This window comes from Astatotilapia calliptera, chromosome 3 (genome assembly GCF_964374335.1).
Source record: "Astatotilapia calliptera chromosome 3, fAstCal68.1, whole genome shotgun sequence".
NCBI classification, from domain to species: domain Eukaryota; kingdom Metazoa; phylum Chordata; class Actinopteri; order Cichliformes; family Cichlidae; genus Astatotilapia; species Astatotilapia calliptera.
In genome coordinates, this window is record NC_137424.1 from 48,183,617 (window position 1) to 48,301,229 (window position 117,613).

General features: G+C 40.0%; 5 protein-coding genes across 10 annotated transcripts; 4 read left to right on the plus strand and 1 right to left on the minus strand.

Annotated features, from left to right (window-relative positions):
• The first annotated feature begins 595 nt into the window (after nucleotides 1-595).
• On the plus strand, nucleotides 596-47,322 carry ndrg2 (NDRG family member 2). The gene is made up of 16 exons (XM_026162715.2): nucleotides 596-1,072; nucleotides 30,738-30,823; nucleotides 34,909-34,950; nucleotides 39,260-39,365; nucleotides 39,464-39,584; nucleotides 40,182-40,244; nucleotides 40,540-40,600; nucleotides 43,698-43,784; nucleotides 44,040-44,096; nucleotides 44,199-44,302; nucleotides 44,396-44,434; nucleotides 44,525-44,576; nucleotides 44,699-44,746; nucleotides 44,837-44,872; nucleotides 45,383-45,434; nucleotides 46,140-47,322. Exons 2-16 carry the CDS (start codon nucleotides 30,749-30,751, stop codon nucleotides 46,301-46,303), a joined length of 1,107 nt encoding a protein of 368 aa, XP_026018500.1. The 5' UTR covers nucleotides 596-1,072; nucleotides 30,738-30,748; the 3' UTR covers nucleotides 46,304-47,322.
• Nucleotides 47,323-57,912: 10,590 nt separating this feature from the next.
• On the minus strand, nucleotides 57,913-60,699 carry LOC113014069 (protein translocase subunit SecA-like). The gene has a single exon (XM_080295560.1). It carries the CDS (start codon nucleotides 60,697-60,699, stop codon nucleotides 57,913-57,915), a length of 2,787 nt encoding a protein of 928 aa, XP_080151686.1.
• A 6,216-nt stretch (nucleotides 60,700-66,915) lies between these two features.
• On the plus strand, nucleotides 66,916-79,155 carry LOC113019175 (uncharacterized). 2 transcript variants are annotated; one of them, XM_026162714.2, is made up of 30 exons: nucleotides 66,916-67,076; nucleotides 67,245-67,316; nucleotides 67,957-68,022; nucleotides 68,559-68,600; nucleotides 69,047-69,103; nucleotides 69,209-70,354; nucleotides 70,503-70,622; nucleotides 70,721-70,810; nucleotides 70,949-71,011; nucleotides 71,544-71,603; nucleotides 71,718-71,753; nucleotides 71,852-71,908; nucleotides 72,003-72,053; nucleotides 72,134-72,202; nucleotides 72,549-72,614; nucleotides 72,696-72,803; nucleotides 72,935-72,994; nucleotides 73,097-73,162; nucleotides 73,276-73,329; nucleotides 73,448-73,501; nucleotides 74,692-74,754; nucleotides 74,952-75,062; nucleotides 75,153-75,251; nucleotides 75,349-75,408; nucleotides 75,493-75,561; nucleotides 76,317-76,385; nucleotides 76,506-76,545; nucleotides 76,647-76,701; nucleotides 77,323-77,668; nucleotides 77,841-79,155. In XM_026162714.2, exons 1-30 carry the CDS (start codon nucleotides 67,059-67,061, stop codon nucleotides 78,243-78,245), a joined length of 3,672 nt encoding a protein of 1,223 aa, XP_026018499.2. In that variant the 5' UTR covers nucleotides 66,916-67,058; the 3' UTR covers nucleotides 78,246-79,155. The 2 variants fall into 2 exon arrangements, with proteins under 2 accessions (XP_026018499.2, XP_080147559.1); XM_080291433.1 differs by having other exon boundaries at nucleotides 72,699-72,803.
• A 6,701-nt stretch (nucleotides 79,156-85,856) lies between these two features.
• On the plus strand, nucleotides 85,857-93,897 carry LOC113019174 (uncharacterized). 5 transcript variants are annotated; one of them, XM_026162709.2, is made up of 16 exons: nucleotides 85,858-86,027; nucleotides 86,532-86,577; nucleotides 86,692-86,751; nucleotides 88,231-88,287; nucleotides 88,374-88,439; nucleotides 90,100-90,159; nucleotides 90,240-90,296; nucleotides 90,609-90,668; nucleotides 91,327-91,389; nucleotides 91,499-91,549; nucleotides 91,635-91,712; nucleotides 92,028-92,087; nucleotides 92,189-92,239; nucleotides 92,393-92,467; nucleotides 93,250-93,327; nucleotides 93,620-93,897. In XM_026162709.2, the coding sequence occupies exons 2-16, from the start codon at nucleotides 86,533-86,535 to the stop codon at nucleotides 93,719-93,721; spliced, it is 963 nt and encodes a 320-aa protein (XP_026018494.2). In that variant the 5' UTR covers nucleotides 85,858-86,027; nucleotide 86,532; the 3' UTR covers nucleotides 93,722-93,897. The 5 variants fall into 5 exon arrangements, with proteins under 5 accessions (XP_080147568.1, XP_080147573.1, XP_026018494.2 ...); XM_080291442.1 differs by lacking the exon at nucleotides 88,231-88,287 and having other exon boundaries at nucleotides 85,857-86,027; XM_026162711.2 differs by having other exon boundaries at nucleotides 85,858-86,577.
• A 1,620-nt stretch (nucleotides 93,898-95,517) lies between these two features.
• LOC145421316 (apolipoprotein L3-like) lies at nucleotides 95,518-101,253 on the plus strand. The gene is made up of 4 exons (XM_080291452.1): nucleotides 95,518-95,630; nucleotides 95,705-95,750; nucleotides 97,932-98,346; nucleotides 100,477-101,253. The coding sequence occupies exons 3-4, from the start codon at nucleotides 97,963-97,965 to the stop codon at nucleotides 100,954-100,956; spliced, it is 864 nt and encodes a 287-aa protein (XP_080147578.1). The 5' UTR covers nucleotides 95,518-95,630; nucleotides 95,705-95,750; nucleotides 97,932-97,962; the 3' UTR covers nucleotides 100,957-101,253.
• Nucleotides 101,254-117,613: the final 16,360 nt, after the last annotated feature.

A 117,613-nucleotide genomic window follows, 5' to 3' on the forward strand; every position in this document is an offset into this window, starting at 1 on the left:
TAATTTTTCTACTTGAATTTTTTTAATTATTAATAAATTTTATTATTGTTATTATTATGAATCAGTACAGAATTCACAAAAATTACTGTCAATAATTTGTGCAAAGTGGGTGATTTAAAGATCTTACACTTTGGTAATTTCTCATCCATGCACTGGCACTTACATGTAAAATCTGCATTTTTAAAATTACTGTAAGTAATTTGTTATTACTGAGCTGTTTTTGGTGGTTAGTTTTGTTTTGACCAAAGGAAACTCGTGAAAAGTCAAAGCCCTGCTTCGTGGATGTTTTTAAATGGCCCAGTCTTTGAGGGTGGCATACTCCGGGGCACAAATACACAGAGTGACCAGAACCTCCTTCCCTGACCCCATCCCTAAATGCCACCAGACCGTCTTTGGTTGGGGAGTGGGGCTCATTATTGGTCTTCGTTAAGTTTATCTTTCTTTTCTCTGCGTGGGCAGGTGTGTTTATTTACCTGCTGGCTCGAGCCCAGGCGGGAATGCTCGGCTCCATTCCACAAGCCCGGTGAGGGTGGGCCGTACCACTGTGGCGTCAAAGCAGAGGGGTGAGCCAGAAAATAGAAGCCCGCTGTTTTTTCTCTCGGCGTCTCGTCAGGTTTTATCACATCCACACCGTAGCTGTCACCATATTTCTATACATTACCCTTTGTCTGAATGAAAACAACCCACTTCACCGAGACCCGCTGTTGACTTACCGGCAGATGACTTTAAAAACACCCCTAAAACCTCAATGGCTCCATCTTGCCTTTTGAGTGACCGCTGAGTATTTTTTCTCTCCCCGTGTGCTGAATGTTCCTCCTGCTGGAGAAAAGGAGAAAAAAAACCCAACGCCGGTGGACACACAGAGAAGGAAGGCGCAGCGGAAAAATAAAGGAGGTGGAGGAAAAGTGAAGTAACAGGAGATTAGCGGGAAGCTTGGAGGGACAGGCTGGGAAGAGAGCGAGGAGAAAATAACGGAGAACGAGACTTGTCGTACAGACACAAATATATTTTCTACAAGTCCCACAATTTTTCTCGAAGATTTTTTTTGTATTCCCCACTTGCTGAATAAACGGTGAGTTTATTTATATGCATTATTTTCTTCTATATTAATAAATGAGTTATTGCCGCAATTAATTATTTAAAAAAATCTCTTTGTGTCGTCCTGGAGAAAGTCTGGGAGTAGCCTTTGTGGTTAGTCAGTGTTCATTAAACAGCAGTGCAACAACAACAACAAAAACAATCAAAAAAAAAAAAAAACGAAGAAAAAGAAGAAGAGAAAAAGGGTGGTGGGATTCAGAGGGTATTGTTTTGTGTTGGTGGACTCGGTGCCAAAAATGCACAGAGATGCAAGGATGTAGTCCGCACCGTTCAACAACAATACGGCAACCGAACAAAAACTCAACAAACGTTACGCCTCTGGGCCAGGTATGTGCTCACTTAATAAGACGAGTGCTAATAAACGCCAACAGTATGCCTTAAGTTGTAGTTTGGTGAGAGTGAGCCCGTGACAGAGGGAGTGCAGTGCGCGTTATTGACACGCACATGTGGCATAGCCAGCGGGTCTTTGTTGCCCCCTCCCTCTCCCAGCCTCCTCTGTCGGTCATGACTGAACCAGACATGACTGCTCAGTGGCACGGCTCAAATCTCCCGTACACAGAATTAAGGCCACTATTGACATGTTCATATACAAACCCCCACCCCGCCCCCCACCTTATTATTTTTGTCTACGCCTTTCAGTAGAGAGAAGCATCAACGCTCTTTCTTTGTGGTGTTTTCCAGTTAGGTGTCCTTACTGGGCAGCAGCAGTGGGAATTTCGGGGCTCATACTTTTTTTTTCTTAGATGGAAAGCTTTGGGCTTGTCTGTGTGAACAGGGGGACTTGGGCTTTGGTGGAGTAGTAATCTGCTGATAAGAGGGGCGCGAGGAGGGTGTTGTGGTTCTTTGGAGAGGGTGTGTAATATGTGTCAATGTCAAATGGAGGTGTGTCTTTTGTGAGTGTGTGTGTTCACGGGCCGTGTTATTGCGCGAGTAAAACATCAGGAAAAAAGGAGTAAAATTGAGAAACTGAGTGAAAATGTGCGTTTCGCATTCCTTTTACGGAATATCTTCGAGCGCGAGTGGAAATGTTTTGCTTTAGTGTGTCGTGCCCAAACCAAGGACACACACACACACACACACACACTGTTCTGTCTACACACTGCTCCAGAGACAGTTCTTTTCTGTCTTTACTCTGCCGCGAGCTACACGAACGCACGCACGCGCCCAAACAGGCTCGCGCGCAGATTCTGTGAGTCATACCGCATTTGGAGACTCGCGGCCTCGCTGCTCTTTGAGTGAAGTGGAGCCCCCTGCTGATAACGCGCGCGCGCACAGACAGCCTCATCTTCTGGGGGAAGAAAAAGTGAACGTTCGTTCCAGAACTGTTCAGGCTCTGAGACGTGGACATGCTGCGTTACGCAAGCGCACCCCGACTCTGCACGTACGGGGTGCGCGGAGATGCACATAGCCCAGAAACACGGCAGGAGTGTATTGTTTCTCTTTTGCTGGTGGGTGTGGTGTTACCAGGGGCCAAGTCCAAATTTGTGTCGGTGTATTCAAATAAAACTAAAAGAGAAATGATGGTAATGATGGCAATAACGATAATCAGCGTTGCAAAAAAGTTACTTCCTCCTTTTTTCTGTTTTAGAGTATTTTAAACGGTTAGTTCACCCAAATGTCAGAGTTTTGGTCTTATCTGCTGATGCTTTGTGTTTGTGTATATATATGTGTGTGTGTATATGCCTCTTGGGGGTTGGGTGGTATATGTGTGTTTGTCTTTTTAAAAACGAGGCCTTTAATGCATTTCATCTGTTATTTTTTGTGGGTCTTTTATTATTTTGTGGAAGAGTTTTATCATTATTAATGAAAAGCGTTATAACGCCACATGTCAGCACTCTGAGTGGCCTCATCCACAACAACAGCACTCCACACCAGCACAACTGTTGTGCTGGTGTGGAGGAGGGCAGACACAAAATGATATATCAGAAGTGTAGCAGATGAAAGCTGAACAGTGTGCGTGCCCAGATAACACTCTGCCTCAGCAGCTCCAAACTGTACTTTGATGGAATTTCATACTGTTTGCATTTCCCATATTGACCATTCACCTACAGTCAGAACTGACACATTTGTGAGAGCAGCAGAAAACAAAATTCTGACGCGTCCTTTCAGGGCTTTGAGCATGAAATAGTTGTATTTGAAGGAGGAGAGTTCAAAACACAGAACAATTGTGATATCTAAACATCTGTAACATGCTAAAAAAACAAGTCAGTGTTTGTATTTTGATAATATTCTAGAAGTTCAGTGTGCTAAGAATAAAACAAGCATTTCCTGCATTTTTACTGCACTAAAGATAGCAGCTGTGCACTTGTCATTCATGTTTAGGCTTAAAATTTAAATTGCAAATCATACACTGTAAGCTCATGAAACAGGCGCGGGTCCAAGCTGCATGTGAATATACATATATACACACACACACACACACACACACACACACACACACACACACACACACACACACACACACACACATATATATATATATTTAGAGAGAGAGAGATAGGGAGAGAGAGAGTGGTGAGCTGACTGGAGCATTAAACATTGACCTACCCGGTAATAAATCAACACTAAAACATCACTAATGAAGTGCTGTTTTGATTCTGCAGCTTACTTACTTCAAATGATTTCATTATGTTTCTTTATGTGTCTGACGTTGAATAGACTTATAGATCCGTGCTGGTGTGTCTGAGAGCAGAGTGCTGTGTTGGAAGACTTGCTTATTGACTTCAAAGTGTTTCTGGTGCTCTAATCTGTTCAGCGTCAGAACATTATAAAACACTGGTTATTTATAGAGGACATGAGAACAAATTGTTCCGCTGTACATCTTTTTATATTGATATAGGTTCCACAGCTGATGAGCTGCAGACACTGTGACTGTGAGACACCAGTAACATCTATTCTCATTATATATTCTATATATATTTGGTAACATTTCTCGCAGACTATGTTAAATGCCTCGTGATCAGCTCAGTTAAGCAGCAGGATGGTGTTACTATGAATGAGCGGGGCTGTTGACTTTTCACAGCGGACATTTAGTATTTTTTTTTTTTTGGAAGCTGTGTCAAACACATCTGTCAGGGCCAAAAATAAACCCTTCAGCTGGAACGGCTGCCCTTTGATCTGATGGTACAAGAGTATTTGTGTTCTGGACACACAAGTAATCCAAGGAGATAAACTTGTTGACATCATTAAACTGTGGTGAACAGTGACAGTCTGTGTTGCACACACTTTATTTTGCTCAGTGTTGCTCTTCTGTAGCTTGCAAGATGCTCGCCACTGTAAAAACTACACATGGTGACTATTGTTCCTGCACCAGCAAACCTGTTGGCTACTGAACAACTTGACGTCATTATAGATTAGTTATTCTGTGGGGTTTACATGGATTGTCAATAACAATTTGACTTTTTGCCCTTCTGGGAAGTCAGCTTAAACATGCTCAATGTTTTATTAGTTTACTGTTTTTAGTTTATTATTATTTAAGTTTATTGTAGATGGAAGGCATTAGACAGGGATCAGCAGTTGGACAAATAGAGCTGGTAGTTTTTGAGGGTGAGTTTTTTCTGAATTTTGTGTATTTTGAAATTTTAGCAGTGTTGTGCAGTAGGGCTGGGCCATATCATACCGTTCAAGGTAATACCGGTATAATGTAGTTCAACAATAAGAAAATGAAATATCGCTATAGAACATGAGTAAAACGCGCATGCGCAGTGCCTTTGTTTTCATACGCACATGGCGGAAAAAGCATGGAGAATGAGAAGGGCGGAAGCAGATTGTTGAATGAAATTGATGAACCAGAATTGGTTTGTAAGAATGCTGCAACTTCAGTGGTGTGGAACTGGTTTGGTTTTCGTCCATCAGATACACACCAAAACACAATTTTTGGTAGAACATGCAAGCGGGCCGAATAACCTGCACGGCGTCAATGCATTAGTGCCGTCCAGCCCCACATCTCTGTTAACTCGCTAACGGAGATTTGCCGTGTTACCGCCATAACCGCGTTAACGTCATTTTAACGAAGTTAACGCTGTCAGCACTAGTTTTAATAGGACTTTGGGAAGCTACGAAGCTGCACTGCTTGATGGATTGTCGGAGCATTACGACTATCGTAGGCAGGAGCCTCGCGGAGTGATACGTACTGTGCTTCAACATAATATTACCGTATTGTGTGTGTATAAGCTCTTTTTAACTTTTGTGGATATTGTACATGGTTATGCTGAGGATATGTCGGCCCATTTCCTCTAGAAATGCCTTTTTAGTTAAACTGTCAGCAAGGAATTTGCATTTGCACTGTTAAATATTTATATAGCTTTAATGCACATAAAAACAGCTGCTTCTTCAAGTGAAAATACATTGATGTGTTTTTTGCACTAATAAAGTTGTGGAGTTGTAAAGTGTTTTGTCTTGTGTCAATTATATCATCAGTTAAATTGTTATTGCAAATTTTCAAACATATATTGTGATAAATATTTTTGGCCACATTACCCTGCCCTGTTGCACAGTGACTTTTACAAAATGACAAACACAAACGGTGACCACCCCTTTTAGAAAAGGAAAATAAATCTGACACACGTCAACAATACAAACTGCCAGCTGACAGAATGCCACTTTATGATTTTGTTCTGCCTTTCATTATTTTATGATTGTTTTTCATGATTTCATCTTTGTGCCTCTTGCTGTACTGTTCGTGGGCATCTCTCTCTGCAGTACTTCCTAGTCGAAGAATTGTAAAATATTATTACATTTATCATTAGTATCAATACAGCATTATAAAATACATACTTACACATAAAACTTTGAATTATTCTCAAATTGTATATAAAGTATTAAAAATTAAAGTAATTACTCTGCTAAAAAAATGTTTCCCATCACTATTAAATGAATCAATAATACTGCTGCACATGTTGAGCTCAAATAATTGGCATTCTGCTTAATCTACAGTAATGCATCATACTGTATAAAGTCAAAAAGGACAAGTACAAGAAATATTTTAAAAGAACAATGTATAACAATATAAGCCAAACTAACTAGTATGTGAGATATATTTGACAGTTTAACTGCCAAAATCTAGCAGTAAAAAAAAAGAAAAGACAAATTAAGGTGGTGTATTAGCGAAAAAAAAGTTTAGTTCATATTCTTAACCAACTGATCTATTTTACATGCTAATGGGAAAATGCTGGAGCATCTTGCACCTGTTTACCTTTTCTGTTTTATTAAACCAGACACGGCAGGAGTCGTGTCTACCATCAAAGCTTCCTTACTAACGTGCCAAAGGAGTTTTTAAAAAGTTATTCACACTACAGTGAAAGCACACAGAGCATGTTTTTATTGGATACAGACACACCCTTGAAAATGACAGAAACTTATTTTCAAACTTGACACCACTTCATTAAAACAAATATAAAATGATTTGTTTTTCATCAATTTGATTTAAAAAGAAAGGTATTGAAGATACTCGAAGTCATGTTATGATTTAAACTGAGGGACACTGAAATCGTCACCAAATACCCTACATGTTTCATCATCTTAAATTGTCCCTGAGGACTCATGCGTGTTTCCAAATAACTAGCACTGATAATGCTGGAAGGGAGATGAATGTGTGTATGTGCAGCAATGTGGGGCAGTAAACAGCTGTAATTGGACTCTGAGTATTGCTTCAGAGGTGCATTCATGTCCCAGAATATCAGGAAAGTAAATGCTCTTGTCATCTCCACTGCTCAGAAATAGCCTTTATCCTTATGTTGAGTCGTTGACAACACTGAAATGATCTCCACTAAAGTACATGCCAGCTGTTGGGTGAATACAGTCTTTCTGTAAGAGTGTAGCTGTGTTACTAATGCTTAAAATTTAGGTGTCATTGCAGCAATGGACTGTGTTCTTGTGTTTGATGATGTTTCAATGCTGATATGGAGCTGATGTTTACATCTGTGGGTGTAACTGCCTGTTAAGTCTAAGAGTTTTATTTTACTGTGGAGTTTGTGGATCACTCTTTGTTTATAGCAGTGTTGCCAAAAAGAGTTGGATGGCTTATAGCCCGTTTAATCTCTTTGCCACTCGAACAAAAACATAAACATTGTAGGTCATTTTTAAATAAGTGAGAAGGAAATCAATATCCATAACAGAAAAGCCACAAAGGCAGTTCTCACTTTACACTGCAAATGTCAAAAGTTCTACAATTGCTAAGAAGGAAAAAGCTGCTCAGCTTTTAAGAAAATGCTAACAATTGTATTGGCTAGTCGGTGAATATATTGTAGATATTTCATCCACGAGTGGAGATAAGGAGTAAATTATAAAAGCAGTCTAAATATAGGACTGGCACATGGGTTAGCAGATAGCTGGCAAATACCAGTATTTTGAGCAATGTGTGATGTGTTTCTCAAGCGTTTCGAGTTGTTTTTAAAGGGAAAATTGGCAATCTGATGAACAACACGGTGCAGCATCTGCATGGGAAAAAATCTGGGGATAACATACTGAATTAAATTATACAGGTGCACTTTCAGTGTGTAGGGAGCTAGTGAACGGTTAGCAGAACTGGGATAGCTTGTTCGAGAATTTAATTTTACAACTGCCAAATGGTATATCCATCCATCCATCCATTCGCTACCGCTTATCCTTTTCAGGGTCGCGGGGGGTGCTGGAGCCAATCCCAGCTGTCATAGGGCGAGAGGCAGGGTACACCCTGGACAGGTCGCCAGTCTGTCGCAGGGCCAACACACAAGGACAGACAACCATTCACTCGCACATTCACACCTATGGGCAATTTGGATTATTCAATTAACCTATCCCCACAAGCTGCATGTCTTTGGACGGTGGGAGGAAGCCAGAGTACCCGGAGGGAACCCACGGGGAGAACATGCAAACTCCACACAGAAAGACCTGATGGTGGAATTGAACTCAGGACCTTCTTGCTGTGCGGCAACAGTGCTAACCACCGTGCCACTGTGCTGCCCCAAATGGTATAATTAATGTAAAATCTTCAATCACAAAATAATTCTTAATGACCTCATAAACATGAAGCAATATTTTGAGTCAAATTCAACCGAAGTAGCTTCAAATAGATTCAAAGGATTATTCATGAAAATTATTAAGGAAAATACAAATGAACTAAATTTCATTTCATGAGATTCCATTAAAGGTAATGTTTTACATTGTACTTATATAAGAAATTTACATGAAAAATGTAATGTAAGTAATGTAATCAAATTACATAAAGTAATAAAGTAGAATTTAATGTCAAAAATTGTTGTGTTTTTAGCTTGGGATGCATCCATGTGATCAAAAATATCATGAAGAGAAGTCTTAGTGGAACTACTGTATGTTGATCACTTAGTAAAATACTTAATAGATACGACATCACACCTTTAGAGACCAGTTGTATAATTACAGAAAAGATTGGATTGTTATTTAACAACAATGATTACTTTCAGATTGAGATTTGAGATTATGTTGAACATAGTGAAGAAAATACAGTTTGTAATAACAAGACAGAGCTACTTTTTTAAAAGGGAGAAATTAATGTGTTACAAGAAGAAAACCCTTCCTAGCCTTTATATACAGAGTATGGCCCAGCTGAGTGCAGCTTCTGCCTTTTGGCACCAGCAGAAACATTGATTCTTCTGTGTTGACAGATTCATCTGTGTGTTAAAACCCAGCTAGCCTTACATGAAAGACAAAAATACAAAATAAATATTGAAGTTTTTGCTCACAGGCTGCTAAAAAAGTTTTTTTATTTTTTTAATTAATCAATTTATTTATTTTGGATGGTAACCAAAGTGCGCTGAGCGCAGCTGAAATGATTTCCTTACTCAGACCTGTATTTTTGGCTGCGTACTGGGATTATTTTTATTTTTATGATAATTATCTGTTTATAGCTCTTAAAGAAGAAGGAAGACCAACAGCAGAGCATTTCATAGTTTCCTGAACAGCATAATGACAGCCAAAAGCACATAAAAAAGAACAGAGATTTTTTTTATTGAATCTTTTTAAATGTGTTTTTACAGAAAGCCGAAATCTTCATCTACCACCATTTCAGATTAATTTCTACAAACTGTGAGATTCATTGTCTGCTTAAATTTTAAAATCACACGGGGCTATCAAAGCAGTTCTGTTTTTAACATCGCCTGTGCAACTGCAGATGGGCCAGTTACTGCGATATGACACCTGCTATAGCTGTTTGGCAGTAGTGCACACTAGTACAGGCATTAGTAATATGAGCTTAGTTGTATTTTTACCGAACTGCCTGAAACGACACAGAGCGACGCTTAACTTCTGGGAATTTAACATCAGGCAAGTGAGATTAAATTGGGACAATGCGAGTGGCACTGTGTTTATAATATCAATTGTTATTGGCCGATGTTGGCGTCTAGGGCAGATGAGTATGTGTAGAAATATGGATTTGTATTTTTTATATCCTGTGTAGGTGTAAACGAACGTAACAGTCTCGGCATCTGGGTCAGCGTGTATGGATTTTATATGTGTAGGTGGGTGAGATTACAGCAGCCTGCATATAGAAGCATCTAGGCCAGAGTATGTGTGTTTGTTTGTATCAGGGCAGCTCAGTCCTTAGCCTGATGGTTGGAGTCCTGATACAGATAGGCCAGGCAGCACAATGCCCTGTCTGTTCCCACAAGTCCAAACAGGCCTTCACAACACCCTATTTATAGACAAGCGCCCTGCCTGAGCTCATTCATATTTCTTCAGTTGGATGTTGGGAGTAGAGCGTGCTCAGATGTATGTTTTTTTTCCCCCTCAGCTGAACTCTGTGGTGAAAATTTTAAGCCTCAACCTAAATATGTCAAAAAGTGCGCCCAGTCTGGTGCTGTCAGAGGCGTGTTACATAATCTGGGATGTTTGTCAATAGCTCCTCAGGCAGAGGAAGAGCTGAGCTGGGCAGAAAATGAACGGCACAAACAGGCATCAGGGGTAACGCTCTACCCTCTTGGTATGCACAGTTTCCATGTGAGGGAACGAGCACTACAACATAAATCGTATTTAGAAGGGAATCATTTAGCATGGTAGCAGCATTTACTGATTTGTACTTATTCCAGTGTAACCGTTTACAGGAGATGCTAATCAATGAAAATTTGACACCCGCTGTAATAATAGCTCCAAATCAGTCATTCCTCATCATGTCAATTTTCTCCAATATGCTCTGTGATAAACAGACACGGTAACGGGGATGAGAAGCTTTTTGGCATACATTTGGCTTCTCAGGCGCACATCCAATCTATTATTAACTTAGTCATATTTCATTTAACTTCATAGTCAACCACAAACATGGTAATGCCCTCATTAAATGTTCATATCTGAGATGATAATGCTGACTGGCTGATGTCATTTCATAATCTTTCTGTGCAGCCATTACGGTTCAATAATCTCGATTATTTGACGCTATTTATTTAACAATAACAATGTATTGAATAATGACTTTAAAGATTGTCAAAAATAATATAAAATAGTGTGCAAATACTGATAACAGTGCAAATGTTTGCAATATAAAAAATAAATGAGAAATGTAAACATCTAAGTTTAGTGAACTTTGCAGTGTTGCTCTGTGGTGCAGCTACGACACCGTAGCAAAGTTTACACACTGTGTCTACTTGATCCACGTCTGACTCCGCGAACCCATAATGTTTCCACACCACTGAAGTTTTTTTTACCTCTTTTCAACCAACGGCAGTCACTCCCCTCTCCAAATAACTCCTGCTTAGCTTTCCGAGCTTCCCTCGGGTCCTCTTAATTGTTGTGACGCGTGTTCGAAACGCAGAGAGGTGCGCTCGATTTGTTACACGGAGCAGCGTGAGAGTAAAGCACGAGGGAGGTGCTAATAATCGGCTCAGTCATTTTTAATGATTGTTGAAAGCCCAGATCGTAATTTAGATCAAAATTCGATTAATTGAGCAGCCCTAGTTCTACTCTTGGTTAAAGGTTGTGTAGTCCATATCTGAGATGATAAGGATGATAAGACGACAGGATTTTAATGAATAAATCCAAAAACGTTCAGAGTCTTTGAGCGAAATTATGTTGAATGTACTGGAGTAGTGTTTTAATGACATTTTTGGCTGTTCATTGTTTTGAACAAAGCCGACTGATGTAAGTCACGTTTGATGTCCACATTCCTTTTTTAAAAATTATATATTAGAGACTGGTGATCTGACATGCTTCCATAGTAGGCAGATTGTCAGATTTTCAAATGAATAATACAGATTACCTTTTACTTTGAAGGCTCAGCTGCTGCTAATCAACAAACTCTGTCCCATCATGTTTTCTTACCTGCAGGCTAGCTGTGCCACTGTTGTTGTGCTCTATGATGTCATTCAGATCTAGTCATTGTCACATCCTGTAGATGGGTTTCATTGTCTTGGACGGCAGTTGGCGATGGTAGTCCCTGTTCTGCTATCCAAGCTCTGTGGGCGTAGCAACACATGAAGAAGTCCTCCACTTGGTGGTGGTTGTAGCTGGAGTGGCCCACCATTTTGCCAGATATCTCTCAGAGAGGATTAACCCAGGGGATAAGTGATTTACTGGAGAGGTAGCTGAATGATTCCAAGGACATAATACAAGATGGGTACGAGTTTGCTTTTTAGCAGCTTTTAAATGATGAAAAATAAATACAACATCTCATAAACAAGTATCGAGGCTGTTCAAACCTTGGCTGCAAAATGATTTGTAAACAGAAGAAAGAAATTAAAGATTCGTATCAGTTTAAAGCATGATTAGAGATGTGTGCTCGACATTTATTCTTGAGATAAGGTGATGCATTCTTTTTTAAATTGAGGCAAATGTGGTTTAAATTTTGCAGGGAGAACTGTAGTTAGATGATTATTCTACCAAAAGAAAAACAATTGTGATGTGATCGTTTGGTAAGATTATCTTCCCCTGTTTAAAAAAAGAAGCATGAATCCAGAGTTTAAAAAGTGTGTAGAGTAAATATCCTTCAGTCAGCGTTTGAGCAAGGCACTGAATGGCTCCTTGAACAGACGTCGGAGGCCACTTTAGGGGTCTGAGCTTACGAAACGCTCCTCTGTGTGTATCTGCTACAGAAATCAGCTAACCATCACCAGGCTATTTATCTCCATCAGCTCTCAGCCAATTGGTCCAACATATCAATTTACCCTAGCTTGAAGGTCAATTATTTTGAGTGTGTGCCTGATTGCATGGTTCTCTGTGTGTCACGGGCTTGTCTGCTTCCTGGATCAAAACAATTGATTCTGCCCAGTCTTTTTTTTTTTAAAGCTGCTGAAATACACTCACAGACCGGACCTTCAGAAGATGAAATGCTGTCTGTTCTATAGTCACATCATTATTCAAGCTAATTACTGGTTTGCTTCATTTTTCACTTTCATACTTTCTCACAACTATTGAGTGAGCAAACTAAAAGCCTTTCAGTGGACTTCGAGTGCTCTCTGAGGGGTGAACAAAAAGATAAGCAATTCTGAATTTCACAGAAGAGAAAGAAAAGATGAAATGCGTAGTCTCCACTCACATCAATAAAGCCATTATTGCTTATGTTCAGTGCATTAGACGCCTTTGAAGTTGTTCTTCATTTTGGCCATAAATTAGCCAAAAACATTTTTGCAGTTGCTGATAAATGGTATTGACAATATTACTGATATTTGAAAGGTGACATTTTCAAATTTTAGCCACTGTACATAAATGAACACCTTTTTTATTTTCAGCCCAAATAGCAGTGCTGATGTGATGGACCATTTAGAGTTGCGTGACTGGGTTTGCAGGAGTCAGTTTTTGAGGGCCTCTAGAGTAATACAGTGATTTGTCTTGGTTGATAACTACATGCACCGTTTGACCAGCCAGGGACCAGAATCAGATGACTTACAGTGTTCTTGGCCTTGACCGGTGACCCACCAGTCAGCCTCCCATATGACCAGTTATTAGCTGGTCCAAACAGTGGAGCAGGCACACACAGTTAACATGGAAGTCAGTGAAACACAAGGTTTGCTAGAGTAAACTGCAGAGGAACCGAAACGTTTGTAGCAATAAAACTAGTCAGATGTTTAAACGTGAACATTTTAAAGAAACTAACAAAGGAAAAGTGGCTAAAGCTAAAGCTGTCCACAGCTACAAGCCAGTGGGAGCCTCGGTATGAGCAAAGGAACAAAACAGTTCTGAATTATCTAATCAAAAGACAAAGCTTTTATAAAGTTATAAACATATTGGAAAATGCTATAATCACCTGACATTTATTATGTTGCACCTGCTTTTGTTTGTTAAGGTGAAATATTTTAGGTAAAGGTGGGAATAAAATTGGCAGAGCACTTTGTTTACAGACATTTAACTTACTGCAGTTTATGGGAAAAGTTCTTTATTATAAAAATAATATTTTTCTTTCAAGTAAAGTTTATTTTTCTTTGTATATGCTGTTAGTTATAGTTGCAGTTTGTAGAAAGACATCAGAATCCACATAAACAGTGTGAGCAGATCACACTTAAGAGAAAAATGAAAAACTGGAATGAGGCAAGCTCTCTATTAGAGCTGAACAACAGTTTAGAAGGAATGTCAGAGGTCAGGGAAAAGTATTAAACAGTTATAAATGTTAGCTGTTTAATTGTTAGCAATTACCTGAAAGCTAGATTAGCTACCTGTTATCATTAACCTAGCAAATACAGGATTGCCGTTGGATAAAAGATTATTGCAGGCTGCATGCGTACATAAGGAGGCTTAGGTAACTGCTGCAGTGGCTGTCTGGCCTAGATTTTGTCCCAAAACATTTTCTTCCTATGAATTTGATAACAATACAACAAATCAGTGATTATTTGTTATGTTTTCTATTCATCCAGTTATTAATAATAATGACCGAAATTCAAAGAAACATATACGACTTTAACAATGATCTCTCTGAGGATGTGATCTGTGGTGAATATCCTTTTGTCAGAGCGTTTAATTACCTCCCAGGACAGATATACAGAGACTGGATGTCTGCGTGGAGGTGAGATCATGATGGAGCGAATAATAGGTGTCCTGAAAATGAAAAGAAGAAACTGAGCTGAGCCGCTGAGTGATGGACGAACGAGAATTTGAAGAGACAAGGGCCCAAAGTGGTCTGCTGAGAGACAGCGAGAGAAAACAGGCTTTTCACATGGGATGAGAACGAGCAAAGGCTTGGCTCAGCAAGGAGACGAGGGGAGCTTTGGCTCCTCTCCGAGTCTCCATGGTGGCTGCTGTTGGGCTTCCTTTCTCAGCAGACAGTCGTCGCTCATTTTTTCCTCTTTTTTTCTGCTGTTGAACTGCTTCTGGTCCAGCAGACTTAGCAACAGACCCCCTACAAAACATCTAAATAGTTTAACTGACTGCATGAAAGTGGCCCTGCTTTAAATGAGCAGAAGTCACAGAATGTCTACAATCTAATTCTCCCTCATTGATAAAGTGAACTTTGATTCTTGTGGTTTCAAAGCACAAATTGAATTATTTCCCAATCAGTTACTCAGACCTCTCTTAGAAGCCCCTCAGGTTCACATATAACATCATGCTGAAATGTCTGCAGTGTGTAGTAAAAGGATGATCTAATGGATCCTCATGCATTTTTTCCATGTAGGTATTAGGTTAATGCAGCTTTAAAACTAACTGAATAAGAAATTGTTCTTTTTTTGTACTTGCATGTAGAGCAGGGCGATATGGCCAAAAATATTTATCACGATATATATTTGAAAATTTGCGATAACGATATAACTGACAATATAATGGATGCGAGACAAAATACAACTCCACAACATTACTAGCGCAAAAAGACAACCTTCCATTTATTTTCACTTAAACAAGAAGCTGGTTTTTATGTACATTAAAGCTTTATAAAATTCAACAGTGCAAATGCAAATTCCTTGCTGAAAGTTTAACCAAAAGGCATTTCCAGTACAAATGGGCTGACATATCCTGAGCATAACCATGTATAATATCCACTGAAGTTAAAAAGAGGTGCTTTGCAACATTAAACTGCAGTGTGCAGTACGTATGTTTCGGACCATAAGGTGCACGGGATTATAAGGCACATTAAGCGAAACAAAGCAGTCAGATAAATTAAACTTTATTAAACTCATTCTTCTTGCTTCCTCCACTTCTGTACCATTGATCAATTAATGTTGAATTCTCTGGCAGCTGCTCTATTCCCATGTTGTTGCAGTATATTAATGACTAACCTCGTATTGTGGATGGATTATCTCAGTTGTTCTCCTGACTGAAGTTTGGTCCGTTTACAGCATCCTGCCATGCGATTGCATTTGTCTCTAACCATGAGGAACCTTCCCCTTAACTTTTATAAGTGGAAAAAAGTTAGCGTTCATCCTCCAGCTTCACTGTTTATGTTATGCTAACATAGCTGTGTCGCTAGCGATCACCTAGCACATCATTATATACCAGCTAGCCCAACTTCAGTAACCCTACAAACGTCACTGCTGTTTAGTTTCCTGTCTTCATTTATGTTGGAAGTGATAGCAGAGCTGTACGTTTGATTTTTTTTTCAGAAATCTCTCAGTCAGAACATGCAATATCATGCTTAGGTAACTAGCGAGACTAGCGAGCTAACTTCCGCTAGCTTCCTGCTAACTTCTAACTCTGTTAAATGTAATAACTTTTGTTTTCATGGATGCCTGGAAGTTAAACTTTATAGTTACACCTGGTAAAGCAGCAATGCTGATCGTTTTATTAAAGATGAAAGAATTTAGACAGGTTTTAACTCTCAGTGATGCTGCAGTGTTGTTTGACCTGAAGCATACAGAGTTTAGGACCCAGATTACTCCCAGATTTAAGAGCATATTAGTCCGACAAATACGACAATAACAACGGCCGCTTGCATGTTCTGCAAAAAAAATGTGCTTTGTTGTGTATCTGACGGACAAACACCAATCCAGTTCCACATCACTGAAGTTGCACCATTTTTACAAACCAATTCTGGTTCATCTGTTTCACTCAACAATCGGCCATGTGCGTATGAAAACAAAGGCACTGCGCATGCGCGTTTTACTCCCATTCTATCGCGATATTTAATTTTCCTATCATTGCCTAACATTATACCGGTATTACCGTGAACGGTATAATATGGCCCAGCCCTACTTGCATGCATGTTTGAGGATAGAAAGAAAGTTTCAGAGTGAAAAAAAAGTCCCTAAAATAGCCCTCGCCTCCCATCATTTCCACATGTCAGGTTTTCTAGGCTATCACTAAGAAAACAAAACTCGATCTCCGGATCTAAGTGTCATTATAAATCAGGAACTTCACCTCCCTGGAGCACGTTTCTGTTTTTCATTTCTGCGTCATTTCAAAATTCTTAAATCGACTGATTAAAAACGACAGTTTAAGATTACTTCAACTCATTTGTTATTTTGTGTTGCATAATAAAGACAATAAAGCCAAGAAAAGTAAAAACTTTCCAAAGCAAACCTTCCCAGTTATGTCAGCATTAGCTAAAATTCTTTGCTGTAAGGCTGTCAGATTTGGGGCATTGACATGTGTATTCATGTTATAAGCAAAAATTTACATAAAAATATTTCATAGTGGCTCCCAAAACTTGATCTTTATATTTTAAATGGAGGGTAAAAAAACTGCTAAAGCGGGTCCCTCCATGTGTTTACCTTTGATAGACGAGTGTGCAGAATTACATAAGAAAAAAGGGATCCAGGCACACCCGAGGTAGAGCAGTGTGTCACTCTGCATACATAAAACTGGAAAAGTGGTACCCAGGTGTGACAGCAGTGAAGTACTGCACACTAACGTGATTTGTTTCAGGACAGAGGACAGATTTGGTCCTGAGAGTGTTTATGTCCTCGGCACCTGGGTCTCTTCGCTGTGCAGATTTGTGTTAGCAGGGTGATAAATGTGTGGGATTGCATTTTTTGTGCATGTCACATGAAAACTGCAAATCTCCAGTGACTTTAGTTTGGAATTGCAAAAAAAATGGGGCAAAATGTGCTTTACTGCATTCAACTTTTTATCTCTTGTGAGATAGTTTACTTTTACTCCCTTTGACTTTTTTCTGTGTAAGGAAGAGTCTGCCATTGTACATGTTTTATATCGAAAATGCATCACAGACTGTATATAAAAGATTGATGTAGCTTTTTGACCTGAAAAATTAAACCAAGGATGAGTTCCCTTCTTCCCAGGAGACCTACTGCTTACTGCCTGAGTCGGTTACTTCAGGGAACCGACTGAGTTGACTGTGGAAGGTTTTTGAGTACAGTGAACTCATTGCTATGTTCAAGAAACCATTTTGAGACAATCTGAGCTTTGTGACATGGCTTGTATCCTGTAGCCATCAGATGATGGGTACACTGTGGTCTTAAAGAGAGATACATGGATGGGTGATATAGCTTTATTTAGCCTTGCAACTTGCAGGCAGCATCACTTATTAGTGCAAGTAAATGAAGGGCATTTTCATCCTTCTTTTCCAATGAGCTGTTCTTATTAGTGACACACTTGTTAATTTGAAGAGAGACTATTGAAAAGAGGCTTCAGCAGCAGCAGTATTACAGCGCGACAGCCGTGACTAAGGCTGCCACAAACTAGTCACCAATTATTTATGCGATTAGTCGACTAATCGAATCATGCATCTATTTGAGGTAAAACGTACAGCTTATTGCACCAGCATCCATGTATTCTTATATAACTATCATTACCTTACAGCAGGGGTCCCAATCCCAGTCCACGAGGGCCGGTGTCCCTGAAGGTTTTAGATCTCACCCTGGGTCAACACACCTGAATCACATGATTAGTTCATTACTAGGCCTCTGGTGAACTTCAAGACACATTGAGAAGGTAATTTATCAATTTAAATCAGCTGTGATGGATCAAGGACACATCTAAAACCTGCAGGGACACCGGCCCTTGTGGACTGGGATTGGGGACCCCTGCCTTACAGCTTTAAGTGTTTCAAGTATGTGCTAACTAAAAATAAAGACAAGATGATAGTTTTTTAAACTTTTAATGAAATTTGCAGATTGTCTCAGTAAAGTCTAATAAACTCGTCCATCTGTTCCTTGCTATCTAGAATATAACAGGATATTGGCGTAAATTCTCGACCATCTCACACTTCTGTTTAATCAGTTTTCTGTGTGGCGTTTATTAGCTGTTTGAAAACTATAACTCAGCCAAATTGATTTACTCAGGAACAAATAAAACTAATTTAAAAAAAAATAAGAGTAATATTAAGATAAGATAAAATAAGATAGAACTTTATTAATCCCTCGGGTGGGTTCCTCTGGGAAATTCGACTTCCAAAAAGCACAGCAACGACCGAAGTTACAGTTACAGAATTGTTATATATATATATATATATATATACACACACACACACACACACACACACACACACATATATATAAATACAGAGACAAATATAAATAAAATATACAAAGGGGATAAATAGAATAAATAGGAATAAAAAATATTAAAAATATTAAATATTAAAACTAAGTAGCTGTCACCATTGTTGGAATCTGGAATTGACTTGGCCGCGCTATGAATTCTGGGATAGGTTGGGCCACGAAGGATACACCCGACCCGTCCTTCAAATCAGGGGAAATGAAGAACGCATTTGTCGGCTGCAGTCTTCAAATTTGGACAACCTTCGTCGCATTGCTATAACGTAATCGGCCTACAAACGCGGCCTCCGGAGGATGAGGCCCCTGAATTTGAACACAGCTACGATACCAGAGACTGCTTCTTCTTCTTCTGTGGTGTTTAATGGCAGCTGGCATCCTTGTACATGCAGTGCTGCCACCTTCTGTTTCAGCCCGTTATTACACCCTTAAATCCTACTACTTATTCCTGTGTCTTTTGGGATGTCACAAAGCTTCAAACGTGCGTCGACTATTAAATTAGTCGTTGCACTTCCTGTTGTATGAAGTACAACCAGTGACTGACAGAGTGGTTTGGTTATATTTGTGTTGCAAACTGCCAGCTTCCTTTTTACTATAGGTGCTAAAACGTCACCCGTAGCTCAGCGGTCTCCAACTTTTTTTGCGCCACGGACCGGTTTATGCCCGACAATATTTTCATGGACCGGCCTTTAAGGTGTCGCGAAAAAATACAACAAAATAAAACTAGTACCGCTACTGAAAAATAGAAGATTTATTCATAACACACGTGAAAAGACCCAGGAAAACCGAGTTAACAATAAAAACGATAACAAAATAACGCTGAAAACCGATAAAAACCCTGAAAACCACACATTTCACACCTGAGCCTCAACCCTCGCGGCCCGGTACCAAACGACTCACGGACCGGTACCGGTCCGAGGCCCGGGGGTTGGGGACCGCTGCCGTAGCTGACATACAGCTCTCGCTATATGCCCAGGCTTATCTTGTTGTTGTATGCATCAGGGAACATTAATGCATGGTGTTGCTATACCAACAATAGAAAGAGATGATAATTTTGTGTCATATAAAAATTGATTATTGTGGAAGATGTGATATGGCATAGCAGTGTCTGGGTTTTTACTCAAGGAAAGCAATGTATTACACCTTATGCGTGTGTTTTTTTTTTTTTTAAATAAAGCAGTATGTTACTTGATTACTCACCGGAGAAAGTAATTTGTTACAAAACTTGTTACATTACTTACTCGTTTCTCTGTGAAATGACCTGAAATGCATGGTCACGTGATTACCATTGAACAATATAAACCTGAGGCTACATCCCCACACACCAACACAACCCCTTGCTTCTGTCACTATCACTGCTCCTCAAGATCCATATCGCTCTACCAATTTCCTTCTGCTGCACACAAACTGAAATCAGCTGGTTGTAGTTGAAGTGCGTAGAAAGATATATAATTTTTTTCTTTCTATCTGCATTTGGTAACACAAGTAACAACATTTTGTATCTTTTATGTAATTACTGAGTTTAGTCTCCAAAAGTTGATTCTGTTCATCTGGATGTAGCGTTTTTTGGGAGAAACGCTTTGTCACTCATCCAAGTGACTTCTTCAGTCTCAGCTGACTGCAGGTTTCCCCAACCTTATAAACAGTACATTTGCATAATGACTGAAACCAGCCCACTGAAGGAACAATGGGCTGGGAGGTCAGTTCCTTAATCTTAATTATGCAAATTCTCATGACCAATGATCAACAACCACTGACCAAAACCCACTGATCAAAGACCACTGATCAATGGCCATAAGTACCATTCACAGAGAGTTGGGGAATGGCCAAACGCTACGTTCAGATGAACAGAATCAACTTTTGGAATTTCAATCATCCATATTTACCTGGATGATTGGGCATCAAGATACTGAGTTAAGTACAGTAAAAAACTTACTGAACAGGTCTAATGTGATTACAGTAACGAGTTACTTTGTAACTTTGCAACACATTACACCCAATACTGCTGGTCAGAAACAACACTCAAGTCAGCTGTGACATTTAATCACTGCTCATTTGGTACTAAGGGGCCAAGGAAATAATCCCCATGTACCATTACACCACCACAAACCTACACTGTTATAGCAAAGCAGGGTGGATCTATGCTTTCATGTCATTCCACATACTGACCCTACAGTAAAACAGGGTAAAACAAACTCCCAGTGACTGAATTATAATTTTATTTGAGTTATTCATTTGACTGGTAGATTATTTTTGCCAGTTAAAAAAAATGGTTTTAAAATCCTACATGAGTTTGAGCACATGAAGAATGCTGTTCCTGAGTCATATTTCCCCAAACAGCTGTCTTTTTTAAAAATGTCATGAACTGTGAAGAGACAAATATTAATCCCTCAACCTCCTGCCACTCATCACCCTCTCATGTTTTCATCTCCTCGATAGCGACGCCTTCACACGTTGAAGCGGCCGCGCCAGATGCCACTGGTTTAACCTTTCAGAATTTCAACCTTCAGCCTACATTCCTGATATAGGCCACTTTAATGCTCAGCGCCCTACTTTCAGTGTTTATGTGTCTGGGTGCGTGTGCGAATTTGAGTGTCTGGTCGCCCCTTTTTGTTCAGAACTGCAAACACTGGTGGAGAGTGAGAGCAAATGAAAGAAAAGAGTGTGCCAGTGGAAACGTTTGCCTTTTTTTAAAACTTTCCCACTTGCTGTTGGGCGGTGAAAGAGACAGAAAGAGGATGGGAGAAATGAGACAAAGACCTGCAGTGACACAGAACGGGGAGCGATGATTGGCAGGAATCGAGAGGAAGGTGAATGTCAGCAACGTGGACAAAGATGGATGGAGAGTGATGGAGAAGAGTATAGAGCTGTGAGAAAGAGAGAAAGAGAGTTTAAATTAAGAGAAGAAAGAAAGAGGGCAGCTGGAGCGAGGGAAACTTTCCCTGTTGGTCAGCAACTTGGTTTGCCAGCTCAGCAAACAAAATTTGACGGCTGATGATTGATCAAAGCAAAAAAAATCTGCTTTTTTATTTGTCTTTTTTCATGTGGATGCTTTTACTCTATAGGATTCTCTTTTGTGTTTATGATATAAGAAAAATCCACCAAATTGCTTGTTCTGATGGCATGAGTACAAGCTTCTGTGTCTCTAATTTTGCTGGCAGCTGAGTCTGTTGGCAAAAGCTTTTTACTCTTGCAGTGCCGCAAACTCCATTTATAAATATGCATCGCTGTTGGCTGACCTTGTTCACATGATATTTTAATGTTTTCTTTAAGTCAAAACATTGAGAAGACGTGATTTACTTCTAACTAGCTGTGTGTAAAGGTGTCAGTATAACCCAGACTACACCTTGTAGTCTTCTAAAGGAAATAAGAAAAGCAGTAGGGATTGAAAATGATGCTGACAGAAAACAGTTCAGTGGATATATAGACAGTGTACTGTAAACTTAGCAGTATTTCTTGAACATCATTGTCAGAAGGGGTGTTTTTATTTGCCTCGCTATCAGCAGGCTTGGGAGGTTTTATGTATTGTGGAGGTGTTTCACAAGTTTTTTGCAGGCCAGCCTTTGTAGACACTAAAGTGTGCATACAAGCTAGTAGCACATGCAGCTGCACTGGAGTAGGAATATGATGAAGTTTCATAGTGCCTAACAATGTCAGCATCAGGTGCATACAGCTAGAGGACGCTTGAAGTACTCTGGTTTGTACTTTGCATGATTATGTTGTTTTTTGTTCAAGTGCTGGCAGTTTGTTTGGTACTAATGCAAAAGTTGAGTAGGTGGAAAAAGATGAGGACGGGCTGTAGATATTAGAGTTGGTGCATGCCAAACTTAAAAAATGTAAGTTTGCCAGCATTTTCTCTGATAATGTTTGTTCCAGAAAACTTTTACCATGCCAGGATATTTATCACCATTATCTCCGGGGAAGAAGGTTATTGTTATTCCTTTAGCCCACATTCAAGTCCATTTAAAGCTCTTATTTGGCTGCTGGCTCCCTTTAGATGATCCCACTTTGCTTTAGTGATGTTGAGGTCCGAGCTCTGGGAAGGCCAATCCATGACTGATTGTGTTCCATTGGATGTGTTTCTAACCAGGTATGCTTTCTAGTACTGTGGCAAGGTGTTTGGGATCATTGTCATGTTGAAGCCAATCAGATGCTTTGCAAATGGTATTCCATTAAAATCTGATGGTACTTTTCTGTGTTCATAATTCCATCCAGTTTGACGAGATCTCAACACCATTGACTGAAATGCAGCCCGGAGCAATGACAAAGCCTCCACCGTGTTTTACAGAAGGCTGTAGACATTTGCTGTTGTACCTCTCTCCAATTTAGAAACCAGTACTGATCCATTACAAACCCACTGATCTCTGATCTCTGCTTGCAAAATTCAGAAACTCAAATTTTTTACTTCAGGTCTCTTTTTTTGGTCGTTTATGTAACCTTCTTCCAAAGTGGTCACAAAGGCTTTTCAGTAAAACCTCACCGGTATTATGTAGCTGCAATAAACCTTTGCTGGCAGCCTCAATCTGAAGTCACCGCGTGGTGACATTGCATTGTGCTGAAGGACGAAGAGATGGAGTCGGTGTGACAGAGCAGGATGAGGAAAAGAAGGGGGGGAGGGAGCAGGAATGACAGCAAGGATTGACAGAAACCCAACGTGACACACTGGACTGAGTGGGCCCGCTAACGGTAAACAAGTGAGCTGCCATCGCGCTGCATGATTAGGAATGTGTATAAAACAAGGTTGGATTCATTTAGTTGAAGCAATTATGTGACACAACCTGATTAGACAATAAACCTGTTCGGAGCAACAACCAAACAGCTGTTCTCTGATAGCTGCTGGGTGGAAGCAGAGTAGAGGCAAATGAAAGGCAAGCTTACCACCTTCCCTCACTTCTTACTCTTCATGCAAATCTGTCTGTTTCTCTCCATCTTTCTCTTTCTATGGTGACAGATGCTGCCTCCTGTGCAGTTTAGCAGTTATCACACGCTCTAAAACACAATGAACACACTGACTCGGAGAGGCACAGATAAAGAAAGATGGATGATAGTAGAGCGTCGGGAAGCTGTATATAAAAAGTGTGTGCGTGTAAGTGAGATCAGATTAAATGTAAAAGTGAGTTACATGAGACGTAATGTCCATTTTTACTGATGCACAAGGTCGTCATGTGACTGCTGTTTTTGGCAGCTTGTATTCCTGAAGATCATTTAGATTCGTTTACTACTGGCTGCTGAGCACTATGTGATGTTTCAGCAGTATTCAGCCACAGCGGTCTTTATGCCTACAGTGATAAATATATTATCTTTAATTGCTCCCACAGTGCGTAATTAAAGGCTCCAAATACCAGGTTTTTGATCATTTTGGACAAATATAGTAGCAGACAACTACTTGCTGATATAGAGCAGAGCAGCGGCGTGCTTAATGGAGAATGAAGGGCTCTCTAAGTGTGTTGTAATCAGAGTGTCTCTGTTATATGCTGTGGTAGCTGTTGTTGCCGCGTGAACAGTCAGGCCTTTGCATATTTATAAAATGACAGCTTGCACTCCAAAGTGTTAAGATGAGATTTTGCTCCAGTGAAGAAGAAAAAAACTCAGTCTTTGATTACAAAGACCTCCAACTAAGTGAACAGCCATTGGTTTGGGAATCTTCCCCAAAAATAAAAAAAAATAAAAAACCCAAAGCAAAACAAAAAACAGTACTTACCAGCTTTTGAATTTACTCTTTTGTCATAGCAAGCATGGAAGACCTGTCACCACACTGATGTCCTAAATGTGTTCTGTGCTTATTTGATTCATTATTCAACTGATTAACGTTTGACATTGAGCTTGATGACTCTTTTACAGCTGTACTAATCTACATATTTGCATCAACAATGGAAAAACGACTGCATGAAATATGAAAGACATTTCCAGAAATGACAAGCCAACAGAGAATTAATTATCAGCCCAATGCAGTGAGCAGTGGAGAGCAAAAGAAAAAAGAGCCAAAGGCTTCCACATATAAAGAAATCTGAGACACATTTTTTAGCTAATCAACATTTCAGACTTGTATTAATAGACAGCAATATTCTTTGCCATGTCTTTGCATGACGCTGCTGTAAATCACAGAATTACATGGGGTCATTTTCTGTGTGTGTGCAGATCATTAATCGAGTGTTTTAGTGCTGGGAACTCTGTGTTAGAGCTCGTCTGATTTATCATGCCAGTATCAGTTGATATTAGCCATTTTCTGATCGATCAATATCAAGATTTATAACAAAGGCAAATATAAAAGGTAAAAAAGAAATTTCGGAAACACCCTTCAGCCAAGTCTGGAAAAAAATATATCAGTATCTATATCGGAATATGGAATTTAAAAGTACCAAGTGTTGTATCGGTCTAATCCGATAATGCCCTATAGTATAATATAGGGCTCTAATCAATCAGTCAGCAGAACTATCAGTGGGAAAAATGACTTGGTCTTATACAGTTTTTGAGAACTGGGCCAGGTTCATTTCAGGCAAAATAAAAAGCTATGATTATAATCAGAATTTTAATTTTTTTGATGCACTGAGAAATGTATTTGCTGTCATGCAGACACACTTTTTCCAACAATTGTGCATTTCATGAAAAGCTTTTTGGGCCAGTGAAAATCATATGAACGTGGTGGTTAACAAACCCGACTCTACTGTCGATATTATAAGTTTTACATTCTTGACGTACATCAAGGCTTTAACGTCATTCCTATTTTTCAGTTATGGATTATTGGTTTAACAAAACAGCTAAAGCAGCTTGATTCACTAAATGATTATTGATCCAGGAGGGCAATAAAAGTAAAGCAATCGTTGCATACAGAAGTCATCTTTGTGCTAAATATGGTATCTGTCTTTGTGTCATGGAAAATAACGACTCTGCATAGCTACTAGTCATCTCTTTTATGGAGAAACTCAATACTTTCCCTTAAAAATACAAGAGACCTATTAACACAATTAAAGACTCACAAAAACAAATATACTTTGCAGGCATATCCGGACATGTCAGACCAATGATAATAACATGGGACAAGCTGTGGCACAGTAATCTACATATCAAGCAGGACAGGATTAAGGCTAAGGTCATAATGTACAAAATTACAAAACAGAGACTTTGGGCTTGTGTGTATGTGTTTATATTGTCATTTTAAATTCCTAAATCTGCCCTTTTTTAGGTAACACACTTCACTAACTTGAGTCCTATCGTGTAGTTGCATTTGGGATCAGGTTGTTTCTACATAGAATATTCCAGTTCTGTTTATAAGCCTCTCAAAATAGCCTCATGGTGCCTCTTTTATAAATACCATAGTACGCTTAAGACTCACAAACACCATTTCCTCTGTCATTTCAGTCAGTGTGGATTTGATAGCAGTGAAGTGAAAATACCCCAGATGAAGTAGCATCTAGTCCAAGTGCTCACATCCTGTATTTGCATCAGTGCATGTGTTATTGTGCCAGATGCTAAAGGCATTAAATCCCCAGTGAAGCAGTCAAAGTCTTTGGCAAAGCCACAGTCCAGAAACAGGCTTGATATACCCGCTGGACATCTAAGAGATGGGGGTGGGTTGGGGAGCTTAGTCTTTACTACTTCTCTATTATTTTTTGCTTTTGTAAGATAGCAGCAAAATTAGCATTCTTCTGATGTTCATAAAAATTCCTGGACCTGCATTAAAGTTGACTAAAGTGTGTTCACATCGATCTATGAAGACCTAATCATTTTCACGATTCACGCAAAAATACATTCTTTTTAAAAATGTGAACATCACCTGTGTGTTGGTTGTCTTTTTCTCCCTTATTGTCTGTATTTTTTACAATACTTTTGGAACTATCTGCAGCATCCTGAACTTCTGGTCGAGCAGAGCCAGCAGTGTCTCACTGTTTTCTTGTTTTTAAATACGTTGCTAGAAACTTAATGATCAACGATCCCGTTATTTTCTTTCTAAAATTACTCCTCACATACTGAATGTGTATATTAAAGATATTTTCCTATATATTGATAACAAGAATAATCGACCTTACTGATTAATGCCAGTGTTATTATTTCCCGATCAATTGGAATCTGTATTTTTAACAGCTGATAAATTCAAAATAAAGACCTTTCAGATTTTCAAATGAACAAATATCGGCACCGATATTGGTCTTAAAATTCTGTATTGATCAAACTCCAGTACTTACCGGGAAATTATCCCAGTATCAGTTGAGCTCTAATTAAAACTAACCCACTTTCTTTGTCTCAAAGTGTAATTCACTGAACATATGTGGCTGATTAATCCACTCACTGCAGTCTGTTGGTGTTCTTGTCTTTAAATGTTTTAATTGCTCTGTCTTAATAATCTGCCTGCTGAATTGTATGTTTGCTTCAGTACTGCCTTAATTGTAAATTGATCGATTCTTCTGTGATAAATTATGTTCTTATTGATTAATCAGCCATTTGTGTTCTTCATTAACTGACACTTATCTTGTCAGACAAAATTTCCATGTTAATAAAAGGAAAGCAGCAGATAATTAGGAAGCTGGAGCCATAAAATTCTGGGCATCTGTCTTAGTTGTTAATGATTTTTCAGTCAATAAATGACGATTTAATGAATTAGTTGAGAAAAAGCAAATTTATTTATTTAGGTAATTGTGGGCTAGTTTGGTGCCAAAATGACCAAATATTAAAAGACTCCAGCTTTTATGAGCAGTTTATGCAGTTGTCTGCTAAGCATAGGAAGTATGTAAGACATTGTGCATTGCATGATTTTACAGAATTGCATTTCAGGAGCAGCGAAGAATGGCTTGGTTTTTTTATCTACAGACTGATTGAGTGCCAAATACAAGCTGCCTGTATAGTGTCACATATAGCACGAGGACACACATGGCAGGACGGTATATGGAGCAACGAGGCGAAGCAGACATGTGTGCCTGCCCAAACCACAGACAGCCTCCGTTCAGTGAATAATTGATAACGACAACAACACTGTAGGTAGTTACGGCACCAAAATGGATTTGTATACAATTTTGTAGACTGATATCTGTTGGCTCACAGATCAGTTGACTCTAATCTGTCTGCAGGATTTTCTCGCCATTAGATGATTAATATTTTTTGTTCATTTTTTTTCCCCTTTTCCTCTTCAGCCAAAACTATTATATCCCAGTCCAGCATCCAGGAGGCTGGTAAACAGATGCTGCTTTCTCCGAAACACAAATGCTGAGGAGGACAAATCTGAGTGCTTCCAGAGGCTGAAGTGATGCAATAAAATCATAAAATAAATGAGTGGATGCCTCCACTGAGTGGCTGTCAGTGCGAAACTGATACTGAGTGAAGGAAAGGCAGAGAGAGACACAGGCACAGTGGCAGGGGTGATAAAAAATAAGATGCTGATAAATGCAATAAACTGATACACAGATGAATGTAAAGGGAGTGGAGGAGAGATGGATGGTCAACAATGGAGGAACTGAAGGTTTGTGTGTGTGTGTGTGTGTTGGGGCTCTTTGGTGACTAATCATTTCCGTGCGCGACGCAGAGAGAGACACACAGCTCCCTCGGGGCCAGCAGTTCATTTTCTGATGAGTGCACACATGCGAGCGAACACGCACACAAGGACACACACATGAACTTGCAATCTCCCCCACCCCCACCCACCCGCTTCCTTTAATAATCTGCAGACAGAATACAGTCATCGGTTTATGGGAGCATGAATTGCGCACGGGCACGCTCGCTCGCACAAAAAGTGATGTCACAAGGTCCCCTATTCCACGTTTAAATGTCAGATTGAGCACAATGCTTTCAGATAGGCACAATAACAACCTGAGCGCGCTCACTTCCTTTCAGCCTCGGTAAATGCTGCAAGCCAAACCACAAAAAAATCGCTGCTCTGTGGCACTTGAGATTCTCAGTGTGGGTAATTTTCCAAAATAACAGAAAATAGTGTAAGATGACAGCATGGATGGTAGTAATACAAAGCAGTTCTTGCTGACAGACCTGCTGTCCACTCTGAAAAATGTCCCGCTGTGTGTATGTGCAGCTGTCATCTCCACATGATCCAACATCAAATGTCTTAACTTGGTTTCTGAGCGACAGTTTGTCAGTTTACTTTGTCCCAGTGAGGAAGAAAACCCCAAACAGTTCAAGGCTGCAGACCTTCAGTGTGTATTCCAGCTGCTGCTGGTTTTGCGCCATAAATCAGGGCAAGCTGTGATTAAAAAGTCAGATTCTCACAATAATGTAAGGAAGTAAAATAGAACATGGCTGCAAGCGGCAAGTCAATGTGTGGAATTTCTCCCACTGCACCGATCTGAGCGTCGTATGATGTTATTTGCATGTCAAAGGTCCCTATGTATGTGCTGCTGCAAAATGCAGTCTATTAACAGGTCTTGCAGATAACTAAAGTGTATGAGAATAAATGCAAAAGCCCTTCAGTTGCTCCAGATCAATCTCAGGTGACATACTAACATCTGAATGAATGAATCGTGCAGGTGAACCGTTATTTTGCCATTTCTTTAACCATGAAAGTAGCACCTTAACCCTTTAAAACTGGTCAGAGCGGGCACGCTCCATTTTGCGTAACTATTTTTAAATCCCGGTAGCACTGCAACCATGTGAGCTAGCACAATAATTTTTTTTGCATATGAAACCGGAGAAGTTGTACTTACATCTTATGCCATCAGCTTGTCCTAGGTCACAGTTTCCTTCCACATACAGCTTTGCAAAAACTGCATAAAAAGCACTTGCAGCAACAAAAACATAATATTCCAGAAACACGCTTTGCCGATCCATCAGCTGTTCATAACACTTCCTATGTCCATCAGCGTGAACTCTCGCATGTCTGCCATGACCTGCCCGAAACCGGAAGTGACGTCATTTTCACGGAAATGTAGTTTTTTTTTACCATCAAGGCCTCATGAGCTTATACTGGTGTTTTTAAAAGTTATGTTTGACTTCATGACTTTCTGTGTCGTTTGTGGGATGCTTAGGACTCATATTGTACTGCTGGAAATAGTTTATTTTGATGCACATGCTGCTTTTTTGCAAATTTGCACTATAATATTTATTTTCGTTTTTCCTGCAGTGTATAGAAATTGGTGTATTTCAAAAATAAAACTATGAAGACACTCAAAATAAATTTCCTGTGGTGGGAAACTATTTTGTGCAACTTTTTTGTATTTACAGTTTTGAGGGATAAGCCTCTTAAATTTCTCTAACTAGAAATATATGTTAAAAAAACAAAAACGATTTTAATTTTTTTTGTAGTTTATTGCACTTTTTTGCAATTTATGTAATTACTATGCACTTAATGAATACATATTATTAAAATTTAGGCTGTAATGGTTGTATTGATGTATAGCAACTTGAAAAGCTCCCAAAAATGGCTCTACAGCATGTAAAAATATAATATAAGCTGTGGCGGACTTGGTTCTATGGTAGGTCTTAAAGGGTTAAAAATCCTGTGGCAGTGGGATGTCTGGAGTCGTGACTGGGAGGGCCTCTGATTGAATTCCCAGACCAGTGCAAAGATCAATGCGGGGAAATTAAATAAGCTTAGCTTCTCCTTCCACCTTTGCGATGCCCGCGGGAGCAGCTTTTAGCTCCTAGTTGCTGCGGTGGAGCTACAGTAACGTGCAGTAACAAACACTGTCGCTGTAAAGGTGTGAAGGTGCCTGAAATTAAGCGACACGCTTGACCAAGTTTCATTTTCCCCTTTGACAACATTGTTATCAGCCGCTGGTTTGTTGGCTGTCGTTTCTCACAATCGCACAATGGTGCATTAACTTATGTAAAGTGCTTAGGAAGAAATGTTGATGCACTTTCTCATTTTATTGTTACTTTATACAAATATCAACACAACAAAGTGTTTTAATATAATAATATAATTTTGATATAATGGATATAATATATATCATCAGTGGTACGCATTAACACTGGTAAAAAAACCAAAACTTGGCTGATATATCTTATTGTTTTTGTTGTTTTCTGTACTAATAAACAAATGAATAAAGAATATTTACAAAATATCCTGAACACTTGTGTTTTTTTTAAGTGTACCTCGACTTATCCATCTGTCCTTTTGTCTTTTAGCTCCTTCTCCCTCTGTCCCACAATCCATTTCTGCTCTACTGGGACTAATTACTAATTAACTTTCAGTCCCACAGCGCAAACAGAGTCGCAGAGGGCAACAGCGACATACAGTATTTAATCACTTGTTGTGCGTGTGCATAAATGCCTGCATCGGCCCTTTTATGTGTGCTCCATGCCCCTATAACAGTATCCAGTATTTCTGGAGGATTGACTTTAAAAATAAGAAGTACTCATTGTGCTTTTTTTTCCGTGCAGGAGGCAACACCATGACAACAGAAATGCAGGAGATCGCCATCACGGAGGATAAGCCTTTACTCACGGGTCAGGCTGACACCACCAAGGTCTGAGATGGAGCTCTTACAGATACATGCATGTTATACAAGACTAAATCTCCAATATACTATGATTTAATGTAATCTGATCAATAAAGAACATCCGCACACACACACACACACACACACAGTGAGCATGACATGAAAGCACAAGCAAACCAAGAGAAAGAAAAAGAGGGCTGGTGTATGTGCAAGTGTGTCACTATGTGTCCTTGCTGTGCATGTGTGCATGAATGAAAGTGTTTTTGAGTCTGAACAAAGCCTACATGTGACAACATGTGTTCCAAGCACATTTGTGCATGACTTTGTGCGTCAGTGTGTACTTATATAGATGTGTGTGTGTGTGTGTGCGCACAGCTGCAGCGCTGGCTCATATCTGCCAGGTTGACGTCAAAGCCCCGAAGGATCGGGAGCAGATCCTCTGCTCTGCTGGGCTGATGTTGCCGTGCAGATGCAGCGCTGCAGAGCAGAGCCCCCTTGTGGACAAAGAGCAAAACACAGTAGTGAAACAAAAACAACAGAGATTTTTCTGCAGTGGTTCTCCTGGTGTGAACCCCAGCTTTGGCCTTTCTCAGTCGAGTTTACACGTTCTCTAGTTGACAATGTGGGCACTCCACAGTGTGGCTTCCTCACATGGTCCAAAGACGTGCATGTTAAGATAACTGGTAATTAACTCTAAACTAGCCATTAATGTGAGGGACTCTGCAGTTTCTAACTCGATCCAGTGATTTTTTTAATCTATTTTCCAAGCTGTGACTAGCATTGATCTCTTTTAGTAACTAATTTCCTGATTTTTAATTGTTTTTAATAATTAATTAATACTTCTTCTATCTTGATATATGCTTCAGGTAAAATGGTAAACAGCAGTTTTATCAGAACATGACCAAAAACACAAGAAATTCACAGAGAATTAGAAGTGAACAGACAAACCAGTAATGGACAAGCAAGATCCGGGACTTTATATACACCACACATGGTGACCTATGACCAGCCGTCATAGGGAGAGAGGCGGGGCATACCCTGGAGAGGTTGCCAGGCTGTCACAGGGCTAAAAGATGACAAATCAGTCTCACCGATTAATCGTGGGAGTGTGGAAGGAAGCTGGATTAACCCGGGAGAGAACCCAGGCAAGCACAAAGAGGACATGACTTCACATAGTATTCAGACCCAGGACCTTCCTGCTGTGAGGCAACAGTGCTAAACTCTTTATATACACACAAGGAGCTCGTGGGGAACAGTTAGAAACAATCAAGAAGTCAGGGTTTACAGGAGGATAGTACAAAAAGCTCCTGTGTCTTCTACATACAAGTTTTTGACCTCAGTGGGAAAATAAATGAGGTCAAAGAATTAAATCAAAATTTGTAAAAGAGGACAAAATCAGCCCAGAGAGTGTGACCGCACTTATGAAACAGTAGCTGTTGTTGACGTGGTTCTGCTGTGGACTACCGGACACACTTGGCCCTGTCGGTTCTTCATGCACCCACAGCGTCCTACCAGTCACAAAGTTAAATGAAGTGCTCGCCCTCAACTTATGTTTTCTCTTCCCGCTGAGATGATTTAACTCTTAGGCAAGACCCACAGCATCCGCGACTGAAGCCAGATTAATTAATGATAATCATAAAGTCTGGCAGTACAGCCTTCATACTTACTAAAGCTGGGCTGCCAGACAGACGGAATGGGTCTTTAACCAATGCAAAGAGAACCACACCATCATGACTTTGATCATTTTAATATAGCAGTCTGTTTGTGCATAGAGTATTTGACTTTCACAGGGCAACAACTTCAAAACATCTTGATAACAAGTAGCTTTTACTGCCGTAGTCTGCCTGTGGGCTTATTGCTTATTCTTTATAACTCTAAATATATGACATATGAAAACTGGAGTGCTTCTCAGCTTGATGATCTGCATCATGGTGTTCATTTGTGCTTGTGATTGGTCTAATTTGAGTTTCCTCTTTCCTTTTGGATTTCAGCAGCAAAAAAATGTATTGTCCATGTAACTCAGAGACCTCTGAGCAAAAATGACAGAATAAAGAGGGGTGATGCAGACAGAAGCTCTAAAGATATGGAACATATAACCTAAACTGGAAATAAAAAGCAGCAACCTGTAACAGCCTGTAATAATGTGTTTTTCACCCTACAACAACAACAACAACAACAATCTTTATTTATAGAGCACATTTAAAAGCCTTGGGCATACCAAAGTGCTTTACATAAAACAATAAAAAATAAAACAGTTCTCACACCCTTACCCTACAGGGTAAGGGTGTGAGATGTGGATCAACTTTTTTGTGGAAAAGGTCACATAATGGTTCAATTTGTTGACCATTATGTATCACTCACTGGTATCTACTCCACCCAGGTCACAACCTCCACAGTAATTGATCGACAGTCAAGGTTTTCAATAATCAGGCCCCATCTCATCCTAACGACCTCATAGTACCATATCACCCCATTAGAGCACTTTGCTCTCAGACTGCAGGCCTACTTGTTGTTCCTAGAGAATTTAAAAGGAGAATGGGAGGGAGAGTCTTCAGATCTCAGGTCTCTCTTCTGTGGAACCAGATCACAATTTAGATTCAGGAGACAGACACTGTTTCTACTTTTAAGATTAGGCTTAAAACTCTCCTTTTTGCTAAAGCATATAGCTGTGGCTGGATCAGGTGACCCTGAATCCTCCCTTACTTATGCTGCTGGGGACTTCCCATGATGCAATTCTTCACTCTCTGTGTGTTTATACACCTCTCTGCATGTAATCATTAGATTAAAATTTTCTCCGGCTCTCTTCCACATCATGTCTTTGTCCTGTTTTCCTCCCCTCACCCCCAAACAGTTGCGGCAGATGGATATAATTATTATAGTTTCGTATTTTCCAATTCATTTGTATTTTTATATCATTTTAACTTTGTTTTTAATTCAGTTTACTTTCAGTTAGTTTCTAGAGTGGATTTTCTAATTTCAGTTTAGTTTTAAATGTATGAAAATGTTTAGTTTTAAGATTTAAGAAAAATCAGTTTTGAAAGTAAGATCACTCACAATATCCTTTTAGACACCAGTCACAATAAACATGTCTCTCGTTTTTACTAAACTAACAGGTACTAAAACTAATGACATTTCTACCTATTTGACTTATTTTATTATCAAAGTTCAGTTATTTCGGTTTGTTTTATTTATTTCAAGTCATTTATTTCAGTTAACTATAAAGTGTTTTTTTCAAATCTAGTATTAGTATTTAGTTTCATTTTGTAAAGTATAATAACCCCGCTCCCTGAGCCTGGTTCTGCCAGACCTTTATTCCTGTTAAAAGGGAGCTTTTCCTTCCCACCGACACCAAGTGTTACAGAGAGGATTGTCCTGATCATTGGGTTTTTCTCTTTATTATTTTAGGTCTTTACCTTACAATATAGAGTGCCTTGAGTTGACTGTTGTTGTTATTTGATGCTATCTAAATAAAACTGAATTGAATTAATCGAGCCAGCAGCCTCTCTTCAGTCACCAACCCTCTAGGACTTCCTCTTTTCTCCTCAGCGATGACTTCCATCTGTGCCCACGCCCATCTCCACTTCAACTTCCCACACTGTTAATTTTCTAAGAGCTTGTGATGCTAGTAATTCATTAGTGGGGGTAAACGGATCCAAAGCTGCAAGTGAGCCACCCGTTTGAAACCCAGGCATGTCACAACCACCTGCTCCTCTGAAGGGGCTCTCTGCTGGGGTATCAGCCGCGTAATGCTATCCATCCTGCCTTTGTGGGTGTCAATTAGGAAGCAAAGCCTCTCTAGACATGAAAGAACAAAGAAATGAAAGAACAGCAGGCTGAGATGTCACTCCTTTGGACTCAATTTTCAGTAATGCACACTAAAAAGATAAATTTAAGGAGTCCTAATTAAGATTTTTTTAAGAAGCAAAGTGAGAATTTATTCTGATTTGTTCAGCTGGTGGGTAATGAGTCCTTCTTAGTTTTTAGCTTGATTTACTTTTAAATAAATCTTGTCCCCGTAGTACCCAAACAGGCAGGACATCACTTACTTCCAAATGTAAAAAGAAATCTTTGTGCACATTTTGCTAATGAGACTGTCGCTCTTTTTCTAACAGGATGCTGAACTGGCTGCTAGGATACTCCTGGACCAAGGACAGGTGAGACTGTCTGTGAAATGCATGCTAATGTGTTTGAATAAGCATTGCATTATTACTATTATCGAGTTATAAATGAAATACACAGTTATTTTATTCAACTTTATTCAAGTATATTTAGTAACTCTGCAGAGGCTTCTTTTCCAGTCAGTAGTCGATAGGAAAAATATAGAAGCGGAGTGAAAATCGCTGCACAGAAGAGTTGTTAGTAGGGTTTGGAAACTATTAATAATGGATTTAGCTGTATTTTACAGATTTTTGCAACAAGACAGGTTTCTGTGAGTGTTTTATTTCTTCATTGTGCCCCTTTCCCATGAATATGGTGCCCATCCTGTTGTGTCCCACTGACGTTTGAAAATCAGCCCATTTTTTTGAGCAGTTGAGAACTAACTTTGCATCGTACAGTCATGTAACAAGAACATTTTCACTGCACTCTCTGCAATTATGTAAAAAAATTAAGTGCACTCTTACTGCTTCCATAGGAATTACGAGGTGCACTTGATTAACTCATCATCAGCAAGCGTGAGCAGAAGGTTTGGGGATTTGCTGCTCTGGAGCATTCATACGTGTGTTAACACACAATGCCACTGTCTTTCTAGGAGTGGACATTGGAGCAAATTCCCCCCAGTTTCTGTATGTGCAACACTCAGAGCTACCCTAAAAAATACAAGAGCTACATCTCAGACTCTAAATGTTAGGATATTAAATGTTAAAGTTCATGACAGCACAATTAGAAAAAGACTGAACAAGCTTGGCTAGCTTGGACGGACTGCCAGGAGAAAGCCCCTTGTCTCTACAAAGAACATGCCAGCATGGTTTAAGTTTGCAAAGTTGCATCTGAACAAACCGCAAGACTTAGACAGATGACACCAAAGTGGAGAGACCACGGCTGGAGAAAACCGAACAAAGCATAACAGCACGAACAGCTCATACCAACTGACAGGTGGTGGAGGGGTGACGGTTTGGGCTTGTTTTGCAGCCACAGCAGTTGGGCACCTTGCAGTCACGGAGTTGACCGTGAACCCCTCTGTAGACCAAAGTATTCTAGAGTCACATGTGAGGCTGTCTGTCTGACACCTAAAGCTTGGCCTTAACAGGGACGCCAAACACACCAGCAAGTCTACAATCAAGTGGCCCAGTTAGAGTCCAGACTGATTGAAATGCTGTGACCTTCAGAGAGCTGTGCATAAATGAATGCCTGCAGACCTCAATAAAGTGAAGCAATGCTGTGAAGAAAATTGAGCTAAAATGTGTCCACAATGATGCGACAGACTGATAAAGTCGCACACAAAAAAAGTGATTGAGTTATTGCTGCTAAAGATGGTTCTACAAGCTGCTGAATCAGGTAGTATGCTTAGGTTGTCAGAGGATGGTAGTTGAAATGAAATTGCATTGAATTCCCATGGACAGAAAGTCATGAATAAATCTATGAGCTGCGTCTTGTGAATCATCACAGATCACAGTGTCCCAAAACTCAGGGCTATTTGTTCCCTTTTCTTTTTTTATGGATTTATTTCTGCTACATTAAAGCTTAGTACAGTGATGGTTGAAAATGTGAAAACACATCTGTATCCACTTTGTATATAATTTGCTAATTAAAGACCAAAGGCTGTCAAGGACTCAAGCTCCAGTCTTTATGATGCTCTTTAAAACTTAAAGGCAGGGTTGAAGAAAAACAGTCATTTTAACATTAGCATGTTAGGGTCAAACCAACTTTCTGGACAGAAATAGAAAAAAGGCAACACAAGCTCAGGTTGGCAATGATTTTAGAAGAATACTCCAGTAATCGAGATGGGTCGATAGAAATGAAGCACAAGGCTGTGGAGTCTGCTGGTAAACCAGAGTGAGGCTGCAGAAAGACTGAAAGCTGGCATCCATGTGAATGGACTGAAAACAAGCTGTTGAGTGAAAGCACAGGAGAAATCAGATCCAAACACAGGAGAGGGGAATGAGTGGTGAGCTGCAGTAAACAGACCCTGCAGGGGGAGGAGCTGAGGAGCCACAGGTGTGGCTGATCTCACAAACTTATGAATACAAAAAGAAACACAAGAGATATTGGCTGTATCCCAATTCAGGGTCTGCAGCCTTAAAGTACGCAGCCTCAACAGTGCTCAAGGGCCGCGTACTCAAAGACCGCTAAGGCCGGAAGTGCGAGGCTTGTGAAATGGGACGGTCTAGCCTCCGTCGCGCTGCCCAGGTTGTCTAGCAACCATGATACTAACAGCTGGAAACGTTTCATGCAGCTTTGTTTGACAGAAATGAAGTAGAATATATTTTGTTCATTTGTTTCTACGTGAGCTTTGTGTGATTTAAAAAGTATCTGAGGCTGAGACCACAGGACTGTAAAACATGATAGTTGGGCTTCATTTCTGTACTGAACAGTCATTTCAAGATTAGCTAGTAAATAACAATTAGCTAATGTTGTTCATGAGACTAAAGTCATCTCACTGTGGTAATGTAAATATAATATGGCCAATATTATATTAATCATTATTAGTTATTACAGCAGTGAACATGAACTCTGTGTCAAATACTGAGTCTCAGTAAAGATTCAAGTTGCATTTATTTATATGTCCTATCACCTTAAATCTTCACTCAAAGACAAGTATCTGTGACAGTGCATATATAGATGTATTATAAATAAGAGACAAATATTGTTCATTTAATATGTTGGCATTACTAAATTTGGCTCATTGCTTACATATATTTATAAAAAGAAAATGTACGAGCTGTGATAACTGTTTCTGATAAAATGAAGAGTAGAGTGATATATGAAATATTCCTTTATTGGGTGAGAAAATCAGACCATGTCATAACTGCTTTAAGTCATACAGAATAGATATCAGAGCCTTAAACAGGCTGACTTCTGCTAAATGGGTCAAACTGGGCAGAAAGTATACAAACACATAACATCCTTATAGAATATGATGTAACACTATAGACCAACTTACCTCAGAATATATAAAGCATATAAACAATTACAGCAATATGATGCAACAAACACAGCAGTGCTACTGATCCAAAATACTCAAAGCTTCATAGAACTGAAACAAACATTTTTTTTTAGGTCCGTTCTGCTGCTGATACATACTTCAGGTTTCTGAACATTAAACTTGTTGCTGCCTTTCATAGTGTGTAACTTGAAGGCCCTGAGTACTTTCTCACACACTGAAAACACTGGGATGATACAATTATTTGAACATTGTCACAGTTGTCACACATGGAAATCAAATGTGTGATAAGCTGCAGGATTCAAACACAAGTGTGACCTATAAACACATGTTCATACTTTTATTACACAATCAGAGAGAAAGAAAAAGAGAGAGAGTGCAGGACAGACAGACAGGTGACAGTCTCAGGTGTATACACTGCTACAAAACAGCACACGAGAAGGAGGATTTAGTGTTTGTGTTATTACGAGTGTTACACAAGAAGAGTTCCCAGATGGTACAGTGGACACATGTGTGACTCCTGTGATTAAAGAATCTTTCTTTCAGCTTAACGAGTGAACCGTCAGCTCGTTCAAACACACATTAAAGTCCGTTTGGCTCGACACCACCGAACAGAGGCAGCAATATAACATAGCTAACATTAACAGTGCAGTGAATCCTGCTTGTGCCGTGATGTTCAGGACTGCAAACCGAGCAGCATCACTGACTTTCAGCTTGTTGTGTTTGTGGATATATGACTGACTTTAATTATCCACAAAATCATCACATTCTGCCGTCTCAGTGTGGACGGGAGGCCAAAACGGAGAGAAAACAATGTTTTTGTACGAAAACGCATTAGTGTGGACGTAGCCATAGATAGAATAGGGGGATAGAAACATCCCCCTGTGACACTCTTATCTGTCAGCCTGTCTCAAGTATTGCAGTCTAGAAAAATTGGATGACCTGAAGTGGAGGAATGGATATAGAACTTGCAATTTATTAACTTGAGTGTATACAAGGACCACATCCATACAGAATTTGCAAAGAGCTAGAGAGGAGTACTCAGTTTTTGGAGACAAAATAAGAGGCAAGACATGGTTTGGACATGTGCAGTGTAGCAGTGGTGGATGTCTTTGACAAAGGTTGTTGAATATGAAGAAAAAGAGAAAGAACTTGTTGAAGATGAGTTGGTGCAGGGTTGGTGAGACAGGGGAGGATGCTAGGGACAGGGCGAGAGGGAGGCAGACGATTGGCTGTGGCAAGCAGCCAAAAATAAAAGAAAGTTCATGCACCGAAAAGGTTATTATTTTTGTTTTCCATGCCAGATGTTACCATCAGGTTGACGTTGTTAAGTCTGTGTTTGTTCGTGTTGCTTTCTCTAGGAGCACAGTGTTGAGACTCCGCATGGCGTCCTGCACGTGACCCTCCACGGCACGCGAACCACCCGTAGGCCCGCCATCCTCACCTTCCACGATGTGGGTCTGGACAGTGAGTAGCTCTCTCTCCAAGTCAAACAGTCTCTTGCTTGTTACCGATTGCGTTTTTTCCTCATTATCTTTGTTTACTCTGTTTTTGTTACCTGGCAGGTAAGAGCTGCTTCTCGCCTCTGTTCAAATTCGAAGAGATGCAGGAGATTGTCAAGAATTTCACCCTGATTCACATCGACGCCCCAGGACAAGAGGAGGGGGCCGCCGCCTACCCTGCAGGGTGAGACAGTCATCGTGTTTGATAAGGTGTCCTGCAGTAACCTTGCAATTTTTTTTTTAAAGTAAACTTCTGAGAAATGGAAACAATCTTCCGTACAGGCCTGAACCTAATCTCTTCTAAAAATCCTTACCATTCTCCTCTCTCACATCTCCCCCTGCACCATCTCTGTTCTCTAATGCGCTCTTGTCAGAGGTTTAAACAAAATCCCTTCTTTTCTCTCCCCGTACTTCTTATTCCTTCCCCCACGAGTACTTCTCTATCACTCCCTTTCCTTGTGAGATTATTTTAGTGGCTCAGCAGGATTTTGTTTCATGTATTGTGACAGATTCTCAGCTCTGACCCTTCGCTTCTGCCGCTGCTTCTCGAAATTGAAGCTCATTCTCTTTGTGGTCTTAAATCCTTCTGGATAGAGGTGTTAGCCGTCGTATTTACTTATGAAATTTATCTAATGGATCAGCGCTGCCCAGCTACCATGAATAGGTTGAGGAGAGCTTAGATAAGAATGAGTATTTCCTGGGTAACATAACATTCTTCACATATTTGTTTTCATATTAAGCCGCTTAATTGCATTAAGCTCATTTGTGTGTGCTGTTGTAGTTACCAGTATCCCTCCATGGAGACCATATCAGAGATGATCCCAGCTGTCCTGCAGTTTTTCAAGTGAGTTAACCGTATTTATTGTGATGTGACCGCAAGCAATTTTTTTGGATTTGTGTAACAGAGCTAAGTGGCCTTGAGACACACAGCGCTACCTGCTGTGGTGACCTTGTTGAAACTGTTTTGCCTCATATCTTTGCAACTATTTCCATTTTCTTGTCAAAATATAAAGAAAAGGGTGGTTCAAGAATTTTGCACAATGCTGTAGATATATAAATAACCAGAGTGTTCAGCAACAATTAACACTGTGTGCACATGTGTATGCTGTAGGTGTTAATAACCTTTATCGTTCTGTCAGCTTCCGTACTGTAATCGGAGTGGGTGTGGGAGCAGGAGCATACATCCTGGCCAGGTTCGCGGTAAGCATCTTTTTCTTTTGTAGAGTTGTCCTGATGAGTCATTTCAGATCCTGCTTTAGCACTCGACAGAGGTCTTATTTTGCATTAACACAGGATGGTGTCAGTTCTTGTTTACAGTTTTGCGTGGGGCTGACTGTAAGAGAGAAGAGTTCAGCAGGAACACTTTGTAAAATAAATGTTAAACTGTGATGCTTGTGGATATTTATGTGCAAACCTCTTAAAATAAGAAAAAGCTGAATGCTCATTAGCTTTGGTTTAAATGTGAAAATCAACATCATCTCCAGACAAAATGCGTCCACAAAATTAGTTCCTTTTAGTTCTCAGTTTATTTGATATTGACAAAAGTTAGTCAGTTTTGTCTGTTCTTCTGTAAAACAAACTAAGATTTATTTTTAGAATTAATATTTTGTTTCTAAGTGGAATTGACAATTTAGTCTGTTTCGTTTGTTCTATTTTGAAACTTAAACGCTTTAGCGGCTGCCTTTTGTGTAGTTTGCAATATTTGCCTTTATTTATCTGAAAAAGTCTCATGTTCCTTAAGTACATGTACCCTGTTGAACTTATTATGGGAAATAAATATTTAAATAAAAACAAGCTGCTGATTATTTCACATTTTACTTGTGAGCAACGGCACATTTAAATCTTACAAATATAGTTATTTGGCTTATATCGTGATAGATATCGTTATCGCCTGAAATGAAAAAAACATATCGTGATATGAAAAAATCTCATATCGCCCAGCTCTACTTACCTCTCATCTTTTCTTTCCTCACAAAACCGATAGATACTCCACTTCTTTTAAGTGTCTCCAGCACGATTCTTAGCATATTTTGGTTCCTGCAACTGGTCCGTCAGGTTATTGTCTGCCCAGAAACACTTCCCTTGTGCTTTTGGAAATCTGTTTTATTTCTGTTTTAGTTTTTCCTATTTCCGTTGTGTTTTTGCAGCATTCTTCTTATTGCTGGTGTTTTCTTAAGTTGCAGTCCGTTTGGCTTCTCAGGGCCACTGTAGAGTTCTGTGCCGTTCTCCAGAAAACAGCAGATCTGGCAGAGCTGCCACCGGTGAGGAGCTTCTTACTGAGCATGTGTGACAGATATAAAAGAGTCTGGACATCATGCTGCCTGAAACTGCCTGGTTTATTATACCCTGTTGTTCTTGCCCTAGCTAATGTAGTGATCGAAAACTGCTTCCAGTTTCAACTTTTCCTCCTGTACCAACCCTGATGTGGAGGTTTTGTGTGAATTGTAACACCTATCGCTCAGGAGAACACTATTTGTGTCTTCAGCGGTGGTATAACCAGTACAGAGCTGTGGCCACGTCACTGTTTGCTTGCAGCTCGACCGATGTGACTAGTTAAACTGGCTCATGACAGGTCTGGCAGTGGGTCAGTGATGATCTGAGGAAGCAAATCCTTTGAGGGTCACACAGGCCTCCACCTGTTAACTAACAGCACTCCTGTTGGGTACCAGGGTGAAATCTTTAGACCTTAACCTTATCTTTGTGCAGTGGATCCTGGTGTAAGACATTGCCTGGCCTCGTAGTCACTGTACGTAGGCAGTTCCTAGAAAACAACAGCAATCATGTCACTGACTAGCCCGTGATCTGAATCCGACTGAGAACTTCTGGGAGTATCAGATTCAGTCAAATAAAGCCACTTACGGTCCAGGAGATCACTGAATCCCTGAACTTGGACGAGATCCCAGAGGACACCATCCTGCTTCTCATCAGGATCATGCACACACATTAGAGAGTGCATACATCCACATGGGAAGCACACATTCATATTACCGAACCACATTATGCCTCTGATTTTAATTTTTAACTGACTTTTGGTGGGATTTTTGAATCCAGCCTTCAAAGAGTTGATGGCTTTGGTTTCTGCAAATTAAATAATGTCAGCAAAGATCTTCATCCTGAATATTTCACTCATTAAGATCCGATATGCGGTAGAGCTGGGCGATATATCGAGTTTTTAAAAAATATCGATATATTTTTATACGAAATATAAGATGTGACAATATCCTTTATATCGATATAGTCTATGTTACGTTATAATTATACTTGTGGAGCCGCAAGTTTGCCTCTCTTTCGTCCACTTTTGTCTCTACGCAACGTTACTCCGCCTCGCCTCTCCTTCACTGAACACAACTCCCCCTCCTCCCCCATCGCTTCACCTGCAGGAAGCAACAAGATGGACACGGCAAATCTCCGTTAACGAGTTACTGCGCATCGCCCCATGTGCGTCAACGTGTTAGCTAGCTAACCACGCTAACGAGCTAACCACGCTAACGCCATGCAGCCCAGAGGTGCTGCACGGACTAAAATCCTTTCATTTTCTCAAAAGTTGACAGCGCGCCTTATGTATGAATTCTGGTTGTGCTTGATGACTGCGAACCGATTTTATGTGGAACACGGCGCTCAGCAATCTGTCAAAAAATGTTTTAGTACGACTTTGGTAAGCTACGGTGCTGCACCGCTTGATGGATTGTTGGAGCATTACGGCTGAGCCTCGCGGAGTGATACGTACAGTGCTTCAACGTAATATTACCCTACTGTGTATAAGGTCCATAAATGGCAGCTGTTAAGAGACGTGGTTGCGAAGCGGACTTCAAACTCCAGGCTGTCAGTCACGCAGTACAAGTTGGGAACAGAGCAGCTGTGAAATCTGTCTTTGTTATTGTGCTCAGCGTCTTTTAGTTTACATTTTGACTGCACAATTGTGAGCTTTTTGTTATGCACAAAAACAACATTGTTTTCTTTTATTTATGGAGCATTATTATTTAATAAATGCTCATAATTTATTTTTGAGTAAATTTCATGTACATCTGCTCTATGTTAATAAAAGTGCCTGTGTGACATCTGGGACACAGCTTTGACTAAGAACTCTCTTTTTGTTCTTACTTTATGGCTTTAAAGAAATATCAAGATATATATCTCATATCGCCATCCAGCTAAAAAATATCGAGATATGAATTTTGTGTCATATCGCCCAGCCCTAATGTGCGGTTTGTTTTCCCTTCACCACGTGAGCCGTAAATATAGATGTATGTGAGATAGTGTCACACTGTCAGTGAACACTTCTGCTTTCTCTCCTCAGCTCACAAACCCAGATGCAGTGGAAGGTCTGGTTCTGATCAACATCGACACTAACGCCCGAGGATGGATAGACTGGGCTGCTCAAAAGGTTTCTTTCTCTCTCTCCTCCTTCCTTCCACGTCAGGGCTGCAGTGGCCGTGTACACAGAAACATCATTTAATCTTGTTAGTCCTAATGGGAGTTACTCATCAATGTAAAAATAGCTCTGGATATGAAATTACGTGACTTCACGCACGGTCTGTGTGTTCTGTGCTATTGATCATGTAATTGTTTATCGTATATTTCATCGCGCTTGATTAAAATAAATAAACTGCCTGAATGATCCCCCCTCTTTCCTCTCCAGCTCAGCTCCGTGACGTCCTCCCTCACAGAGCAGATTCTGTGCCACCTTTTCAGTCAGGTACATTATTAGATCCATAAGTGTTTAAATGACAGATTTTTTTTTTTGTGAGTTAAATAAAAAATTGAGAAAAAAGGATCAAATGTTAAAACGTTTTTCTAGGAGGAGCTGTCGTCAAGCACAGATCTAGTGCAGTCTTACAGAGAACGCATCTCCAAAGCTCCCAACCTGTCCAACATGGAGCTCCTGTGGAAATCTTACAACAGGTAAACATAATATGCTGTCGTGCATCATGACTTAAATACAAATAATCGACCTTACATCAAACTACCACTGACACCATTTCTTTCTCCTTGCAGTCGTAGAGACCTGATCTTTGACCGCAACAGCGCTTTCAAGTAAATACCCACTCTCTGATTTTTTTACTAAACGTTAATCTCTCAAATCTTCAAACTTCTAATCAGCACCTGTTTCTGTTTGACCCTCAGATGTCCTGTGATGCTGGTGGTGGGCGATCATGCTCCCTATGAGGATGCTGCTGTAAGTTTCTTTTATTATTTGACACTTACCTGAACGGCTGTTTGCACCGATTGTACGTTTCTGTGCAAAAAAAGGATCTGATGGGTTGTAACAAAGACTGTGTTTCTTTCTGTAACCACCAGGTGGAGTGCAACAGCAAAATGGACCCGACAACAACCTCGTTCTTAAAGGTGGTTTTCATACGTGTGTCCTCAGTGTCTGCATCGTCTGTCTGTCTTTGTTTTTTTTCACCTTTACTTACATCTTCTGTTCTTCTGCAGATGGCTGATGCTGGTGGTCTGCCTCAGCTGACTCAGGTAAAAACACCTTAAGATCTCTATAATAACACACATGTGACATAGGTGTGGATGTTAAATCCACCCTGGGCAATACTTCAGTGTGAAAAGAACATCTTGATACTTTTCCATTGTGTCACACTCACAGGTGCCTAATTAAAAAACTTAGAACAAGCCAAATTTTGGCTTCTGTTCCCACTTAGCTGTCATGAAAGGAAGATTTAACTACAGAGATCAAGATCCATTTAAAACAAAGCAGTAAATATATTGATGTCTTGTTGGTTTGTGGGGATTGACTCGTGTTAGGAGTCTGCTACAGGTAGCCACAAGGCGAATTGTAGTTTTTCACACATACGCGGTAGCTTCATTGTCTTTTAGCCCCAGAGGTTGGCAAATGTTTTTAGGTGTCAAAACTAAAACGGATACCCTGGGCTTCCACATGGGGTCCTCAGTGAGCACCATTATTCAGTGCAGCAAACGAGTTAAACATGTTTTTGGCCTGATATGTAATGTCCTGTGTTTTTTTTGCAGCCTGCTAAACTTACTGAGGCTTTCAAGTATTTCATCCAGGGCATGGGCTACAGTAAGTTCACTTTATCAAGCAGTTATCTTCCTTATTTCTACAGAGACATGGCTTTAGTATTGTTTCCTATTTGCTTCATACTTTTATTTCGATACTCTGTTTAGTTACATACCCTCATCGTGAGCATGAATGTTGTGGTCATTTGGGCTTTTAATGATTTCTTTGAACTGTTCTTTTTTCCACGGTGTAATGATTGTACAGCATACATCTGACTTTAAAAGCTTTGACTTCTGGAGTGGACTGTGGGAAGGCCATTCCAGAAGCTTAATGTTAGCCAGTTTTATACATTCCAAAACCAGGTTTGATGTGTGTTCGGGATCCTGTTGGAACACCAAACCGTGTTTCAACTGTCCAGCTATTGATCTAAGAGGAAGTTGAAGAATTTGGAGGTAGTCTAGTGAGATGTTAATAGGTCTTGGCCTCATCTGACCCTGTGCAGATTAGAGAAAATTCAAAATGAATTGAAAATTGCCCCCCTAATCCTTGTTTTTTTAACGCTATTAAAGATGTATGCTGTATAGTCTTTCCATGCTGGAAAAATAACAATTCAAGTAAATGATTAAAGGCCACAAATTGTCAATCATGTCCATTATGAGTGTGGATGACCACAACTATGTGTTGTCAGCAACATTTCCTTACCTTTTGATACCTGACTGTTTCCATGACTTGTACTCTTACTGACCGTTTCTCTGTGTTTCTCCACAGTGGCTTCATCTTGCATGACTCGCCTGTCCCGCTCTCGTACCACCTCCCTCTCCTCCTCCTACTCCATGGATGGCTCCCGCTCTCGCTCCCGCACCCTGTCCCAGGGCTCGCAGGGCGGCCAGATGCCGCCCAGCCCCTCCCAAACGATGGAGGTGTCTTGCTGAAGAAAAACAAAACGATAGAAAGAAAGAGCGAGAGTGGGATGAGAGGAGGGTGGAAGCAAAAGGAAGGGAAAGATGAAGCATGACAATAATGCAGAGACAAGATGAATGGGTTACTTATTTGTCACTAAACAACTCCTTTCATTCCCCACAAAGAGCATAGGAATATGGATGGTTAGAGAGAGGGAGGGAAGGAGGAAGAGGAATAGAGTGACTTGAGTGGAAAATAGAAACCCTTCTCTTTACAACCTCAGCCCAAAGCAAAGTACAACCGGCTGTTCTGCCATAAACATGAGTCTTTAAAAGGCATGAAGAGATTATTAAAGCAAAGGAGGGGGTGACGAACAGCAACTAGTCCTCTCTCCCTCTATTGTCAGCCAATAGAGCCCTTTAATTTAGATTTACAGTGCAGCGTACAAAACCAATAGTAATAATCCTGAAAACGGTATTGTGGATGTTGATGCTGATGATTCTGATGTTCTTGATGATGATGATGATATTGAAGCTAATGATGATAGAAAAAAAACAGTAACTTTTCTCTTTATTACATAATGACTTAAAAACGACATAGACAAAAAAAAACGTACTATAGCAGAGATACTTATAACAATGTGTGTCTACTACTTTTAAAGCTAGTTTTTATTGTGTTCTTTTTTTTTTAAATCATTTCTTTTATGGGATTTTTTTTCTTCTTATATGTAACCTGTCTCAGCAAGGGGCTGAAGATACTGATTGGCTGACCCCATCATATGGAGACAGCCAATGAGATCCATTGTAGTGACTACTTCCTCCTTGATGTTGCCAGATTTTTTATGTCTTCCATTTGGCCCTCGTCTATAAGTGACTGTAATCTTTCCCCCCCTCCATTGGATTTTGATGTGATGGACAAGAAGCTTTTATTTTATTTTATTTTTTCTTCTGGACTGTTTGGAAGTTGCATGCCTGCTATCAACTCATGTTAATATTGAATGGATAATTTTGTTTTGTTTTTTTTCTTTTATATTCTGCTAAGTTGTGTGAATCTGTGTTCGTGTGTGTGCTGTTTCGAGTTATGGCCTGGAGGTAAACATAGGTGAGACTGAGGGTGTTTTGCGCGCTTTAATTATCACCCTATTGATAGTAGTCGCCGCACATTCAGAAGTGCTTCCAATACTGCTGGCAGTCTTGCACTGCGTGTCTTAATATCCACACTTGTGTTCTACCACTCACCAGGGAGCATCCCATCATCGGTAGCATGCTCGTATGGATATTGCATTTCAGTGCTCGGTGTGGCCAGAAAGGGATCACTGTGTTCATCATCTATCTGGGTTGTAATCTCTTAGCCTTGCCCATGCACGGATACCTCCAAACAAACCCAGCTAGCATACTTGACTTCATGTGTGCTGCGGTGGTGGGGGGGTGCGGGTAAAACCAATGCGTACTCCTCTCCACCCACTTTATTCACCAACGGGGACAACAGAGTCATGTTTGCATATGTTTATACTGATATGTGTGAGTGTGAGAGGGAGTGTGTGGGGAGAGAGAGAGAGCAAATGTCAGTGCTCGTGTCTTGTAAGCACAGTTAACCAATGAAGATGGAGAAAGGCCCAGGTTACCTACAAAAGTTTTAAGACCAATAAAACCCCTTGTGACTTATCAGTGACAATGAACCAGCCCCTTCACTGCCACCATGCTCAGATAATATATAAGAATAGAAAACAAGAGTTTCTTCAGCCACTCTCTGAACTCTGAGCCAACCGGTTGGAGCCAATAAGCTTAAGCGTCCTGCCAAAACTAAAAGCCCCTCAAGAATCGAGGTGTTTATTGACCAAATTCTGCCATCAGAAGTGCTCTGAGCTAAACGTGCACCTTTAAGCATCAGTTATCATAAATAAATTCATCCAGATTCTCACTGAATTGCTAATACTTAATAATTGCAAATAAAGTCAAAGCTTACCACTGCCCTGTGCCAAGTAGCCATTACACGGACTGTGCTTTTAAAGGACCATGTTTGAGCCCAGTCCATTGCATGCGTTTATATTCTAATGCATGAAAGCACGACCACTGAGTTGGAAGATGCCTGTTTCATTTAAATGCTATTTAATTCTCCTTTTTCCAAACCTGACTCATGAAGCGGACATGGTTGTGATGCGATGGAAGGCCTTAGATGTGAGCTTGGAATTATAATTGATGGTCGGAATGATGACGGCAACCTGTTTTTGAGTCACTCCCCTCCGATCCATAATAGGCTGCTTATGCAGTGCATAAACGGCCTATTGTACCATCAACATCTTTTGCAGAAGATGTGGAAAACACAAATACTGATGATATCATGCCGCATGCTTGTGCATGATAGATTGTGGCATTAAAGCATGTGGGTTGCAGACCATTGTGCTGGAGTGTACAATGTAATTGCTGGGCTCATTTCAGGATTAAAGCCTAGAAATTTTAAAAAGGCCAAATAAGGAAATCAGAGTGGTTGAACAGGGCTGTGTGATTGTAAATGCTTGTCCATTTTGTCTTTTTTTTGTCTCTTAGTTTTTACAATTCAATTACATTTTTCTTTCCCCTTTGATTTGTTTTAATGATCTTTCTTTGTTTTATGTATGTGAAGTGTTAGTTTACTGTCCCGATGTGCTCACAAGTTAGTTAACCGTGTGATAGTTCTGGAGTAACTTTTTTAGCATTAGCGCTTATAAGGGAGAATAATATAATTAACAATTAAAAAAAAAAATTAAAGAGAATCAAACTTGTGTGGCTAATTGCTCTGTGTAACACAATGAACATCCTAAAAAAAAAAGCAAAGAAAATAAAAGTAATAGAAGCTTAAGAGAACTGTCTTGTCTCCTGACTTCTTTTTTCTGTGTTGTGTTCAGCATTGTACAATGTATAGGGCTAGCTTGTACCCATTAGTGACACCGATGAGCTCAGTGCTGCTGAGCAGCAGTCCAGTGAGGGCACAAGAAATTAAAAAAACAACAACTTTTTTTTAAAGATGTTTCGTATTTGTTCTGTGCTAACCAAAGATTTTTTTATGTTTTTATTTTTGTATTATTCTGGAACGTTAGGGATGCAATGATACCAATTTTTTCAAACCGATACGATACCGATACTTGGATCTGAGTACTTGCCGATACAGAGTACGAAAACCGATACTTCTACCACACACACACACACACACAAATGCAATGAATTGGAAGACAGGTTTTATTTTATTCTCTGCTGATAATAAATAATATCTTAATAAAAATTACCACAAAAAAATTTCAAGTGAAAAATAAGCACTTCTGTTAAATTATTGCAGAGTCTCCACATTGTAATTTAACAAAACATCACTGAACTATTGGCACTGTCTCGAGCTTTTGGAATAATAAATAAACACTTCTGTTTGGAATAAAATAAATACAAATTAGGTTTGAGAATAAAATAAACGTTTAAATTGTTGCAGAGTGTCCATATTGTAAACAAACAAACAAAATAACGAAAGTATTTGGCATTGACGAACGAACTCCCCATCTGCCCGTGGATCATCAGTCCACTGTGCCGTTAAACCAAGGACTGACATCGCGCACACACTGCTTGTCTTTACCTCTTTAGAAAGTTTTGGCACCATTATCTCCCTGATGTGTGAGCGGCTGGGAATTTCATATCGCAGCTCGAGTATGCTGAGAAGAATCCTGTTTTCCACGACTGGCATTGGCTGGTCATCCAGAGCGATAAAATGAGTCAGAGCCTCTGTTATTTTAACTGCCCGTGGATTTTCTCTTGACATTTTTCATCCCTTTTTTAAAACCTGAGTTAAAGTTCAATCAATCAATCAAAATTTATTTATATAGCACATTTTTAAGACCGAAGTACACCAAAGTGCTTTCCATTAAAATCGCAGTACAAATAAAATCACAATAAAATATAAATTACAAATATATAAAATATAAGATAATTACATAATCTAAATACAGAGCCAGATGTAAAATACCCTAATTTGCCTTAAATGCTAGATCAAACAAATACGTTTTTAAACGTGATTTAAAAGACTGAATGGAATCTGACGCGCGAATATGAAGAGGGAGAGTATTCCATAGCCTGGGTGCAGCAACGGCAAAGGCACGGTCTCCTCTGGTCTTCAGCCGAGACCTAGGTTGCACCAAGAGCAGTTGGCCCGATGATCTTAGTGCTCTCTGAGGGCTGTACAGACAGAGGAGATCAGCTAAGTAGTCAGGTGCCATATTGTTCAGAATTTTATAAGTAAACAATAGAATTTTAAAATCAATTCGATATCTGATAGGAAGCCAGTGTAAATTTTTCAGAACAGGGGTGATAGAGTCAAACTTTCTAGTGCCGGTCAAGAGACGTGCTGCGGCATTCTGGACCAGCTGCAGACGCTGCAGAAGGGAAGATTGTAGACCCAAGTAGAGAGAATTACAATAGTCCAGTCTTGACATAATGAAAGCATGAATGAGTTTCTCCATATCTTTGTGTGGTATGTAGGGTTTAGCCTTAGAGATTAGGCGTAGTTGATGGAAGCTAGTTTTTACCACAGTAGAGACCTGTTTGTCAAGTTTGAAGGAGCTATCCATGAAAACTCCAAGATTCCTGGCAGTATCAGTAAGGTGGTTAGCAACAGGCCCAAATGTGTCAGTCAATTGTCCCAGAGGCATATTTTGGTCAAAAACAATAATTTCTGTCTTCTTTCCATTTAAAGTAAGAAAGTTACGTGATAACCAGTCCTTGACATCACTCAGACAATCAAACAGAGGATGTGGTGAGGATAAAGCATCCCCAGTCAGGTGAAGGTAGATTTGAATATCATCAGCGTAACAGTGAAAAGAGACATTGTGTTTTTCAAAAATGGAGCTCAAGGGCAACATATACAGAGAAAACAACACAGGACCCAGTACCGAGCCCTGGGGCACACCACAGCGGAAACGGGCAGAAGAAGAGGAATATTTTCCCATCGAGACGGAGAACGACCTCTCAGAAAAATATGATTTAAACCAAGATAAAACATTTCCTTTGAGGCCTACTACATGTTCCAGTCTTGCCAAGAGGATATCATGATCAACCGTATCAAAGGCTGAGGTCAAATCCAATAGTACTAAGACCGCAGAGCGCCCAGAGTCAGCAATTAAGAGAAGGTCATTAAAGACTCTTAGTAGGGCAGTTTCGGTGCTGTGACGCGGTCTAAATCCAGACTGAAATTTATCACTTATACCGTTGCTCTCTAAATAAGTCTGTAGTTGCCGAAGCACTATTTTCTCTAAGACTTTTGACATAAAAGGAAGTTTAGAAATCGGCCTGTAATTAGCTAGAATGTTACGATCAAGGGAACTTTTCTTGATGACAGGTTGCACGACTGCATGTTTAAAGACAGTCGGAACATAGCCAGATGACAGTGAGAAGTTCATTAGAAATAAAATACAAGACCCGATTGTATTCAATGCATCCTTAATGATACGAGAGGGAATAATGTCGTGCAAAGAATTTGAGCTTCTCAGATTATTAATTATTTCCTTTAAAGTCAAAAATGACACAGGTTCGAACTGTTGGAAAACCGTTGAACATTCAGAAGCTGGGGCTTGATTTACTACCAAAGAATGTGTGGCCCTTAACAATGAGATTTTATCTATAAAATAATTTAGAAATTTTTCGCAGAGGGCCGGGGAGGCACCCATTGAAACATCCGAACAGGGATTAACCACTGAATTAAAAATTTTAAACAGGACTCGAGGATTATGGCTGTTATTCGCAATAATGTTAGATAAAAAAGAAGTTTTTGCCATTTTGGCAGCCTTCTGGAATTTAGACCGGCTCATATGCAGGATGTCAAGGGACACCTGAAGTTGATCTTTTTTCCATCTTCTCTCAGCTCGACGACATTCACGTCTAAGAGCGAGGATGGATTCATTTAGCCAAGGTTGGCGTGAGGTTTTACGGCGTCGAATCTTTAATGGAGCCACAGTATCCAAAATAGAAGTACATATAGAGATGAAAGAGTTAACTATGCCATCAACTGGGAGAGGTGCATTACTGATATCTTCATAACAAAAAGAATTGGCAAAGGCCGCAGAAAAAAGAGCAACAGCCTCAGAATTAATCGGACGTGATAGGCTCGGTGGACCCTCAGAGTTCAGTTCCATATTGCATGACTGAACATCAAACATAACTGGGAAATGATCCGAAATCCCAGCATCATTGATGTCTGTGATGCAAATGTCCAGTCCATACGACAATACCAAGTCCAGCATATGCCCTTTAATGTGGGTTGATTTCCTCACCCACTGAGTAATATTAAAAGAGTCAATAAGGGCAAGAAAGTCCTTAGCCAATAGGTCCCCCTCGCAGCATATATGAATATTAAAATCACCACAAATAAGTACACGATCATAACTTAAGAAAATAATTCCTAGAAGATCAGCAAATTCACGGATAAAATCCTTGTTGCGCTTCGGAGGTCGATACACCACCGCACAGAGGGTCCGGGGGGAACCGGACAACTCCAGTAGTTGTACTTCAAAGCTGGAGTGCAAGGCGGGAGGCAGTTGCCGCACTCGGAATTTACTTCTAAAAACCGAGGCTAGCCCTCCACCCCTGCCCGTGGTCCTAGGAGAATTAAAGAAAGCACAGTCCGGTGGAAGAAGTTCCGAAAAGGAAGAGGACTCACCAGGGCGAATCCAGGTCTCTGTTAGAAACAGGACATCCAGCCTTGATGCAAGAAAAAAGTCGTTTACAACGAAGGACTTGTTCACCAGTGACCTAGTGTTTAGCAGTGCCATACGGAGCGTAGCCTCGTTGACACTACTGGGAGCACGTCCCAGCCGGCGAAGATTACTGTAATCCACACCTCCAGAGGCCCGCTTCCAGCTCCATACAGGTGGACACTCAGCTGGTAGAACCGGATGGGCTTGCTGGCCAGCATAGCGAATCCATCGATGACGACTCAGTCTGAAGGTATGCTGGGAGGGCCGCAGGTTGTCAATAATGGAGCGGTAGCCAATCACTCCATGTGCTTTTAGGTAAGCTTTAATACGAACGCGAAAACCACTCCGCTTACCCCGTTTCCTATATCGTTTCTTGTGCGGTGTAAAAAGAGGCAGGTAATCCGTGCAGGCGGACGTATGTGGTCGAGGCTGGGAAAAATTCCCTAAGTTCCAATATAGCTCCGGCTTTTGGTGATTCAAGGGTCGAAGATTTAAAAGAGTTTGTCGATCATAGGCAATCAGGGCAGTAACATCCGGAAAGCATATAGAAAATAATAAAACAAAGAGAAAACAACACTCAGGAAGACCGACCCAAAGACGGCTTGCCGTGCACACTGGCGCCATCTTGGAAGGCATCATCAGCTTGTGATGAGAACAGTTGGCTGTTCCGGTCCACACTGCTGACATTTTGTTTAGCCTAGCTACAGCAGCCTCCAGTTTCTCTTTTTTTATCTGGAGCTGCCAGTCTCACTCGTCTAACCCTGTGCCTGTTTAGCACGGGATGTCCCCCTAGTGGCCAATCTAAAAAACTACAACAAAAATGACAAGCCACCCTCTGATTAATGAAATAAGTTAGTATCGGTTCATGGTATCGGTTAACTTTTACGAGTATGAGTACACACACATTTTACAGTATCGGCCCCGATACCAGTATCGGTATCGGTGCATCCCTATGGAACGTCAATAGTTGTTCACCTGGAACTGGTGGGTTCACATGGTAAGCAGAGTAGTGCCATCAAAGGACCAACTTGCTAGCATATAGTAGTAGTCTATAGTACATTTTAAGCTAGCTGTCTTTTCACTTTTGTTATTGTTACTGCCTACTAACAATTGGAAAGATAATTGAATATTAGGTTTTGTTCCACACAATTTCTCTACAAACACATTGCAATTTTCACATAAATGGATAAATAGGCTGGTACATGCTAAAATTTATTTTGAGCTCAAAGCTTTAGCATAATAGAATAGTAGCATTTAAACATGTACATTTTAATAGATCTCATTTCTGAGGTTTATTTTCCCTTCATGAAAAGTTTTGAAGTAGATTGTACATTCTTTTACTTTTGAGTCCAAAAACTACACATTAGAATTTTTAACCAGTATCAGCTCTTTTACTTACCTGCAAATAAAAATCTATGATACTGCTTTACTGACTCAGTAAAGCAGTATCAGTGCAGGTAAGCTTCACTACTACATTTCACCAGACAGTGGCAGCAATGAAGTGTCTCGTGCTTCTGGATGTAGCGCTGCAATTAAAATGTGATTAATAGATAAAACTACTAAGCTCTAAACAGCCACAGATAAAAGAAGAAATATAAAATCTTTGCTGTTGAACAATTTCATGGTGTTGTTTATAAACGGATGTGAATACAGTGGAATTTTAAGTATATCAGATAAGTAGTCATTGACTATCATGTGGGCTGATATTTGTTTTGTTACACTAAATCAAAGTATCTCTAAGTAAGAGTGCATGTCTTTACAGTGCCTCAAAAATGTGTCCAAAAATTACTTCTGCAATCCTGCAATTTCCATTTCCATTGTTTCCTACATTTAGAAGCGTTTTACACCTGTTCTTACAAAAAAGCATAAAGATGTTGAAAGTACCCAAACACCTGCATAGATGAGAGGTGAAGGTAAAGAATTTCACATTTTGTAGCTGATAATTCTAACTAATACTAGCTTTTTTCTCATCTGTCAATAACACTAATTTCTAAACTAATACACTCTGAAATCTTTAAATGATAAATGGCCTGTATTTGTATAGCGCTTTACTTAGTCCCTAAGGGCCCCAAAGCGCTTTACACGTTCAGTCATTCACCCATTCACACACCGGTGATGGCAAGCTACATTGTAGCCACACCCATATGGAAAAGAAATAGTAAAAACATATATGATTTACTCATGAAAGTGGCCACTTTCATGAGTAAATCATATATAAATCATATAAGGCTTACATGATTTACTCATAAAAGTGGCCACTTTCTCATTACTTTCATATATTTTTTTAGTAAGTATATAAAACATACAAGTTTCATTATATAATTTTTCAAGGGATCTTATATGTGCTTTCACTCCTGTATGCTTTTCATACAAGTTTCATACAAGACAGATAAAAACTTTATATATATCTTTTCCATATGGGCAGCCACCCTGGGGCGCACTGACAGAGGCGAGGCTGCCGGACACTGGCGCCACCGGGCCCTCTGACCACCACCAGTAGGCAAACATGGGGTTAGTATCTTGCCCAAGGATATTTGGCATGTAGACTGGCGGAGCCTGGGATCGAACCACCAACCTTCCGGTGAGTAGGTGACCCGCTCTACCACCTGAGCCATAGCCACCCCCAAATAGATATAAAATATATATATTTTTTAAAATGATCATAACATTGCTTGATTATAATGTCCAGTGTCTGCAAGCTTCAGTATGACGTTACACCAGAAAGTAGCAGCAATAAAATGATTATCAATGTTATGATTATCCCTGTTCATCCTTTATGCTTTTGCCTCTAATGCTGAAATGATCTCCTGAACAGGGAGATCATTACTCTGGCTCTAAACAGGAGGACACAAAAGAAAAAGTGTAAGTATACACTACCAGGACATGAGAATTGTGATGCAAAATTTTATAGTAATATTTCTAGAAAGTTGTGAATACAGTGTACTGTTAGATAATTTGAAGTATAGTAAATAGTCACTGAGCACCACACTCTGCGTGGTTATATAAGTGTTTTGTTGAACAAATTCAGATTGACTAAGTAATAGAGAAAAAGTGCATTATTTTATAGTGCTTCAAAGTTGTGCATAAATTACTACTTGTAAGATAAAAACACATTTAAAAGTGTTATACATTCAAAAAACAAAAGACACATACATTTGAATGCCTTGGTGCCTTGGATGAAGCTAAACGCATGAAAATAAGAAATGCAACTCCACAAACTGTCTCACTTACTGCTGAACTTTATTTACATATTTCTATGGTTATAATTGAATTCATCAGGTAGGATCTCAACACTTAAAGGAACTAAATGTGTTAATGTCACTATGATCTCTTTAAACTTGGTCAAAACATATGTCTCAGCAGTCATCAAATGCTGGTAACTGGATGCCAAATAACTCAATTTAACAACAGCATAAAGTATTAAGTAACATAACCTTATGGTCCATAAAGCAAAAAACCCCCGAAACAAAACCAAATCTTAGAACGTTATAAACCATATGACATCTTTTCTTTAGTAATAAAAAAAAGGTTAAATTAAGATAAACATTTCATCCATCCATCCAGTTTCTTTCTATTTCCTTGAGTTCAAATCATGGGAGTAAGCCGCCTAAGCAAAGAAGCAAAGACCTCCCTGTTTCCAGCCACCTTTTTCAGCTTCCTTGAGATATAAGGGGAGTGTTTGGGTAGCAGTCAAGGACAAAGGTCCTAGAGGACTAATAACTAGCTATCAAAGATAAATGTTTCAATTATACAAATTTACAGTCATTATATTTTAAACATATCCATCCTCCATACTGATTCAGATACCAATACATCAGTAATTTTATACAACACGTTACAGGCTCAGTCTCAAATAGTGCAAACAAAGCAATGCATGCCATATATTACATATGATATTCATAGTCATAAAAACTGCTAAATAGAATTCATGACATTAGTGTTTTAATCAGTACTTTAAAAATATAAATAAATGCAAGTAAAAGAAAATCTTAGGTAACTTTTTGCTCGTGTAAACTGAAAACAAATAATGGAAGGGACACCTGCTTTTACTAGTTAAGAGATTTAAATTTGTATTTTTCTTAGTCTTGAAAGGATGTGGCTTTCAGTTTCTTTAAACTAGCTCTTGTTTGCTCATATTCATATTGTTTTGCTCATGCGTTGGAATACCTGTCTTCTAATCAGAACTTTTCTTTGTTTTTAGTGTCCTTCCTATTTTTGAGAAAAAGCCTCCCAGCGAGAAAATTGTGTCTAAAGTATAGATACAATTCAGGCCCAAAGATTCAAGACACCTAAGTTCATTTAGAATATCAAAGGAGGGGTCACTGATGAGTTGCTGGCGCTTTAGAGGGTTTCTAGAGTGGGTTACACGGAGTGTTTCCAGTGAAAGGTTAAATGAGGGCAGGAGATACCCCAGTGGAACCATAAAGTAGATTAGACTCTCTTCCACTTTTACATTCCCACCCATGTCTCTGCTCCACCTTCTTTATGGCCTCTGTAATGTTTTCTTTAAAAAAACTTAACACACTGTATCTGGCTACGAAGTGTTTGTGAATTCTGCTGGGTGAATCACTGCTGTGGTTCTCAGTGTGCTGTTTGGAGACTCTATAAGTGACCTGAATTTGGTCACAGTAAAGCTGAACAGACTTGAGTGCATTTTTCAAATCATCCAAAGCTTGACCGATGCAGTCTCGACTCTGAGCCCTGTTTTGCTGCTTCAGAGTTGTAAAAGCTCGGTTGTAATATGCAATAGCCCCCCAGCAGGGGTCTTGCTCTGTGGCTTTAGTGTACATGTCGATGCTCTCTGCAAAGTTCCCCTTTTCGCGTAAGTCATTACCAAAGCCAATGTAGTGGTAAAGATTAGAAGAGGGTGATTCTCTTTGCCTGAGTTTTAGCCTGGCTGCGTCCAGGTCTCGCTTTAGTCTGCCTTTCAATTCCTCAGTAGTCTTTGGCATTGAAGCTTGTGAGTAGCCACATACCCCAAAACTCATTCAGAGCAGACAAATCTGAAGCTGCTGGCTTGTTGTTGCTGCTTTTGTACAAATCATCAAGTTCATCCAGATACTGATTGAAGAGCTCCTCCTTCTTCTTTATGTTTGGGATGTCAGACTCCAAGTAGCTTGATAGTTTGTGAGCCACTGAGCTCTCTCGGCCATCTTTAGCCAAGTTTATTTCTGGCTTTGACTTTAGAGTCAAAATTAGTTCCAGTATTGAAGACATGTCTTCAAATCGTTTATTATTGGGGCTTTTTTGATACATCTTAATCTGTTTCACAAAAAGATGTTGGTTAAGTTTAGTTAAATTCAGTAAATCATCCATTAAAGAGAGAAGGTTCCATGGTAAAAGCAGCATTTCAACTGGATCTGACAGATGACTAGAAGAGATGATGAGCTGAGCAGATCCTGGAGCTCCTTGTCTGGCACTGCGACCAAAAGCCTGCGCCTCTACACGAGCGTTCTCAGGGAGGAAGGTCTGCACAACAAACAAACCTCCAGCTCTCTTTACTTCTTCAGTAATCTGAAGGTCAGTCCCACGACCTGCGAGGTTTGTTGCAATTATAACTTCTCCTGCTTTAAGCTCCTTGGAAAAGATTGAACTATTGTCCATGTTGTTGTTTATATAAAGACTTTTCTCTTTGACTTTATCACCTAGAGCTTGGTGGATAATGTTTGCGCGATTGATGGTCTCACAGATGACCAGCGCAGCTCTTGGATCCCTGTATGATGTGCGCGTTGTTTGTGCAATGACAGCATGACAGATTTTTTCAACCCATTCTTCTTCACTGCTCACGACCACGCCTTCAACCTCAAACAGCTTCCTGCGTTTGAATGAAGGGATCTGACAGGTTTTGATACCATCATAGATTTTCTGCAGAGTCTTAGTTTCCACTTGTTTGCCAAGAGTCCCAGACATCCCATAGATCTGATTGCCATACTTCTGAAGCAAGCCAACATTGGACATGTAGTTTGTTATGGCTGTCATGTCACTCAGCTTTGACTCGTGCTTCATTTCAAGAAACTGTTGTAGTCCATCACTCCATTTCATGCAGTTTTCAACAACACCTGTGCAGCTGTAGTCTACAGGCACTATCCCATGTTTCTCTATGACATATTCATGATCCTTTGTCATGGTTTGTGCATAGAATGCATTTTTAATCCAAACATTTAATTTCGATTTGACCAGATCTGAAAAGAATCCTGGGACATAGCAGATGATTTCAGCTAGGCTCAGTTCACATGGAGTAAAGCGCAGTGCACTTCTTACTTCTTCTTCTGCAGCTCTCAGTGCAGTGCTTTCATCAGAGTACATGTACTGACAGAGGCCGCCACTGGATAAAAGCAGTGACACTCTTTGTGCTTCTCCATCTTCACCTTCTGCCTCTTTGTCAAGTTCCTCTATTGTGCCACTGCTGTTTATGCAGTACAGAGCAAAGTGGCAGGATGGGAATCTCTGTTCTACTCTGTTAAAGAACTCAGCCAGCTCCTTAACAGTAACACTACTGTTGACACTTAGTAGAGTTAAGGAGCCTTGACTCTTTCTTAAGTTCTCGACTGAGCCGTTCGTCAGTATGCCTGTGTCTTCAGCTATCTGAAAAGTAATAAAACCATCATCTTCACCCTTTATGCTTTCAAGCGCAACCTGACAACACAGGTGTTTTGGCCCTACAACTGTTTTTGTATCAATCTTACCGTACTGGTTAACAGTGTTCCATATGAAAGCCAGGAGTGGGTTGAGATGCTGCAAAGCAGGCATGTCGCTGCTTAAATAGACCATATGATGCCCCTTGTCCAACATCAGTGAATCCACTTCATCCACTATTGCACACTGAAATGTTCTCTGCCCAAGTATGTCCTCCCTGTGAAAGTGGTGTCTAAGCCAGTCACCAGCAAACTGTTCAGCAGTGCCATAAACAACTTTACACTCATAGCACTTTTTTAATTCTTCATTTAATTTGTTTGTGTTGCAGTCTACGCTGATCTTCAGAAGTTTATAAAATCTTTGCCATTCCCCAAAATCTCTTTCTGCAAGAACTGATGAACTTGACATGATGTCTACTTTTTCACCTCTCAGAGCTCTGAAAGCAGCAAACATGGCCACTATACAGGACTTGCCCTCCCCAGTCCCAACCTGAATTAACCGCCCTGTTTTTGAAAGAGCCATGAGACACCAGCTCACCATCTGTGTCAGTCGTGGCTTATATTTAAACGTTTTTTCCACTGCCCAACAGAGCTTCTGCAAGGTGTTTTTCAATTCCCCCCTCTCAGAATCATCATTGCGATCCTTATTATCAAATGTTGATACAATGTCTTTGACGTCTTCTAGAAGTCCATCAACCTGGTTCAAATTTTCTTGGCGGATTTCATCAAGTATTTCATCCAGGGTCTTCTCTTTGTCTTCAGCCAAAAACTTCTTTAAGGTTTCATCTGTTATACTTTCATCTTGGACAAGATCCAGAAGTCTCTTTTTACCATTATGTCCGTCTTTCTTTTCAAGTTCCTTTGACTTTTCACCATTGTATTTCCAACGTGGAGAAATATAATGAATCTCTATGCAATGCAACATTTTTATCATCCATGACACTAGATTTTTTAATTTGTCATTTGTTGATTTTTCATATCGTTTCAGAAGAGCTTTGAACAAGTCACTGACTTCCTTTGGGCCCCACTTAATGTTTGTAACCAGACTGTCCAGCTTCTTGAGGAGAAGCTCCTCATCATTATCCATTTTCGGAAAAGAAGTAGAAAAATCTGGTCAGAAAAGAACTTAAAAGGTTGAGGTTATCTCTCTGAAATGAAAAGAGCTGCAGTCATTCTCAACATTGCATATTGTGAAGTGACAATCAAAAACTAAAACCTGCAACAAATTTAGCAGTTTTTTGTATTTTACGTAATATAGTTTGTCTGATACTCGCCTGTTAACGAGATGTGAACACAGTCGACTTGTGTGTGTCAACTCCTCAGATCAACTGATCAACTCTTTATTTAGTTTGTTTTACTTTCTCTTTCACCTGCCTACAAGGGAATTTCCTGCAATTCCCACCTTTATGATGCATTTAGTGTAATTTATTTACCTTCAAACTGTGTCCTTCAAATACAAAGAAGCAGATCTTGAGGAACCAAAAAATGTATTTTATTTGCTACTTAAAAACTCATCTACAAAAAAGTCTATATGTAAAGTCTATATTTTTGCCACAGCAAAACTTTTATCTGCATTTGAAAACAATACTTTCAAATCACATCTCTCTCTCTCTCTCTCTCTCATATGGGGTTTTAAAAAGGGAATAAAGCTTTCATAATCATTTTATTTATTTGCTTTATTTATCTGCTTCATCCTTTCTAGATTTGGTGCCCTTCAGGTCAGGGCATTGTAACTTTAACTAGACACCGCAGGCGTTGCCTGTTTGGAAAGAGTCATGCCACATCTTTGGCAAACTTGTTTGTCTGCAGTAAGTAAGGTTGGGCGATTGGATGAATATATAAACTATCGATTTATTTATTAAGAGCGATTTATTTGTCCATGAGTAAGCTAATAATGTTGGTTGAAGCTAAGAGAAGCAGTCAACATAAAAAGTAATAGCGCTGTTTTGACAGCACCCTCTTCCTCATCAGAGTGCGCAAAATGCAGCGATTGATTTAAAATTGATTACGATTACCGTACAATTGAGTTATAATCCAAAAAGTAGCTTTAATAATACTGAAAGAAACAAGAGAAGAAGGTAAAATATTCCCTCCAAACCAAACTTATAAATTCTAAACGAGCAAATCAGTCGTGCATGATTACATTGCTCCGCCCATCAAAAAGTCACCTGAGTGACTATATCACCTATCGTAATTTAATTGGCTGACGATTGTCGGTTGGAAAACTGTTACATATCACCCAACCTTCGTCTGCAGAATGAATTTCATCATATGTGTTACACATGTGTGTAAAATACATGTTATTTTAACATGTGTAGGTTTTTTCCATCCCTTTGACAATCATGGATTTTCTTGATAGCAAACTATCAAGTCTAAAATGCTCTGATTAACTGATGCAAGCATTTTTAATTTAATATGATTAAACATTGAATCAGATCTAAATCCCTATAACCAGTGCTTTAAGTGGCCCAAAAGAGGTGCCGGTACTCTATTCTTTTTCCGCCTCCCCTGAGGTAACAACAACTATATTGAATGGGTTTTATATACAACAGTCAACAGACAACCTTATACAAAATAATAAATCATTTTATTAGTTTGTGGATTTGCTTGAGCTAGAAAGAGCTACTGAACATAAATAAAATGTGCAAAAAGGTATTGAAAATTTTTTTTAACAAAATGTACATAAAATAAATTATAAACTAATTTGTATTTTGCTCTCTCTTGAGTCACTGCTGGTATCAGCAGCAGCACTTGTAAAGTGTACCTGCAGAGCTTGGTAGTTCTCCCATACTACTTTCACTGTTCTCTCACTTGAAGCAACCCAACGCACTGATAAAACACGGCCTATCACAAGGAGACGTTGTCCAACATTGTGAGCACTCTCGGTTAACTCCCTTTGGTTTTTTGGTGATGCGAGAGGGAGTAAAGCTGATCTAAGAATATTTTAAAGTGGTTGATTCCTCCTACCTCCTTCAAAACATCACAAACTGCCAGTTCCAGTCTGTGATTGGAACAATGCCAGACAAACAGGTAAGGGAATTTGGAACAAAGCTGCGCAGCAACTCCTGCTTTCCTCCCAAGCATCACTGAGGCTCCATCACAAGCAAATGCCAACAAATGTTCCTGTAGGTAGTGAGGGTCAAAGCCATTATTATGAAGACATCCTAACAGTGCTTCAGTGATGTCCTTTGCTGTGGTCCCCTGCAGCTCAATCAGTTCAAAAAATATTGTGTCTGGATTTTCAGTGGAAATAGCTGACCGCAGGCACACGACAAGCACAGACTTTCCACTTATTGTAGTGGATTCATCAATGAGCACACACAATTTTCTTTCATTCATCACTATGTCATTGACTACCTTCTTTTTCATTTCAGCTGCAATGTGATCCAGTATATTTGCACATGAGTTATTAGAGTGCAGAACTCTGCCCATCTTGACACCATTTAAGACTTGCAACTGGACATCTATTGGCATGTCTGTAAAGGGACGCCCATGCTTGCCAATCTTATAAGCTGCTCTAAACACATTGAGGTTGAAGCGTAGTCAGCCTTTCTCATATCTTCAATGTGTTTTTGCATTGTGTTTTGTGTTGCCTTCTCTTTTATTTCAACTGCTTTCTTGTGATAAGTTGAGTCTCTGTGCTCTTTTATTTTCTTTCGTAGTGAGTTTTGTTGTGCAGCCTTGTCCCTTCCAAAAGACGAGATTAAGCACCCACTCCACTCCTGCGACACTCTCTGCCCTTGCTGCATGTCCACGCGAGCACAAACTTGACTACACACACTACAACCCAACTTTTGATTTCTGCTGATCAGCCACTTGTAATTTGTGGAGAAATACCGGACTTGTGCTTGGGACCAACATTCTGGCCACTCATGCTCGCTAACGCGGCTGTTGTCATCGGTAGAAATGGTGTCATTCTCGTCCTCGTCGTCGCAAAAAGTGCCGTCGTCCGCGGCTGCGGCACTAGTGCAGCTTTCATTAGCTTGCGTCTGACCTGCAGCGATATCATTCTGGCTCGGTGGGGTGTCAGCCAGCGAGTCCTCTGATTCTGACCTTGTTCTTTTACTACTCAGAGTCTGAAGCCAGGAGAGCATATTAAGTGTTCATTGTTTTTGTATTTTAACCGAGCAGCTGTTTGCGCGTTTTACACACCCTCTCCGGTCCACGTTAGGTTGTTGACATGACAACGGCAAAAGCGACGCATGCGCTTTTCACTTGTAAAACACATTGGTGTATGGGTAATGTAGTCTCTGCTCTCGGTGGGACGAATTAGGAAGCGTGCTTGTGAAGGGCGCTCTGAAAAGCGGCAGCGCAGCCAAACGATTATAACAGATGTGCAAATGAGAGTACCGGTACGCTAAAAGCACGTTCTGGGCGCATGGAGAGGTGGCGGTACTCTCAAGAGCTATATTTAGAAGTGGCGGTACTGAGTACCGGCGCGTACCGGCCCACTTAAAGCACTGCCTATAACTATTACAATCAATCAATTATAACTATGAACATGCTCCTATAGCATAACAGAAACATGGGTTCCCTTAGGGGTCAAACACTCATGGGCAATGATCTTTTTCTGCACATACTATTTTGGGCTTTTCCCTGTACGTGTATCTGATATGCCTCTCGCTTGTGAAATATTTAATCTTCAGAACCTCTTTAACTGTCCCGAAAGTGGACTGTGAAGAATGTTCACAGCAAAAATGCATAATTAACATCGTCAGAGTTGAACCCTTCAGATGCATTTTTAATATGTCCATGACATTTTAGATATGGTTGGACATATAAGAGTTCTATAATAATAAATAAGAGTTAGATATTCAGCCTCAGACTTTTCTACTTAATACTTCTGGAACTTATTGCTCTGTAGGGCAAGACATGGTGACTATAAACAGCCTGCCTGTTTGGCTAAAGTCATGTCACTTCTTGGAAGGCTTGATTGTTTGTAGAACGAATGGCACGATACGAATCATTGGTTTTATGGTTTTTCTTTCATTTCTTTGACACTGTAACAGTTTCTCTGTAGCAAGTATTAAGCCTAAATCAATTTGTCTGTCGTAGACTGGCAGAGCACAGTAGAAATTATTATTAGCAGACTAAACAGAGGGGAAAAGGCAGTAACCACAGAGTGAGCATTTGACATTTGAGCAATTTCAATAGTGGCATTCATGACACATGAATAGAGTTCATACCTGGCCTCAGGTATGCTTTTATCTCCTCAATGTGTTGAGCTGGTGCTAATTGGCCACACCTAGTCAGGTGTGGATGAAAGCATACCTGAGGCAGGCTTTTCAGGGAGCTCACTAGTCTTTGCCTTGGTGGCACCAGCCAGTTCAGACAGCAGGCTATGGCATAGCAGGCTGGCTGAAATGACTGGTGCAGAGGAGTGTAACAGCTGGTGAAAATATGCTTTTCTAGCATGCTTAAACATATCATTTTTAGATGTAAATAACAACAGTATGACTACCTTTTGAACAGTATTTACTTTAGATGGTCTATCAAAGTTGGAGAAATCAGTTCTCAGACTTTCAGTTTAACACTTCTTGGACTTACTGCTCTGCAGGGCAGGACATGATAGCCATAAAATACAGGTAATTCCAGCTTGGATAAAGTCATGCCATGTTTTTCCAAGTTTCTTTGTTTGTCTGTGGAAAGAATTGCATGATGTGTTTCAATGGTTTTCCTTTCATTCTTTAAAAGTATTTAATTTATTGGTATTGGGCCAAAAATAGTTGATCCTATGGTTAACTGATACAAGCATTTCTTTGTAGCTTTTGATTAAACATTATAAGCCACGTGTTAATTATTATGAATAATTGTGTTGTTTAGCTAGATTTTTGAAAGAAATCCATTTATAAAGTCTCTGTATTATTTTAGGAAGTTTACTCATGTATAGAGAAACTTCTGGTGGCATTTTACTGTTTGTTTACAATGAACTGAATAAATGATACAGGCATACAAACAAAAAAGGACAGTAGCACGAGCCAACCAGAACCATCACTGCTCATGTTGTGTCTTTTAATGAATGTGCTGGACAACACTACACAGCATTGTCTTTGGGATGGAGGAAGAGTAACACCTGTGTGAGAAAGAGCACACAAAACTTAAAAGATCCTATAAAGATTATGTATTAGAAAATAAAGAGTTACATTTGAATATGCTGTGTGTTGACATGCATGTGTGTCGGTGAAGCTGTTAGTTTCCAGTCCGTATTTAGAGTGGGCGTGGGAGAAGATTGAAAAGCTGATGAGCTTTTGAGCTGTCTGCGAGCTTGGTCTAATGAGTCATTTCAGTTGAACTTCCTGTTTGAAGGTTTTGCAGAGGCAAGCAGGTGTCAGCACATTTTACAGTCGCACATACACTTTGTTATGCTGTATTTTACAGTTTTCCCATACAAATAAGACCATTTCTCACAATCAGATTATACAGATCTTCTATAGAGCTTCTGGCATTGTTAAACTAAGAATCCAGTGTCTTCAGTCAGCAAAGGAGGCAAATCTTAATAATCTCCCTGAGTGGCCACATACTGCTATTCTTTGACATGACCAAAGCCCTGGAGTAACAAGGGGCTCTGGACATGAGGATGGCTTTTGTTCATATGGGTTCACTACTTATATAACAGTTCAACTGAAGAAGAAGATATGATGTATTTCCTGTTATGTATTTCCAAATCTGAACAATAAATTGTTATTCAGTCAGTCTGCGTCTGCTTTCATGCCATTTGTTACACATTAGAGAGCTTTGTTGTTTTCAAAGTAGGTGTCATAAATAACAATACACCGTCACGTCCGCCTGGTTAAGCTGGGAGAGGATAACCGGTCGGTTCGCACTGCAGCTAAAAAAACATCAAGAAGAAAAGCAGCTACGACAAGCCGGCCGAACAGGTAAGAGACCGGAAATTTACCTTCAAAGTAATTGTGAAAAAACGGCTCTTAATTTAAACAAATTCAGAAGCATAATTTTTAGCTGTGGTTGCTCAACCTTGACATGAAAGAGCGATCAAAGGACAATAACAACGGGAAATTAAACAGGTGCTATCAAGTTGTTATTATCGTTATTATTATTATTATTATTATTATTATTATTATTATTATTATTATTGCATTCTTGACTTTTTAAATGGCCGTGACAAAATTAAAGCATTAAAATATAATGTGTAGAGGTCTAAGGCACTCTTAAGCCGTGAATTTTGGTGTTATTTGGGCTTCAAGTGGACGGAACAAGAATCGCATGTGCAGAAAATCCTCTTATTTTGAAAATCCTCAGACCGGCCGACCTGTCACAGGTGAGTGAGACTCAGAGCTAATTATAAACGCCACTCCAGTAGGTCCAGAGGAGCTGCTGCGTTTAAATGTAACAGAAAGTTGATTGTGTAAAGGATAACTCACACAGGTGGGGAAACACATACCGGTTCACCTTCAACATCAAAAAAATTAACCAGTTTTGCTCATCATGAGGGAAGATGCGGCTGTGAGTATTAAAGAATTTCAAGTAAATAGCGAGTAATCAGTGTGAGACTGTTGCAAGCTAATTAGAATGTGCAGGCTGACGCTTTGCGGAGGTTTAACACTTTCCATTGTCAGAAACTGCAGCTTCATTGTTGGTAATCAGTTACTTTGATTTGTTTGAATATTGTAGGAAAATATCGTGGGAGGGGACGAACACGGAGAGGCGACAACATCAGAAGCTGCATCTGGAGAGAGACGACGTGTGAGTACTTAAAAGTGCACTACTCAATGAACCACTCAAAAGATATTACAGTTTTCACATTATGTCCTCAGACTGGTAAGCACTCTCTCTTCATGGTTTCATGTGTCATCGCCAGTTTCCCTGTACTGCTGCTGGCATGTTGTGCTGTTTTTGTTCAGGCAAACGAACTAGATTGACATACCCAGAATATCAAGATGCCTCCTGTCATGCGTGCCTTTTGCACAGCAAAGCTAATTTTTTGCGATCACTGCTGTTGGACTCTTCTCAATCACAAACATACATTGATTCATTTAATTTCTAAACACGAGATTCTACAGGAGGAGTAGGCTTACCGGATTTCATTTTAAAGTAGATGTTGCGTAACTTCTTTATGTCATGCAACAGTCTAGTCTAAATGTAAAGCTGCTTTTAAGCCTCTACATACTGTATGTACTGTGAATTAAAAGTAAAAGAAGAACCTTCTGCAGGAATACATCCTTAAGTCTCAGAAAGTTACATGTAGCTATTTTGTTTAGATAATCATTATCATTTTAACTGCAATCTGAAAATATTCCATTGATACCAAACTATCACTGGTATTGTACTTGCTGGCTCACAACAAAGAAAAGTGGACCATAATCCATGCATGTTATCTTTACAGAGTATTGCGGAACTGCAGAATATGCTGAAAAGAGTTCCCCAGAGTCCTTTCCATAATCGGTACAAGGTGAGCAGACACACAAATGCACGCTCTTGCTTTCTATCTACAATCCATACTTTCTTTGGAGGAAGAAGCGAGGGGGGTGTCAGAATTTCAGGTTGTCTAAAAATTTTGACGTAACAACTAAAGTTCGGTGTGTGGTTTTTTTTTTTTTGTTTTTTTTGTTTTTTGTTTTTTTTTTGTTATATTCTCCAAAGTTTAAATGAGAAAGTTACAATTTGTGACAACCTGAAATTCTGACTAATGAATGGAAAAAACCCCCCCAAAAAACACAGAGGGCAGAAAGCAGTTTTTCACTTACACAGAACTGCAGGTTGTGTAAAATTTGCCTCTGTCATACTTGTGAGTTATGGTTTAAACGGCACCAAAATACGAGTTAGTGTTTAATGGACAGGTGTGGAAGTGCATGTCACATGCCTGGAAAAGTGTATTTACTGATCAGCATTTCAGGGAACAAACACATGATACGTCCTGATAATGTCATTATGTAAACACTTCACTCCAGAAATCTCTTTTTAGTGTCAGTGACTTTTTGCCCACAGGGTGGTGAGTGGTCAGATGTGACTGACAACGTTGAACCACAGGTGAGTTTGTGAGATTGTGTTAATTCAAACTCATCTTTGTGTTTTTAGAAGACCTCCTCTTCTGTTTGTGTCACAGGTTAAAGCTGCACCCTTTGTCTAATCACGCTGTTGTCAAGAGATCTTGTCTGACTGGACTTTTCTATTAATAAAGTGCCTTGTCAGCATGTTGTAGCGTTTAATCTTAGACTGTCATTAAAAGAAGCATTTCTTAGCGATGCTTTCCAAATGACTTTGCGAGAGGAACGATTCTGGTGTGTGGCCATTGAAATATTAAGAAAAGATCAATTGTGGGCGATACTGAAGCAACTAAAGTTAAACTTGGCATAAATACTACCCTGCCACCATGAAACAATCTGTGTAATTGTTTGAGGAACATTTCCTGTTAAGCCCTGAGATGTTTTTGCATGACATGACTAAAATCACTTCCTTTTCTCTCCTTTTAAAAGACGAATGGAGTCAATGGGAGTTCTTCCAGGATGAACCCTTTCTATGCATATTACTTGGTATGTACATTACACTGATTTCATGCTTTTAAACCCAGATGACAACATCACGTTTTTGTTTTAGTTTTTTGTTTTTTAAAGAATAATCTTGTGCCCCACTATCAGGAAAACAAAGGTGACATAACAGAGGACAAAAGAAAGAAAACTTCGGAGAGCGTCGACTGTGATTCCCTTTTTGTGTCTCCACCTGACTTTCAGAGCGATCTTCCCTCTGAAAATAGGACTGAGGAAAATGGAGGCATGTTTCCTGAACCCAAGAACAACCTGTTCAAAAGCCAAAATGACAACAATGACCAAGACCTCTTCCACAGATCAGCACCAAGTCATAATGCAACTGTTAATGGTTTTCATGATGTGACCCTGAACTCTCCAAACTTATTTAAAGCAACTCCGGCTCAGGGGCAGAACCTCTCTAAGAGTTTTCCAACCAGAAGCTCTGACCTCTTTAAAGGCGAAGAGGACTATCTTTTCCAGGCTGATAAAAAGGAAGATTTGTTCGAAACTGCATGGGCTAAGAAGGCGGACCCTTTTGATAAAGCTGCCAGTACATTTGTAGACCCATTCACATCTCCTTTAAATAAGGAGGATGATTTGTTCCAGACTCCAAAATCTACTGTGGCAAATCCATTTTATACTGCCACTGAGAAGGCGGATGATCTGTTTCAGTCACCACAGCCATTTTACACAGCCCCAACCAAAGAAACTGATTTATTTCAGGCAGATTCAACAAAGAAAGACAAACAAGATACTAAAGAGAAGGAACTTGTTGGCTTGTCTTTTAAAGAAGACTTGAGTGCGTTTTCCACTTCATCGACGAATTCAGTTGATCCATTCGCAAGCCCGATCACAAAGGATTTATTCCAAGATGTCTCCAGTTTGGGTGACCCATTTGGTTCCACTCCCTTTACAAAATATGACCCTTTCCAGGATGTTTCTAGTGGGACCCCAGACATTTTTCAGCGACTTCCATCACAGAGAAGGGCCTCCAAAAATATTGCCTCAGATTCCTCATACTCTTCTCTTAACAGTCCTTCAGAATTGAAATTGGGTGTGCCAGACGCATCATCTTCACATGTATTTAAAAAATCAAAAGCTCCGCCACCAGTTCCACCAAAGCCTTTCCAAAAGCCACAAGAGATTACCTTGACAACTCCTCGGGGAACCAAGCATGACATTCTTCAGCCGACCCCCATCATTCAGGCCGGGGATCTGTCTGACTCGCCCAGCCAATCTCCAAGTAGAATGAGCAACGTATGTAACAACCATCATTCATTATCTGTACATTCAAGTGTGCTGTGATGAAGTTCCCTTTGTGCAGTAGGTTGTATATCAGCAGCAAAGTTTAACTCTGATTTGTACGACATGCGCCTGATAGCTTCTTTTATAATCAATTTCGCAGATGCAGTCTTTTAAACGTCCGCCGAAGCCGCTTCCTCGAACTCGACATCGAAGGCCAGAACGGCCACCACAGCCAGAAAAGCCACTAAAACCAGAAATGGCACCACAGTTGGAATCCCCTGTAGGCTAAAAACTAAGTTTCCTCTTGTTGAGCTGACAAATATGCTGGATTTGCTTTGCTTTTAACTGCCTTCTTTGTCTCCTCGCTGCTGTGTTTAGAGTGAACCTGAACCAAGCGTACCGAAGGTCTCTCCCAAACCATCCTTCAAAAATCTAAAACCGATTACTCGCCGTAAACAAAAAACTCCGGTACGCCATGGGGTTCAAATTTCAAATTTATGTGGCTAATTGGTTTGCACAGAAGAGATTAAAACAGTAGTTTGTTTTTATGATGCTCTGAATAGGATATATTATTTTTATAAATATTTATTTATTATAATTGTGCAGGAAATGAAACCAGTGGAGCCTGAGAACTATGTTGTCTTTGAAGACATCCTGTTTATTGGGCAGGTAAGTTTCATTAATCAAATATGAGACTTTGATCACAAATTTTCCAGAGATAGCGATAAAGATGAGGACTTTCTACAGAAAGACCGAGGCGACACCGTTTATGAGATCCTATGGAAATGTTGGATGGAATGAACATTAAGACACTTTTACTACTGGATAATGTCAGTTGGCTTAATATGCATTCCATATAAAGCTACAAGACCAGTGAAGCCAAATTTTACCTTTATGACTACCAATCAATCCCATTCAAGGCAGTTTGTCTATTGGAAAATGTTATTATCGAATGATGAACTGATGCTGTATATTGACCTGATGGTAAAGAGAGACCATCTGAAATGGAAGCCAAACCTCACTGGGTGCAGGAATGTACTCTGTTTAGGGTGGATATGCATACTAAAACTAAATGGCACCACCACTGCGTCACATAAGCTCTTATGCTGTTGTTGCACAAACACATATTGTAACATGAATTATTACAAGAGGGTGGGCAGCTGGCAATATAAAGATCTGTTTTATTAACATCTTAAAACAGGAAAGGTGTGTGGAAGACTGGCCTGATGACAGTCCTCAGCTAGACCCAAACTTCAAACCTGTAAGAACACATTTCTTAAAATTGACCTTGGAGAACATCATGAACTCATGTCTAATCAAAATTATGCTAAAAACATTCAAGCTACTAAACCTGTGATATTTTTTTTTCCCCTAGTCAGGAACACTGAGACTGCGAAGGGAGTCGCTGAAGGTCAGCCACCGTTCGTTATTTGACTAGCTTTTATTTATTTATTTTTTTAATCGTTATTTTAAACCAAAAAGTAGCTAAAAGTCAAATATTTTCTTTAGGCAATGGCCGATTCTGATGGAGGAAGTAGTGAAGATGGGAGTCACAGCAAGAGCAAGGTATCATCGATCTCATTTTATTCATTGTTACACATTCCCGGCTGTTTTACATCCTATGTCTTGCATGTAGCTTCACCTCCAGTATTTCTTATAGAAAAAGAACAAGGCATTCAGAATGTCCCACTTGTCCAGGAGAGGGTCAAAGGTACGCTACGAAAAACCGTTTCCCTGCTTCTTTCTGTGTGACTGTTTGTCATTTTAATGCCAAGGATTCTCACTTTTTAGAGCAAATCTCCCGATGTCATAAATAATGGGAAGAGCAACACGCTGCCCCTCACGAGTAAAGCGTCCAAGGTAACACTAGATTGTCCAAATTCTCTGTGGTTGTGCAATATTAAAGGATAAAACTGGGGAAAAAATGGGAAAACATTATTCTTGGAAGAACAAATAAAATGATCAATGCTTTGAGAAATGGTTCAAGTGGGAAACATTCCTGTGTCTCGGGTGATCTGTGCCTTTCAAATGCTAGGCGAATCTGTAAACCACTACACTCCCAATAGTTTAACTATAAAACTTTAAGGAAATTCTAAAGTAATAAATATTAATAAAACCTGGGCATGACATTTCGCTTCACCATAAAGTTGGTCATAATTAGATTCCTAGCGAGCACACTAATATAAGTGTCGTTCTTTTTTTTTAGGAACAGTTTTCAGAGCTGCAAATGTCTGCAGGAGAGTTTGAAGATAACAAGGAGATGGACTACAAAGTATAGATTATGCTCCTCCCTCTTCTAACATTTCAGTAGAATTCATAACTTTGTTCATTAACAATATGTTTTTATTACCAGAAGAAAAGTGTGAAGCCAAAGGTTGGTCACCTGTTTAGGAGACCATCTGCCAATTCCCCTGTGCTGGAGGAAAAGGACTTGAATGGACATTCACTTTATGCATCAAAGGTAGGTTGTGTGAATGAGTAGTTGGTATGGATACATTAATTTCCCCCAATCTTTGTGTAAATGCTTTGAGTTGCTGCCATGTGATTGGGGCCTGATATTTGCATTAACAATGGATAATGTGCATTTTACAGGGGGCAGCTTTGGAGCAAAGTAGTGGTGAAGAGGAGGAAGAAGGGGAAACTCATGGAGAGGTTGATGCTCTGAAATTTGTTTGCTTTTGTTATGCTTATGATAAATAACAGAGTCTGCAGACTGCCGTGCATTTTAAGAAATATGGTCTTTTCTCTCTCCAGAAAACCAAAAAGTTATTGAAAGTAAAGTTTGTGCCACGCAGAGGATTCGTCATTGCTCCAGCTAAGGTATTACACACACAGAGCACTATTTAAATTTCAGCTTTTACTGCTTTGTAAGTAAAAATCATGTAATTTGCAAAAAAACAGTTTAAAAATGTTTTAAACCATTTTCTCTTCAGACAAATGATGATTCAAAGGGAGCTCATGGTTATACACCTCATAAAGGCTCAAAGGTAGGAGTGTGTAAACTAGGACTCCTGTAGTTTGGACGTTGCATGTGAAGTTGCTCAAATGTGGTATTTGTGGTATGAAGGCATATCACATTCTTGAAACTGTTGTTTTTCCATGTAGGAGAAATCACATGACGGAGCTTTTGGTGCACATGGCTACACACCTGATAAGAAGGTAACAGTCAGATTTGGCTTGCATAAACCTGTCTTCTATAACTCGGTGTCCTGTTTATAACCAGTTTGCTCACCCTTTAAAAAGGGCGAAGCAACAGAGTTAGCATGGTTTTGTTTTTAAGCACTTTTTATAGTCGAATGAAAATAAGTAAATGGGTACATCAAAAAGATGTATTCTTGACTAACCTAATTGTCATTATTTATAATATGTTTAGTTTTTGTAATGAATTACTATTATTGATTACATTCCATATTAATTGCTATTTAGAAACCTTGTAGTTTGAAATGGCATTTGATGTAATGAAGCCTTGTAATCACTCTGCCCACCAATATTGTCATATTGTGACATTAACATCAGAACTGATAAATGAAATTATCACATGGATGGGAAATTCAAACTGCAAGCTTACCAGGAGTTGTACCAATGAAAGGGAAATATTTTCTTATATCTTACGATAATACATAGATTCTGTTTGCCTGCAATTAAGAGTTGCGCAATAAAATTTGACACATATTTTGGCTCCTTGAAAATTATCTATAATGTGACAATTATCTTATCACATTATGTCTTCATGTTGCCAAGCAACCACCTACCTACCAACGGGCTTAACCCGTATTCTTTATAGCATTGTATGATATTATTTCACAATGCTAAGATGTTGTTTATAGCCACAAAATTAGGACGATGCCTCCTATGACACGTGTTGTTGCCTAGCAACCACCTGACAATGGACTAAAATCACAGACCAAATAATACTGCGCCATGAGCATGTACTAGTGTTATTGAATGCATGAGTTAAATGTGACTCAATGAACCCACCTTAAATCTTAATAGGACAAGTTTGCTTTGTTTTGATTGGCCGTCGTTCATTTCATACTTTACAGATGAGTGTGTCCTCGAAAGTTTAAAAAGATCATTGGATTATGCAAACTCAAGTTATTGGTTTCCTCTGAAGGGGAAAAATACGGCTTCTGTATCGCCTTTAGTAGCTTTTTGTATGCTTTGTGAATGATTTGTCCTCAGCAGGATTTAGTTACAGCTTTAAGGGTGAATTCATAACAGATTGAATATTCAGGAATTTTATTATAATATTTTTGCTCTGAGTAATACTATCTGGATTCAGGATGGGGAGTAATGAGTTTTTGATTTCTGATTTTCATAAAGTTTCTTCTTTTCTTAATCTGATAAAGACCAGCTGGTGTGCAGAGGAGCTAGAAAATGAAGAGCTAAATGAAATGGAGGACTGCAAACCGGTATTTTAGATTTTTTAATTTTTTTTTAATTTAAAATTTCTCAAATTTGTGTTTTGTAACATTACCATTAAAATCTTTGAAACAAGGTATTTATTTTTTTTGCCGAGTGACTTGTAAATTGATTCTGATCTATTCGTGCTGTTAAATACATCTTTGTGCCGTCACCATGACAAATAAAATTGTTTTTTCCCTGCTAGAAAAAAGCAAAACCTAAACCTCCCCTTCCTGTGCCACGAAAAGCTAAGACAGCCAATGGACAGAGTGAACTAATCGGATTCAGCTACCACACACCCCGGCATGCATCAAGTGTATGTTTATCTTACAATCATTAGCATAACACACTATTGCTAACACTTATTGAGCTTTGGGTTTCATTTATTTACTTCCTGCTTCTGCAGAATGTGTTTGCTGAGGACTACACGACAGACAGAGATTTCACGAGTCCCGGAGAGATGTATGATGAAGATAAACAGGATGAAGTGGACTTCTACAAACCGGTACTCATTTCACTTTGATTTACTTCTACTGCTTTCTTTTGCCATCATGTAATATATGACTGAAAAATACTTGTTTTTTTTTCTCCCCTGCCAACAGAAAAAGGCCTCAAAACTTCAAAAGTCGCCCAAAAAAGTCCCCAAAAAACTGAAACATAAGGTTTGCTAAACTTTGCAGGAGTTTTTCTTATTGCTGTCTGGTCTTCAGGTACAAGACCGCATCATTACTCTGTCTGTTTCATAGAACAAAGCCACACATGCAGAGAGTGAAGATCCACCAGGAGCTGGTGACTACCTATCAGAGGCTGCTAGGGTGAGTTCACAACTTTTAACATGAAAAAAACCTAAATGTTACAAAAGTACTTTGACTTATACAGCAATGAATAGTCTGTCCATAATCCTTATCTAATCACACCAGTATTGATGTCCTAATAAGAAGCATTTACTTCCTCCAAGGTTATTCTGGAATGTGATACACATTCTTGACTTGGCTTTGAGTTTGATAACAACTTCAGGCTCAGTTAAAACATTTTCCATCGAATCATCTTCATGGAGAATTTTACCTTTAAATAATCTTTAAATTAACAATGCTGTCATGATAAACTTGGAACACATATCAGTGCTGGGTACAGCATTGTTACCAGTTTTACTATTTTACACTAATAACTCTGTTCTAAACCTGATTTAGTAAATGAAGAGTGTGTTGCTGTGACAGAACCAAAGCCTAAAACAGGATCAAACAAACTGTTCTGAGTGATTTCCTTTCCTTAAGAACATTTTGTCGTTATTTATACATGGCAAACTTTCGTTTCTCAGTCGTCGGGTGCTTTTTGACAATGAAATGTTTTGTTCCCCACTGCTGCCTTCGTTCTGTTTCTCTCTGAACCACATTCCTTTGACATGCGGCCAGACTGGTTTAGTTGCATAGTCTGACACACCAACTACAACTTGATATGTGCAAGGGCTCAGCTTGTTTTGATAAGTCATGTATGAATGTGTGCTGCAGAGACTTGTTGACTCAATCACTGGTTTGTTTTTGGTCACGTCCACCCCTCCTTTCCAATTTAGGCAGAGTGGCGGGCTGCTCAGATGGATGAGCAGGCTTTGGCAGATAATGAGAATGAAGATGAGGATGGGGTCAGTCTTTGGGGTTTTTTTCTGTTCTTTTTTTTTTTTTTTTAAACACTGCAGATACTCTATTTTAAACAGGCTTGTTTACTGATCTTTCAAGTAAACTGTCACACTTCATTTTCACAGGACACTGATAGTTTGATGGAGTGGTGGAACACAGTGGAGCGTGAGTCACAATCAGACTTGTTCACATTGAAATAAAGGAAGCTAACACTTTGACATATCTTCAAAGCTTAAATAACACCTCTTGCTTGTTTTGCATTACAGAATGGGACGAGGTGGCATCAGACGATGAGGAGATAGTCATGAAAGATGAATCAAAGTACGTGCAGTAATTTCCAGCTTGATACCAGAAGTTAATGTTGTGGTAATCTGTCATTCAGTAAATAAGTACGAACCCCTCCTTTTAAATTTTTTTTTTTTTTTTCCAGGCAAATGGGAAATGGGTGCAGTGCTTATTTTTTATTTTTTATTTTTTTAAATGTTCAAAAACGTGTGGAAATACAGTAGATAAGGTGAACTAGTTTGTAATGTGATTGAAAGTTAATTATCAGGTATTGGCCACCTTTATTCTTTATAATAGACTGAACTCTCTTAATGAAGCTTTCTTATAAAAGTGCTTCTTTGCCCCGTTGGCTGCCTTCTGCTCTGTTCCCTGACATTTTGATCCCATTGATGTCATTTTGATTTTAAGGTCACATTACATGCCATGTGTTGTGAATCATTTTGGTGGTGCAAAATTATGCCTGGAAAAAATAGCATTGCCTGTCAAATCTATGATATTGGTTCACTTACATTCTGGCTAAACTGGAAGCCAGGAAAGTTGGCCTCTTCAGGCCAGGTCAGCAGACAAGCTGATGGGATCCCAGATGTTATTTTATCAAGAACCCGATTTTAACTCGCTGCTTCCAATTCTCTGCTTTGGCTCTCGATTACTTCCCAGGTCGTTCACCATATTGGCAGACAAGGTTCATCGAGGCCTGCGTGTATTCAACAAGGTCTTCACAGAGCGAGCCGAGGTCCTTTGGCAGGACATCATCAAGCTCCACGCCATTGCTGACGACATCAACGAGTTCCACCAGAAAGCCAAGATTGCTGGGATCACTGGTGGCACCACCACAGCTGTGGGCGGTGTGACAGCTATTGCTGGTTTAGCTCTGGCACCCTTCACTTTTGGCGCCTCTCTGGTAATTACAGCTATAGGTGTGGGTGTGGCGACAGCTGGAGGAATAACTTCGGCCTCTGCAGCCATCTCGGACAATGTTAACAACATGCAGGACCAGAAGAAGGTAAGCTGTTGTTTTATAAAGCGCAGTGCTGTAGATTACTTGGAAACTTCTCAGAGCAGTGTTTTTACTTTTCATTTGAGGATTTAATGCAACTTTTTTGTAAAAGTTAAAACTGAATATCACGTCTCATCTCATGCTTGAACCTGCCTTTTTCTTTTCTGACTCTCTTTAGGTTGAGATAGTGCTGCAAGAGTATGAGACTCACCTGCTGGACATCAACAAAATCCTCCACTTTGTCAATGAGGGCTTGTACAAACTGCGAGGCCATCCGTTTCTCAGGTCTGGAACCCAGCATTACTCAGAGGACTGGGAGATCCGCAGGGCCGTCCAAATAATAAGCTTGGTCGACTCCCCCGTGATGCGAGCGACGGAAATGACTGACGGAGCGGTGGCCGCAGTGCAAGGACTCTTTGAAGGCATGGATGAGTTCTTCACCAAGGACTCCAGGGAGCTGAAGAAAAGCTGCAAGAAGGAGATGGTAGCTAGACTAAAAGAAGTTGCAGCCGTGCTCAATGACACAATAGTGGAACTTAACACCTTCAGAGAGGAGCTTCAGGAGGCCACTGGAAGTATTTGAGCAACTCCAGCACATTGCTACTCATTTATAAAAGATTACCAACACCCTCTCCTGGCTCACTGATCGAACTGTTGATTCATTTTGCACCTGCCTTTAAATATGAAGTTTCAGATTGGTTTATTCTATTCGAGGTACTTTGAGTAAATTACAACTGTGCTGCAAGGAGTGCAACACATGTGACGCTTGTAATGGTCACTTTGGCTGCAGACAGTACAATGCAGTTTCATGATTGACATTCCTGTCACACGTATTAAAATGTTTGCAGTGGAAGTATTAGTAGTATTGTGTTTGGTAAATTTTACTCTCGCAACTATTTTTTTTTTTTAATTATCTGTAAGAAAAACTTTAGAAGAGCTGAACTCATTTTAGATGTTTAAAGAGAAAATGTGACAGTGCTTCATATTCACAATCAAATGTTTGGGTAATTGTAATTTATTGAATATGTTAATTTATTTTTAATATATCATTGTACTGTTCTCCTACAAACAAGCCTAAAGTTTATGAAGAGAAATAACCCATTTGGATGCGCATTATGTTTTTTGTTTTTGTTTTTTTTGTTTTTTTTTAAATACTGGTGATGTCACTATAATGCAGCTTTTTACTGGTGTTTTTTTTTTTGTTTTTTTTTTTTTTTTTGAATTATATTACATGGCATGGATTTGAGATGTTCTGTGCTGCTAGATATATTACAGATTACTATAGATTTTACTTTGTTACTTTAACATTTTCCTTTTCTGATGAGAACCCTTCTTTTATTTTTGGTAATCTGAATGAGTCTCTATATTAACTGCTATATTGAACCTAACTATGAATCAAGGAAGGCTTTAGTTTGTGAATCTTCCTGCATTAGTTTTAACCTGAGTAAGATGTGTTTGTCAAGACAGTGAAATAAAGAAATATGCTCCTGTAACACTGAAGCTTTGTCCTGTTTGGCAGATTCCTGCACTTCTGGTTGCATAAACTGAAAAGGGGTGATTGTATTGTACTGTAGACTACGCACAAATAAACTGTTATTTGTTCAACAGCTAAATAATCATAAAATGTAATTATATGTAATGTAACTAGGTCTTTAAAGTAAATATTTACTTCTATAATTTGACTTGGCAAACCTAACATAAATAGACATGAAATTAGCATTAGAGCTCAGTTAGTGTATATATTATGGTAGAATTAAAGACTGGGCCCACAGTTTGACGCTAGTTTCTTCATTTTGTGTTTTGGCTGTCAAAAGCAAGTTGTTGTAAATCTATGGAAAATGTGCTTTAATTGCGTTAAAAATGAAGTCGTGAATAGAAAAAAAAAATACCAAAACAAATTAAAAATCAAAGAAATGAACAGGCTGTTATGTTAGTAAATAGGTTTGTAGGGTAGAGATGTGTATTAGTGAGAAGCTAGAATAAAAGGTTTGTTTGTAACATTGTAACTGTGAGTATTTACTGTCATAATTAAAATGCTAGAATCAATAGTTTGGGTTACAGAACTGTGATTCCAAAAAAAAAAAAAAGACAGTGGAGGCACTCATTTTTCACCTCATATAATCTATCCAATATCCTAAGACTCTCCTTCACAGGACAGCTAGTTTATTCCATCTTGTCTAGGTGACTGCTAATGCACACACTGAGTCATGTCTTTGTCCAAAAAATGAAAAATGAAAAAAGCATTAAAAGATTCTGCTGTTAAGAAATATCATTTAAAAGAAAGGTGAGAAGAGCAAACCTTACAGGTTAAGAATGTTTTAGCCATTAGCAGCTAACAATAAGGCAACTTTAAGCTGTGAAAATAATGATTCTTAATATTTCTTAATTTCTTTAAAAAAACAACAACCACAGAGAGTAAAATATCAGAAAGTCCCTATCCAACTGATGTGAAACAAAGGTGAGTTCATATCCTGGAAACTAAAAGCAATCATTTGTATTGACAATTTCAGCTGAAAGCTTCGCAACACTGACATCAAGTGGCATTAGACACACTAAACCAGTGTGCCATTGGGTAGGTAAGGTATTTTAGAATAGAATAGAATAGAATTCAACTTTATTGTCATTGCACATGTCACAAGTACAAGGCAACAAGGAATCCAAACAGTCAGAGGCTGATGAAAGAGCATTTTAAAGTACCACAGTGACACTGCTTAATAATTGAAAAATAAAAATAAATCTCTAATGCACTTTGGGTCAAATTTCTTGTTTAAATGTTCTATAAAAAGGAGACGTCCACACAAAAAGGTTCAAACAGTTTTCATAGTGCATGTTTGAGCTGTGTTTGATAGAAACAAATTACTTTCAATTCAATTCCATGCTATTCTATTCAATTCATATAGCTCCAAATCACAACACTGTCGCCTAAACCTTCTTTATATTGTAAGAAAACACAGAAAAAATCAGGACAGACCCCCTGTGAGCAAGCACGTTTGGTGACAGTGGGAAGGAGAAAAAATTTTTTTAACAGGAAGAAACCTGCAGCAAAACAAGGCTCAAGTAGGAGCAGCCATCTGCCGCGACCGGTTATTAGACAATCGCACTACCATTGATTCTGTACCAACATCAGTGTTGGCAGTGATACTGTAGATATCGGATACTTCCCCCACATCTATTTGAAGATGGTGGGAAGGATAGTAGAAAGGAGAATTAGAGGCACATAAAGAAAAACAAATTATTGAGCAGTTTGAGAAAAAAAAGTCAAAATGTGGACATTACAGTTGTATCTACTGCCACAGTTGCTATGACCTCTGAGTTAGTAAAATTGTACTTCAGAATCAGTTTAAGTGACAACAAAAGACATTATTTTCCTTTTGTCCCATAAACATAAACTTGGAAAAATGCATTTGTACAAAATGAAACGTTATCAATGATTAGACATTAGAAGAGGATGTACCATTGTCACAAAATATGTGTCGCTGGCCTAGCAGTTTATCTTGAAACAAGAAATGTAATCTACTCAGTTTGATTTTTTTTCTCTCAAAGTAAAATTCTGAAGATAAAATTCAAAACAGGATTTTTTCTACAATTAAAATTAGGACTTTAATCTCAAAATTTTGAATTTATTCTCAAAACTATCAATATTCTTCTTAATGTGGTGCTAATACTTGTTTAACAGAGAATGTTAAAAAAAAGTCTTAGAAAACTAAGACTACCTTTGTAAAAAACAAACAAACAAACAAACAAACAAACAAAAACTTTAATCTAATCCTTTTTAATCCTGTGGCAATTGAAATGAAGAAAACTGCACAGTCTTAAGTTTGATGCTCCAGGCAAAACGTTAAAAAAGTTAACCATGAGTAGGCTACAGTATGTTGAGAAATAAGGGCTGAAGATTGTTGTGTAATCCTGTGGGATTAATTATGTGTTAATTAAAAAATAGGTATGACAAATGAAGAAAGGCCCACAAAGGGTGTTTATATCCAGGCCAAACAGTTTAGTGTTGCCTCTGTGGATGTTTAATGCTCAGTCAGCTCCACATTTCTGGGCACACATTCAAAACAAGCCCCAGGGAATGGGTAAATGCAAAGCCACGCCCCTTATAGGTAACACGGTGCCGCAGGTAAAAACTGGTAGAATTAATGAAAGCATGGCGTGTCACGTTCTGCCTTCTCACAGCTGTCAGGGTGTCGAGCAGTGACGCCAAGTAGCTGTTGTTGGCCAATGTGCAGCAACACTGTGCTGAAATCAGAGCACGGTGTGACTGCCATGTCGCCCCTCCCTTAATTCTGAAGAGGAAGCCCACTACTCTGCGGTGTACACGTCTGAAAACTCGTTTGTGTTGTTAGGTTAAACACAGGCCCATTTACTGGGGTCAAGCTAGCGTCCAGTTTGACAAGTACAGACGAGCGAGTCCCCACTTTGTTGTGTGTTTTGTGTGTATACTGAGTATTATGGTAAGTGACGTCGAGACCTGATTTCAAAATAAAAGCCACATTCGATTGATTAACCTTCAACATTAACAAATACATCTGCCCATAATAACAATAATCAATCCACTCTCTAACGTTAGATCCACAGGACACACCCTGGTACTCTAGTAGTACCTCGTCAATATCAAAGCTGTCTTCTTTGGGATTTCAAAGTCCTCTGAATTGAACTTTTTGAGGTATTCTTTTAATAACTTTAGTTAAAAAGAAAACTCCAGTTTCTGCATACTAATTGCAGTCTATATTAACAGTACCCTTACACTGGTACCATGTTAATATCAAATCAATCTGATTTTACATTTCAAGTAAAAGCCATTTGAATTTGCCTGTATATGAGCTACTCTTTGAGTAACTTCAGGATGCTGTTAAAAGTAAAATTCCTGTTTCCACAGACTAATTGCAGTCCATATCATCAGTAGATGATTCTCATGCTGGTATAACGTCGATCTCAAGTCAGCCTGATTTTAAAAGTAAAAGCTCTTTGAAATAACCTGTATCTGAGATACGTTTTATAATTAATAGAGGACGCTATCAAAAGGAAAATTCCTGTTTCCATTGACTAATTGCAGTCCATATCATCAATACATGCCCTTACAGTGTATCATGTCAACATCAAGTTCATCTGATTTTGGATTTCAGAGTAAAAGCCCTCAGAATTGACCTATTCTTTTAGTAACTTCAGAATGCTGTTAAAAGGAAAATTTCTGTTTCCATGGACAACAGTTCATGTCAACATATATCACATATAATCCAACAGTGGAGTCTGTAAAGGTTTTTATAACCAAAGATGGTCCACTGTGGAGCAGTTTGCCAGACAACTGCTTAGGAACAATAATAAGAATAAGAAAAAAAATGTATTGATCCTAGAGGGTAATTCATATTTAATCTGATATTTGTATGAGAATTGAAAAGCCTGATGCTGTGAGTGCAAATAAGGTCTTTAGTGTCCATCTTTCCACTACCATTTCCATCGTGGTTCCAGTTACAGAGCCAGTTTTTCCCACTAGCTTTCGACGTCTCTTACCATAATACTCAGTATACACACAAAACACACAAACAAGTATGCTTCCCCAGCAGAGTGCAGCAAAGAACAGCAGACTTTCCACCACAGACTGGTAGAATACTTTCCGTGTGTTACTGCAGAGAGAGCTTAGCATTCTGAAATAAAGAGGCAGTGTTGCACCTTTTTGTAAAGTTTGTCTGTATTCAGGGACCAGTCTAGTTTGTTATCTAAGTGTAAAATTATATATTTATATATTGTCACCACCTCTATGACCACCCCAACAAACTTTGACAGGCTGGAGGGGGGCATGAATCGTCAGAAATCTATTTATTTCCTTTGTCTTAGAGGTGTTCACTATGAGGTAATTTTTGTGACTCCAATTTGTGAAGGCTTTTACAAGACCCCTGTATTCAGATTCAGACACCCACTGCAATAGCAGTGTCATCTGAGTATTTCTGGATTTGGCTAGAAAAAGAATGTGAAAAAGAATGAGGCCAGGACGGTCCCCTGTTGAGTCCCCGTGCTGCTCAATAATGTCCCAGTAACGAATTTCCTGGATCTGACAAAGAGTGGCCTTTCTGTCAAGTCGTCTATCATCCAGGAAACAAAAGAGGAATCTACTCCAATCTCTGTGAGCTTGGTTGGATGGTACTGAAAGCAAATCAACACAAATCAATTAGCCAAACTACAAGCGTAATGCCAGGTTGACCTGTAACAGTTGTTTTCTAAATTCAAAAATAATACAATTACCAAAGACCTTAGAAACAATGTGTCTAACCAGATACTTTCTGAAGATGACCTTACCTAGGCCACGGTATTACTGTCAGGAACGTGGTTATTTTTGGTCAGTATATGTATATGGACTCCCCATGATGTACTGATAACTTGTTCTCCTCTACTCTCTCTTTCATTTACATGTACAGGTCACTATTAACTTTCATTACAGTATAAATGAGTATATAGTATAAATCTGAGGAAGTGTACGAAGTGTATCAATGTTTTCACATTTCGGCACGGACAACACAATAATTCTAAAACAACATATTATAGCGCTGAAGATCAACATCCTGTTTTTATATATTTTTACTATGTTGGTCTTCCAGTTCATCCAGTTGTAATCGAGGACACCCGGGCAGTACTACTGTTTCAAAATGTCAACATCCTGTCCCAGGAAATTTGTCTTGTAGCGATAACTCTCTTTAAGAAATCAAAGAAGAAATCCAAGAGGCTAATTGGAGCTCTTTACTGTGACTGTTTCAACAAAATCCATTCTGAAAACCATTGTGTTTGCATCAGTAAAATCAGAATCTGATAAAGAGACAAGAAGAGAGAGCAAGAGACACCGGAACAGGATCGATGACATGGACAACAGAAAATATCTGAGCCCTACTCGCCCTCTCCCCTCACATGCCACGTGAGGAGTAACCAGATCAGTAAGGTGAAACCACACCCATTGTGACAATTTCCTGAAGGTGTACTGAAGGTCTGAGACGTAGAAGGTGAAAGGGGTGGAGAGATCACTGTCTCCAGTGGAGCTCCTGTACTACACACCATCAAATCAAAATGAGCTCTGCCCAGTCTCACATACTGTGGCCTGTCTGACAGCTGGCCAGCAGTCCATGAGATGGTGGATGTGCTTGCTGGCATTTCGTGTACTGTCTCCCTCAGTAGAAGTAGAATGATTGTGTTACATTCACTTTAGAAATCAAACAAGGTGATGTTGACTTCCGAAGTTCTCACTGTGTGGCCACTGTTATCAGGCTAGGAGGACACTCTTAAACTGTGACGGTGTTGATTCATCAGGAACTGGGCAAAATATGTACAACATAAAATGTGTGTAACATCAGTATCTTCTCCTGCTTCAGAAACATTTTGTAAATGTTGCTCAAGATCATAGACAGCTGGGAGAGTGCTCAGAACCCTGGGGCTAATACCAACCATAACCTGTCCTTCCTTACCCTAGTGTAGTTTCTCCAACAGTCTGCAACATAACCAGGACCGAAGTCATAGTCAAGCAAAGGATGTTTGTCAGGTTTATAGCAACAAAGTTTACTCGGGGATAAGAACAGGAGGAGCAGTAAAGAATCATAGGCATTAGAGATGTTTGGAGGCCAGAGTGTGCAGTGCAAGAGGCAGTAGAGACCTGTAAACAGAACCCCATGAAAAAATTGTTCACCTCATTTGCTCTCTACAGTCTGCTGACTGGTTGCCTGTCATCAAAACAAGAATATTCCTTTTAACAGTGTCCTTAACGTTCAAAAACTAGTTCATACATAGGTAAATTCAAATGGCTCCTACTAGCATCATGAAGTTCTTGAAAGTGTACCTCATATACAAGGAATTTCAAAGGACCTTTACTTTGAAATGCAAAATCAGATTGATTTGATATTGACATGGTACCTGTGTGAGGGTGTGTACTGTTGATATAGGCTGCATTTAGTATGTGGAAACTGGAATTTTCCTTTTAACGGGATTCTAAAGTCATTGAAAGATAGCTCAAAAAGGTAAAAATCTGGGCTTTTACTTTGAAATCCAGAAGAAGAGTGCCTTGATACTGACAGGGTACGACTAGAGTACTAATCTATCGTTAGAGTGTGGAAAGGAGACTAATTAACTATTGTTATAATGGACAGATAAGTTAGTTAATGTTGAACCTAAATTCACTTGAAGGGGCTTTTATTTTGAAATCAGGTCTCGACGTCTCTTACCATAATACTCAGTATACACACAAAACACACAAAAAAGTGGGGACTCGCTCGTCTGTACTTCTCGAACTGGACGCTGGCTTGACAACAGTACCTCACTTTTCCCACTTAGTGTCGTGTGTTTGTGTGTGTGAGTGTTGGCTGCCTTGTTTTCCAGACTCGACACCGAGGTAGGATCCGTGCTCTTTTCGCCGTGCTGTTTGTGGCTCTGCTGCTGTCAAACATTCCTCCGGACAAAACGGCCACAGTGCACAGAGCTTTGAACGTGGCTTTGCTTTGTGCATCTCACGCGGGGCTGTGTTTAAACCCTGACACTTTCGGGCTGTGCCGCCTTTCTTGTTTATGTCGTCTAAAGTGACTCAATAAGCAGAAAGTTTTTTCCGCCAAGTTGCGCAGAGTTGCGCAAGTTGACGCAATAATAACAGTCGAGAGCACGACTGCAACTGTTATTATTAATGTCGCTTTAACTAACATTTTTAGTATTGGTGTTTGGCTTATAACGCAGGCATAGCGCTATAATTTGTTAAGTATGTTGTTGTTTAGCTTTGCCGTGAAAACAGTGAAAGTGCTTTAACGCACTAAAACAGCTCCTTAACAGAATACAATAGAGCAGAATTGCCCTTTATTGTCATTGTATATGTACAACGAAATTATGAAAACTTAATGTGTTTCAGAATGAATATATTCAAACGAGACAAAGGCTCAGCGGCTGCTACTCAGGTAGTCCCACCTATATCCAGGAGAGAAGTACAGGAAGTGTGATAACGTCCTGATTTTTTTTTTTTAATACTACATGTCTCCCTGCCATTCAAACAAGCTTTCCTTTATCATCAGGAGCTCGGTAGTGCCGTCAGACACAGCCAGAACAAGCAGGATGATGGGGATGGCTCACAGGTGAAGGTTCACACTGGGACATTAAAACACAGTTTTTCATATAGGAAGACACCACTGAGGACGCTATTGAACTTAAACCAAAGACAAAGCTGAGAGTTTGTCTTTAGTTGGCACGATTCAATTTGAATTTTGCATTTATTTCCCTTTTTGTAATAAATGTGTTGCTTTGCATAGACACGAGAGGGTGGGGGTGATGGGGGCATGCAGAAAGTTAATCACTTCGCATTGACCTATCAGGTAAAAATGCACCATGAAGATGCTGGTGCCTTTCCTGACATAGTTGTGCAAGCAAATCTTCTTTTGAGACAGAAAAAAAAGGTATACCTGAATGTGATCACAGGGAAAATTATTATGTTTGATAATAGTGAAAAACTCTTCTGTGGAAAAGCTGAGTACACACTAGGCAACTATTATGCAAATTGTACAGTATGCAAAGTGACTTCTGCATCAGTTGCTACAAACATCTGTCAGTCTTCCAAAAATAATTTCATTTTAAATCAGTGTTTTTATTTAAATATTTATTTTTCAATTTGAGTTAATTGTCTTATGAATTTAGTTTCAGCTACTTCCTACAGTGTGTTTGTTCATTTCAGTCTGATCCCGATGGTTTGCCTGTTTGTTTGTAGCAGTCCAGCGTTGAGCTCATTTAATTTAGGTGAAAATCAGGTCAAGGTCACAACAAATTTGTAAATCAGTTGAAACTTAAGACTTAACTGACTCCGTTAGTACACAATGTGAGCTGGAAAAAAATTCAAGAAACCATATTGAGTAATATATCATATGAAAGGGCATAGAGAGAGCTGTACAAACACTTTTTAATTTTTTTATACAACACCACAAGACATCACAATGATCCCATAACAGGCTGAAGTCACAATATTGTAATAAAAACACCATAAAACAAACTTTTACTACAGCCCTGGCCCTTTCCACTCTGAGTGTATCATAGTTTTTTTTGAAAATGTTACAACTATGACTTTTAATTGTTCCTCTTAAGATTCTGTGTTAGTTTCATGTTTTAAAATTTCAGTGTTCTTTGTCAGGGACTGATTTAAGAAACTCAGAATGGCTATTGCAGAACAAACACTTGATTCACAAGCTTTTACAGTTGTGTGCGGAAGCTTACATACACTCCTCGTGGGCATGAATGTCACGGGAAGTTTGGGCTTATAATGAGTTCTTTGAACTGTTCTTTTTCCAGGGCGGAATGATTGCACATGACTTAAAAAACAAAAGCAAAACAAACAATAATTGAGTGGAACAGGTTTGAATTTATTTTGGAGTTTAATTAATCCACACAGGGTCAAATGCAAACGTATATTTCAATCTTTTATTAAGTGATGATGACCCCTCTAGGATGTTTTTTTTAATTTGACAAGGCCAAGGCCCATCCATTTCTTGTTGGTGAATAAGATCGACTTTAACTGGATGCAGAAAGAATTTTTTTTATAATAAATGTGTTGTTATCATAAACATCAGAGGACGGGGGTGATGGGTGTCATGCAGATGGTCAATCCCTTCAAATCCACTGCTCAGGTAAAAATGCATGGACAGTCTGACACACAAGAGCTTCTTTGTTCGGTACCTCATTGAAAATGACAGGACGTTAACTCTCTATGCAGGCCTCCTTCACGGTTAATACAACTCCCTCCTCAGATTCACTGGAACAACCCGCAGACACAGCTCAGGTGAGGTGCAAAGTACTGCTAATATGTGATATTCTTCTGTGTAAAAAGTACGCCATGGACGATAATTTTGCCAGTTGTACAGTTATGCAAAGTCACTTTTGAACAACAACTACCACTCCTCCAAAGTTATCCATCCATCCATCCATCCTCTTTTGCTTATCAAGGTTGCAGTGGGGCTGGAGCATGTCCCCACTACTATAGGGCATGAGTACTCCCTGGGCAGGTCTCCAGTCTGTCACAGGGCTGACACAGAGAGTCAGACAACCACTCACAATTAACCTATCCCCACTAACTGCATGTCTTTAAACTGTGTGGAGCAGCCAGAGTACCTGGAGAGAACCCACGCAAACTCCACACAGAAAGGCCCGGTTTAGATGGTGGCGTCAAAATTTAGAACCTTGTTGCTGTGAGGCACCAGTGCTGATCACTGCACCACCCTGCTGCCTATCTTCCCAAAATATTTCACTTGAAACCTGCTTTCTATGCTAAGAATTTATTTTCTTATCAGTGTAGTTCCAAATACATAGATAGCGACAGTAAACAAGACATTGTGATACCACAACAGTGTAAAATTAGCGAGTGCTGTATGGTTTTATCTTAAAACTGGATGCAGAAAGACGCAGCTTATTTGAGCAATTCAAAACTCTTGAATAAAGCCTTGTATTGGATGAAATCTACTGCGTTTTACTGCGCTGTATTCATCTGTTGATTTAAAAATTATTGACATTTTATATCAAAGAGTCTATGGTACAACTTGTAGATGGAGAGATGGAAGGGATGCATGGCTGCTCTAAAAGTATAAACAACCCCCCCAAGAATGACCAGTTTCAATGAAAAGAGGAAAGCTCTAGTTCCAGCACGCTAAAAGGTTGATTCTGTTCATCTGGACGTAGCGTTTTCAGTGGGAGAAATGTTTCATCACTCATCCAAGTGACTTCTTCAGTCTCAGCTGACTGCAGGCTTCTGCAACCTTATAAACAGTACATTGCACAAAAACTAGTTCCAGTAATTTATTTATAAAGTTATTCCCATGTTTAAACAAATAAAGAAGACTTATAAAACAAAAAAGACATGACCTCTAAATCGTACAGCTGGTGCTTGTAAATGGTGGATGCAGATGGAGTAAAGCCAGATTTACCAAACACAGAGTTAAAAAAAACAAACAGTTAGTCATCACTGCTCCCCCATGTGATCCTCAGCTGCCAACATAGAGGGAAACAAAGAACCCAAAATGGAGCAAACAGCACCACCATCAGTCAAGGAAGGAAGGAAGGAAGGAAGGGAAAACTAAATATAATTTCCAACTGAAGGTCACAAAAATAGCTTCTTTTTATTCCTAGAAACTCACAGCTGCTTTAAGAAGCTAAGAGAAAGCGAAGAAAAAAACTAAACACAAAAAACTACAAAATTTAAAAGTTCTGTCCTGATTATGAGAATATTCTTAATGTGGTGTCGCTAATTTCATTTAAGTAACGGGGTCTCAGCAGGGATTTCCTACAAGAAATGTGTGTTTTGAAGACTTAACCTCAGTACTGCTGTTTCTTGTTTTCTCTCAGCGAGGTCGAGTCAAGGTGATTAGTTGCCTTCAGTTAGCATATTAAATGTGCATTCCTCTAGTCATGGTTTGGTGCACAGTGACTCAGTGTTTGCTCACTTTCAGAACCCTGGTATGCTGAAAGGGGTCATGCAGAAGGTCAACCCATTCAAGCCTACCTCACAGGTAATAGGATTGTTTCAATGTTACCAAGAAAATAGTGGCAGTAATAATAGGTCGTCCACTCAGCTGGGTTTCTCACACAGGTCTCCAAAGCACCATATTCAGAGTTGCCGGAGCGGGGAAAGGAAAACTCTACTCAGGTAGGAAAAAGTTGAGAATCTGCATGAATTTGATGTCAGAAATCTGATGGTAGAAAAAAAATCACTTGATCATAGGTTCCTTCAAGTCACTAGTGACGACCTGTACATCCGCACGCATTTCTTGAAACTGGATTTCCTAACATTTGAGATGACATTGCAGAAAAGCCCCTACAGATTTTCACAAGACAAAAAAGGTCAAAATGGGGACAAAATACCATATGACCTTTAACATCTGATCATCATGTTACACAAAAATTCACACAGATGTGGAAGGAAAAACCCCAAAGTCTGATAGTTATGCTGTTGTTTCAGAACTCTGGAATGTTGAAAGGAATGATGCAGAAAGTCAACCCCTTCAAGTCTTCTGCACAGGTACGCAACTCTACCTTTGATGTCTGTTCTCAGCATGCGGCCTCGGAGGTCAAATCATCTTTATATGAACTATGTTTAAAGACACCGCAGTTTCAAAATTGTAAAGCTTTGTATCTTTGTCAGACGCCAATATCTAGTCTATGGATGACTGAATGAAATTTTCTAATTCTGCCTGTTGAATTCTTATTTTAATACAAAGTTTGGGAGTTGTGCCAATTGGCGTGTTCAGACTGATTACAAAGTTAGATACAAAGTCAATGCAAAGACACAGCAGGTGACGCAAGTAGAAGCAAATACTATGATGGGTCCTAAAGCCACTGGCAATGGGAAAACAAGGTCAAGCCTGTTGTCACTATTTGCATTCATCTGGAGCTCCTGTGGCGACACGCAAAGCAAAAAACATTAACCTGAAAATGTTTTCATAATAACTTTGTAAGGAAGTGGTTGTCTTGTTCATTGGCTCAGACATTTGTGGGCTGGCAACATTTCACTTCCTGTTTGGTCCGACTCCAATCTATCAGTTAAAGTACAAACTGAATCTGTAACATCTACATTTTAGTTGCTCACTTTGAGACCTTTTTCTGCAAAAAAACAAAAACAAATAAAGAAAAAAACAGATTTTGAACCTGAAACTTCCTCTCATCTCCTTTGACTTTAGAGTGATCCTCCAGATGATTCTGCAAATCATCAAGAGACTGGGAAAGAACTTCAAGACAAACAAGTACTGCTCCAAGTTCTGCATAATCTACTACCCTCTGTGTTACTTTGTGGCTTGTTCTTGCAGTGCTGGGCCTCCTTATTTATTGACTTATTTTTAAATAATAATTTAGAATCCAGGAATGATTCAGAAAGTCAACCCATTCAGATCCTCACAGCCAAAGGTTTCATTTTTAATAATAATTACTGATAATTTAATTGTTGAACGCAAACAGAAAACTGTCCTCTTCTTGCATTTTATATTTTCAGGATGTCGAGCCTCAACACAATGACCTCACATGCAGCGCTGGAAGCCTGACAGGCAAAATCAACTTGCCAGAGAAGCAGGTCGATCTCTGTCTGTTTCATACCATTACATACACGTTTATTTTTCCTACCCACATTTAGTTTAAGAAAGTCAGCTGTGTAATTTGGAGTAGAGTACGCTCTCAGTGTTGTTCTTTCCACGACCACAAGATGTTGCCAAAGCAAAAACAATAGAATCTCCACAGACCAAATACTTCCTGACCATTTTGTTTCCTTTCAATTTTAATTTTGAATCCACTTCATGAATAGTGCTTACATTGATTGTTTACAGCTTTTAATAGACACATAGATTTAAAGGAGTAATGTCTGTTGCTCTTTTCTACTTTGTGTTTTTAGAACCCTGGAAGGTTCAAAGAGACGATGCAGAAAGTAAATCCCTTTAAGTCGTACACACAGGTATGATGTCGACGATCAATTCAGTTTTAGAGTTTCCCACTGACCTAGCTGGAGTTTCTACTTAATGTGAGTATGTTTGCCACTGTTTGTTTGCAATTTAGATTCAGGATCAATGTCAGAGAGATTTGACGGTTACCTCTGTCAAGACACTGGTAAGGCCTAAGATGGAAATAAAAAGATGCACATGTCTGGTATTTCTTATGGTTAAGGACTTTTAATATAACACATTTGACAGATTTTATTATAACAGAAGTGTACTTGGCTCTGTCTGTGATTTCCTGCGTTTTCCTCTCAACAATTATCAGGAAAACCAAGCAGATATTCACAGTGACAACTCCACCAGCTCTGAAAGCCTGGATGACAGCACAATAGAGAGACATGTAAGGCAATAACCACATCTCCTTGTCTTTAAAATGAACCCAGCCCTCCAAGCTCAAAGTTATTTCTTATTCACCTGCTACACACAGAAATGTATGACTTCATTTAGTACATCACCTTTTGTTAACCTAATTGCATTTCTTGTAATGGTTGTTTTATCTTACCATCTTCTCGCACTTGGTGATTTCCAGAACCTATTGTTCAGTGAAAAATACTAGCATGTTGTCAGTCTGCAAAAATGCAAAGCATGTGACCAGGTTGAAGCAGTGCTTACTTAACGATCAGCATTTTCGTCATGATGTTTGTCGATGTCTTAACTGCAGCCATAACAAGGAAAATGGCACTCATATTTCCCGGACTGGTGAAGTTTGATAAGAACAGTGTACGGGAATGTGTCTAGAGCAGGGATGGGCAATCTCAGTCCACGAGGGCCCTGCAGGTTTTAGATCTCACCTTGGGTCAACACACCTGAATCACATGATTAGTTCGTTACCAGGCCTCTGGAGAACTACAGGACATGTTGAGGAGCTAATTTAGCCATTTAAATCAGCTGTGTTGGTTCAAGGACACATCTAAAACCTGCAGGGACACCGGCCCTCGTGGACTGAGATTGCCCACCCCTGATTTAGAGACTATGCTAATAAAGCCAAATGCACTGGAGAAAAAGTGAAGAAAACCAGACAAACAAGAAACTTTGTACCTTCTGAAAATCTTTGTCAGGTGCATAAGTGTAACATTTACACAGTATTAAGCCCTAAGCACTCAGTTCACTCCCTTTCCAAAGTCTGTTTGGTATATAGATGCTGACACCAGCTGTGATGTAAAAACCCAGCCAACACAGGCCCAAAGGAGAAGAACCAGGGTATGTTATGCAGAGTATTGGGTCCTTATGAATTCAGAATAAACTAATTTAATATTCACCATTGTTTTACATGTTGCCTGGTTCTTTTCATGTTGATACTGATGGTTTGATGTCACTGTTTTCATGTGGGTGGCTGAAAAAAATCAAGAAAAACATATTTGTAATGACTTTTTTTCCTCTTTCCTGAAGACTTTTAAACTATTTTCCAGATTTCACAGGAATACTGAAATACCACCGGCGGTTTCTTCTCAAACATATCGAGTTCTTATTTGCTTTGTTTTTGACCCCACAGGACTCTGCAAATGCATTTTCTGACACTCAAGCCACGCCCCAGGTTAGTAATGAAGTAAATGTATATAGCACCTTTCTAACTTACATGCTATCTTTACATTAAGCAATAAAGATAAATGTAATCAAATGCCTAAGGAGCTTGAAAGAAAAACATCTGGACTTCTTAGGTGTCTTGAAGATGTTTCACCTCTCATCCGAGAAGCTTCTTCAGTTCTAAGAGGTCAAATGGCCCAGGATGTGAGTGGGCGTTAAGGCAGGGATTTAAAATCTGGGACTTGTCACCACCACCACTCGTGAAGCTTCTCCAATGAGAGGTGAAATGTCTTCAAGAAAATTATAGAAGTCCAGACGCTTTTCTTCCCAAGCTCCCTAGACTACGGTGACCTGGATGGCTGAGAACCTTGACACACAATTTAATCAAATGTTTATCGGTGGTTTTTTTTTTCAAGATACAATTGGGAGGTGAGCATGCTAATATGTTTGCACAGTGCTATTATGTCATTGTGTAAATAAAACTACACACAGACATTTCAGAATTCGGTCTTTATTTACTCATGTAATCTCTAATGCAGTACTTAGGTAGAATATACTGTGATCAAACTGTCAGAATTCCTCTTAAGAATAATTGTTTCATAAACTGGCTAATATAAATGCGACTAATACTGAAATCAGTGAGTTAAACGTGCTTACATCTATTGGAACAGTGCCTCATATGACAGCCACGTATACATAAGAAGATACAGCCTGCTCTACATTTGACCCATTGAGTAACGACAAACAAAGGAAAGAGAAAAAGGGTGGTTTAAACTGCTATGTTTAAATACTAAACATATAAAGATGTTGAGGTAGGAATATTATACTAGGGTGACGTGGCATTTCACAACTTACCAGAAACAGTTGGTGATTTAAAAGAGAGATGTTAATTGCTTTTCCATGTTTGGTTAGCTTGTGACTTTGAAGTTGTCATTCCAGTTTTTGGTCCCCATGCTTGATATATTTTACTTTAAACACCTGGTAAACAACGCTGCAGTAACCTTTCAATTTGGGACTATTTCTTTTCACCAAAACTAGATCATCTATCATCTCATGAAGTTAAATGAACTAAAAATGCATTATTAGTCTAATGCATGGGTTCTTTGGCTCACTTGATCTTGTCCTCTCTTTATCGAGTCCTCTTGAGTACAACATGATTTCATTTTTTGCAGTTCACGGGTTTCTGCCTTTCATATAACAAAACATTAAGAATTAATCTATTGCTGTCAACGTCATTACATTTATATAAACACAAACAACATCAAAAACTCTTTTTTTCTTGTTCGCTAACAGAAATTTCTAAGAAGTAATTATAGTGTTTATATAGTTTATAGATTTACGTTTTTGCTGTTCCTGATATGATTACGTGACAGTTTAAATGAAAAAATAGAAAGGTGAAACTAGGTGGTTAGTCAGGTCTGTCGAGGTTGGCATAAAATTTTGGAGAGTAATAAAATTGAAGCATGTAAATACAGTTATAGTAAAGCTAAGGCGGCAGTGTACAGATGTTTTAAGGAGAAAAAAAACTTACACAGTAACATTTTTTTGTTTGTTAATGCCTAGTTGTAGGCAGTTTTGTGAAGCTGTTATTTACAGCTTACATTAATATTTCACAACAGGAAGCGTCACTGTGTTAAACCTCAGATGATTTATAAGCTTTGCTGAAATCGCAACACAAGCGCAGGTTCAATCTTTTTAGACGAGATTTTAGGCTCCTTTAGAAATTCTGTCTAGTGTTCCATGTGTCACCCCTTGTTCCAGGAGGTAGTTGAAGTTCAGACATTGCAATTGGCTGAAGTACCAGTGCGCAGGGAAGGAACAGACCTGGATCCTCTAGACGTATGTTTATCTTATTTTTTCTGGTGTATGTTCTGTGTATTTTAAATTTCTTTCTCCATACAGTCACAAAGCAGTAAGTTAAAAGACTGTTTATTTCCAGGATGATGAAGGCCTTTTGTCATGGTGGAGAACAGTCGAAGGTATCACTGATTTACTGTTAGCCTTATTAATTGTTGTTGAAACTTGCACCTCATAATGTCTTTCTGTGCCTTAGGTTGGGATGAGTGGAATGAGGCAAACCAGAATGATGAAACTGAAGAGTAAGTAGAACAATTATTGAAATCAGTTTATTACACTCACTGACCACTTCACTTCTTAAATTGCACATTAGTGCAAATAGTTGGCCAATCATATGGCGGCAACTGAGCCATTTAGACATGTTCAAGCCAAGCAAATGTGATTTCACTGAAATTGATACTGATTTTAAACATAGCCTGGTTGTTGGTCCGAGTGTTTCAGAAATTGCTGATCTGCTGGGATCTTCCCACACAACCATCTACAGTTTACAGAGAATGATCCAAGAAAGAGAAAATCTCCAGTCAGCAGCATTTTTTTGGGCAAGAATCCCTTTTTGATGACCGGGTAGAATGGTCAGACTACAGTAACTCAATTAATTCTTTGAACCTTGAAACAGATCGGCTACGGTTCATATGGATGCTCCAAAATTGGACAGTAGAAGACTGGAAAATTGTTACTTGGTATGGATGAGTTTTGAAATGAAAGTATGGATCCATCCATTCTTGTGTCAGTGGTTCAGGCTGGTTGTGGTGGTGCGGGGGATATTTTCTTGGCACACTTTGGCTCCTTAATGCCAACGTAACATCATGAAATGCCACAGCCTACCAGAGTCCATCCCTTTTTGAACACAGTGGTGCTATTTTCTGACGGTTGCTTCCAGCAGGATAACGCACCATGTCACAAAGCTAAATCATCTCAAACTGGTTTATTGATCATGACAATGAGTTCACTCTACTTAGATGCCCTCCGCAGTCAGCAGATCTCAGTCCAATAGAGCACCATTTTGAGATTCTTATCAAGCAGCCAACAAATCTGCAGCAACTGTGTGATGCTGTCATGTCAATATGGACCATAATCCCTGATGGATGTTTCTAGCACCTTGTTGCATCCATGTTATGGAGAATTAAAATAGTAGCTGGTGAGTGTATAGCACAATTAACACAACTAACTTTAACCAAAGTGTTTCCCACCAATAACTGACTCACACATAGCCACAGAAACAACTTCTCTATTAAAGAGTATTGCGTTATTTAGGATTTAGCAGATTCACAAACACAGGACTACAAAACCTTCAGGGAAGTCTAAAGCAGAAACAAACAACAGGCAGAACTATTCACCAACACAAACTCTGAAGAACCTGCCTGAAAGTTACAAACCGTAAAAAAACAAGGGTTTACTTCCCTAGACTAACAAAACAGGCAAAATAGTTATAAAATGAACAAACGCCAGCTCATACCTGAAAAAGCTGCAACTTACAAAAAATTACTGCTGTAGCTGGTTGGATGAAAGGGAAATCTAATTATTCTCTGCAGATTGTTGACATCTTCACTCCTTACAGAGGGTGTGGTCCTCAGCCTGCAGCCAGTCACCTGTAAGCTGTAGCATTGCTAAACCAACTGTAGGTTCCTGACTCAGGATGTGTAATCCTGGTTTCTGGAATACTGGAACAACAACATTGATGTCTCCCTATCTCCATTCTCAGCATTCTCCTGCCCACACATCTTGTCTTTTCTTGGTAGCCAGAACAAGACGGTCTCTTGTTTTGCATGTCTATCAGGTTTTTGTGAGACACCCTTAGCTTTAAGCCCATAATGGAGAGACCTGAGGCACTGATGGGTGGATCAGATTACTGTACTAACACACGGGATATATTGCTGTCCACCACCCTTCTTGTGAACACACGAATAACTGGTCGTTGTGCTTTCCTTTCTTTCTCTTAAAGACAGTTTCCGTTCCTTTATCCCATCATCCCACCAGCCATAAAGAGTCGTCCAGGAAGTAGTTAGGAAGTGCTGAAACACACCCTCTCCATGTTAACCAGCTGCTTTGCTGCTGGAATCTCACAGCCATCTTCTTACACAAACTGAGAGATCTCAAATATCACATTTCTTTGATGCTCTTTGAGCCACATCTGAGATGCTGATCCCATTTAAAATCACACATTTGTGTTGAGAAAATAAGTCTTAAGCTCTGTTACAGTACACTGCCTAAAACCTCAGACTATTTTGCCATGACAGTAAAGTATTTACCATTCCGTCATTTCTTGCTGCAAGGTAGACGTGTTCTTTATTGTTCACAGAATATGTTTTCCCATAGGAAGCTTTGCAATGTTGAGCTACAGTTTTAATATAAAAACATGTTTCTTGGTTGAAGTTCACTCATTGCTTTCTCTGTGAAACCCTTCCCCTGTGCCTTTTTCTCAGAGTGGTGGAACAAGCAGCTGATCGCGTCTTCATGGCCGCTCGACTTTTTGTTCGTTTTTTTAACCAACGTGGCGCCTCACTGCAGCAGCGCATCCTTGAGCTCCTTGCTTTGGCTGATGCAGCAGACAATTTTCACAAAAAAACGGTCACGGCCAGTGTCGGCGGTGGATTGGCCAGTGTCGCCGGGTCTATCACCACCATCACCGGCCTCATCCTGGCTCCCTTCACAGCTGGAACATCGCTGATTGTCACAGCTGTAGGCATTGGCATAGCTACAGCTGGTGGCGTGACATCTGCTTCGGCCAATATCACTGACACTGTCCATTCAAAGACGGACCGCAAGAAGGTGGAGAAGATGATTCAAGATTACCAGGGGGAGATCAAGGACATCAAAGAGTGCCTGGAGTTTTTACAGGTAAGAACGCACCAAGAAGGGAACACACACGATGGCTGGCTTACAAGTAGGGCTGGGTATCGTCACGTATTTCTACAACTGATTCAATTCCTCTAAACCTTTTAAATTGAAAATATTTAATTCTAAATTATTTGCCTATTTCTTTGCTATTAAAAACTCAGTGTAAACTATCTCAGTATAAAAACAAAGCCGACACTTGTGAGACTTCATCAGAGGTGCAAACATCACAGCAGACGCCTTTGTGTCAAAGTGACTGAAATAAAAATATTCAGCGGTAGATGAAAAACTAAAGAAAACCGTGAATCAACCTATGAACATTACGTGATACTGCTGATACTGTATAAACAAGACGAAACAGCAGGCAGCCAAACGATTTTTGATGGGAAACTGGTTTTACAGCATACTGAAAAAGAGAGCTGTGCAGGAAGTGCAATTTTATCATGGTGGAAGCAAGAACACGAAAGTAAGAGGAAATTCATGACAATGTTTTTCAAAGGCGAAACGTAAGTTTGCTCTTTTGTTGTTGGATCAGTGATTTTAGGTTGGAGAGTAATAAAACCTGCAGTTTTAGAATCTCTGAGATGTCGACTTTCAGCACCCGACAGCGTATGAATTGGGAAATCTATTCTTTAAACCCACCCTACTTGCAAACTCTGCTCACATTGCTGAAAAGCGTTGGGTGATATGTTTACAATTAAACAGCTGTCGGTTCCTGATGAATTCACTGACTGGGTGTCAGGGTTTCTGGGTCGTTGACCCAGTATTTTCAGTTCATGTTCACTGTTTATCCCCTGTACGTTCCACTTCCTGTTTTGTGTTCTAGTTCTTATTCCATGCATCGTTAGTTCAATTGTGTTCAGCTGCTCACTCACCTGTCACCTATCAGTCATTGTTCAGCCAGTGTATTTAAGTCCTCAGTTCTCGCCTGGTCGGCGTCGCGTCATTGATGTTGTCACTGCTGTCTATGCCCCATGTTTGCCTTCCAAGTTCAGATCAGTCAGCCGTTCATTCAGTTATTCAGTCAGTCAGCCATCTCCTGTGTTCGTCATTCGTCCCTCACAATAAACACCCTGCATCTTCACCGTGAGTCCTGCGTTTGAGTCCTTTTCTCCACATCCACTCAGCAACCCCTGACACTGGGTTTGTTAGTCCTTTATGTAAAACCTGTAAGATGTTGGTGAAGAGCTGGCAACATATAATTTATTTCTTAGCTCAAGAATTTGTCATGGGGCATAGGAGTGCATTGAATACTTTCAGTTTGCCACGTTTGAAAGGCTTCCATTTACTCAACATATAAAGAAAAATCTGAATGTTAATCTGAATGTTTGGCTCGAGGTCGTTGAAGCATCATTTAGCACTGTGGTTAAACCACATCAACTACAGTGTTTACAGAAGCATTGACAGATCAGCTGCCTTGTTCCTGTTGATGCATAGTTTGAATTGAACTTTCATGATAACCATTTACCGGAGTGAATTCTCGAGAAAGAAACAAGAAACACATAAACAATCATTCTGTCAATGAGATGCTGTCATGCAGCATTATTTTCATTTTTCCATCGTACCTGACTGTCAGTTGACTGTCAGGTATGACTGTTGTTTTTTTAACCAACTGACTGCAATAATAATGCAAGGAAATATAGTAAATATATATAAAGAGCCAAGTAAGCTTTAACTTTAGATGAGTCTAAGTTTTATGGTGGCCCTTAAAGGTAAAATACACTCCAACTTGAGAAAACAGCAAATGGAAAAATGCAGCAAAAGCATACAAAACAATACTGATGTTAAAAAAAAAAACCCACAGTAGAAGTTAAATAAAACACAATGAAACTGAAAAAAAATGCTGACAAAACAATGAGGAAGTGTTTTTAGCGAGACAAGAATGTGACAGAAGAGTTGTGGAAGGCCTTTAGAAAAAACATACCTACAGTACTATATTAATCATGTGACTTAACCTTGCATCTTTTTCTCTCTCAGAAATCAGAAAATCGTTTTTTTTAAAAGTGTATCTCAGTGCAATCAGTTTCAAGGACAAAAAAAGTCACTCAGCTAATCTACATTTAGAAATAAATTCTAGTGTTGGTATGGCCACAGCTGCTAATGTAAAATTTTCATCTCACATATACCTGACAGGAAGGGATGGAGACACTCCAGCAGTGGGACTTTGAGAGGTATGCAGAGAGCATCGCAAAAAACCACTTAAACCAGGACGTCAAGCATGTAATCAAAGAGGGTGGTCGAGCTGGCAAAGCTCTGGTGGTCAACACAGACAGTCTGATCAATACTGTTCAAGTCCTGAATGTTGCTGGTGGTGCTGCCAAAGCTGCCCAGGTGATGAGTGTCACTACCGGAGTAATGTCAGGCCTCTTCCTGGCTCTTGATGTGTTTTTCCTGGCAAAGGACTCCATGGAACTGAAAAAGGGGGCAAAAACAGAGTTCGCTGTCAAGATCCGAGAAGTTTGCAAGGACCTACAGAATGGCCTGCTGGAGCTGAACAGAATCAAGGAACAGCTTCAGAAAACTATGGATGGGATAGAAGTGGAGGTAGAGGAGGTGGAGGATGAAGAGCAGTTGAAATCTGATCTGAAGAAACTCACTGACCTTGAAGACTGAAGGGCAGTGTTTAGAAAACAAAACAAGGTCCTCATTGTCTTGTGTTGATACCAAAAATAAAGTTTAAGCAGAAATTGCCGATAAATAGTTCTCAGTAGTTTCTTATATTAATATATTGTCATTGTTTGTTTTAAAGTCAATTTTAATTAAATGTATTACATTTATTGCTGGTTTGCTGCATTGGTGAGTTGATCTGACTTACGCTCCGCAATACTTTTATCAGTGGACAAGGTGAGGTGACCTTTTACTCAAACGGGTGGGGTCAAAGGCAAGAAATAAAAGAATGTTAAAGGTCGAGTCTGCCTATCTCATTCCTAAAGTTATAATCATGAATTCCTAGTCTATCTCAGTTTTTCATCTGTCCAGGAGTTAGGGTGCTCCTAGCCATCAATCTTATGCTGACATGTGGCACATGCATGCTGAAGGAACACAGTTTAAATGACAGCCTTTGAGTCCGTACAGTGAGGGTTTCATATTACTTGGTTTTACTTTGGGGATCTTTGCAGGGTGCTGTTCCACCTTCAGATGGGTTTTGAGTGATCAGCTTTTATCTTACATGATGAAATGATGATAATAACTTTATTTGTGTAGCACTTTTTAAAGTGCTTCACAGTTTAAATAAAATCCACACATAAGTCGATAAGTACACATGTGAAAACAGAAACACATAAACAGACACATAAGGAACCACATGGTCAGACATTCATTCTAACACACACATATACACCCAAGTATTTTCACTATGGCCAAAAATGATGGATATATGAAAGATTAAGGGAAACGTAACCTATGAAAATGAGTTTTCAGTAGTTGTCTAAAGCAAATAACAGAATCAGCTGACCTGGAAATACATGATCATTTCTGGCTTTAAACATCAGAGTAAGGGACAGTCAGGGGAACCTGGCTGGATGACTGGAGAGGTCAGCTGTAGTAATAAGGTTTTAGAAGCTCAGCTACAGTGGGGCAAAAAAGTATTTAGTCAGCCACCGATTGTGCAAGTTCCCCCACTTAAAATGATGACAGAGGTCAGTAATTTGCACCAGAGGTACACTTCAACTGTGAGAGACAGAATGTGAAAAAAAAAAATCCATGAATCCACATGGTAGGATTTGTAAAGAATTTATTCGTAAATCAGGGTGGAAAATAAGTATTTGGTCAATAACAAAAATACAACTCAATACTTTGTAACATAACCTTTGTTGGCAATAACAGAGGTCAAACGTTTACTATAGGTCTTTACCAGGTTTGCACACACAGTAGCTGGTATTTTGGCCCATTCCTCCATGCAGATCTTCTCGAGAGCAGTGATGTTTTGGGGCTGTCGCCGAGCAACACGGACTTTCAACTCCCGCCACAGATTTTCTATGGGGTTGAGGTCTGGAGACTGGCTAGGCCACTCCAGGACTTTCAAATGCTTCTTACGGAGCCACTCCTTTGTTGCCCGGGCGGTGTGTTTTGGATCATTGTCATGTTGGAAGACCCAGCCTCGTTTCATCTTCAAAGTTCTCACTGATGGAAGGAGGTTTTGGCTCAAAATCTCACGATACATGGCCCCATTCATTCTGTCCTTAACACGGATCAGTCGTCCTGTCCCCTTGGCAGAAAAACAGCCCCATAGCATGATGTTTCCATCCCCATGCTTCACAGTAGGTATGGTGTTCTTGGGATGCAACTCAGTATTCTTCTTCCTCCAAACACGACGAGTTGAGTTTATACCAAAAAGTTCTACTTTGGTTTCATCTGACCACATGACATTCTCCCAATCCTCTGCTGTATCATCCATGTGCTCTCTGGCAAACTTCAGACGGGCCTGGACATGCACTGGCTTCAGCAGCGGAACACGTCTGGCACTGCGGGATTTGATTCCCTGCCGTTGTAGTGTGTTACTGATGGTGACCTTTGTTACTTTGGTCCCAGCTCTCTGCAGGTCATTCACCAGGTCCCCCCGTGTGGTTCTGGGATCTCTGCTCACCGTTCTCATGATCATTTTGACCCCACGGGATGAGATCTTGCGTGGAGCCCCAGATCGTGGGAGATTATCAGTGGTCTTGTATGTCTTCCATTTTCTGATGATTGCTCCCACAGTTGATTTTTTCACACCAAGCTGCTTGCCTATTGTAGATTCACTCTTCCCAGTCTGGTGCAGGTCTACAATACTTTTCCTGGTGTCCTTCAAAAGCTCTTTGGTCTTGGCCATGGCGGCGTTTGGAGTCTGACTGTTTGAGGCTGTAGACAGGTGTCTTTTATACAGATGATGAGTTCAAACAGGTGCCATTCATACAGGTAACGAGTGGGGGACAGAAAAGCTTCTTACAGAAGACGTTACAGGTCTGTGGGAGCCAGAGATTTTCCTTGTTTGAGGTGACCAAATACTTATTTTCCACCCTAATTTACGAATAAATTCTTTACAAATCCTACCATGTGAATTCATGGATTTTTTTTTCACATTCTGTCTCTCACAGTTGAAGTGTACCTCTGGTGCAAATTACTGACCTCTGTCATCATTTTAAGTGGGGGAACTTGCACAATCGGTGGCTGACTAAATACTTTTTTGCCCCACTGTACATAAGCAAAGGTGCAGGAATAGGTGTCATATGTGACCACCGGCTAGTTGTTTTTTTTTAGCAGCCTTGCTACTGCAATCTGCACAAATCTGGAGTGAGCTATAGAGGTCTCTGAGATTTCTGAGGTGAAATTAAAAAAAAAGTTGTTAGCCCGCCAGTTAGTGGAGGTGGACAGTTTGAGTTTCATATTACTCGCATAATCCACCCCCGTGCCCCTTTCCTTACCTAAAAATATAGCACCAACATAACCCTTTGATTAGTCTTCCAGCCACTGACATTTTGTGACATCTATACCAAATACAGCCTGTTTGGTTATTTTAATTAGCCTTATTTGATTGCAGACAGGCAACAAAATGAAAAATCCAAGACTGGTAAAGTAGCAAAGCAGAAATATTGACCATGCAATGACCAACAGGCAGTAATTGTAACAGCTTCCATTGTACCGTACTGTGCAAAATTCTTGAGCATGTGTGTGTCGAAGTAGAGGCTAATGGTATTTAATTTGAGCTGATGTAATGAGGTGTAGAAGCGTAAGCCGCATCCCACAGAAAAGTAAAAATAACCTTGCTGTCAGAGTGTGTGCTCTTTTCGGAAAGTCCGACTAATCCTGGGGATAAAGCTGCTGACGTAGACTGGTCAATCTTACGCACACAGAGCATGACAGAAGAGCATAAAGAAGCCTGATAATTATAACGTTATCGGTAAAACTTACAGACAACATCACGGATAACTTAAGAATTAGAAAAGAGTTGCAGCTGCTTCTCAAACAGAGATTTTCATGTAATTTTCAGTTGCCATGACTAATGTTGTACGGTGTGTATTTTAAGGGCGTATGCTGCTTTCCGGGTATTATGTGCACTGTGTAAATTTGCACTCTCGTACTTTGTATGAGAGCTTATCATAACCAGAAAAGTTGACCATCAAAACCCTAATGGAACAGTGGTGACAGTCGTGTGCAGGTGCTGCAGGATGGCTGCACCGTCACTGCCAGAAAACTGTAATGTTGCCTGGAAATGTAAAGACACACTGCTTTGCACTGACACAATACTGTGGAATGTGAGTGTTTAGAGAGCGTGAAACATGGACGCCAAACACGAAGTACAACATTTGAACAGCTATCATTCTGAAAGTAATGCGTATGTTGACATTTGCTGATTTAAAGTAGAACCTTATTGTCACTTAACACACTCTCAAACATCATTCAACAAAGAACCTGCATGAAACGCAGCTCTCTTAACCTTCAATTGCCCGTAGATTTAGATGTGCACTTGTGATTTTTCATTTATCACAAGAAAAATATTTGGTGCATTGGTGTAGTAAAGATAAGGAGACCTGGGCTGGACGATAAAATTTTTTACATTACCTGGGGGGCTCTTCAACTGGTGGGGGAGATTGTCACATCTTGCAGGAGCTTTCCTCTCTTCAGGAACTCTCTACAGGAGGGGGAGATACAGGAGAGGTGGAGGAAGATCTCAGCCTGGGCGTCTATTGTCTTATGTAGTCTGGAAGATGAGTGGATGGTGGGGTGGGTGCAGTTTTCTATGTGGTGGGGTTGGGTGGACTGTCCCGGGCTCTGTGGGGCCGGGAGGCGCTGATGCACTGGGCCCGGTCTGGATGGGCCTGGGTCCCCTTTCCCTGGCGGGTCACGGAGTATGGGGGTGCCTACTGGGGTCAGCGGGGGAGCTGGCCCCAGGGAGGGGTCACTTGCCCCTCCCTTCCTTCCCTCCCCATCTCCAGCTGCCTCCCTCTTCCCGCTCCACCACAACCACCCACACATGCAGGGCCTTGGAGTAGGGGTATGTCCCCAGGGTGCAGAGGAGGCTACCCCCCCTTCTGTCCCCTTCTGGCTGCCTCTGCCTCAATTTTATCCCACAACTTAGACATTCACATTACTCACACTCTCATTACACATACATATAGGATCTTGGGGGTGGGCACGATACACGGAATCCAAATTACCATCAGGGTGTACACCTCACCCCTGGCATCGTTGCCCACCTCTCAATTTTAAATACACGTAGACATTGAGGGCTAGCAGGAGGGACTATGCGCTTACCTGCTGCTCTCTGGCAGGTAGCTCCAAGCCCTCCTGGGTTTTAAATGCACCTTAGAACACACATGCATCAACACTACAATGAGCGGGTAGAGGGAGGTTTGGATTCTTCTCTCACCCCCATTCTCTGCGGCCTGCTGGAGCGGGGGGCTAGGAGGAGGAGTTGGCCGTCCGACTGCGGTCTGGAGTGTGGGGCCTCCCTGCTGCTGCGGAGTCGGGGCGGTCTGCCTCTCCCCACCGCAGGGAAAAGGGAAACACCACCTGGGTCTGGGTGCAGTTCCCCCCTCCAGGGGCAAGGGTACCTAGACCCGGTTTGTAGAGTACGCTTGGGGAGTGTGATCGTGCGTACAGCGTCTCTTTATGTCTGTCTCCACGTTGGTTGAGTGTGGAGTAAGTGCATATGAGAGCATGAGGGTGGGAATGGATGTTTGTATCTGTGTGTGCCTGTATGTCTGTGTCTATATGTCAGGTTGGGTATCAGACGCCACCTCTCTGGGGACATCTCAGGCCCTCCAAGGTTTGGAGGCCTATCTCCCCCCACCACCACTTCCCCTGCCAGTGGCGGACTCCCTCAGACATCGGTGCGTTGGTGGTTCTTTGTGTCTGGGGATGGGCGTCCAGGTACACACCGGCTCACTCCTTGGCGGCCGCTTATCGGGGCCTGGAGCCTGGGGCTCGCTCGGGGCACTTCGGAGGTGGGGTGCCCCCGGCCTCTCGGCCTGGGGCTCAGTCACTCAGGCGCAGCTGGCTGCCGGCGGAGCTCACGGGCGCGTCACTGCAACTCCCCCTGGCTTCTGCTCCGCGGCTGCTGAGTGAGCCCTCATCTGGGACTCTCCTCAGCTCTTTCTGGGACAGTGGCGCGGCTGCCCCTCTGTTGGTCTTCCTTGGTCTGTTGTGTTCTGGGGGCCTCTGGATGTCTGGAGTTTTGATCTCCTCCATACCTGCTTCATGCCCTGGAGGACGGGGCTGTGGCCCCCCCACACCCTCTAGCAGATCATTACATCCTACCTCAAAACACACTGTGTTCTGTCTATCTTGCGTGCTGCACAATAATGTTTAATATTTAGTATTTACTGTCATATTCCCATTTATCATTGTGATGTTGTTTATTCTATTACTCTTGTTCTCTTCTGCTTGTTTTCTTTTTTCTTTCTCGACAGGTGATCCAGGTGATCGATATATGCATTTTTTTCTCTGCATATTCTGTTGGTTTTTGTTTTTTGCCCTTCTCCCCCGTCCCTCTTCTCAGCTGTTTCTCTTTCCCTCTTTCTTTCTCCCCTTCTTTCCCCCAGTCAAGTCTGTCCCGTATTCAGTAAGTGAAAATAAAATAAACAATAAAAGGTGAATCAAATGGACCATTACGGCAAGGCTGGGATGGTCAATTTGGTAAAGTAAATCCGTTGGGCATCTTTCTTTGCCTTTAGACAACAATTCTGATGGCAAAAGAGCCAAACGGGACAGGCAAAAAAACAAACAAAAAAACAAAACAAACATTTTTTACATTACATCTTTTGTTACATTGTAAAGTTCTGCAACGACCAGTAGTTAGCATCTAGAGTAGGAAGGTTTGCTCTTGCACCTGCCTCAAAGCAGACACTTAGGAATGGTCCTTTTCCTACTCTTTAAGTCACACACTCACGTTAATGCTTTAAAACCGGGCTTCTTGTCCAAATTGATGTTTAAAATTGAAGGAGAATTTCTTGTTAACTCCTTCTTTTGCACGAAAAATAATTACAAATTATAGCAAACCACATGACAACAATTCCTGCAATACACAGTGGTGTGAAAAAGTGTGTCCCTCTCTTCCCAATTTCCTGTTTTTTCTCTGTTTGTCACACTTATGTACATGGCCCTGTGTGAAACAGTGATTTTCTCTTAAAGCCATCTTTGCAGAGTTGCTGTAATTCAGCCTTGTGGGAGAGTTTTCGAGCACGCACCGCCTTTTTAAGATCATGCCACAGCATGTCAATCGGATTCAGTGGCCCAATCACATTAGTTTTAGATTTGTTTTTTGAACACTGTCACGGGTTTCCAGGGCAAGCCGTGTGTGAATGATTTAGGACCCAGGAAGCACAGAGGTAAAAAAACAAACAAACAAAACAAAACAGGAGTATCTGAAGGTCCCAAAACAAAACACAAGTCTAAAATAAAAAAAAACAAAACACTGGAGCCCAAGAAAAACCAGTTCAAAGAGCCGACCAGGAGATCAGCACAGATGTCCAAAACAGACAGCTCAGGGAGCTGGCCCGGAGGCCGACAGCACAGGAGTCTGAACAGTTTAGGAGGGCAGCGACGCAGGCAAAGGAGACAACGGAGCTGGTCCGGAGGCCAATCGTGCAGAAGGCAACGGCGGCGACTCAGGCGAAGGGGGTCTGGAGGCCGGCCGCGCGGAAGGCAATGGCAACGACTCAGGCAAAGGGGGTCTGGAGGCCGGCCGCGCGGAAGGCAGCGGCGGCGATGACAGCACTGGTCTGGGGGGCGACCGCGCGGAAGGCAAAGGTGGCGACTCAGGTGAAGGGGGTCTGGAGGCCACCCACGACGATGATGACGCCCGACCAGTAGCCTGGAAAGTGTGGACGAGGAAGTGGCAAGTTAACCGCAGAACCAGACGAGGCTGGACCAGGCGACGCTGAAGGCGAAGACATGGAGGTTGGACCAGGCGACGCTGGAGCTGAAGACACAGAGGCTGGACCAGGCGAGGCGGAGGCTGGACCAGGCGACGCTGAAGGCGAAGACACAGAGGCTGGACCAGGTGAGGCAGAAGCTGATGATGAGGCTGGACCAGACGAGGCTGAAGACTCTGAGGCTGGATCAGACGAGGCTGAAGATTCTGAGGCTGGACCAGACGAGAATGGCGCTGCAGGCGATGGCGTGGAAGCCGGAGATGGTGGTGCTGCAGGCGACTGTGTGGAAGCCGGAGGTGGTGGCGCTACAGGGAATGGCGTGGGAGCCGCAGGTGGTGGCGCTGCAGGCTGGACGGATCCCTTGGACCCTCCAGCGGAGACATGAGACGAAGGCCGGACGGGCCCCTTGGACCCTCCAGCAGGCACGGAGTCCTCTGGCAGACACGAAGGCAATGGGTGCTGTGCTGAGCACTGGCTCTGCCCAGACAGCGCTGACACGGTATAGTTCTCTAGGGGCTGCTTAACCTTTGGGGATACAAAATTAGCTGGGGACTGAAACCTAGCTTGTGGGGAGACCCTGGAGTGCATAACTGTGCCCAAAGCAGCTAAAACGCGAGAAACATCCTGGGTGGAAATTAGATTTTCTCCCTGCATAGAAGAAACGAGTGAGACTGGGGACAGAACAAGTGACGGCGCTAGCGGGGACACTGGAGCCTGAGCTACGGGTAGCGGGGCTAGGGGGACTGGAAGCTGAACTATGGGAGACACTGGAGATACTGGAGACCGTGCTAGTGGAGACGGAGCTACAGGTAGCGAGGCTGGAGACTGAACTACAGGAGACACTAGAGGCACAGGGGACTGAACTGAAGGTGGCTGCTGGGCAGCTAACTGAGCTGAAGGTGGCTGCGCAGGTGAATAGCTGTTCACATTAGTATCTCCCACACCAAACACAGCCCCGGAATAAACAGTGCCATAGTCCAAAACAGAAAAAGAGTCCTCACTCACCACAGCCGGCGATTCAGAAGTCCCAATGTCCGGCTGTGGGGTGATGTGCCGGCGGCACGATCGTTGTTTCTTCCCCGTGGACGGCTCCGACGGGCCGGGCAAAACCACATCCAGTGGGTCGAGCAGCGAGGCAGTAGTGGCTGGGAGAAGGTGTGGTGTGTGCTGGAGAAAGGCCTGCATGGTCGGGGGAAGCGATTTCCATTACCATGGAAGGCTGGAAAAGAGCCATTGTAGCTGGCTTTCAACGGCGCGGCGAAGCTCTTCCAGAGGGCCTTCCAACCACAGCCCGAGGAGAATCTCCACATTATAGGTAATGTCGTCCCGGAGCTCCTCAGACGGGTTTAATGCCGCTGGGTCCATGCTGACTCGTTCGTACTGTCACGGGTTGCGGGGCAAGCCGTGTGTGAATGATTTAGGACCCAGGAAGCGGCAGCTCTGCAAGTGAGTTTAATAAACAAAAGTACATACAAACAGAAATGGCGAGGGTGAACATGAAACTAAGAAAACCTAAACTGGGCAAAACTAACAAAACTAACCAGAAACCAAGATGCAGGGAGGCACGGGGAAATACACGGGATGACGACAGAGAGAAGCAGACGAACCAGCAACGAGGACGAGGGAACACACACCATAAATACACACACCAGTAATCAGGGGATGGGAAACAGGAGGGGAACACACCTGGGTGACATAATAGCTGACGAGGCAGGGGAACCTTAAATAGAACACACTGACATCAGACAGAGACCTTCAAAATAAAACAGGAAACCCACCGACTGAACACAACACACACCAACTAAACACAGACTGGGGGACACAGACATAGGAACATGAAACGTGAAGCAGGAGAGTACAAAAACCCAAGATAACCAAACCACAGAATAATAATAAACTTAACATAAACACGGAGTCACAGACTTCAGACCATGACAAACACCTTCATTTAGAAACTGCATTTTGTTTGATTTCTATCTTCTTTGTCTGATATTTACATTTGTTTGATGCTCTGAAACGTGTGACAAACATATAAACAACAAAATTAGGAAATCAGGAAGGGGGCAAACATTTTTTCGCAGCACTGTATGTCATAAATACAGGAAACAGTACAGCTATGGTAAACACAAACGTGACCTTTAAAAGTATTCTTGTTTAAAGTACAATGCAGACCATTCTGGCCTTTTAGTTGACAAAAAAAGCTTTGTTGCTTCTATCTTTTTTATTAGTTATAGCGTATTCATAACATACCTTCATACCGTGTACATAATAGACCCATATTCTGTACCCTCATACCTATAACAGACACATTTCTGTTATATATCTATATAGCTATATTATTGCTAATATATATTTTGTAATATATCTATATTACAGCTAAAGCACTTCTGGATGGATGCAAACTGCATTTCGTTGCCTTGTACTTGTGACATGTGCAATGACAATAAAGTTGAATTCTATTCTATTTTATTTTTTCATCAGTTAAGCACACGCTTCAAGGTAGTCAATAGCACCACACACTCCTAACAATAACCCTGAGCAAATGCAGTCTACAAGCATGAATTCTCAGAAATTCTTCTGGCGCCTCAATGCAGCTACTGGTCAAACTTGTTTGACGCTATAGCTGCCACCTGTTATTCAATCCATAGTTTCACTTGTATATTTACTTTTAGTTTCATGGACACATGAAATGAGATGATGAGATGAGATAGCCTTTATTTGTCAGTTGCAGGTCTTGCAGATATCAACACACCATAGCACAATAAACACAGACAGTAACATGGGAAAGAGTTCCAGTGTGTACATCTGATCTGGGACCGCTGCACTCTTTCGACTGCGCCTCCAACTGACCCGATGTCCACATCATGGGGGAGGTAAGCGTTGGAGGTGGCGTTGGATCTGGGGTAGGGAGGGTGATGCGTCAGTGAGTGCTTATCAGTATCAGTATATGTATGTGTGTGCGTTTCCATAGTTCAGCTGAGACAGTGTCCTTTGCCCTGCCAGGCTAAGTAAACAGTCTTCCAGCCAACCCAGGTGGCCTTGAATGGAATGGAAAAGAACAGACTCAACACAGTCGTTATCAGGGAGTTTTTGTTCGGCTCCAGCCTTGAGCCTACAGCTGGCACCGAAGGGGTAGCCGCATTATGATGGTAATTTTTCTTTTGCGACAACTCATGAGAATTTCAAATCTGTTTTTAACACTCTGACACTGGTCTCTCAATCTCCCGTTGGAGAACCGCGAGCTTCCCGATGATGGTATCAAACTTGCTGGTGTTTTCATTCTTTTGCCCAAACAGCCGATTTTGAGAACTCACAACTGCAGTGAGCTGTTCTGCGATGCAATCCAACTTTCGCTCAAGGGGGTTATTTTGAGCAGGCCTCTCCTTGATGTATCCCAATATACGTTCAGAGGTGTTATTCTGAGTATTTACGGCAGCTGTAAGCGTCTCCAAGGTCTTAACCATTCTGCTTTCGAGCCCGTTCTGAGAAGTCGTGCCTCGTCCCATCGTTTCAATCCCAGCGGGGGGTTTGAACAGCCGGTTCCGCTCTCTTAATTCTCCGATAAGCCAGGGCCAAGCCAGCTCCGATCAGCAAGAACCCTGTTATCATGGTTCCGAATAGGTAGATATCTTCAGCGTCCTCGATGGAAAGGCACACGACCCTCCATTTCTGCCACCTGTCCATCGTGTATCCGGCAGGGAAAGTCCCTCCAGGGCTCCATAATTCTCTTTAGGTTTTAGAAACAGACTGTGAGAGAGTGTTCCAGGGAAAGTAATACAAAAAAAAACGCGAGACTAGACAAGGACATAAGCAGGGAAGATAAGGGAGAAGAGAAAAAGTGTGTCTGCCTCCTCCGAGAGCCAAAGAGAAATGTAATGATAAGTCAAACTACTTTATGTTTTTGTACTAATTACTTATTACACAACATGAAGCATAACTTTAAACATGGCTGAAGATGCAGTCACTGGTGTTAAAGCCTAAATTCACAGACTTTAGAATACAAAACAGTTTTTCTTAAATATTCTCTGCCTTGACTTTGTGTCAGTTTTGACAGGGCCAATACTTCTGACCTACAAATCGAAGTACAAAAACTGGCACGTACACACACACACTTACACACACACAGTTATTTCATTTTTATTTTATATTAACACATCTTAGGAATAACTAACTAACATTAACCCTGCATTTTATGAATCGTTCACTATAGCTTTGGGGAAATTATCAATAAATAACTTCTGGTATCTTTAATGATGTACTGCGTAAAAAGTCATAGGCTATCTCTCATATCTTTACATTTAGCTTCCAAAGCACCAGACTTGACCCTGAGAAGTAATTCTCCAGACTTTCTGAAGGTCTGAAAAACTTTTTCTTTGGACATTGAATGATTTTTTTGTAAAACTTATTTTCAGTCCATTTCTAGTACTTGACCATTTTCAGAAAAATGTTGAAATCTCTGAAAACAGAGATTTTTAAAAACTCCTACCAAAAACTCTGTTTTTGCTTTTACGTATGGACGAGGAAAACTGAGATTTAGTCACGCAACGTCAAAGGTGTGCGCTTTTTTTGATGTGACGCTGTGCGCCGCGTTGTTGTTTACATGAGATGAAGTTCTACAATGGCGGATATAGACAAAATATTGTTGCAGTTAATCTGACTATCTGCAGTTTTTACATGCTTACATATGCACACTAAGTTACTTTCCCTCCATTTAGAAAGACAAAGTCGTCAGAGTGAACTTCTGCATTCAACTATTCAAGATGCTCTCACAACCTAAATCCGTTGTCGTTTTGAATACACTTAATTTAAAAAAAAAAGAAATGTATGCATGCTGTATGCTTTTTGTTCATTCTTAAGTTGTGAGTCTACACCAGGTAAAATACTGTTCTTGGTTATTAACATTTGAAATGATGAAGACACTTGAAAATGTAACACAAAATTAACTAAATTTCCAGAAAAACACAAAAACTTTTCAGAAGTACTCAAGGTTTGCATAAAACCCTGTTTACTCTTTCCTGCCCAGGCTTCTAGACTTCCAATTGGCCAACATTTCAACATGGCTTGGATTTGGCATGTTCTTGGCAATGTTTGACTGCATTTTTGGAGTTTAAATGTGGACGGAAATATTTTTCAAGAATGTACGTGTGGATGGGACTTTTTAAAAAATGAAAACGAAAAATCTCAGTTTTCAAAAATACCCATGTACGTGTGGATGTAGTCTTAATCAAGTAGAAAAAAGAGGAAAAACAAAAGAAAACTCTGGAAACTGCATTAAAAAAATATTAACATGTTTCAGGGATTAAATGTGTAATTACACTTTACACTGACAGAATAGGGAGTATCACTAGTCCAGCCAACAAATGGCTCACAATGTAAAATGAGTTTGACATCCCTGTTGTAGAGGTTTCTTCTAATCTGGCATGGCATATTTAGCCTTACTTTGTAACAGTTAATTTACTGTAACAGTTAATATATTTATGTAACATGCAGTGTCCACCTCCTGCATAAATATTATGTTGTAACCGTAACCCAGGAATGGTGAACTTTTTTTTTTGTTCAAACAGGAAAAATGACCATGTTTAAAGCTTTTACGGTAAAAGAAGCACTGGAAACACAGATATGGGGAAGTTTAGATATTCTATCTTAGTTTCCCGTTGTCAATGGTGATTATCATGCATGATAATGCTTGATAATCTCAGCAAGAAGTTCAACAAAACCATCAGTGACAAATGGAAGAATCACAACTGTTACCAAGAAATGTAGAAAGAAACCTAAAGGTGCCATTACAGAAACGCTGAAGCCAGACTGCACATTAAAGACAATTTATTTTAAAGTATGCATACAGAGCCATCGAAAAAACCCTGTGAATGGAGGAAATAAATAGAACAACACTATTCATTAATTTCATAATACAGAAGGGCTTTTGGAGCAGATGTTTTATTTTTGCTCGAGTGTGAACTGTTTTGTTTAGTCTTAATGACAAAGTCATTCTCTCTCGCTCTCTGTTCGGAAAACTCGAATAATCGTGAAATTTATGTGTTATTTATGCTTCACTTTCTTTCTTTTTTAATGCTCCAATTTGAATGACGACAGCTCCGAAACCTTTCGTACGTCTTATGTTCCATAAACAAACACTGTCATTGTCAGCATGGATGTGGTGACGTGTTTTTTTTGTCTTCTCGCCAACTAACAGAATAGAGTAGAATAGCCCTGTATTGTCATTATACATTTACAACAAATGTAATGCTGAATAACATGTGACAAAAACTAATCCAAAGTCAGGCTGTCTGAAGAAGAAATTCAGTCTACTTGTTTTTACTCTTCTGCGGGGTAGTCAGTGAAAACTAAAATAGTTCAAGAACAAGGTGTGTACTGTCTGGCAGGTTAGAAATGAAACTGGGGCAATTCATAAGCGGCTAAAGGTCTGTTTCACAGCTAACAACCCTTAAAACAAAGTAGTTTTACCAAGGATGAAGAAAGAAGAAATTTGCAGGATTGACGTTGAAAATAATTTGTCAGTAGATAGATAACCTTGTTCAGTACTTTAATTTAATGTGCTTACATTTATTCTATTTTTTTTTTTAAGATTTCTTTAGATTTCTAGATTTTCTCCTACCTACTACTTTATTCTCCCATCTGTAAACAAATTTCAGAAATGTGTTGTGAATGTTTTGTTGAACTAAAGGAAAACATACAACATTTTTGTGGTTTTGTTTTGCGTCAACAGCAGGTTTGCCCAGTTTTGCAAAACACCAGCTTTGTTAGTTAGAATGTCCTCTGGTCTAACAAAAACAGGTAGATTACATTGGATAAAGGAAGATACATACAGGGTATGCCTGCGTGTTAAATGCAACCTACAAAGCATCTTGCACAGTTGCAATGAGTGTGGTGAAGTGCTTTTCAAGATTTCCTTCAGTTTCCTTTGTGGCAGGTCAGGCACTAGATTCTATAAAGCTGTTTTATGATACTATATGGTGCCATCAAGTGCCTTGAGGCAACTGTTGTTGTAATTTGACTTTACAAGAGTAAGAATGAAAAATTAATTAAAGTATTATTGCAGTTGAACAAGCAGAAGAAGCGATAAACTGTTACAAACAAACCCTGTTTTCCCAGTCAGGCCACAATCCAGAGCCATGGCCACACAATAAAGTTGTTCAGTAAAGTTTTGATTGAGCAACATGCTCTTTGTAACTCTGAATAGTCTGCTGACAAGTTCAGAAATGCCGTATGTGTTAGACACATACTTAGACCAACCAAAACCAGATCATGAATGACTCTTTTTATTTTTCTGTTTCTGTGAAAGCAGAAAAATGAATTTACAACTGAAATGTCAATAATAAAGAAAGAAGCAAAAAAACATTAATCATTTACTGATCACCTCAACCGAAAAGCTCACTCTGAACGTCCACATGTTTCATATTAACTCTATGTTTATAGTATCGCCAAAGGTATTCCATTCAGTTCTACTGTCACATGTGTGTACAATCAAGCACTTAGGCCGGCAGACTGCCTGCACAAACATTTGTGAAAAAATGCATCGCTATCAGGAGTGCGACCACACTGCAATCAGTGAATTGCAGCGTGGGGGGATTCCCGCTGTGCAACAAAAACAATGCAAAATGTCGAAAGCAATGGTGTATAGCACTTCGCCACTGGACTTTACAGGTAAACCTTGTGGAAAGCCTTCTCAGAAGAGCTGAAGCTGTTACAGCAGTAAGAGCTGGGCTGACATCATATAAAATAATTACGACTAGGATGTCACTCAAGTTCACATGCATGTATATTGATTATTGCACTGTAGAGGCTGGTGAGAAACTAATTCATTTCAGCCTGGGTATTTCTTGAAATACCACATAAAATGACAATAAACTTCTTTTTGAACTCTTGACCTTGTGAAGGTAGATGAGTAAATACTTTGGATACTGTAGTATATTTTTATACAGACAGATCAAATGTTAAAAACAAACAAAACAAAAACCCAGTTACACAGGTTATGAAAGCAAACAGGTTACCCTGGGAAACATTCAATCTGTCACGCTGAAGGCTCAGAAGATGTTAATGTCAGCTAAGCTGTAATTTACACCTTGAAAATAGTAAGGTTGGAACATAAAACAAAAACCCTTAGACGGCTGCACATGTACAAAATGCCTCTACATGTGGCAAATTAGCGTGATCATTCACAAACAAAGAAACACAAAAACAAAAAAGCCTTGGTTAATAGCTACTTAGTTTGGGACTTTTTTTAATTTTTACTGTTTTGAAAAACTGAAATTTTACTTTCAGATGTTAGTTAACGTCAGAATTGTAGAATTCAAATAATATGAGATTATGTTAGTATGCTAATATATGTCAGATATCAGGCAATGCTGCTGCTGCAAGTGGGGCTGTTAAAGCATAGCCAAACTAATTAAGTAAGAACAAACATAGCTCACTCAGAATTATCCATATTTCTCTCTCTACCAACATGCAACACCAATGTTTGCTTCAATTTGTCAAAACGTAGAAAAAGTTCTTTGAAATTCAAGACACACCTCTGCAGACTTGCTTGTTTTATCTCTTTATGCTATTTTAACTTAGTGTATACCTACTTCTGCATTGTAAAACCCTTTGTGAATTTTGTTCTTGTAAAGCGATATATAAATAAACATTACTTACTTACAAAAGACAAGAGTAGATATTTGTGAGATCTTTGCACACAGACCCAGAAATGTAAGTGAAGCATTACAGTTCGTCTGAGTGTAAGAAAAGTATATGAGCTGTGTCGGGAAACACATTACTGACATTTGTACATTTTTGTTTTGCCTGCCTCTGATCTCTGATGACTACCACATTGGATTTGATATAGAGCAATTAAGATAGGATTGAAATGAAGATGTTAGTATAAACATAATTTTAAATATAGACCCCATAGTTATCCCCAGATGTTGTGTTTTCTCCTTTGCGATGCTCTGTCAGACCTTTACTGTAGCTGGTCTTCAGTTTGTTTCTGGGTCACTTTGTTTTCAGTTTATCTCTGTTGAGTTGAGACCAGGTGACTTACTTGGCCATTGAGAAATATTTTAATTTCCTTTCCTTGGGAAACTGTTAAGTTGCTTCTGCAATATTCTTTGAGATATTATCCTTATGTTCATTAAAGGTTTGTCAGATTAGTTATGCAGCATTTGATTTAATCAAGCAGAGAGTACAGCCACATAAACCTCACATTTCAATCTGCTGCTTCTATCAGCAGTCACATCATGAATAAACACTAGTGACCTGGTTCCACTGGTAGCCATAATGCCGCCTCCACCATGTCTGACAGATAACGTGATGTGCTTTAGCTCGTTAGCTCTTCTCACCTTCGTTATATTTATGGTAAAATTACTCTGGTACAAGTTAACCTTTGTTTATCTGCTTGATGAAATCTGTTTTTATCT

What these genes read in the sequence shown, in the direction of transcription:
- ndrg2 (XM_026162715.2), top strand. Translation starts at nt 30,749, where the DNA reads ATGACAACAGAAATGCAGGAGATCGCCATCACGGAGGATAAGCCTTTA. An exon ending in GCCGCCGCCTACCCTGCAGG is followed by an intron (nt 39,585 to 40,181) that starts GTGAGACAGTCA and finishes GTGCTGTTGTAG; the next exon opens with TTACCAGTATCCCTCCATGG. An exon ending in TAGACTGGGCTGCTCAAAAG is followed by an intron (nt 43,785 to 44,039) that starts GTTTCTTTCTCT and finishes TTTCCTCTCCAG; the next exon opens with CTCAGCTCCGTGACGTCCTC.
- LOC113014069 (XM_080295560.1), bottom strand. Translation starts at nt 60,699, where the DNA reads ATGGATAATGATGAGGAGCTTCTCCTCAAGAAGCTGGACAGTCTGGTT.
- LOC113019175 (XM_026162714.2), top strand. An exon ending in GCCGTAAACAAAAAACTCCG is followed by an intron (nt 70,811 to 70,948) that starts GTACGCCATGGG and finishes ATAATTGTGCAG; the next exon opens with GAAATGAAACCAGTGGAGCC. An exon ending in TCGTCATTGCTCCAGCTAAG is followed by an intron (nt 73,163 to 73,275) that starts GTATTACACACA and finishes TTTTCTCTTCAG; the next exon opens with ACAAATGATGATTCAAAGGG.
- LOC113019174 (XM_026162711.2), top strand. Translation starts at nt 86,521, where the DNA reads ATGTGTTTCAGAATGAATATATTCAAACGAGACAAAGGCTCAGCGGCT. An exon ending in CATTCAAGCCTACCTCACAG is followed by an intron (nt 90,160 to 90,239) that starts GTAATAGGATTG and finishes TTTCTCACACAG; the next exon opens with GTCTCCAAAGCACCATATTC. An exon ending in CCTTCAAGTCTTCTGCACAG is followed by an intron (nt 90,669 to 91,326) that starts GTACGCAACTCT and finishes CTTTGACTTTAG; the next exon opens with AGTGATCCTCCAGATGATTC.
- LOC145421316 (XM_080291452.1), top strand. Translation starts at nt 97,963, where the DNA reads ATGGCCGCTCGACTTTTTGTTCGTTTTTTTAACCAACGTGGCGCCTCA. An exon ending in AGTGCCTGGAGTTTTTACAG is followed by an intron (nt 98,347 to 100,476) that starts GTAAGAACGCAC and finishes TATACCTGACAG; the next exon opens with GAAGGGATGGAGACACTCCA.